Source organism: Dama dama, unplaced genomic scaffold (genome assembly GCF_033118175.1).
Source record: "Dama dama isolate Ldn47 unplaced genomic scaffold, ASM3311817v1 ptg000051l, whole genome shotgun sequence".
NCBI classification, from domain to species: Eukaryota; Metazoa; Chordata; class Mammalia; order Artiodactyla; family Cervidae; genus Dama; species Dama dama.
In genome coordinates, this window is record NW_026870882.1 from 57746 (window position 1) to 201924 (window position 144179).

The following is a 144179-nucleotide window of genomic DNA, read 5'->3' on the forward strand; positions in this document are numbered from 1 at the left end:
AGCATGAAACGGTGTTAAAAACAGGAGGAGCATGAAGCAGTGTTCAAAAACATGAGGAGCCTGAAAAGGTGTGAAAAATATGAAGAGCTTCAAAAGGTGTGAAATTCTGAGGAGCATGAAACGGTCTGAAAAATAGGAGAAGCATGAAGCGGTGTTGAAAAACATGAAGAGCCTGATAAGGTGCGAAAAATATGAAGAGCTTCAAAAGGTGTGAAATTCTGAGGAGCATGAAACGGTGTTAAAAACAGGAGGAGCATGAAGCGTTGTTCAAAACTATGAAAAGCCTGATAAGGTGCGAAAAATATGAAGAGCTTCAAAAGGTGTCAATAATATGAGGAGCATGAAACCGTCTGAAACATAGGAGGAGCATGAAGCAGTGTTCAAAAACATGAAGAGCCTGAAAAAGTCAGAAAAATATGAAGAGGTTCAAAAGTTGTCAAAAATGTGAGGAGCATGAAATGGTCTGAAAAATAGGAGTAGCATGAAACGGTGTTGAAAAACATGAAGAGGCTGAAAAGATGTGAATAATATGAAGAGCTTCAAAAGGTTCGAAAAATATGAAGAGCTTCAAAAGATTTCAAAAATATGAGGACCATGAAACGGTCTGAAAAATAGGAGGAGCATGAAGCGGTGTTGAAAAACATGAAGAGCCTGAAAAGGCGTGAAATTTATGAAGAGCTTCAAAAGGTGTCAAAAATATGAGGAGCTTGAAACGGTCTGAAAAATAGGAGGAGCATGAAGCCGTGTTGAAAAACATGAAGAGCCTGAAAAGAGTGAAATATATGAAGATCTTCAAAAGGTGTCAAAAATATGAGGAGCATGAAACGGTCTGAAAAATAGGAGGATCATGAAGCGGTGTTTAAAAACATGAATAGCGTGAAAAGATGTGAAAAATATGAAGAGCTTCAAAAGGTGGGAAAATATGAAGAGCTTCAAAAGGTGTCAAATATATGAGGAGCATGAAACGGTCTGAAAAATCGAAGGAGCATGAAAGGAGTTGAAAAACCTGAAGAGGGTGAAAAGTTGTGAAAAATATGAAGAGCTTCAAAAGGTGTTAAAAATATGAGGAGCATGAAACGGTGGTGAAAACATGAAGAGCTTCAAAAGGTGTCAAACTTATGAGGAGCCTGAAACGGTCTGAAAATTATGAGGAGCATGAAACTGTCTGAAAAATATGAGGAGCATGATACGGTGTTGAAAAATATGAAGAGCCTGAAAAGCTGTGAAAAATATGAAGAGCTTCAAAAGCTGTCAAAAATATGAGGAGCATGAAACGGTCTGAAATTTATGAGGAGCATGAAACGGTTTGACAAATATGAGGAGCATGAAACGGTTTTGAAAAATATGAAGAGCATGAAAAGGTGTGAAAAATATGAAGAGCTTGAAAAGTTGTCAAAAATATGAGGAGCGTGAAACGGTCTGAAATTTAGGAGGAGCAAGAAACGGTGTTCAAAAACATGATGAGCATGAGAAGTTGTGAAAAATAGGAACAGCTTCAAAAGGTGTCAAAAATATGAGAAGCATGAAAGAATTTGAAAAATATGAGTAACATGAAGCTGCGTCAAAAACAAGAAGAGCCTGAAAAGGTTTGAAATATATGAAGAGCTTCAAAAGGTGTCAAAAATATTAGGAGCAGGAAACGGTCTGAAAAATAGGAGCAGCATGAAGTGGTGTTGAAAAACATGAAGAGCCTGAAAAGGTGTGAAAAATATGAAGGACTTCAAAAGGTTTCAATAATATGAGGAGCATGAAACTTTCTGAAAAATATGCGGCACAGGAAACTGTCTGAAAAATAGGAGGAGCATGAAACGGTGTTGAAAAACATGAAGAGCAGGAATAAGTGTGAAAAATATGAAGAGCGTCAAAAGGTGTTAAAAATATGAGGAGCATGAAACGGTCTGAAAACTAGGAGGAGCAAGAAACGGTGTTGAAAAACATGAAGAGCCTGAAAAGGTGTGAAAAATATTAAGAGCTTCAAAATGTGACAAAAATACGAGGAGCATCAAGCGGTCTGAAAATTAGGAGGAGCATGAAGCAGTGTTGAAAAACATGAAGAGCCTGAAAACGTGTGAAAAATATGAAGAGCTTCAAAAGGTGTCAAAATTATGAGGAGCAAGAAATGGTGTGAAAAATAGGAGGAGCATGAAACGCTGTTCAAAAACATGAAGAGTCTGAAAGCTGTGAAAAATATGAAGGGCTTCAAAACGTGTCAAAAATATGACGAGTATGAAACGGTCTGAAAAATAGAAGGAGCATGAAGCGGTGTTCAAAAACCTGAAGAGCCTGAAAAGGTGTGAAAAATATGAAGAGCTTAAAAGGTGTCAAAAATATGAGGAGCATGAAATGGTCTAAAAAATAGGAGGAGAATGAAAAGGTGTTCAAAAACATGAAGAGCTGAAAGGTGTGAAAATCATGAAAGGCTTCAAAACGTGTCAAAAATATGAGGAGCATGAAACAGTCTGAAAAATAGGAGGAGCATGAAGCGGTGTTGAAAAACATGAAGAGCCTGAAAAGGTGTTAAAAATATGATGAGCTTCAAAAGGTGTCAAAAATATGAGGAGCATGAAACGGTCTGAAAAATAGGAGGAGAATGAACCGTTGTTGAAAAACATGAAGAGCCTGAAAAGGTGTGAAAAATATGAAGAGATTCAAAAGGTGTCAAAAATATGAGGAGCTTGAAACGGTCTGAAAAATAGGAGGAGCATGAAGCAGTGTTGAAAAACAAGAAGAGCCTTAAAAGGCGTTAAAAATATGAAGAGCTTCAAAAGGTGTCAAAAATATGAGGAGCATGAAACAGTCTGAAAAATAGGAGGAGCATGAAGAGGTGTTGAAAAACATGAAGAGCATGAAATGGTGTGAAAAATATGAAGAGCTTAAAAGGTGTCTGCAATATGAGAAGCATGAAATGGTCTGAAAAATATGACGGGCATGAAGCCGTGTTTAGAAACATGAAGAGCCTGAAAATGTGTGAAAAATATGAAGAGCTTCAAAAGGTGTGAAAAATATGAGGAGCATGAATCGGTCTGAAAAATAGGAGGAGCATGAGGCGGTGTTGAAAAACATGAAGAGCCTAAAATTGTGTGAAAAATATGAAGAGCTTCAAAAGGTGTAAAAAATATGAAGAGCTTCAAAAGGTGTGAAAAATATGAGGAGCATGAAACAGTCTGAAAATTTGGAAGAGCATGAAACAGTGTTGAAAAACATGAAGAGCATGAAATGTTTGAAAAATATGAAGAGCTTCAAAAGGTGTCAAAAAGAGGAGTAGCATGAAACGGTGTTCAAAAACTTGAAGAACCTGAAAAGGTGTAAAAAATATGAAGAGATTAAAAGGTGTCAAAAATATGAGAAGCATGAAACAGTCTGAAAAATAGGAGGAGCATGAAGCGGTGTTGAAAAACATGAAGAGCCTGAAAAGGTGTGAAAAATATGAAAAGCTTCAAAAGGTGTGAAAAATATGAAGAGCTTCAAAAGGTGTCAAAAATATGAGGAGCATGAAACGTTCTGAAAAATAGAAGGAGCATGAAGCGGTGTTCAAAAACATTTATAGCCTGGAAAGGTATGAAAAATATGAAGAGCTTCAAAGAGTGTGAAAAATATGAGGAGCATGAAACGGTTTGAAAAATAGGAGGAGCATGAGCGGTGTGCAAAAACATGAAGAGCCTGAAAGGTGTGAAAAATATGAAGAGCTTCAAAAGGTGTCAAAAATATGACGAGCATGAAAGGGTCTGAAAAATAGGAGGGGCATGATGTGGTGTTGAAAAATATGAAGAGCCTGAAAAGGTGTGAAATATATGAAGAGCTTCAAAAAGTGTGATAAATATGAGAAGCATGAAATGGTGTTCAAAAACATGAAGAGCCTGAAAATGTGTGAAAAATATGAGGAGCATGAAACGGTCTTAAAAATATGTGGAGCATGAAGCGGTGTTCAAAAACATGAAGAGCCTGACAAGGTGAGAAAAATATGAAGAGGTTCAAAAAGTGTCAAAAATATGAGGAGCATGAAACGATCTGAAACATAGTAGGAGCATGAAGCGTTGTTCAAAAACATGAAGAGCCTGAAAAGGTGTGAAATATATGAAGAGCTTCAAAAGGTGTCAAAAATATGAGGAGCATGACATGGTCTGAAAAATAGGAGGAGCATGAAGCAGTGTTGAAAAACATGAAGAGCCTGAAAAGGTGTGAAATATATGAAGAGCTTCAAAAGGTGTCAAAAATATAAGAAGCATGTAACGGTCTTAAAAATAGGAGGAGCATGTAACGGTGTTGAAAAACATGAAGAGCCTGAAAATGTGTGAAAAATATGAAGAGCTTCAAAAGGTGTCAAAAATAGAAGGAGCATGAAGCGGAGTTGAAAAACATGAAGAGCTTCAAAATGTGTCAAAAATATGAGGAGCATGATACGGTCTCAAAAATAGGAGGAGCATGAAGCGGTGTTGAAAAACATGAAGAGCTTGGAAATGTGTGAAATATATGAAGAGATTCAAAAGTGTCACAAATAGGAGGAACATGAAACGGTCTGAAAAACAGGAGGAGCATGAAGTGGAGTTGAAAAAAATTAATAGCCTGAAAAGGTGTGAAAAATATTAGGAGCATGAAACAGTCTGAAAATAGGAGGAGAATCAAATGGTGCTGAAAAACATGGAGAGCCTGAAAAGGTTTGAAAAATATGAAGAGCTTCAAAAGGTGTCAAAAATATGAGGAGCATGAAATGGTCTGAAAAATAGGAGGAGCATGTAATGGTGTTGAAAACCACGAAGAGCCTGAAGAGGAGTGAAATACATGAAGAGCTTCAAAAGGTGTCATAAATATGAGAAGCATGAAATGGTGTTCAAAAACATGAAGAGCCTGAAAATGTGTGAAAAATATGAGGAGCATGAAACGGTCTTAAAAATATGTGGAGCATGAAGCGGTGTTCAAAAACATGAAGAGCCTGACAAGGTGTGAAAAATATGAAGAGGTTCAAAAAGTGTCAAAAATATGAGGAGCATGAAACTGTTCTGAAAAATAGGTGCAGCATAAAGCGGTGTTGAAAAACATGAAGGGTCTGAAAATGTGTGAAACATATGAAGAGCTTCAAAAGGTGAAAAAATATGAGGAGCATGAAACGGTCTGAAACATAGGAGGAGCATGAAGGAGTGTTCAAAACATGCAGAGCCTGAAAAGGTGTGAAAAATATGAAGAGCTCCAAAAGTTGTCAAAAAAATGAGGAGCAGGAAACGGTCTGAAAAATAGGAGGAGTTGAAACGGTGTTCAAAAACTTGAAGATACTGAAAAGATGTGAAAAATATGAAGAGCTTCAAAAGGTGTCAAAATATGAGGAGCACGAAACATTCTGAAAAATAAGAGGAGTATGTAACGGTGTTGAACAACATGAAGAGCATGAAAAGGTGTGAAAAATATGAAGAGATTAAAAAGGTGTCAAAATATGAGGAGCATGAAACGGTCTGAAAAATAGGAGGAGCATGAAGTGGTGTTCAAAAACATGAAGAGCCCGAAAAGGTGTGAAAAATATGAAGAGCTACAAAAGGTGTCAAATATATGAGGAGCATGAAACTGTCTGAAAAATAAGAGGAGTATGAAACGGTGTTCAAAATCATTAAGAGCCTGAAAAGGTGTCAAAAATATGAGGAGCATGAAACAGTCTGAAAATAGGAGGAGCATGAAACGGTGTTGAAAAACATGAAGAGCATGAAAAGGTGTGAAAAATATGAAGAGCTTCAAAAGGTGTCAAATAGGAGTAGCATGAAACGGTGTTCAAAAACATGAAGAGCCTGAAAAGGTGTGCAAAATTTGAAGAGCTTCAAAACGTGTGAAAATATGAGGTGCATGAAACGGTCTGAAAACTAGGAGGAGCATGAAACGGTCTTGAAAAACCTGAAGAGCATGAAACGGTCTGAAAATTAGGAGGAGCATGAAATGGTGTTCAAAAACATGAAGATCCTGAAAACATGTGAAAAATATGAAGCGCTTCAAAAGGTGTCAAAAATATGAGGAGCATGAAACGGTCTGAAAAATAGGAGGAAAATTAAACGGTGTTCAAAATCATTAAGAGACTGAAAAGGTGTGAAAAATATGAGGAGCATGAAACGGTCTGAAAAAAAGGCGAGAATGAAGTTGTGTTCAAAGACATGAAGAGCCCTAAAAGGTGTGTAAAACATGAAGAGCTTCAAAAGGTGTCAAAAATATGAGGAGCATGAAAGAGTCTGAAAAATAGGAGGAGCATGAAGTGGTGTTGAAAAACATGAAGAGCCTGAAAATGTGTGAAAAATATGAAGAGCTTGAGAAGGTGTGAATAATATGTGGAGCATGAAGCGGTGTTCAAAAACTTGAAGATACTGAAAAGGTGTGAAAAATATGAAGAGCTTCAAAAGGTGTCAAAAATATGAGGAGCATGAAACGGTCTGAAAAATATTAGGAGCATGAAACGCTGTTGAAAACCTGAAGCGCCTGAAAAGGTGTGAAAAATATGAAGAGTTTCAAAACATGTAAAAATATGAGGAGCATGAAACGGTGTTCAGAAACATGAAGAGCCTGAAATGTGTGAAAAATATGAAGAGCTTCAAAAGGTGTCAAAAATATGAGGAGCATGAAGCGTTCTGAAAAATAGGAGGAGCATGAAACGGTGTTGCAAAACACGAAGAGCCTAAAAAGGAGTGAAAAATATGAAGAGCTTCAAAAGGTGTCAAATATATAAGGAGCATGAAACGGTCTGAAAAATAGGAGCAGCCTGAAACGGTGTGGAAAAACATGAAGAGCCTGAAAATGTGTGAAAAATATAAAGAGCTTCAAAATGTTTCAAAATTATGAGGCGCATGAAACTGTCTTAAAAATAGGAAGAGCATGAAGCGGTGTTGAAAAATATGAAGAGCCTGAAAAGGTGTGAAATATATGAAGAGCTACAAAACGTGTCAAAAATATGAGGAGCATGAAGCGTTCTGAAAAATATGAGGAGCATGAAACGGTGCTGAAAAACACGAAAAGCCTAAAAAGGAGTGAAATATATGAAGAGCTTCAGAAGAAGTCAAAAATATAAGGAGCATGAAACGGTCTGAAAAATAGGAGGAGCATGAAGCGGTGTTGAAAAACATGAGGAGCCTGAAAAGGTGTGAAACACATGAAGAGGCTGAAAATGTGTGAAATATATGAAGAGCTTCAAATGGTGTCAAAAATATGAGGATCATGAAACGGTCTGAAAAATATGAGGAGCATGAAACGGTGTTCAAAAACATGAAGAACCTGAAATGGTGTGAAAAATATGAACAACTTAAAAACGTGTCAAAAATAGGAGGAGTTTCAAAGGGTCCGAACAATAGGAAGAGCATGAAGGGGTGTTGCAAAACATGAAGAGCCTGAAAAGGTGTGAAAAACATGAAGAACCTTAAAAGGTGTGAAATATATGAAGACGTTCAAAAGGTGTCAAAAATTGGAGAAGCATGAATCTGTGTGAAAAATAGGAGGAGCATGAAGCGGTGTTCAAAAACCTGAGGAGCCTGAAAAGGTGTGAAATATATGAAGAGCTTCAAAAGGTGTTAAAAATATGAGGAGCATGAAACGGTCTGAAAAATAGGAGGAGCATGAAACGGTGTTCAAAAACATGAAGAGCCTGAAGAGGTGTGAATAATATGAAGAGCTTCAAAAGGTGTCAAAAATATGAGGAGCATGAAACGGTCTGAAAAATAGCAGGAGCGTGAAACGGTGTTCAAAAACATGAAGAGCCTGAAAAAGTGTGAAATATATGAAGAGGTTCAAAAGGTGTCAAAAATATGAGGAACATGAAACGGTAAGAAAAATAGGAGGAGCAAGAATCGGTGTTGAAAAAAAGAAGAGCTTGAAAAGTTGTGAAATATATGAAGAGCTTCAAAATGTGTCAAATATATGAGGAGCATGAAACGGTCTGAAAAATAGGAGCAGCATGAAGCAGTGTTGAAAAACATAAACAGCCTGAAAAGTTGTGAAATATATGAAGAGCTTCAAAATGTGTCAAAAATATGAGGAGCATGAAACGTTCTGAAGATTAGGAGGAGCATGAAAAAGTCTTCAAAAACATGAAGAGCCTGAAAAGGTGTGAAAAATATGAAGAGCTTCAAAAGGTGTCAAAAATATGAGGAGCATGAAACGGTCTGAAAAATAGGAGGAGCATGAAACGGTGTTCAAAAACATGAAGAGCCTGAAAAGGTGTGAAACATATGAAAAGCATGAAAAGGTGTGAAATATATGAGGAGCCTGAAACGGTCTGTAAAACAGGAGGAGCATGAATCGGTGTTGAAAAAAATGAAGAGCATGAAAAGGTGTGAAAAATATGAAGAGCTTCAAAAGGTGTCAAATATATGAGGAGGAAGAAACCTTGTGAAAAAATGAGGGGGAAGAAGTGGTGTCCAAAAACATGAAGAGCCTGAAAAAGTGTGAAAAACAAGAAGAGCTTCAAAAGGTGTCAAAAATATGAGGAGCATGAAACAGTCTGAAAAATAGGAGGAGCATGAAACGGTGTTCAAAAACATGAAGAGCCTGAAAAGGTGGGAAAAATATGAAGAGGTTCAAAACGTGTAAAAATTATGAGGAGCAAGAAACGGTCTGAAAAATAGGAGGAGCATGAAACGGTGTTCAGAAACATGAAGAGCCTGAAAAGGTGTGAAATATATGAAGAGCTTCAAAAGGTGACAAAAATATGAGGAGCATGAAACGGTCTAAAAAATAGGAGGAGCATGAAGTGGTGTTTAAAAACATGAAAAGCCTGAAAAGGTGTAAAAAATATGAAGAGCTTCAAAAAGTGTCAAAAATATGAGGAGCATGAAACGATCTGAAACATAGTAGGAGCATGAAGCGGTGTTGAAAAACATGAAGAGCCTGAAAAGGTGTGAAATATATGAAGAGCTTCAAAAGGTGTCAAAAATATGAGGAGCATGACATGGTCTGAAAAATAGGAGGAGCATGAAGCAGTGTTGAAAAACATGAACAGCCTGAAAAGGTGTGAAAAATATGAAGAGGTTCAAAAAGTTTGAAAAATATGAAGAGCTTCACAAGGTGTCAAAAATATGAGGAGCATGAAACGGTCTGCAAAATAGGAGGATCATGAAGCGGTGTTCAAAAACATGAAGAGCCTGAAAAAGTGTGAAAAATATGAAGAGCTTCAAAAGGTGTAAAAAATATGAAGAGCTTCAAAAGGTGTGAAAATATGAAGAGTTTCAAAAGGTGTCAAACATATGAGGAGCATGAAACGGTCTGAAAAATAGGAGGAGCATGAAACGGTGTTCAAAAACATGAAGAGACTAAAAAGGTGTGAAATATATGAAGACTTCAAAAGGTGTAAAAAATATGAGGAGCATGAAACGTTCTGAAATATAGGAGGAGCATGAAACGTTTTTCGAAAACATGAAGAGCCTGAAACGGTGTGAAAAATATGAAGAGCCTCAAAAGCTGTCAAAATATGAGGAGCTTGAAACGGTCTCAAATATAGGACGAGAATAAAACGGTGTTGAAAAATATGTAGATCCTGAAAAGGTGTGAAAAATTTGTACAGCCTCAAAAGGAGTGAAAAATATGAGGAGCATGAAATGGTCTGAAAAATAGGAGGACCATGAAACGGTGTTCAAAACCATGAAGAGACTGCAAAGGTGTGAAATATATGAAGAGCTTCAAAAGGTGTCAAAAATATGAGGAGCATGAAACGGTCTGACAAATAGGAGGAGCATGAAACGGTGTTCAAAAACATAAATAGACTGAAAAGGCATGAAATATATGAGGAGCTTCAAAAGGTGTCAAAAATATGAGGAGCATGAAACGGCCTGAAAAATAGGAGGAGCATGAAGCGGTGTTCAAAAACATGAACAGCCGGAAAAGGTGTGAGAATTATGAAGAGCTTCAAAAGTGTCAAAAATATGAGGAGCATTAAGCGGTCTGAAAAACAGGAGGAGCATGAAGTGGTGTTCAAAAACATGAAGAGCCTGAAAAAGTGTCAAAAATATGAAGAGCTTGAAAAGGTGTCAAAAATATGAGGAGCATGAAACTGTCTGAAAAATAGGAGGAGCATGAAGCTGTGTTCAGAAACATGAAGAGCCTGAAAAGATGTGAAATATATGAAGAGCTTCAAAAGGTGTGAAACATATGAGGAGCATGAAACGGTCTGAAAAATAGTAGGAGCATGAAGCGGTGTTGAAAACATGAAGAGCTTGAAAAGGTGTGAAAAATAAGAAGAACTTCAAAAGGTGTGAAAAATATAAGGAGCATGAAACGGTCTGACAAAGAGGAGGTGCATGAAGCGGTGTTGAAAAACATGAAGAGTCTGAAAAGGTGTGAAATATATGAAGAGCTTCAAAAGGTGTCAAAAATATGAGGAGCATGACATGGTCTGAAAAATAGGAGGAGCATGAAGCAGTGTTGAAAAACATGAACAGCCTGAAAAGGTGTGAAAAATATGAAGAGGTTCAAAAAGCTTGAAAAATATGTAGAGCTTCACAAGGTGTCAAAAATATGAGGAGCATGAAACGTTCTGAAAAATAGGAGGATCATGAAGCGGTGTTCAAAAACATGAAGAGCCTGAAAATGTGTGAAAAATATGAAGAGCTTCAAAAGGTGTAAAAAATATGAAGAGCTTCAAAAGGTGTGAAAATATGAAGAGTTTCAAAAGGTGTCAAACATATGAGGAGCATGAAACGGTCTGAAAAATAGGAGGAGCATGAAACGGTGTTCAAAAACATGAAGAGACTAAAAAGGTGTGAAATATATGAAGACTTCAAAAGGTGTAAAAAATATGAGGAGCATGAAACGTTCTGAAATATAGGAGGAGCATGAAACGTTTTTCGAAAACATGAAGAGCCTGAAACGGTGTGAAAAATATGAAGAGCCTCAAAAGCTGTCAAAATAATGAGGAGCTTGAAACGGTCTCAAATATAGGAGGAGAATAAAACGGTGTTGAAAAATATGTAGATCCTGAAAAGGTGTGAAAAATTTGTACAGCCTCAAAAGGAGTGAAAAATATGAGGAGCATGAAATGGTCTGAAAAATAGGAGGACCATGAAACGGTGTTCAAAACCATGAAGAGACTGCAAAGGTGTGAAATATATGAAGAGCTTCAAAAGGTGTCAAAAATATGAGGAGCATGAAACGGTCTGACAAATAGGAGGAGCATGAAACGGTGTTCAAAAACATAAATAGACTGAAAAGGCGTGAAATATATGAGGAGCTTCAAAAGGTGTCAAAAATATGAGGAGCATGAAACGGCCTGAAAAATAGGAGGAGCATGAAGCGGTGTTCAAAAACATGAACAGCCGGAAAAGGTGTGAGAAATATGAAGAGCTTCAAAAGTGTCAAAAATATGAGGAGCATTAAGCGGTCTGAAAAACAGGAGGAGCATGAAGTGGTGTTCAAAAACATGAAGAGCCTGAAGAGGTGTCAAAAATATGAAGAGCTTGAAAAGGTGTCAAAAATATGAGGAGCATGAAACTGTCTGAAAAATAGGAGGAGCATGAAGCTGTGTTCGGAAACATGAAGAGCCTGAAAAGATGTGAAATATATGAAGAGCTTCAAAAGGTGTGAAACACATGAGGAGCATGAAACGGTCTGAAAAATAGTAGGAGCATGAAGCTGTGTTGAAAACATGAAGAGCTTGAAAAGGTGTGAAAAATAAGAAGAACTTCAAAAGGTGTGAAAAATATAAGGAGCATGAAACGGTCTGACAAATAGGAGGTGCATGAAGCGGTGTTGAAAAACATGAACAGACTGAAAACGTGTGAAAAATATGAAGAGCTTCAAAGGTTTGAAAATTATGAAGAGCTTTAAAAGGTGTCAAAAATATGAGGAGCATGAAACGGTCTGAAAAATAGGAGGAGCTTTAAACATTGTTGAAAAACATGAAGAGCCTGAAAAGGTGTGAAAAATATAAAGAGCTTCAAAACGTGTAAAAAATAGGAGTAGCGTAAAACGGTGTTTAAAAACATGAAGAGCATGAAAAGGTGTGAAAAATATGAAGAGCTTCAAAACGTGTCAAAATTATGAGGAGCATGATACAGTCTGAAAAATAGGAGGAGCATGAAGCGGTACTGAAAAACATGAAGAGCCTGAAAAGGTTTGAAAAATATGAAGAGCTTCAAAAGGTGTGAAAAATATGAAGAGCTTCAAAACTTGTGAAATATGAAGAGCTTCAAAAGGTGTGAAAAATATGAGGAGCATGAAACCGTCTGAAAAACAGGAGGAGCATGTAACGGTGTTCAAAAACATGAAGAGACACAAAAGGTGTGAAAAATATGAAGAGCTTCAAAAGGTGTCAAAATTATGAGAAGCATGACACGGTCTGAAAAATAGGAGGAGCAAGATGCGGTGTTGAAAAACATGAAGAGCCTGAAAAGGTGTGAAAAATAAGAAGAGCTTCAAAAGGTGTGAAACATATGAGGAGCATGAAACGGTCTGAAAAATAGTAGGAGCATGAAGCGGTGTTGAAAACATGAAGAGCTTGAAAAGGTGTGAAAAATAAGAAGAACTTCAAAATGTGTGAAAAATATAAGGAGCATGAAACGGTCTGACAAATAGGAGGTGCATGAAGCGGTGTTGAAAAACATGAAGAGCCTGAAAAGGTGTGAAATATATGAAGAGCTTCAAAAGGTGTCAAAAATATGAGGAGCATGACATGGTCTGAAAAATAGGAGGAGCATGAAGCAGTGTTGAAAAACATGAACAGCCTGAAAATGTGTGAAAAATATGAAGAGCTTCAAAAGGTGTAAAAAATATGAAGAGCTTCAAAAGGTGTGAAAATATGAAGAGTTTCAAAAGGTGTCAAACATATGAGGAGCATTAAGTGGTCTGAAAAACAGGAGGAGCATGAAGTGGTGTTCAAAAACATGAAGAGCCTGAAAAGGTGTGAAAAATATAAAGAGCTTCAAAAGGTGTAAAAAATAGGAGTAGCATAAAACGGTGTTTAAAAACATGAAGTGCATGAAAAGGTGTGAAAAATATGAAGAGCTTCAAAACGTGTCAAAATTATGAGGAGCATGAAACAGTCTGAAAAATAGGAGGAGCATGAAGCGGTACTGAAAAACATGAAGAGCCTGAAAAGGTTTGTAAAATATGAAGAGCTTCAAAAGGTGTGAAAAATATGAAGAGCTTCAAAACTTGTGAAATATGAAGAGCTTCAAAAGGTATGAAAAATATGAGGAGCATGAAACGGTCTGAAAAACAGGAGGAGCTTGTAACGGTGTTCAAAAACATGAAGAGACACAAAAGGTGTGAAAAATATGAAGAGCTTCAAAAGGTGTCAAAATTATGAGAAGCATGACACGGTCTGAAAAATAGGAGGAGCAAGATGCGGTGTTGAAATACATGAAGAGCCTGAAAAGGAGTGAAATATATGAAGAGCTTCAAAAGGTGTCAAAATATGAGGAGCATGAAACGGTCTGAAAAATAGGAGGAGCATATAGTGGTGCTGAAAAACATGTAGAGACTGAAAAGGTTTGGAAAATATGAAGAGCTTCAAAAGGTGTCAAAAATATGAGGAGCATGAAAAGGTCTGAAAAATAGGAGGAGCATGAAGCTGTGTTGAAAAATTTGAAGAGCCTGAAAAGTTGTGAACAATATGAAGAGCTTCAAAAAGTGTCTAAAATATGAGGAGCATGAAACGGTCTGAAAAATAGGACGAGCATGAAACGGTCTTGAAAAACATGAAGAGCCTGAAAAGGAGTAAAATATATGAAGAGCTTCAAAAGGTGTCAAAAATATGAGGAGCATGAAACGGTCTGAAAATAGGAGGAGCATCAAGTGGTGCTGAAAAACATAGAGAGACTGAAAAGGTTTGAAAAATATAACGAGCTTCAAAAGGTGTCAAAAATATGAGGAGCATGAAACGGTCTGAAAAATAGGAGGAGCATGAAACGGTGTTGAAAAACATGCAGAGCCTGAAAAGGTGTGAAATATATGAAGAGCTTCAAAAGGTGTCAAAAATATGAGGAGCAAGAAACGGTCTGAAAAATAGGAGGACATTGAAGTGTTGTTCAAACACATGAAGAGCCTGAAAAAGTGTGAAATATATGAAGAGCTTCAAAAGGTGTAAAAATATGAGGAGCATGAAAAGGTCTGAAAAATAGGTGGAGCATGAAGCGTTGTTCAAATATATGAAGAGCCTGATAAGGTGTGAAAAATATGAAGAACTTCAAAAGGTGTCAAATATGAGTGCACGAAACGGTCTGAAAAATAAGAGGAGCATGAAGCGGTGTTGAACAACATGAAGAGCCTGAAAAGTTGTGAACTATATGAGGAGCTTGAAAAGGTGACAAAAATATGAGCAGCATGAAGCGGTCTGAAAAATAGGAGGAGCATGAACCGGTGTTGAAAAACAGGAAGAGCCTGAAAAGATGTAAAAAATATAAAGAGCTTCAAAAGGTGTCAAAAATATGAGGAGCATGAAACGGTCTGAAATAAGAGGAGCATGAAGCGGTGTTGAAAAACATGCAGAGCCTGAAAAGAGTGAAATATATGAAGATCTTCAAAAGGTGTCAAAAATATGAGGAGCATGAAACGGTCTGAAAAATAGGAGTAGCATGAAGCGGTGTTCAAAAACTTGAAGAGCCTGAAAATCTGTGAAAAATATGAAGAGCTTAAAAGGTGTCAAAAATATGAAGAGCATGAAATGGTCTGAAAAATAGGAGGAGCATGAAATTGTGTTCAAAAACATGAAGAGCCTGAAAGGTGTGAAAAACATGAAAGGCTTCAAAACGTGTCAAAATTATGAGGAGAATGAAACAGTCTGAAAAATAGGAGGAACATGAAGCGGTTTTTAAAAACATGAAGAGCCTGAAAAGGGTTGAAAAATATGAAGAGCTTCAAAAGGTGTCAAAAATATGAGGAGCATGAAACGGTCTGAAATATAGGAGGAGAATGAAGCGGTGTTGAAAAACATGAAGAGCCTGAAAAGGTGTGATAAATATGAAGAGCTTCAAAAGGTGTCAAAAATACGAGGACCATGAAACGGTCTGAAAAATAGGAGGAGCATGAAACTGTGTTGAAAAACATGAAGAGCATGAAACGGTTTGAAAAATATGAAGAGATTCAAAACGTGTGAAAAATAGCAGAAGCATGAAACGGTGTTCAAAAACTTGAAGATCCTGAAAACGTGTGAAAAATATGAAGAGATTAAAAGGTGTCAAAATTATGAGAAGCATGAAACGGTCTGAAAAATAGGAGGAGCATGAAGCAGTGTTGAAAAACATGAAGAGCCTGAAAACGTGTGAAAAATATGAAGAGCTTCAAAAGGTGGAAAAATATGAAGAGCTTCAAAAGGTGTCAAAATTATGAGGAGCATGAAACGTTCTGAAAAGTAGGAGGAGCATGAAGCGGTGTTCAAAAACATGAAGAGCCTGAAAAAATGTGAAAAATATGAACAGCTTCAAAAGGTGTCAAATATATGAGGAGCATGAAACAGTATGAAAAATAGCAGGAGCATGAAACGATGTTGAAAAACAAGAAGAGCCTGAAAACGTGTGAAAAATATGAAGAGCTTCAAAAGGTGGAAAAATAAGAAGAGCTTCAAAAGGTGTGAAACTTATGAGGAGCATGAAACGGTCTAAAAAATAGGAGGAGCATGAAGCGGTGTTGAAAACATGAAGAGCTTGAAAAGGTGTGAAAAATATGAAGAGTTTCAAAACATGTAAAAATATGAGGAGCATGAAACGGTGTTCAGAAACATGAAGAGCCTGAAATGGTGTGAAAAATATGAAGAGCTTCAAAAAGTGTCAAAAATATGAGGAGCATGAAACGGTCTGAAAAATATTAGGAGCATGAAACGGTGTTGAAAAACACGAAGAGCCTAAAAAGGAGTGAAAAATATGAAGAGCTTCAAAAGGTGTCAAATATATAAGGAGCATGAAACGGTCTGAAAAATAGGAGCAGCCTGAAACGGTGTGGAAAAACATGAAGAGACTGAAAATGTGTGAAAAATATGAAGAGCTTCAAAAGGTTTCAAAAATGTGATGCGCATGAAACTGTCTTAAAAATAGGAAGAGCATGAAGCGGTGTTGAAAAAAATGAAGAGCCTGAAAAGGTGTGAAATATATGAAGAGCTACAAAATGTGTCAAAAATATGAGGAGCATGAAGCGTTCTGAAAAATAGGAGGAGCATGAAACGGTGTTGAAAAACACGAAGAGCCTAAAAAGGAGTGAAATATATGAAGAGCTTTAAAAGAAGTCAAAAATATAAGAAGCATGAAACGGTCTGAAAAATAGGAGGAGCATGAAGCGGTGTTGAAAAACATGAAGAGCCTGAAAAGGTGTGAAATATATGAAGAGGTTCAAAAGGTGTCAAAAATAGGAGGGGCATGAAACAGTTTGAAAAATAGGAAGAGCATGAAGTGGTGTTGAAAAACCTGAAGAGCCTGAAAAGGTGTGAATAATATGAAGAGCTTCAAAAGGAGTCAAATATATGAGGAGCATGAAACTGTCTGAAAAATAGGAGGAGCATGAAACGGTCTGAAAAATAGGAGGAGCATGAAACGGTGTTGCAAAACATGAAGAGCCTGAAAAGGTGGGAAATATATGAAGAGCTTCAAAAGTTTTCAAAAGTATGAGGAGCATGAAACGGTCTGAAAAATAGGAGGAGCATGAAGCGGTGTTGAAAAGTGAAGAGCCTGAAAAGGTGTGAAAAACATGAAGCGCTTCAAAAGTTGTCAAAAATATGAGGAACATGAAACGGTCTGAAAAATAGGAAGAGCAAGAATCGGTGTTGAAAAAAAGAAGAGCCTGAAAAGTTGTGAAATATATGAAGAACTTCAAAACGTGTCAAATATATGAGGAGCATGAAACGGTCTGAAAAATAGGAGCAGCATGAAGCGGTGTTAAAAAACATAAACAGCCTGAAAAGGTGTGAAATATATGAAGAGCTTCAAAAGGTGTCAAAAATATGAGGAGCATAAAACGCTCTGAATATTAGAGGGAGCATGAAACGGTCTTCAAAAACATGAAGAGCCTGAAAAGGTGTTAAAAGTATGAAGAGCTTCAAAACTTGTCAATAATATAATGAGAATGAAACGGTCTGAAAAATAGGAGGAGCATGAAGCCGTGTTGAAAAACATGAAAAGCCTGAAAAGGTGTGAAAAATAAGAAGAGCTTCAAAAGGTGTCAAAAATATGAGGAGCATGAAACGGTCTGAAAAACAGGAGGAGCATGACGCGGTGTTGAAAAACATGAGGAGCCTGAAAAGGTGTGAAATATATGAAGAGCTTCAAAAGGTGTCAAAAATATGAGGAGCATGAAAAGGTCTGAAGAATAGGAGGAGTAAGAAGCGGTGTTGAAAAACATGAAGAGCCTGAAAAGGTGTGAAATACATGAAGAGCTTCAAAATTGTCAAAAATATGAGGAGCATGAAACGGTCTGAAAAATAGGAGGAGCATGAAGCGGTGTTGCAAAACATGAAGAGCCTGAAAAGGTGTTAAAAATATGATGAGCTTCAAAAGGTGTCAAAAATATGAGGAGCATGAAACGGTCTGAAAAATAGGAGGAGAATGAACCAGTGTTGAAAAGCATGAAGAGCCTGAAAAGGTGTGAAAAATATGAAGAGATTCAAAAGGTGTCAAAAATATGAGGAGCTTGAAACGGTCTGAAAAATAGGAGGAGCATGAAGCGGTGTTGAAAAACAAGAAGAGCCTTAAAAGGCGTTAAAAATATGAAGAGCTTCAAAAGGTGTCAAAAATATGAGGAGCATGAAACAGTCTGAAAAATAGGAGGAGCATGAAGAGGTGTTGAAAAACATGAAGAGCATGAAATGGTTTGAAAAACATGAAGAGCTTCAAAAAGTATCAAAAACACGAGTAGCATGAAACGTTCTGAAAAATAAGAGGAGCATGAAACGCTGTTCAATATCATGAAGAGCCTGAAAAGTTGTGAAAAATATGAAGAGCTTAAAAGGTGTCTGCAATATGAGAAGCATGAAATGGTCTGAAAAATATGATGGGCATGAAGCCGTGTTTAGAAACATGAAGAGCCTGAAAATGTCTGAAAAATATGAAGAGCTTCAAAAGGTGTCAAAAATATGAGGAGCATGAAAGGGTCTGAAAAATAGGAGGAGCATGATGTGGTGTTGAAAAATATGAAGAGCCTGAAAAGGTGTGAAATATATGAAGAGCTTCAAAAGGTGTGATAAATATGAGAAGCATGAAATGGTGTTCAAAAACATGAAGAGCCTGAAAATGTGTGAAAAATATGAGGAGCATGAAACGGTCTTAAAAATATGTGGAGCATGAAGCGGTGTTCAAAAACATGAAGAGCCTGACATGGTGTGAAAAATATGAAGAGGTTCAAAAAGTGTCAAAAATATGAGGAGCATGAAACTGTTCTGAAAAATAGGTGCAGCATAAAGCGTTGTTGAAAAACATGAAGGGTCTGAAAATGTGTGAAACATATGAAGAGCTTCAAAAGGTGAAAAAATATGAGGAGCATGAAACGGTCTGAAACATAGGAGGAGCATGAAGGAGTGTTCAAAACATGCAGAGCCTGAAAAGGTGTGAAAAATATGAAGAGCTTCAAAAGGTGTCAAAATATGAGGAGCACGAAACATTCTGAAAAATAAGAGGAGTATGAAACGGTGTTGAACAACATGAAGAGCATGAAAAGGTGTGAAAAATATGAAGAGATTAAAAAGGTGTCAAAATATGAGGAGCATGAAATGGTCTGAAAAATAGGAGGCGCATGAAGTGGTGTTCAAAAATATGAAGAGCCCGAAAATGTGTGAAAAATATGAAGAGCTTCAAAAGGTGTCAACTATATGAGGAGCATGAAACTGTCTAAAAAATAAGAGGAGTATGAAACGGTGTTCAAAATCATTAAGAGCCTGAAAAGGTGTAAAAAATATGAGGAGCATGAAACAGTCTGAAAATAGGAGGAGCATGAAACGGTGTTGGAAAACATGAAGAGCATGAAAAGGTGTGAAAAATATGAAGAGCTTCAAAAGGTGTCAAATAGGAGTAGCATGAAATGGTGTTCAAAAACATGAAGAGCCTGAAAAGGTGTGCAAAATTTGAAGAGCTTCAAAACGTGTGAAAAATATGAGGAGCATGAAACGGTCTGAAAAATAGGAGGAGCATGAGACGGTCTTGAAAAACATGAAGAGCATGAAACGGTCTGAAAAATAGGAGGAGCATGAAATGGTGTTCAAAAACATGAAGATCCTGAAAACATGTGAAAAATATGAAGCGCTTCAAAAGGTGTCAAAAATATGAGGAGCATGAAACGGTCTGAAAAATAGGAGGAAAATGAAACGGTGTTCAAAATCATTAAGAGCCTGAAAAGGTGTGAAAAATATGAAGAGCTTCAGAATGTGTGAAAAATATGAGAAGCATAAAGCGGTTATCAAAAACTTGAAGATACTGAACAGGGGTGAAAAATATGAAGAGCTTCAAAAAGTGGCAAAAATATGAGGTGCATGAAACGGTATGAAAAATAGGAGGAGCATGAAACGGTGTTCAAAAACTTGAAGAGCCTGAAAAGTTGTGAAAAATATGAAGAGCTTCACAAGGTGTGAAAAATATGAGGAGCATGAAGCGGTGTTCAAAAACTTGAAGATACTGAAAAGGTGTGAAAAATATGAAGAGCTTCAAAAGGTGTCAAAAATATGAGGAGCATGAAAAGGTCTGAAAAATATTAGGAGCATGATACGGTGTTGAAAAACACGAAGAGCCTAAAAAGGAGTGAAAAATATGAAGAGCTTCAAAAGGTGTCAAATATGTAAGGAGCATGAAACGGTCTGAAAAATAGGAGCAGCCTGAAACGGTGTGGAAAAACATGAAGAGACTGAAAATGTGTGAAAAATATGAAGAGCTTCAAAAGCTTTCAAAATTATGATGCACATGAAACTGTCTTAAAAATCGGAAGAGCATGAAGCGGTGTTGAAAAACATGAAGAGCCTGAAAAGGTGTGAAATATATGAAGAGCTACAAAATGTGTCAAAAATATGAGGAGCATGAAGCCTTCTGAAAAATAGGAGGAGCATGAAACGGTGTTGAAAAACACGAAGAGCCTAAAAAGGAGTGAAATATATGAAGAGCTTCAAAGAAGTCAAAATATAAGAAGCATGAAACGGTCTGAAAAATAGGAGGAGCATGAAGTGGTGTTGAAAAATATGAAGAGCCTGAAAAGGTATGAAAAATATGAAGAGTTTCAAAACATGTAAAAGTATGAGGAGCATGAAACGGTGTTCAGAAACATGAAGAGCCTGAAATGGTGTGAAAAATATGAAGAGCTTCAAAAGTTGTCAAAAATATGAGGAGCATGAAGCATTCTGAAAAATAGGAGGAGCATGAAACGGTGTTGAATAAGACGAAGAGCCTAAAAAGGAGTGAAAAATATGAAGAGCTTCAAAAGGTGTCAAATATATAAGGAGCATGAAACTGTCTGAAAAATAGGAGCAGCCTGAAACGGTGTGGAAAAACATGAAGAGACTGAAAATGTGTGAAAAATATGAAGAGCTTCATAAGGTTTCAAAATTATGATGCGCATGAAACTGTCTTAAAAATAGGAAGAGCATGAAGCGGTGTTGAAAAACACGAAGAGCCTAAAAAGGAGTGAAATATATGAAGAGCTTCAAAAGAAGTCAAAAATATAAGGAGCATGAAACGGTCTGAAAAATAGGAGGAGCTTGAAGTGGTGTTGAAAAACATGAAGAGCCTGAAAAGGTGTGAAATATATGAAGAGGTTCAAAAGGTGTCAAAAATAGGAGGAGCATGAAACAGTTTGAAAAATAGGAAGAGCATGAAGTGGTGTTGAAAAACATGAAGAGCCTGAAAAGGTGTGAATAATATGAAGAGCTTCAAAAGGAGTCAAATATATGAGGAGCATGAAACTGTCTGAAAAATAGGAGGAGCATGAAACGGTCTGAAAAATAGGAGGAGCATGAAACGGTGTTGCAAAACATGAAGAGCCTGAAAAGGTGTGAAATATATGAAGAGCTTCAAAAGTTTTCAAAAGTTTGAGGAGCATGATACGGTCTGAAAAATATGAGGAGCATGAAGCGGTGTTGAAAAGTGAAGAGCCTGAAAAGGTGTGAAAAACATGAAGCGCTTCAAAAGTTGTCAAAAATATGAGGAACATGAAACGGTCTGAAAAATAGGAGGAGCATGTAATGGTGTTGAAAACCACGAAGAGCCTGAAGAGGAGTGAAATACATGAAGAGCTTCAAAAGGTGTCATAAATATGAGAAGCATGAAATGGTGTTCAAAAACATGAAGAGCCTGAAAATGTGTGAAAAATATGAGGAGCAGGAAACGGTCTTAAAAATATGTGGAGCATGAAGCGTGTTCAAAAACATGAAGAGCCTGACAAGGTGTGAAAAATATGAAGAGGTTCAAAAAGTGTCAAAAATATGAGGAGCATGAAACTGTTCTGAAAAATAGGTGCAGCATAAAGCGGTGTTGAAAAACATGAAGGGTCTGAAAATGTGTGAAACATATGAAGAGCTTCAAAAGGTGAAAAAATATGAGGAGCATGAAACGGTCTGAAACATAGGAGGAGCATGAAGGAGTGTTCAAAACATGCAGAGCCTGAAAAGGTGTGAAAAATATGAAGAGCTCCAAAAGTTGTCAAAAATATGAGGAGCAGGAAACGGTCTGAAAAATAGGAGGAGCATGAAACGGTTTTCAAAAACTTGAAGATACTGAAAAGATGTGAAAAATACGAAGAGCTTCAAAAGGTGTCAAAATATGAGGAGCACGAAACATTCTGAAAAATAAGAGGAGTATGAAACGGTGTTGAACAACCTGAAGAGCATGAAAAGTTGTGAAAAATATGAACAGATTAAAAAGGTGTCAAATATATGAGGAGCATGAAACTGTCTGAAAAATAAGAGGAGTATGAAACGGTGTTCAAAATCATTAAGAGCCTGAAAAGGTGTCAAAAATATGAGGAGCATGAAACAGTCTGAAAATAGGAGGAGCATGAAACGGTGTTGAAAAACATGAAGAGCATGAAAAGGTGTGAAAAATATGAAGAGCTTCAAAAGGTGTCAAATAGGAGTAGCAAGAAACGGTGTTCAAAAACATGAAGAGAATGAAAAGGTGTGCAAAATTTGAAGAGCTTCAAAACGTGTGAAAATATGAGGTGCATGAAACGGTCTGAAAAATAGGAGGAGCATGAGACGGTCTTGAAAAACATGAAGAGCATGAAACGGTCTGAAAAATAGGAGGAGCATGAAATAGTGTTCAAAAACATGAAGATCCTGAAAACATGTGAAAAATATGAAGCGCTTCAAAAGGTGTCAAAAATATGAGGAGCATGAAACGGTCTGAAAAATAGGAGGAAAATGAAACGGTGTTCAAAATCATTAAGAGCCTGAAAAGGTGTGAAAAATATGAGGAGCATGAAATGGTCTGAAAAAAAGGCGAGAATGAAGTTGTGTTCAAAGACATGAAGAGCCCGAAAAGGTGTGTAAAATATGAAGAGCTTCAAAAGGTGTCAAAAATATGAGGAGCATGAAGCGTTCTGAAAAATAGGAGGAGCATGAAACGGTGTTGCAAAACATGAAGAGCCTAAAAAGGAGTGAAATATATGAAGAGCTTCAAAAGAAGTCAAAAATAAAAGGAGCATGAAACGGTCTGAAAAATAGGAGTAGCTTGAAGTGGTGTTGAAAAACATGAAGAGCCTGAAAAGGTGTGAAAAACATGAAGCGCTTCAAAAGTTGTCAAAAATATGAGGAACAATAAACGGTCTGAAAAATAGGAGGAGCATGAAGCGGTGTTGCAAAACATGAAGAGACTGAAAAGGTGTGAAACACATGAAGAGCCTGAAAATGTGTGAAATATATGAAGAGCTTCAAATGGTGTCAAAAATATGCGGATCATGAAACGGTCTGAAAAATATGAGGAGCATGAAACGGTGTTCAAAAACATGAAGAACCTAAAATGGTGTGAAAAATATGAAGAACTTAAAAACGTGTCAAAAATAGGAGGAGTTTCAAAGGGTCCGAAAAATAGGAAGAGCATGAAGGGGTGTTGCAAAACATGAAGAGCCTGAAAAGGTGTGAAAAACATGAAGAACCTTAAAAGGTGTGAAATATATGAAGAGGTTCAAAAGGTGTCAAAAATTGGAGAAGCATGAATCTGTGTGAAAAATAGGAGGAGCATGAAGCGGTGTTCAAAAACCTGAGGAGCCTGAAAAGGTGTGAAATATATGAAGAGTTTCAAAAGGTGTTAAAAATATGAGGAGCATGAAACGGTCTGAAAAATAGCAGGAGCGTGAAACGGTGTTCAAAAACATGAAGAGCCTGAAAAAGTGTGAAATATATGAAGAGGTTCAAAAGGTGTCAAAAATATGAGGAACATGAAACGGTCTGAAAAATAGGAGGAGCAAGAATCGGTGTTGAAAAAAAGAAGAGCTTGAAAAGTTGTGAAATATATGAAGAGCTTCAAAATGTGTCAAATATATGAGGAGCGTGAAACGGTCTGAAAAATAGGAGCAGCATGAAGCGGTGTTGAAAAACATAAACAGCCTGAAAAGTTGTGAAATATATGAAGAGCTTCAAAATGTGTCAAAAATATGAGGAGCATGAAACGGTCTGAAAAATAGGAGGAGCATGAAACGGTGTTCAAAAACATGAAGAGCCTGAAAAGGTGGGAAAAATATGAAGAGGTTCAAAACGTGTAAAAAATATGAGGAGCAAGAAACGGTCTGAAAAATATGAGGAGCATGAAACGGTGTTCAAAAACATGAAGAGCCTGAAAAGGTGTGAAAAATATGAAGAGCTTGAAAAGGTGTCAAAAATATGAGGAGGAAGAAACCTTGTGAAAAAATGAGGGGGAAGAAGTGGTGTCCAAAAACATGAAGAGCCTGAAAAAGTGTGAAAAACATGAAGAGCTTCAAAAGGGGTCAAAAATATGAGGAGCATGGAACAGTCTGAAAAATAGGAGAAGCATGAAACGGTGTTCAAAAACATGAAGAGCCTGAAAAGGTGTGAAATATATGAAGAGCTTCAAAAGGTGACAAAAATATGAGGAGCATGAAGCGTTCTGAAAAATAGGAGGAGCATGAAACGGTGCTGAAAAACACGAAGAGCCTAAAAAGGAGTGAAATATATGAAGAGCTTCAAAAGAAGTCAAAAATATAAGGAGCGTGAAACGGTCTGAAAAATAGGAGGAGCATGAAGCGGTGTTGAAAAACATGAAGAGCCTGAAAAGGTGTGAAATATATGAAGAGGTTAAAAAGGTGTCAAAAATCGGAGGAGCATGAAACTGTTTGAAAAATTGGAGGAGCATGAAGTGGTGTTGAAAAACATGAAGAGCCTGAAAAGGTGTGAATAATATGAAGAGCTTCAAAAGGAGTCAAATATATGAGGAGCATGAAACTGTCTGAAAAATAGGAGGAGCATGAAACGGTCTGAAAAATAGGAGGAGCATGAAACGGTGTTGCAAAACATGAAGAGCCTGAAAAGGTGGGAAATATATGAAGAGCTTCAAAAGTTTTCAAAAGTATGAGGAGCATGAAACGGTCTGAAAAATAGGAGGAGCATGAAGCGGTGTTGAAAAGTGAAGAGCCTGAAAAGGTGTGAAAAACATGAAGCGCTTCAAAAGTTGTCAAAAATATGAGGAACATGAAACGGTCTGAAAAATAGGAAGAGCAAGAATCGGTGTTGAAAAAAAGAAGAGCCTGAAAAGTTGTGAAATATATGAAGAACTTCAAAACGTGTCAAATATATGAGGAGCATGAAACGGTCTGAAAAATAGGAGCAGCATGAAGCGGTATTAAAAAACATAAACAGCCTGAAAAGGTGTGAAATATATGAAGAGCTTCAAAAGGTGTCAAAAATATGAGGAGCATAAAACGCTCTGAATATTAGAGGGAGCATGAAACGGTCTTCAAAAACATGAAGAGCCTGAAAAGGTGTTAAAAGTATGAAGAGCTTCAAAACTTGTCAATAATATAATGAGAATGAAACGGTCTGAAAAATAGGAGGAGCATGAAGCCGTGTTGAAAAACATGAAAAGCCTGAAAAGGTGTGAAAAATAAGAAGAGCTTCAAAAGGTGTCAAAAATATGAGGAGCATGAAACGGTCTGAAAAACAGGAGGAGCATGACGCGGTGTTGAAAAACATGAGGAGCCTGAAAAGGTGTGAAATATATGAAGAGCTTCAAAAGGTGTCAAAAATATGAGGAGCATGAAAAGGTCTGAAGAATAGGAGGAGTAAGAAGCGGTGTTGAAAAACATGAAGAGCCTGAAAAGGTGTGAAATACATGAAGAGCTTCAAAATTGTCAAAAATATGAGGAGCATGAAACGGTCTGAAAAATAGGAGGAGCATGAAGCGGTGTTGAAAAACAAGAAGAGCCTTAAAAGGCGTTAAAAATATGAAGAGCTTCAAAAGGTGTAAAAAATATGAGGAGCATGAAACAGTCTGAAAAATAGGAGGAGCATGAAGAGGTGTTGAAAAACATGAAGAGCATGAAATGGTTTGAAAAACATGAAGAGCTTCAAAAAGTATCAAAAACACGAGTAGCATGAAACGTTCTGAAAAATAAGAGGAGCATGAAACGCTGTTCAATATCATGAAGAGCCTGAAAAGTTGTGAAAAATATGAAGAGCTTAAAAGGTGTCTGCAATATGAGAAGCATGAAATGGTCTGAAAAATATGATGGGCATGAAGCCGTGTTTAGAAACATGAAGAGCCTGAAAATGTCTGAAAAATATGAAGAGCTTCAAAAGGTGTCAAAAATATGAGGAGCATGAAACGTTCTGAAAAATAGAAGGAGCATGAAGCGGTGTTCAAAAACATTTATAGCCTGGAAAGGTATGAAAAATATGAAGAGCTTCGAAGAGTGTGAAAAATATGAGGAGCATGAAACGGTCTGAAAAATAGGAGGAGCATGAGCGGTGTGCAAAAACATGAAGAGCCTGAAAAGGTGTGAAAAATATGAAGAGCTTCAAAAGGTGTCAAAAATATGAGGAGCATGAAAGGGTCTGAAAAATAGGAGGAGCATGATGTGGTGTTGAAAAATATGAAGAGCCTGAAAAGGTGTGAAATATATGAAGAGCTTCAAAAGGTGTGATAAATATGAGAAGCATGAAATGGTGTTCAAAAACATGAAGAGCCTGAAAATGTGTGAAAAATATGAGGAGCATGAAACGGTCTTAAAAATATGTGGAGCATGAAGCGGTGTTCAAAAACATGAAGAGCCTGACAAGGTGTGAAAAATATGAAGAGGTTCAAAAAGTGTCAAAAATATGAGGAGCATGAAACTGTTCTGAAAAATAGGTGCAGCATAAAGCGTTGTTGAAAAACATGAAGGGTCTGAAAATGTGTGAAACATATGAAGAGCTTCAAAAGGTGAAAAAATATGAGGAGCATGAAACGGTCTGAAACATAGGAGGAGCATGAAGGAGTGTTCAAAACATGCAGAGCCTGAAAAGGTGTGAAAAATATGAAGAGCTCCAAAGGTTGTCAAAAATATGAGGAGCAGGAAACGGTCTGAAAAATAGGAGGAGCATGAAACGGTGTTCAAAAACTTGAAGATACTGAAAAGATGTGAAAAATATGAAGAGCTTCAAAAGGTGTCAAAATATGAGGAGCACGAAACATTCTGAAAAATAAGAGGAGTATGAAACGGTGTTGAACAACATGAAGAGCATGAAAAGGTGTGAAAAATATGAAGAGATTAAAAAGGTGTCAAAATATGAGGAGCATGAAATGGTCTGAAAAATAGGAGGCGCATGAAGTGGTGTTCAAAAATATGAAGAGCCCGAAAATGTGTGAAAAATATGAAGAGCTTCAAAAGGTGTCAACTATATGAGGAGCATGAAACTGTCTAAAAAATAAGAGGAGTATGAAACGGTGTTCAAAATCATTAAGAGCCTGAAAAGGTGTAAAAAATATGAGGAGCATGAAACAGTCTGAAAATAGGAGGAGCATGAAACGGTGTTGGAAAACATGAAGAGCATGAAAAGGTGTGAAAAATATGAAGAGCTTCAAAAGGTGTCAAATAGGAGTAGCATGAAACGGTGTTCAAAAACATGAAGAGCCTGAAAAGGTGTGCAAAATTTGAAGAGCTTCAAAACGTGTGAAAAATATGAGGAGCATGAAACGGTCTGAAAAATAGGAGGAGCATGAGACGGTCTTGAAAAACATGAAGAGCATGAAACGGTCTGAAAAATAGGAGGAGCATGAAATGGTGTTCAAAAACATGAAGATCCTGAAAACATGTGAAAAATATGAAGCGCTTCAAAAGGTGTCAAAAATATGAGGAGCATGAAACGGTCTGAAAAATAGGAGGAAAATGAAACGGTGTTCAAAATCATTAAGAGCCTGAAAAGGTGTGAAAAATATGAAGAGCTTCAGAATGTGTGAAAAATATGAGAAGCATAAAGCGGTTATCAAAAACTTGAAGATACTGAACAGGGGTGAAAAATATGAAGAGCTTCAAAAAGTGGCAAAAATATGAGGTGCATGAAACGGTATGAAAAATAGGAGGAGCATGAAACGGTGTTCAAAAACTTGAAGAGCCTGAAAAGTTGTGAAAAATATGAAGAGCTTCACAAGGTGTGAAAAATATGAGGAGCATGAAGCGGTGTTCAAAAACTTGAAGATACTGAAAAGGTGTGAAAAATATGAAGAGCTTCAAAAGATGTCAAAAATATGAGGAGCATGAAACGGTCTGAAAAATATTAGGAGCATGATACGGTGTTGAAAAACACGAAGAGCCTAAAAAGGAGTGAAAAATATGAAGAGCTTCAAAAGGTGTCAAATATGTAAGGAGCATGAAACGGTCTGAAAAATAGGAGCAGCCTGAAACGGTGTGGAAAAACATGAAGAGACTGAAAATGTGTGAAAAATATGAAGAGCTTCAAAAGCTTTCAAAATTATGATGCACATGAAACTGTCTTAAAAATCGGAAGAGCATGAAGCGGTGTTGAAAAACATGAAGAGCCTGAAAAGGTGTGAAATATATGAAGAGCTACAAAATGTGTCAAAAATATGAGGAGCATGAAGCCTTCTGAAAAATAGGAGGAGCATGAAACGGTGTTGAAAAACATGAAGAACCTAAAAAGGAGTGAAATATATGAAGAGCTTCAAAAGAAGTCAAAAATATAAGAAGCATGAAACGGTCTGAAAAATAGGAGCAGCCTGAAACGGTCTGAAAAATAGGAGGAGCATGAAACGGTGTTGCAAAACATGAAGAGCCTGAAAAGGTGTGAAATATATGAAGAGGTTCAAAAGGTGTCAAAAATAGGAGGAGCATGAAACAGTTTGAAAAATAGGAAGAGCATGAAGTGGTGTTGAAAAACATGAAGTGCCTGAAAAGGTGTGAATAATATGAAGAGCTTCAAAAGGAGTCAAATATATGAGGAGCATGAAACTGTCTGAAAAATAGGAGGAGCATGAAACGGTCTGAAAAATAGGAGGAGCATGAAACGGTGTTGCAAAACATGAAGAGCCTGAAAAGGTGTGAAATATATGAAGAGCTTCAAAAGTTTTCAAAAGTTTGAGGAGCATGATACGGTCTGAAAAATATGAGGAGCATGAAGCGGTGTTGAAAAGTGAAGAGCCTGAAAAGGTGTGAAAAACATGAAGCGCTTCAAAAGTTGTCAAAAATATGAGGAACATGAAACGGTCTGAAAAATAGGAGGAGCATGTAATGGTGTTGAAAACCACGAAGAGCCTGAAGAGGAGTGAAATACATGAAGAGCTTCAAAAGGTGTCATAAATATGAGAAGCATGAAATGGTGTTCAAAAACATGAAGAGCCTGAAAATGTGTGAAAAATATGAGGAGCAGGAAACGGTCTTAAAAATATGTGGAGCATGAAGCGTGTTCAAAAACATGAAGAGCCTGACAAGGTGTGAAAAATATGAAGAGGTTCAAAAAGTGTCAAAAATATGAGGAGCATGAAACTGTTCTGAAAAATAGGTGCAGCATAAAGCGGTGTTGAAAAACATGAAGGGTCTGAAAATGTGTGAAACATATGAAGAGCTTCAAAAGGTGAAAAAATATGAGGAGCATGAAACGGTCTGAAACATAGGAGGAGCATGAAGGAGTGTTCAAAACATGCAGAGCCTGAAAAGGTGTGAAAAATATGAAGAGCTCCAAAAGTTGTCAAAAATATGAGGAGCAGGAAACGGTCTGAAAAATAGGAGGAGCATGAAACGGTTTTCAAAAACTTGAAGATACTGAAAAGATGTGAAAAATACGAAGAGCTTCAAAAGGTGTCAAAATATGAGGAGCACGAAACATTCTGAAAAATAAGAGGAGTATGAAACGGTGTTGAACAACCTGAAGAGCATGAAAAGTTGTGAAAAATATGAACAGATTAAAAAGGTGTCAAATATATGAGGAGCATGAAACTGTCTGAAAAATAAGAGGAGTATGAAACGGTGTTCAAAATCATTAAGAGCCTGAAAAGGTGTCAAAAATATGAGGAGCATGAAACAGTCTGAAAATAGGAGGAGCATGAAACGGTGTTGAAAAACATGAAGAGCATGAAAAGGTGTGAAAAATATGAAGAGCTTCAAAAGGTGTCAAATAGGAGTAGCAAGAAACGGTGTTCAAAAACATGAAGAGAATGAAAAGGTGTGCAAAATTTGAAGAGCTTCAAAACGTGTGAAAATATGAGGTGCATGAAACGGTCTGAAAAATAGGAGGAGCATGATACGGTCTTGAAAAACATGAAGAGCATGAAACGGTCTGAAAAATAGGAGGAGCATGAAATAGTGTTCAAAAACATGAAGATCCTGAAAACATGTGAAAAATATGAAGCGCTTCAAAAGGTGTCAAAAATATGAGGAGCATGAAACGGTCTGAAAAATAGGAGGAAAATGAAACGGTGTTCAAAATCATTAAGAGCCTGAAAAGGTGTGAAAAATATGAGGAGCATGAAATGGTCTGAAAAAAAGGCGAGAATGAAGTTGTGTTCAAAGACATGAAGAGCCCGAAAAGGTGTGTAAAATATGAAGAGCTTCAAAAGGTGTCAAAAATATGAGGAGCATGAAACGGTCTGAAAAATAGGAGGAGCAAGAAGTGGTGTTGAAAAACATGAAGAGCCAGAAAATGTGTGAAAAATATGAAGAGCTTAAGAAGGTGTGAATAATATGAGGAGCATGAAGCGGCGTTCAAAAACTTGAAAATAATGAAAAGGTGTGAAAAATATGAAGAGTTTCAAAACATGTAAAATATGAGGAGCATGAAACGGTGTTCAGAAACATGAAGAGCCTGAAATGTTGTGAAAAATATGAGGAGCATGAATCGGTCTGAAAAAAAGGCGAGAATGAAGTCGTGTTCAAAGACATGAAGAGCCCGAAAAGGTGTGTAAAATATGAAGAGCTTCAAAAGGTGTCAAAAATATGAGGAGCATGAAGCGTTCTGAAAAATAGGAGGAGCATGAAACGGTGTTGCAAAACACGAAGAGCCTAAAAAGGAGTGAAAAATATGAAGAGCTTCAAAAGGTGTCAAGTATATAAGGAGCATGAAACGGTCTGAATAATAGGAGCAGCCTGAAACGGTGTGGAAAAACATGAACAGCCTGAAAATGTGTGAAAAATATAAAGAGCTTCAAACGGTTGCAAAATTATGGGGCGCATGAAACTGTCTTAAAAATAGGAAGAGCATGAAGCGGTGTTGAAAATTATGAAGAGCCTGAAAAGGTGTGAAATATATGAAGAGCTACAAAATGTGTCAAAAATATGAGGAGCATGAAGCGTTCTGAAAAATAGGAGGAGCATGAAACGGTGCTGAAAAACACGAAGAGCCTAAAAAGGAGTGAAATATATGAAGAGCTTCAAAAGAAGTCAAAAATATAAGGAGCGTGAAACGGTCTGAAAAATAGGAGGAGCATGAAGCGGTGTTGAAAAACATGAAGAGCCTGAAAAGGTGTGAAATATATGAAGAGGTTAAAAAGGTGTCAAAAATCGGAGGAGCATGAAACTGTTTGAAAAATTGGAGGAGCATGAAGTGGTGTTGAAAAACATGAAGAGCCTGAAAAGGTGTGAATAATATGAAGAGCTTCAAAAGGAGTCAAATATATGAGGAGCATGAAACTGTCTGAAAAATAGGAGGAGCATGAAACGGTCTGAAAAATAGGAGGAGCATGAAACGGTGTTGCAAAACATGAAGAGCCTGAAAAGGTGGGAAATATATGAAGAGCTTCAAAAGTTTTCAAAAGTATGAGGAGCATGAAACGGTCTGAAAAATAGGAGGAGCATGAAGCGGTGTTGAAAAGTGAAGAGCCTGAAAAGGTGTGAAAAACATGAAGCGCTTCAAAAGTTGTCAAAAATATGAGGAACAATAAACGGTCTGAAAAATAGGAGGAGCATGAAGCGGTGTTGCAAAACATGAAGAGACTGAAAAGGTGTGAAACACATGAAGAGCCTGAAAATGTGTGAAATATATGAAGAGCTTCAAATGGTGTCAAAAATATGCGGATCATGAAACGGTCTGAAAAATATGAGGAGCATGAAACGGTGTTCAAAAACATGAAGAACCTAAAATGGTGTGAAAAATATGAAGAACTTAAAAACGTGTCAAAAATAGGAGGAGTTTCAAAGGGTCCGAAAAATAGGAAGAGCATGAAGGGGTGTTGCAAAACATGAAGAGCCTGAAAAGGTGTGAAAAACATGAAGAACCTTAAAAGGTGTGAAATATATGAAGAGGTTCAAAAGGTGTCAAAAATTGGAGAAGCATGAATCTGTGTGAAAAATAGGAGGAGCATGAAGCGGTGTTCAAAAACCTGAGGAGCCTGAAAAGGTGTGAAATATATGAAGAGTTTCAAAAGGTGTTAAAAATATGAGGAGCATGAAACGGTCTGAAAAATAGCAGGAGCGTGAAACGGTGTTCAAAAACATGAAGAGCCTGAAAAAGTGTGAAATATATGAAGAGGTTCAAAAGGTGTCAAAAATATGAGGAACATGAAACGGTCTGAAAAATAGGAGGAGCAAGAATCGGTGTTGAAAAAAAGAAGAGCTTGAAAAGTTGTGAAATATATGAAGAGCTTCAAAATGTGTCAAATATATGAGGAGCGTGAAACGGTCTGAAAAATAGGAGCAGCATGAAGCGGTGTTGAAAAACATAAACAGCCTGAAAAGTTGTGAAATATATGAAGAGCTTCAAAATGTGTCAAAAATATGAGGAGCATGAAACGGTCTGAAAAATAGGAGGAGCATGAAACGGTGTTCAAAAACATGAAGAGCCTGAAAAGGTGGGAAAAATATGAAGAGGTTCAAAACGTGTAAAAAATATGAGGAGCAAGAAACGGTCTGAAAAATATGAGGAGCATGAAACGGTGTTCAAAAACATGAAGAGCCTGAAAAGGTGTGAAAAATATGAAGAGCTTGAAAAGGTGTCAAAAATATGAGGAGGAAGAAACCTTGTGAAAAAATGAGGGGGAAGAAGTGGTGTCCAAAAACATGAAGAGCCTGAAAAAGTGTGAAAAACATGAAGAGCTTCAAAAGGGGTCAAAAATATGAGGAGCATGGAACAGTCTGAAAAATAGGAGAAGCATGAAACGGTGTTCAAAAACATGAAGAGCCTGAAAAGGTGTGAAATATATGAAGAGCTTCAAAAGGTGACAAAAATATGAGGAGCATGAAGCGTTCTGAAAAATAGGAGGAGCATGAAACGGTGCTGAAAAACACGAAGAGCCTAAAAAGGAGTGAAATATATGAAGAGCTTCAAAAGAAGTCAAAAATATAAGGAGCGTGAAACGGTCTGAAAAATAGGAGGAGCATGAAGCGGTGTTGAAAAACATGAAGAGCCTGAAAAGGTGTGAAATATATGAAGAGGTTAAAAAGGTGTCAAAAATCGGAGGAGCATGAAACTGTTTGAAAAATTGGAGGAGCATGAAGTGGTGTTGAAAAACATGAAGAGCCTGAAAAGGTGTGAATAATATGAAGAGCTTCAAAAGGAGTCAAATATATGAGGAGCATGAAACTGTCTGAAAAATAGGAGGAGCATGAAACGGTCTGAAAAATAGGAGGAGCATGAAACGGTGTTGCAAAACATGAAGAGCCTGAAAAGGTGGGAAATATATGAAGAGCTTCAAAAGTTTTCAAAAGTATGAGGAGCATGAAACGGTCTGAAAAATAGGAGGAGCATGAAGCGGTGTTGAAAAGTGAAGAGCCTGAAAAGGTGTGAAAAACATGAAGCGCTTCAAAAGTTGTCAAAAATATGAGGAACAATAAACGGTCTGAAAAATAGGAGGAGCATGCAGCGGTGTTGCAAAACATGAAGAGACTGAAAAGGTGTGAAACACATGAAGAGCCTGAAAATGTGTGAAATATATGAAGAGCTTCAAATGGTGTCAAAAATATGCGGATCATGAAACGGTCTGAAAAATATGAGGAGCATGAAACGGTGTTCAAAAACATGAAGAACCTAAAATGGTGTGAAAAATATGAAGAACTTAAAAACGTGTCAAAAATAGGAGGAGTTTCAAAGGGTCCGAAAAATAGGAAGAGCATGAAGGGGTGTTGCAAAACATGAAGAGCCTGAAAAGGTGTGAAAAACATGAAGAACCTTAAAAGGTGTGAAATATATGAAGAGGTTCAAAAGGTGTCAAAAATTGGAGAAGCATGAATCTGTGTGAAAAATAGGAGGAGCATGAAGCGGTGTTCAAAAACCTGAGGAGCCTGAAAAGGTGTGAAATATATGAAGAGTTTCAAAAGGTGTTAAAAATATGAGGAGCATGAAACGGTCTGAAAAATAGCAGGAGCGTGAAACGGTGTTCAAAAACATGAAGAGCCTGAAAAAGTGTGAAATATATGAAGAGGTTCAAAAGGTGTCAAAAATATGAGGAACATGAAACGGTCTGAAAAATAGGAGGAGCAAGAATCGGTGTTGAAAAAAAGAAGAGCTTGAAAAGTTGTGAAATATATGAAGAGCTTCAAAATGTGTCAAATATATGAGGAGCGTGAAACGGTCTGAAAAATAGGAGCAGCATGAAGCGGTGTTGAAAAACATAAACAGCCTGAAAAGTTGTGAAATATATGAAGAGCTTCAAAATGTGTCAAAAATATGAGGAGCATGAAACGGTCTGAAAAATAGGAGGAGCATGAAACGGTGTTCAAAAACATGAAGAGCCTGAAAAGGTGGGAAAAATATGAAGAGGTTCAAAACGTGTAAAAAATATGAGGAGCAAGAAACGGTCTGAAAAATATGAGGAGCATGAAACGGTGTTCAAAAACATGAAGAGCCTGAAAAGGTGTGAAAAATATGAAGAGCTTGAAAAGGTGTCAAAAATATGAGGAGGAAGAAACCTTGTGAAAAAATGAGGGGGAAGAAGTGGTGTCCAAAAACATGAAGAGCCTGAAAAAGTGTGAAAAACATGAAGAGCTTCAAAAGGGGTCAAAAATATGAGGAGCATGGAACAGTCTGAAAAATAGGAGAAGCATGAAACGGTGTTCAAAAACATGAAGAGCCTGAAAAGGTGTGAAATATATGAAGAGCTTCAAAAGGTGACAAAAATATGAGGAGCATGAAGCGTTCTGAAAAATAGGAGGAGCATGAAACGGTGCTGAAAAACACGAAGAGCCTAAAAAGGAGTGAAATATATGAAGAGCTTCAAAAGAAGTCAAAAATATAAGGAGCGTGAAACGGTCTGAAAAATAGGAGGAGCATGAAGCGGTGTTGAAAAACATGAAGAGCCTGAAAAGGTGTGAAATATATGAAGAGGTTAAAAAGGTGTCAAAAATCGGAGGAGCATGAAACTGTTTGAAAAATTGGAGGAGCATGAAGTGGTGTTGAAAAACATGAAGAGCCTGAAAAGGTGTGAATAATATGAAGAGCTTCAAAAGGAGTCAAATATATGAGGAGCATGAAACTGTCTGAAAAATAGGAGGAGCATGAAACGGTCTGAAAAATAGGAGGAGCATGAAACGGTGTTGCAAAACATGAAGAGCCTGAAAAGGTGGGAAATATATGAAGAGCTTCAAAAGTTTTCAAAAGTATGAGGAGCATGAAACGGTCTGAAAAATAGGAGGAGCATGAAGCGGTGTTGAAAAGTGAAGAGCCTGAAAAGGTGTGAAAAACATGAAGCGCTTCAAAAGTTGTCAAAAATATGAGGAGCATGAAACGGTCTGAAAAATAGGAGCAGCATGAAGCGGTGTTAAAAAACATAAACAGCCTGAAAAGGTGTGAAATATATGAAGAGCTTCAAAAGGTGTCAAAAATATGAGGAGCATAAAACGCTCTGAATATTAGAGGGAGCATGAAACGGTCTTCAAAAACATGAAGAGCCTGAAAAGGTGTTAAAAGTATGAAGAGCTTCAAAACTTGTCAATAATATAATGAGAATGAAACGGTCTGAAAAATATGAGGAGCATGAAGCCGTGTTGAAAAACATGAAAAGCTTGAAAAGGTGTGAAAAATAAGAAGAGCTTCAAAAGGTGTCAAAAATATGAGGAGCATGAAACGGTCTGAAAAAAAGGAGGAGCATGACGCGGTGTTGAAAAACATGAGGAGCCTGAAAAGGTGTGAAATATATGAAGAGCTTCAAAAGGTGTCAAAAATATGAGGAGCATGAAAAGTTCTGAAGAATAGGAGGAGTAAGAAGCGGTGTTGAAAAACATGAAGAGCCTGAAAAGGTGTGAAATACATGAAGAGCTTCAAAATTGTCAAAAATATGAGGAGCATGAAACGGTCTGAAAAATAGGAGGAGCATGAAGCGGTGTTGCAAAACATGAAGAGCCTGAAAAGGTGTTAAAAATATGATGAGCTTCAAAAGGTGTCAAAAATATGAGGAGCATGAAACGGTCTGAAAAATAGGAGGAGAATGAACCAGTGTTGAAAAGCATGAAGAGCCTGAAAAGGTGTGAAAAATATGAAGAGATTCAAAAGGTGTCAAAAATATGAGGAGCTTGAAACGGTCTGAAAAATAGGAGGAGCATGAAGCGGTGTTGAAAAACAAGAAGAGCCTTAAAAGGCGTTAAAAATATGAAGAGCTTCAAAAGGTGTCAAAAATATGAGGAGCATGAAACAGTCTGAAAAATAGGAGGAGCATGAAGAGGTGTTGAAAAACATGAAGAGCATGAAATGGTTTGAAAAACATGAAGAGCTTCAAAAAGTATCAAAAACACGAGTAGCATGAAACGTTCTGAAAAATAAGAGGAGCATGAAACGCTGTTCAATATCATGAAGAGCCTGAAAAGTTGTGAAAAATATGAAGAGCTTAAAAGGTGTCTGCAATATGAGAAGCATGAAATGGTCTGAAAAATATGATGGGCATGAAGCCGTGTTTAGAAACATGAAGAGCCTGAAAATGTCTGAAAAATATGAAGAGCTTCAAAAGGTGTCAAAAATATGAGGAGCATGAAAGGGTCTGAAAAATAGGAGGAGCATGATGTGGTGTTGAAAAATATGAAGAGCCTGAAAAGGTGTGAAATATATGAAGAGCTTCAAAAGGTGTGATAAATATGAGAAGCATGAAATGGTGTTCAAAAACATGAAGAGCCTGAAAATGTGTGAAAAATATGAGGAGCATGAAACGGTCTTAAAAATATGTGGAGCATGAAGCGGTGTTCAAAAACATGAAGAGCCTGACAAGGTGTGAAAAATATGAAGAGGTTCAAAAAGTGTCAAAAATATGAGGAGCATGAAACTGTTCTGAAAAATAGGTGCAGCATAAAGCGTTGTTGAAAAACATGAAGGGTCTGAAAATGTGTGAAACATATGAAGAGCTTCAAAAGGTGAAAAAATATGAGGAGCATGAAACGGTCTGAAACATAGGAGGAGCATGAAGGAGTGTTCAAAACATGCAGAGCCTGAAAAGGTGTGAAAAATATGAAGAGCTCCAAAGGTTGTCAAAAATATGAGGAGCAGGAAACGGTCTGAAAAATAGGAGGAGCATGAAACGGTGTTCAAAAACTTGAAGATACTGAAAAGATGTGAAAAATATGAAGAGCTTCAAAAGGTGTCAAAATATGAGGAGCACGAAACATTCTGAAAAATAAGAGGAGTATGAAACGGTGTTGAACAACATGAAGAGCATGAAAAGGTGTGAAAAATATGAAGAGATTAAAAAGGTGTCAAAATATGAGGAGCATGAAATGGTCTGAAATAGGAGGCGCATGAAGTGGTGTTCAAAAATATGAAGAGCCCGAAAATGTGTGAAAAATATGAAGAGCTTCAAAAGGTGTCAACTATATGAGGAGCATGAAACTGTCTAAAAAATAAGAGGAGTATGAAACGGTGTTCAAAATCATTAAGAGCCTGAAAAGGTGTAAAAAATATGAGGAGCATGAAACAGTCTGAAAATAGGAGGAGCATGAAACGGTGTTGGAAAACATGAAGAGCATGAAAAGGTGTGAAAAATATGAAGAGCTTCAAAAGGTGTCAAATAGGAGTAGCATGAAACGGTGTTCAAAAACATGAAGAGCCTGAAAAGGTGTGCAAAATTTGAAGAGCTTCAAAACGTGTGAAAAATATGAGGAGCATGAAACGGTCTGAAAAATAGGAGGAGCATGAGACGGTCTTGAAAAACATGAAGAGCATGAAACGGTCTGAAAAATAGGAGGAGCATGAAATGGTGTTCAAAAACATGAAGATCCTGAAAACATGTGAAAAATATGAAGCGCTTCAAAAGGTGTCAAAAATATGAGGAGCATGAAACGGTCTGAAAAATAGGAGGAAAATGAAACGGTGTTCAAAATCATTAAGAGCCTGAAAAGGTGTGAAAAATATGAAGAGCTTCAGAATGTGTGAAAAATATGAGAAGCATAAAGCGGTTATCAAAAACTTGAAGATACTGAACAGGGGTGAAAAATATGAAGAGCTTCAAAAAGTGGCAAAAATATGAGGTGCATGAAACGGTATGAAAAATAGGAGGAGCATGAAACGGTGTTCAAAAACTTGAAGAGCCTGAAAAGTTGTGAAAAATATGAAGAGCTTCACAAGGTGTGAAAAATATGAGGAGCATGAAGCGGTGTTCAAAAACTTGAAGATACTGAAAAGGTGTGAAAAATATGAAGAGCTTCAAAAGGTGTCAAAAATATGAGGAGCATGAAAAGGTCTGAAAAATATTAGGAGCATGATACGGTGTTGAAAAACACGAAGAGCCTAAAAAGGAGTGAAAAATATGAAGAGCTTCAAAAGGTGTCAAATATGTAAGGAGCATGAAACGGTCTGAAAAATAGGAGCAGCCTGAAACGGTGTGGAAAAACATGAAGAGACTGAAAATGTGTGAAAAATATGAAGAGCTTCAAAAGCTTTCAAAATTATGATGCACATGAAACTGTCTTAAAAATCGGAAGAGCATGAAGCGGTGTTGAAAAACATGAAGAGCCTGAAAAGGTGTGAAATATATGAAGAGCTACAAAATGTGTCAAAAATATGAGGAGCATGAAGCCTTCTGAAAAATAGGAGGAGCATGAAACGGTGTTGAAAAACACGAAGAGCCTAAAAAGGAGTGAAATATATGAAGAGCTTCAAAAGAAGTCAAAAATATAAGAAGCATGAAACGGTCTGAAAAATAGGAGGAGCATGAAGCGGTGTTGAAAAATATGAAGAGCTTGAAAAGGTATGAAAAATATGAAGAGTTTCAAAACATGTAAAAGTATGAGGAGCATGAAACGGTGTTCAGAAACATGAAGAGCCTGAAATGGTGTGAAAAATATGAAGAGCTTCAAAAGTTGTCAAAAATATGAGGAGCATGAAGCATTCTGAAAAATAGGAGGAGCATGAAACGGTGTTGAATAAGACGAAGAGCCTAAAAAGGAGTGAAAAATATGAAGAGCTTCAAAAGGTGTCAAATATATAAGGAGCATGAAACTGTCTGAAAAATAGGAGCAGCCTGAAACGGTGTGGAAAAACATGAAGAGACTGAAAATGTGTGAAAAATATGAAGAGCTTCATAAGGTTTCAAAATTATGATGCGCATGAAACTGTCTTAAAAATAGGAAGAGCATGAAGCGGTGTTGAAAAACACGAAGAGCCTAAAAAGGAGTGAAATATATGAAGAGCTTCAAAAGAAGTCAAAAATATAAGGAGCATGAAACGGTCTGAAAAATAGGAGGAGCTTGAAGTGGTGTTGAAAAACATGAAGAGCCTGAAAAGGTGTGAAATATATGAAGAGGTTCAAAAGGTGTCAAAAATAGGAGGAGCATGAAACAGTTTGAAAAATAGGAAGAGCATGAAGTGGTGTTGAAAAACATGAAGAGCCTGAAAAGGTGTGAATAATATGAAGAGCTTCAAAAGGAGTCAAATATATGAGGAGCATGAAACTGTCTGAAAAATAGGAGGAGCATGAAACGGTCTGAAAAATAGGAGGAGCATGAAACGGTGTTGCAAAACATGAAGAGCCTGAAAAGGTGTGAAATATATGAAGAGCTTCAAAAGTTTTCAAAAGTTTGAGGAGCATGATACGGTCTGAAAAATATGAGGAGCATGAAGCGGTGTTGAAAAGTGAAGAGCCTGAAAAGGTGTGAAAAACATGAAGCGCTTCAAAAGTTGTCAAAAATATGAGGAACATGAAACGGTCTGAAAAATAGGAGGAGCATGTAATGGTGTTGAAAACCACGAAGAGCCTGAAGAGGAGTGAAATACATGAAGAGCTTCAAAAGGTGTCATAAATATGAGAAGCATGAAATGGTGTTCAAAAACATGAAGAGCCTGAAAATGTGTGAAAAATATGAGGAGCAGGAAACGGTCTTAAAAATATGTGGAGCATGAAGCGTGTTCAAAAACATGAAGAGCCTGACAAGGTGTGAAAAATATGAAGAGGTTCAAAAAGTGTCAAAAATATGAGGAGCATGAAACTGTTCTGAAAAATAGGTGCAGCATAAAGCGGTGTTGAAAAACATGAAGGGTCTGAAAATGTGTGAAACATATGAAGAGCTTCAAAAGGTGAAAAAATATGAGGAGCATGAAACGGTCTGAAACATAGGAGGAGCATGAAGGAGTGTTCAAAACATGCAGAGCCTGAAAAGGTGTGAAAAATATGAAGAGCTCCAAAAGTTGTCAAAAATATGAGGAGCAGGAAACGGTCTGAAAAATAGGAGCATGAAACGGTTTTCAAAAACTTGAAGATACTGAAAAGATGTGAAAAATACGAAGAGCTTCAAAAGGTGTCAAAATATGAGGAGCACGAAACATTCTGAAAAATAAGAGGAGTATGAAACGGTGTTGAACAACCTGAAGAGCATGAAAAGTTGTGAAAAATATGAACAGATTAAAAAGGTGTCAAATATATGAGGAGCATGAAACTGTCTGAAAAATAAGAGGAGTATGAAACGGTGTTCAAAATCATTAAGAGCCTGAAAAGGTGTCAAAAATATGAGGAGCATGAAACAGTCTGAAAATAGGAGGAGCATGAAACGGTGTTGAAAAACATGAAGAGCATGAAAAGGTGTGAAAAATATGAAGAGCTTCAAAAGGTGTCAAATAGGAGTAGCAAGAAACGGTGTTCAAAAACATGAAGAGAATGAAAAGGTGTGCAAAATTTGAAGAGCTTCAAAACGTGTGAAAATATGAGGTGCATGAAACGGTCTGAAAAATAGGAGGAGCATGATACGGTCTTGAAAAACATGAAGAGCATGAAACGGTCTGAAAAATAGGAGGAGCATGAAATAGTGTTCAAAAACATGAAGATCCTGAAAACATGTGAAAAATATGAAGCGCTTCAAAAGGTGTCAAAAATATGAGGAGCATGAAACGGTCTGAAAAATAGGAGGAAAATGAAACGGTGTTCAAAATCATTAAGAGCCTGAAAAGGTGTGAAAAATATGAGGAGCATGAAATGGTCTGAAAAAAAGGCGAGAATGAAGTTGTGTTCAAAGACATGAAGAGCCCGAAAAGGTGTGTAAAATATGAAGAGCTTCAAAAGGTGTCAAAAATATGAGGAGCATGAAACGGTCTGAAAAATAGGAGGAGCAAGAAGTGGTGTTGAAAAACATGAAGAGCCAGAAAATGTGTGAAAAATATGAAGAGCTTAAGAAGGTGTGAATAATATGAGGAGCATGAAGCGGCGTTCAAAAACTTGAAAATAATGAAAAGGTGTGAAAAATATGAAGAGCTTCAAAAGGTGTCAAAAATATGAGGAGCATGAAACGGTCTGAAAAATATTAGGAGCATGAAACGGTGTTGAAAACCTGAAGCGCCTGAAAAGGTGTGAAAAATATGAAGAGTTTCAAAACATGTAAAATATGAGGAGCATGAAACGGTGTTCAGAAACATGAAGAGCCTGAAATGTTGTGAAAAATATGAGGAGCATGAATCGGTCTGAAAAAAAGGCGAGAATGAAGTCGTGTTCAAAGACATGAAGAGCCCGAAAAGGTGTGTAAAATATGAAGAGCTTCAAAAGGTGTCAAAAATATGAGGAGCATGAAGCGTTCTGAAAAATAGGAGGAGCATGAAACGGTGTTGCAAAACACGAAGAGCCTAAAAAGGAGTGAAAAATATGAAGAGCTTCAAAAGGTGTCAAGTATATAAGGAGCATGAAACGGTCTGAATAATAGGAGCAGCCTGAAACGGTGTGGAAAAACATGAACAGCCTGAAAATGTGTGAAAAATATAAAGAGCTTCAAACGGTTTCAAAATTATGGGGCGCATGAAACTGTCTTAAAAATAGGAAGAGCATGAAGCGGTGTTGAAAAACACGAAGAGCCTAAAAAGGAGTGAAATATATGAAGAGCTTCAAAAGAAGTCAAAAATATAAGGAGCATGAAACGGTCTGAAAAATAGGAGGAGCTTGAAGTGGTGTTGAAAAACATGAAGAGCCTGAAAAGGTGTGAAAAACATGAAGCGCTTCAAAAGTTGTCAAAAATATGAGGAACAATAAACGGTCTGAAAAATAGGAGGAGCATGAAGCGGTGTTGCAAAACATGAAGAGACTGAAAAGGTGTGAAACACATGAAGAGCCTGAAAATGTGTGAATTATATGAAGAGCTTCAAATGGTGTCAAAAATATGAGGATCATGAAACGGTCTGAAAAATAGGAGGAGCATGAAACGGTGTTCAAAAACATGAAGAGCCTGAAAAGGTGGGAAAAATATGAAGAGGTTCAAAACGTGTAAAAAATATGAGGAGCAAGAAACGGTCTGAAAAATATGAGGAGCATGAAACGGTGTTCAAAAACATGAAGAGCCTGAAAAGGTGTGAAAAATATGAAGAGCTTGAAAAGGTGTCAAAAATATGAGGAGGAAGAAACCTTGTGAAAAAATGAGGGGGAAGAAGTGGTGTCCAAAAACATGAAGAGCCTGAAAAGGTGTGAAATATATGAAGAGCTTCAAAAGGTGACAAAAATATGAGGAGCATGAAGCGTTCTGAAAAATAGGAGGAGCATGAAACGGTGCTGAAAAACACGAAGAGCCTAAAAAGGAGTGAAATATATGAAGAGCTTCAAAAGAAGTCAAAAATATAAGGAGCGTGAAACGGTCTGAAAAATAGGAGGAGCATGAAGCGGTGTTGAAAAACATGAAGAGCCTGAAAAGGTGTGAAATATATGAAGAGGTTAAAAAGGTGTCAGAAATCGGAGGAGCATGAAACTGTTTGAAAAATTGGAGGAGCATGAAGTGGTGTTGAAAAACATGAAGAGCCTGAAAAGGTGTGAATAATATGAAGAGCTTCAAAAGGAGTCAAATATATGAGGAGCATGAAACTGTCTGAAAAATAGGAGGAGCATGAAACGGTCTGAAAAATAGGAGGAGCATGAAACGGTGTTGCAAAACATGAAGAGCCTGAAAAGGTGGGAAATATATGAAGAGCTTCAAAAGTTTTCAAAAGTATGAGGAGCATGAAACGGTCTGAAAAATAGGAGGAGCATGAAGCGGTGTTGAAAAGTGAAGAGCCTGAAAAGGTGTGAAAAACATGAAGCACTTCAAAAGTTGTCAAAAATATGAGGAACAATAAACGGTCTGAAAAATAGGAGGAGCATGAAGCGGTGTTGCAAAACATGAAGAGACTGAAAAGGTGTGAAACACATGAAGAGCCTGAAAATGTGTGAAATATATGAAGAGCTTCAAATGGTGTCAAAAATATGAGGATCATGAAACGGTCTGAAAAATATGAGGAGCATGAAACGGTGTTCAAAAACATGAAGAACCTAAAATGGTGTGAAAAATATGAAGAACTTAAAAACGTGTCAAAAATAGGAGGAGTTTCAAAGGGTCCGAAAAATAGGAAGAGCATGAAGGGGTGTTGCAAAACATGAAGAGCCTGAAAAGGTGTGAAAAACATGAAGAACCTTAAAAGGTGTGAAATATATGAAGAGGTTCAAAAGGTGTCAAAAATTGGAGAAGCATGAATCTGTGTGAAAAATAGGAGGAGCATGAAGCGGTGTTCAAAAACCTGAGGAGCCTGAAAAGGTGTGAAATATATGAAGAGTTTCAAAAGGTGTTAAAAATATGAGGAGCATGAAACGGTCTGAAAAATAGCAGGAGCGTGAAACGGTGTTCAAAAACATGAAGAGCCTGAAAAAGTGTGAAATATATGAAGAGGTTCAAAAGGTGTCAAAAATATGAGGAACATGAAACGGTCTGAAAAATAGGAGGAGCAAGAATCGGTGTTGAAAAAAAGAATAGCTTGAAAAGTTGTGAAATATATGAAGAGCTTCAAAATGTGTCAAATATATGAGGAGCGTGAAACGGTCTGAAAAATAGGAGCAGCATGAAGCGGTGTTGAAAAACATAAACAGCCTGAAAAGTTGTGAAATATATGAAGAGCTTCAAAATGTGTCAAAAATATGAGGAGCATGAAACGGTCTGAAAAATAGGAGGAGCATGAAACGGTGTTCAAAAACATGAAGAGCCTGAAAAGGTGGGAAAAATATGAAGAGGTTCAAAACGTGTAAAAAATATGAGGAGCAAGAAACGGTCTGAAAAATATGAGGAGCATGAAACGGTGTTCAAAAACATGAAGAGCCTGAAAAGGTGTGAAAAATATGAAGAGCTTGAAAAGGTGTCAAAAATATGAGGAGGAAGAAACCTTGTGAAAAAATGAGGGGGAAGAAGTGGTGTCCAAAAACATGAAGAGCCTGAAAAAGTGTGAAAAACATGAAGAGCTTCAAAAGGGGTCAAAAATATGAGGAGCATGGAACAGTCTGAAAAATAGGAGAAGCATGAAACGGTGTTCAAAAACATGAAGAGCCTGAAAAGGTGTGAAATATATGAAGAGCTTCAAAAGGTGACAAAAATATGAGGAGCATGAAGCGTTCTGAAAAATAGGAGGAGCATGAAACGGTGCTGAAAAACACGAAGAGCCTAAAAAGGAGTGAAATATATGAAGAGCTTCAAAAGAAGTCAAAAATATAAGGAGCGTGAAACGGTCTGAAAAATAGGAGGAGCATGAAGCGGTGTTGAAAAACATGAAGAGCCTGAAAAGGTGTGAAATATATGAAGAGGTTAAAAAGGTGTCAAAAATCGGAGGAGCATGAAACTGTTTGAAAAATTGGAGGAGCATGAAGTGGTGTTGAAAAACATGAAGAGCCTGAAAAGGTGTGAATAATATGAAGAGCTTCAAAAGGAGTCAAATATATGAGGAGCATGAAACTGTCTGAAAAATAGGAGGAGCATGAAACGGTCTGAAAAATAGGAGGAGCATGAAACGGTGTTGCAAAACATGAAGAGCCTGAAAAGGTGGGAAATATATGAAGAGCTTCAAAAGTTTTCAAAAGTATGAGGAGCATGAAACGGTCTGAAAAATAGGAGGAGCATGAAGCGGTGTTGAAAAGTGAAGAGCCTGAAAAGGTGTGAAAAACATGAAGCGCTTCAAAAGTTGTCAAAAATATGAGGAACAATAAACGGTCTGAAAAATAGGAGGAGCATGAAGCGGTGTTGCAAAACATGAAGAGACTGAAAAGGTGTGAAACACATGAAGAGCCTGAAAATGTGTGAAATATATGAAGAGCTTCAAATGGTGTCAAAAATATGAGGATCATGAAACGGTCTGAAAAATATGAGGAGCATGAAACGGTGTTCAAAAACATGAAGAACCTAAAATGGTGTGAAAAATATGAAGAACTTAAAAACGTGTCAAAAATAGGAGGAGTTTCAAAGGGTCCGAAAAATAGGAAGAGCATGAAGGGGTGTTGCAAAACATGAAGAGCCTGAAAAGGTGTGAAAAACATGAAGAACCTTAAAAGGTGTGAAATATATGAAGAGGTTCAAAAGGTGTCAAAAATTGGAGAAGCATGAATCTGTGTGAAAAATAGGAGGAGCATGAAGCGGTGTTCAAAAACCTGAGGAGCCTGAAAAGGTGTGAAATATATGAAGAGTTTCAAAAGGTGTTAAAAATATGAGGAGCATGAAACGGTCTGAAAAATAGCAGGAGCGTGAAACGGTGTTCAAAAACATGAAGAGCCTGAAAAAGTGTGAAATATATGAAGAGGTTCAAAAGGTGTCAAAAATATGAGGAACATGAAACGGTCTGAAAAATAGGAGGAGCAAGAATCGGTGTTGAAAAAAAGAAGAGCTTGAAAAGTTGTGAAATATATGAAGAGCTTCAAAATGTGTCAAATATATGAGGAGCGTGAAACGGTCTGAAAAATAGGAGCAGCATGAAGCGGTGTTGAAAAACATAAACAGCCTGAAAATTTGTGAAATATATGAAGAGCTTCAAAATGTGTCAAAAATATGAGGAGCATGAAACGGTCTGAAAAATAGGAGGAGCATGAAACGGTGTTCAAAAACATGAAGAGCCTGAAAAGGTGGGAAAAATATGAAGAGGTTCAAAACGTGTAAAAAATATGAGGAGCAAGAAACGGTCTGAAAAATATGAGGAGCATGAAACGGTGTTCAAAAACATGAAGAGCCTGAAAAGATGTGAAAAATATGAAGAGCTTGAAAAGGTGTCAAAAATATGAGGAGGAAGAAACCTTGTGAAAAAATGAGGGGGAAGAAGTGGTGTCCAAAAACATGAAGAGCCTGAAAAAGTGTGAAAAACATGAAGAGCTTCAAAAGGGGTCAAAAATATGAGGAGCATGGAACAGTCTGAAAAATAGGAGAAGCATGAAACGGTGTTCAAAAACATGAAGAGCCTGAAAAGGTGTGAAATATATGAAGAGCTTCAAAAGGTGACAAAAATATGAGGAGCATGAAACGGTCTGAAAAATAGGAGGAGCATGAAACGGTGTTCAAAAACATGAAGAGCCTGAAAAGGTGGGAAAAATATGAAGAGGTTCAAAACGTGTAAAAAATATGAGGAGCAAGAAACGGTCTGAAAAATATGAGGAGCATGAAACGGTGTTCAGAAACATGAAGAGCCTGAAAAGGTGTGAAATATATGAAGAGCTTCAAAAGGTGTCAAAAATATGAGGAACATGAAACGGTCTAAAAAATAGGAGGAGCATGAAGTGGTGTTGAAAAACATGAAGAGCCTGAAAAGGTGTAAAAAATATGAAGAGCTTCAAAAAGTGTCAAAAATATGAGGAGCATGAAACGATCTGAAACATAGTAAGAGCATGAAGCGTTGTTCAAAAACATGAAGAGCCTGAAAAGGTGTGAAATATATGAAGAGCTTAAAAACGTGTCAAAAATATGAGGAGCATGACATGGTCTGAAAAATATGAGGAGCATGAAGCAGTGTTGAAAAACATGAAGAGCCTGAAAAGGTGTGAAAAATATGAAGAGCTTCAAAAAGTGTCAAAAATATGAGGAGCATGAAACGATCTGAAACATAGTAAGAGCATGAAGCGTTGTTCAAAAACATGAAGAGCCTGAAAAGGTGTGAAATATATGAAGAGCTTCAAAAGGTGTCAAAAATATGAGGAGCATGACATGGTCTGAAAAATATGAGGAGCATGAAGCAGTGTTGAAAAACATGAAGAGCCTGAAAAGGTGTAAAAAATATGAAGAGCTTCAAAAAGTGTCAAAAATATGAGGAGCATGAAACGATCTGAAACATAGTAAGAGCATGAAGCGTTGTTAAAAAACATGAAGAGCCTGAAAAGGTGTGAAATATATGAAGAGCTTCAAAAGGTGTCAAAAATATGAGGAGCATGACATGGTCTGAAAAATATGAGGAGCATGAAGCAGTGTTGAAAAACATGAAGAGCCTGAAAAGGTGTGAAAAATATGAAGAGATTCAAAAAGTGTCAAAAATATGAGGAGCATGACATGGTCTGAAAAATAGGAGGAGCATGAAGCAGTGTTGAAAAACATGAAGGGCATGAAAAGGTGTGAAAAATATGAAGAGGTTCAAAAAGTTTGAAAAATATGAAGAGCTCCAAAAGGTGTGAAAATATGCAGAGTTTCAAAAGGTGTCAAACATATGAGGAGCATGAAACGGTCTGAAATATAGGAGGAGCATGAAACGGTGTTCAAAACCATGAGGAGACTGAAAAGGTGTGAAATATATGAAGACTTGAAAATGTGTCAAAAGTATGAGGAGCATGAAACGTTCTGAAATATAGGAGGAGCATGAAACTTTTTTCGAAAACATGAAGAGGCTGAAATGGTGTGAAAAATATGAAGAGCCTCAAAAGGTGTCAAAATAATGAGGAGCTTGAAACGGTCTCAAATATAGGAGGAGAATAAAACGGTGTTGAAAAATATGTAGATCCTGAAAAGGTGTGAAAAATTTGTACAGTTTCAAAAGGAGTGAAAAATATGATGAGCATGAAATGGTCTGAAAAATAGGAGGACCATGAAACGGTGTTCAAAACCATGAAGAGACTGCAAAGGTGTGAAATATATGAAGAGCTTCAAAAGGTGTCAAAAATATGAGGAGCATGAAACGGTCTGACAAATAGGAGGAGCATGAAACGGTGTTCAAAAACATAAATAGACTGAAAAGGCGTGAAATATATGAGGAGCTTCAAAAGGTGTCAAATATGAGGAGCATGAAACGGCCTGAAAAATAGGAGGAGCATGAAACGGTGTTCAAAAACATGAAGAGCCTGAAAAGGTGTGAAAAATATGAAGAGCTTGAAAAGGTGTGAAAAATATGAACAGCTTCAAAAGGTGTCAAAAATGAGATGAGCATGAAGCGGTCTGAAAAATAGTAGGAGCATGAAGTGGTTTTGAAAAACATGAAAAGCCTGAAAAAGTGTGAAATATATGAAGAGCTTCAAAAGGTGTGAAAAATATGAGGAGCTTCAAAAGGTGTCAAAAATATGAGGAGCAGGAAAATGTCTGAAAAATAGGAGGAGCATGAAACGGTGTTCAATAACATGAAGAGCCTGAAAAGGTGGGAAAAATATGAGGAGGTTCAAAACGTGTAAGAAATATGAGGAGCAAGAAACGGTCTGAAAAATAGGAGGAGCATGAAACGGTGTTCAGAAACATGAAGAGCCTGAAAAGGTGTGAAATATATGAAGAGCTTCAAAAGGTGACAAAAATATGAGGAGCATGAAACGGTGTTGCAAAACATGAAGAGCCTGAAAAGGTGGGAAATATATGAAGAGCTTCAAAAGTTTTCAAAAGTATGAGGAGCATGAAACGTTCTGAAAAATAGGAGGAGCATGAAGCGGTGTTGAAAAGTGAAGAGCCTGAAAAGGTGTGAAAAACATGAAGCGCTTCAAAAGTTGTCAAAAATATGAGGAACATGAAACGGTCTGAAAAATAGGAGGAGCAAGAATCGGTGTTGAAAAAAAGAAGAGCCTGAAAAGTTGTGAAATATATGAAGAACTTCAAAACCTGTCAAATATATGAGGAGCATGAAACGGTCTGAAAAATAGGAGCAGCATGAAGCGGTGTTAAAAAACATAAACAGCCTGAAAAGGTGTGAAATATATGAAGAGCTTCAAAAGGTGTCAAAAATATGAGGAGCATGAAAAGCTCTGAAGATTAGGAGGAGCATGAAACGGTCTTCAAAAACATGAAGAGCCTGAAAAGGTGTTAAAAATATAAAGAGCTTCAAAACTTGTCAATAATATAATGAGAATGAAACGGTCTGAAAAATAGGAGGAGCATGAAGCCGTGTTGAAAAACATGAAAAGACGGAAAAGGTGTGAAAAATATGAAGAGCTTCAAAAGGTGTCAAAAATATGAGGAGCATGAAACGGTCTGAAAAACAGGAGGAGCATGACGCGGTGTTGAAAAACCTGAGGAGCCTGAAAAGGTGTGAAATATATGAAGAGCTTCAAAAGTGTCAAAAATATGAGGAGCATGAAACGGTCTGAAATATAGGAGGAGCATGAAGCGGTGTTGCAAAACATGAAGAGCCTGAAAAGGTGTGAAACACATGAAGAGCCTGAAAATGTGTGAAATATATGAAGAGCTTCAAATGGTGTCAAAAATACGAGGTTCATGAAACGGTCTGAAAAATATGAGGAGCATGAAACGGTGTTCAAAAACATGAAGAACCTAAAATGGTGTGAAAAATATGAAGAACTTAAAAACGTGTCAAAAATAGGAGGAGTTTCAAAGGGTCCGAAAAATAGGAAGAGCATGAAGGGGTGTTGCAAAACATGAAGAGCCTGAAAAGGTGTGAAAAACATGAAGAACCTTAAAAGGTGTGAAATATATGAAGAGGTTCAAAAGGTGTCAAAAATTGGAGAAGCATGAATCTGTGTGAAAAATAGGAGGAGCATGAAGCGGTGTTCAAAAACCTGAGGAGCCTGAAAAGGTGTGAAATATATGAAGAGTTTCAAAAGGTGTTAAAAATATGAGGAGCATGAAACGGTCTGAAAAATAGGAAATGCAAGAAGCGGTGTTGAAAAACATAAACAGCCTGAAAAGTTGTGAAATATATGAAGAGCTTCAAAATGTATCAAATATATGAGGAGCGTGAAACGGTCTGAAAAATAGGAGCAGCATGAAGCGGTGTTGAAAAACATAAACAGCCTGAAAAGTTGTGAAATATATGAAGAGCTTCAAAATGTGTCAAAAATATGAGGAGCATGAAACGGTCTGAAAAATAGGAGGAGCATGAAACCATGTTCAAAAACATGAAGAGCCTGAAAAGGTGGGAAAAATATGAAGAGGTTCAAAACGTGTAAAAAATATGAGGAGCAAGAAACGGTCTGAAAAATATGAGGAGCATGAAACGGTGTTCAAAAACATGAAGAGCCTGAAAAAGTGTGAAAAATATGAAGAGCTTGAAAAGGTGTCAAAAATATGAGGAGGAAGAAACCTTGTGAAAAAATGAGGGGGAAGAAGTGGTGTCCAAAAACATGAAGAGCCTGAAAAAGTGTGAAAAACATGAAGAGCTTCAAAAGGGGTCAAAAATATGAGGAGCATGAAACAGTCTGAAAAATAGGAGAAGCATGAAACGGTGTTCAAAAACATGAAGAGCCTGAAAAGGTGTGAAATATATGAAGAGCTTCAAAAGGTGACAAAAATATGAGGAGCATGAAACGGTCTGAAAAATAGGAGGAGCATGAAACGGTGTTCAAAAACATGAAGAGCCTGAAAAGGTGTGAAACATATGAAAAGCATGAAAAGGTGTGAAATATATGAGGAGCCTGAAACGGTCTGCAAAACAGGAGGAGCATGAATCGGTGTTGAAAAACATGAAGAGCATGAAAAGGTGTGAAAAATATGAAGAGCTTGAAAAGGTGTCAAAAATATAAGGAGGAAGAAACCTTGTGAAAAAATGAGGGGGAAGAAGTGGTGTCCAAAAACATGAAGAGCCTGAAAAAGTGTGAAAAACATGAAGAGCTTCAAAAGGGGTCAAAAATATGAGGAGCATGAAACAGTCTGAAAAATAGGAGGAGCATGAAACGGTGTTCAAAAACATGAAGAGCGTGAAAAGGTGGGAAAAATATGAGGAGGTTCAAAACGTGTAAGAAATATGAGGAGCAAGAAACGGTCTGAAAAATAGGAGGAGCATGAAACGGTGTTCAGAAACATGAAGAGCCTGAAAAGGTGTGAAATATATGAAGAGCTTCAAAAGGTGACAAAAATATGAGGAGCATGAAACGGTGTTGCAAAACATGAAGAGCCTGAAAAGGTGGGAAATATATGAAGAGCTTCAAAAGTTTTCAAAAGTATGAGGAGCATGAAACGGTCTGAAAAATAGGAGGAGCATGAAGCGGTGTTGAAAAGTGAAGAGCCTGAAAAGGTGTGAAAAACATGAAGCGCTTCAAAAGTTGTCAAAAATATGAGGAACATGAAACGGTCTGAAAAATAGGAGGAGCAAGAATCGGTGTTGAAAAAAAGAAGAGCCTGAAAAGTTGTGAAATATATGAAGAACTTCAAAACCTGTCAAATATATGACGAGCATGAAACGGTCTGAAAAATAGGAGCAGCATGAAGCGGTGTTAAAAAACATAAACAGCCTGAAAAGGTGTGAAATATATGAAGAGCTTCAAAAGGTGTCAAAAATATGAGGAGCATGAAAAGCTCTGAAGATTAGGAGGAGCATGAAACGGTCTTCAAAAACATGAAGAGCCTGAAAAGGTGTTAAAAATATGAAGAGCTTCAAAACTTGTCAATAATATAATGAGAATGAAACGGTCTGAAAAATAGGAGGAGCATGAAGCCGTGTTGAAAAACATGAAAAGACGGAAAAGGTGTGAAAAATATGAAGAGCTTCAAAAAGTGTCAAAAATATGAGGAGTATGAAACGGTCTGAAAAACAGGAGGAGCATGACGCGGTGTTGAAAAACCTGAGGAGCCTGAAAAGGTGTGAAATATATGAAGAGCTTCAAAAGTGTCAAAAATATGAGGAGCATGAAACGGTCTGAAAAATAGGAGGAGCATGAAGCGGTGTTGCAAAACATGAAGAGCCTGAAAAGGTGTGAAACACATGAAGAGCCTGAAAATGTGTGAAATATATGAATAGCTTCAAATGGTGTCAAAAATACGAGGATCATGAAACGGTCTGAAAAATATGAGGAGCATGAAACGGTGTTCAAAAACATGAAGAACATAAAATGGTGTGAAAAATATGAAGAACTTAAAAAAGTGTCAAAAATAGGAGGAGTTTCAAAGGGTCCGAAAAATAGGAAGAGCATGAAGGGGTGTTGCAAAACATGAAGAGCCTGAAAAGGTGTGAAAAACATGAAGAACCTTAAAAGGTGTGAAATATATGAAGAGGTTCAAAAGGTGTCAAAAATTGGAGAAGCATGAATCTGTGTGAAAAATAGGAGGAGCATGAAGCGGTGTTCAAAAACCTGAGGAGCCTGAAAAGGTGTGAAATATATGAAGAGTTTCAAAAGCTGTTAAAAATATGAGGAGCATGAAACGGTCTGAAAAATAGGAAGAGCATGAAGCGGTGTTGAAAAACATAAACAGCCTGAAAAGTTGTGAAATATATGAAGAGCTTCAAAATGTGTCAAATATATGAGGAGCGTGAAACGGTCTGAAAAATAGGAGCAGCATGAAGCAGTGTTGAAAAACATAAACAGCCTGAAAATTTGTGAAATATATGAAGAGCTTCAAAATGTGTCAAAAATATGAGGAGCATGAAACGGTCTGAAAAATAGGAGGAGCATGAAACCGTGTTCAAAAACATGAAGAGCCTGAAAAGGCGGGAAAAATATGAAGAGGTTCAAAACGTGTAAAAAATATGAGGAGCAAGAAACGGTCTGAAAAATATGAGGAGCATGAAACGGTGTTCAAAAACATGAAGAGCCTGAAAAAGTGTGAAAAATATGAAGAGTTTGAAAAGGTGTCAAAAATATGAGGAGGAAGAAACCTTGTGAAAAAATGAGGGGGAAGAAGTGGTGTCCAAAAACATGAAGAGCCTGAAAAAGTGTGAAAAACATGAAGAGCTTCAAAAGGGGTCAAAAATATGAGGAGCATGAAACAGTCTGAAAAATAGGAGAAGCATGAAACGGTGTTCAAAAACATGAAGAGCCTGAAAAGGTGTGAAATATATGAAGAGCTTCAAAAGGTGACAAAAATATGAGGAGCATGAAACGGTCTGAAAAATAGGAGGAGCATGAAACGGTGTTCAAAAACATGAAGAGCCTGAAAAGGTGTGAAACATATGAAAAGCATGAAAAGGTGTGAAATATATGAGGAGCCTGAAACGGTCTGCAAAACAGGAGGAGCATGAATCGGTGTTGAAAAACATGAAGAGCATGAAAAGGTGTGAAAAATATGAAGAGCTTGAAAAGGTGTCAAAAATATGAGGAGGAAGAAACCTTGTGAAAAAATGAGGGGGAAGAAGTGGTGTCCAAAAACATGAAGAGCCTGAAAAAGTGTGAAAAACATGAAGAGCTTCAAAAGGGGTCAAAAATATGAGGAGCATGAAACAGTCTGAAAAATAGGAGAAGCATGAAACGTTGTTCAAAAACATGAAGAGCCTGAAAAGGTGGGAAAAATATGAAGAGGTTCAAAACGTGTAAAAAATATGAGGAGCAAGAAACGGTCTGAAAAATATGAGGAGCATGAAACGGTGTTCAGAAACATGAAGAGCCTGAAAAGGTGTGAAATATATGAAGAGCTTCAAAAGGTGACAAAAATATGAGGAGCATGAAACGGTCTAAAAAATAGGAGGAGCATGAAGTGGTGTTGAAAAACATGAAGAGCCTGAAAAGGTGTAAAAAATATGAAGAGCTTCAAAAAATGTCAAAAATATGAGGAGCATGAAACGATCTGAAACATAGTAAGAGCATGAAGCGTTGTTCAAAAACATGTAGAGCCTGAAAAGGTGTGAAATATATGAAGAGCTTCAAAAGGTGTCAAAAATATGAGGAGCATGACATGGTCTGAAAAATATGAGGAGCATGAAGCAGTGTTGAAAAACATGAAGAGCCTGAAAAGGTGTGAAAAATATGAAGAGATTCAAAAAGTGTCAAAAATATGAGGAGCATGACATGGTCTGAAAAATAGGAGGAGCATGAAGCAGTGTTGAAAAACATGAAGGACATGAAAAGGTGTGAAAAATATGAAGAGGTTCAAAAAGTTTGAAAAATATGAAGAGCTCCAAAAGGTGTGAAAATATGCAGAGTTTCAAAAGGTGTCAAACATATGAGGAGCATGAAACGGTCTGAAAAATAGGAGGAGCATGAAACGGTGTTCAAAACCATGAAGAGACTGAAAAGGTGTGAAATATATGAAGACTTGAAAATGTGTCAAAAGTATGAGGAGCATGAAACGTTCTGAAATATACGAGGAGCATGAAACATTTTTCGAAAACATGAAGAGGCTGAAAAGGTGTGAAAAATATGAAGAGCCTCAAAAGGTGTCAAAATAATGAGGAGCTTGAAACGGTCTCAAATATAGGAGGAGAATAAAACGGTGATGAAAAATATGTAGATCCTGAAAAGGTGTGAAAAATTTGTACAGTTTCAAAAGGAGTGAAAAATATGAGGAGCATGAAATGGTCTGAAAAATAGGAGGACCATGAAACGGTGTTCAAAACCATGAAGAGACTGCAAAGGTGTGAAATATATGAAGAGCTTCAAAAGGTGTCAAAAATATGAGGAGCATGAAACGGTCTGACAAATAGGAGGAGCATGAAACGGTGTTCAAAAACATAAATAGACTGAAAAGGGGTGATATATATGAGGAGCTTCAAAAGGTGTCAAAAATATGAGGAGCATGAAACCGCCTGAAAAATAGGAGGAGTATGAAGCGGTGTTCAAAAACATGAAGAGCCTGAAAAGGTGTGAAAAATATGAAGAGCTTCAAAATGTGTCCAAAATATGAGGAGCATGAAACGGTCTGAAAAAAAGGAGGAGCATGAAACGGTGTTCAAAAACATGAAAAGCCTGAAAAGGTGTGAAAAATATGAAGAGCTTCAAAAGGTGTGAAAATTATGAAAAGCTTCAAAAGCTGTCAAAATTGAGATGAGCATGAAACGGTCTGAAAAATAGGAGGAGAATGAAGTGGTGTTCAAAAACATGAAGAGCATGAAAAGGTGTGAAAATATAAAGAGCTTCAAAAGGTGTGAATAATATGAGGAGCATGAAACGCTCTGAAAAATAGGAGGAGCATGAAGCGGTGTTCAAAATATGAAGAGTCTGAAAAGGTGTGAAAAATATGAAGAGCTTCAAAATGTGTCAAATATGAGGAGCAAGAAACGGTCTGAAAAATAAGAGGAGCATGAAACGGTGTTCTAAAACATGAAAGCTTGAAAAGGTGTGGAAAATATGAGGAGCTTCAAAACGTGTCAAAAATATTAGAAGCATGAAACGGTCTCAAAAATAGGAGGAGCATGAAGCGGTTTTTGAAAAACATGAAGAGCCTGAAAACTTGTGAAAAATATGAAAGCTTCAAAAAGTGTGAACAATATGAAAAGCTTCAAAATGTGTCAAAAATGTCATGAGCCTGAAACGGTCTGAAAAATAGCAGGAGAATGAAGTGGTGTTGAAAAACATGAACAGCCTAAAAATGTGTGAAATATATAAGGAGCTTCAAAAGGTGTCAAAAATATGAGGAGCATGAAACTGCCTGAAAACTAGGAGGAGTATGAAGCGGTGTTCAAAAACATGAAGAGCCTGAAAAGGTGTGAAAAATATGAAGAGCTTCAAAATGTGTCAAAAATATGAGGAGCATGAAACCGTTTGAAAAATAGGAGTTGCATGAAGTTGTGTTCAAAAACATGAAGAGCTTGAAAAGGTGTGGAAAATATGAAGAGCTTCAAAAGGTGCGAAATACATCAAGAGCAAGAAACGGACTGAAAAATAGGAGGAGGATGAAGTGGTGTTCAAAAACATGAAGAGCCTAAAAAGGTGTGAAAAATATGAAGAGCTTCAAAAGGTGTCAAAAATATGAGGAGCATGAAATGATCTGAAAAATAGGAGGAACATGAAACGGTCTGAAAAATAGGAGGAGCATGAAGCGGTGTTCAAAAACATGAATAGCCTGAAAAGGTGTGAAAAATATGAAGAGCTTCAAAATGTGTCAAAAATATGAGGAGCATGAAACGGTCTGAAAAAAAGGAGGAGCATGAAATGGTGTTCAAAAACATGAAAAGCCTGAAAAGGTGTGAAAAATATGAAGAGCTTCAAAAGGTGTGAAAATTATGAACAGCTTCAAAAGCGGTCAAAATTGAGATGAGTATGAAACGGTCTGAAAAATAGGAGGAGAATGAAGTGGTGTTCAAGAACATGAAGAGCATGAAAAGGTGTGAAAATATAAAGAGTTTCAAAAGGTGTGAAAAATATGAGGAGCATGAAACGCTCTGAAAAATAGGAGGAGCATGAAGCGGTGTTCAAAACATGAAGAGTCTGAAAAGGTTTGAAAAATATGAAGAGCTTCAAAATGTGTCAAATATGAGGAGCAAGAAACGGTCTGAAAAATAAGAGGAGCATGAAACGGTGTTCCAAAACATGAAAGCTTGAAAAGGTGTGGAAAATATGAGGAGCTTCAAAACGTGTCAAAAATATTAGAAGCATGAAACGGTCTCAAAAATAGGAGGAGAATGAAGCGGTTTTTGAAAAACATGAAGAGCCTGAAAACTTGTGAAAAATATGAAAGCTTCAAAAAGTGTGAACAATATGAAAAGCTTCAAAATGTGTCAAAAATGTCATGAGCCTGAAACGGTCTGAAAAATAGCAGGAGAATGAAGTGGTGTTGAAAAACATGAACAGCCTAAAAATGTGTGAAATATATGAGGAGCTTCAAAAGGTGTCAAAAATATGAGGAGCATGAAACCGCCTGAAAACTAGGAGGAGTATGAAGCGGTGTTCAAAAACATGAAGAGCCTGAAAAGGTGTGAAAATATAAAGAGCTTCAAAATGTGTCAAAAATATGAGGAGCATGAAACCGTCTGAAAAATAGGAGTTGCATGAAGTTGTGTTCAAAAACATGAAGAGCTTGAAAAGGTGTGAAAAATATGAAGAGCTTCAAAAGGTGCGAAATACATGAGGAGCAAGAAACGGACTGAAAAATAGGAGGAGGATGAAGCGGTGTTCAAAAACATGAAGAGCCTGAAAAGGTGTGAAAAATATGAAGAGCTTCAAAAGGTGTTAAAAAATATGAGGAGCATGAAATGATCTGAAAAATAGGAGGAACATGAAACGGTTTGAAAAATAGGAGGAGCATGAAGCGGTGTTCAAAAACATGAATAGCCTGAAAAGGTGTGAAAAATTTGAAGAGCTTCAAAAGGTGTGAAATCCATGAGGAGCATGAAACGGTCAGAAAAATAGGAGGAGCAGGAAGCTGTTTTCAAAAACATGAGAGCCTGAAAAGATGTGAAAAATATGAAGAGGTTCAAAAGGTGTGAAATACATGAGGAGCATGAAACGGTCTGAAAAATAGGAGGAGCATGAAACGGTGTTCAAAAACATGAAGAGCCGGAAAAGGTGTGAAACATATGAAGAGCTTCATAAGGTGTGAAATACATGAGGAGCATGAAACGGCCTGAAAAATAGGAGGAGCAGGAAGCTGTGTTCAAAAATATGAAGAGCCTGAAAAGGTGTGAAAGATATGAAGAGCTTCAAAATGTGTGAAAAATATGAGGAGCATGAAACGGTCTGAAAAATAGGAGGAGTATGAAGCAGTGTTCAAAAACATGAAGAACCTTAAAAGGTGTGAAAAATATGATGAGCTTCAAAAGGTGTCAAAAATATGAGGAGGATGAAACGGTCTGAAAAATAGGAGGAGCATGAAGCGGTGTTCAAAAACATGAGGAGCCTGAAAAGTTGTGAAAAATATGAAGAGCTACAAAAGGTGTCAAAAATGTGAGGAGCATGAAACGGTGTTCAAAAACATGAAGAGACTGAAAATTTCTGAAAAATATGAAGAGCCTCAAAACGTATCAAAAATATGAAGAGCTTCAGAAGGTGTGAAAAATATGAGGAGCATGAAACGGTGTGAAAAATTAGAGAGGCATGAAACGGTGTTCAAAACATGAAGAGCCTGAAAACGTGTGAAAAATATGAAAAGCTTGAAAAGGTGTCAAAAATATGAACAGCTCAAAAGGTGTCAAAATGAGATGACCATGAAGCGATCAGAAAAATAGTAGGAGCATGAAGCGGAGTTCAAAAACATGAAGAGCCTGAAAACGTGTGAAAAATATGAAGAGCTTCAAAAGGCGTGAAATACATGAGGAGCATGAAACGGTCTGAAAAATACGAGGAGCATGAAGCGGTTTTCAAAAATATGAAGAGCCTGAAAAATTGTGAAAAATATGAAGATCTTCAAAAGGTGTGAAAAATATGAACAGCTTCAAAAGGTGTAAAAAATGAGATGAGCATGAAGCGATCTGAAAAATAGGAGGAGCATGAAGTGGTGTTGAAAAATATGAAGAGCCTGAAAAGGTGTGAAAAATATGAAGAGCTTCAAAAGGTGTAAAAATTATGAGGAGCATGAAACGGTCTGAAAATTAGGAGGATCATGAAACAGTGTTCAAAAACATGAAGAGCCTAAAAAGGTGTGAAAAATATGCAGAGCTTCAGAAGGTGTGAAATATATGAGGAGCCTGAAACGGTCTGAAAAATAGGAGGAGCATGAAGCTGTGTTCAAACACATGAGAGCCTGAAAAGGTGTGAGAAATATGAAGAGCTTCAAAAGGTGTGAAATACATGAAGAGCATGAAACGGTCTGAAAATTAAGAGGAGCATGAAACGGTATTGAAATACATGAAGAGCCTGAAATGGTGTGAAAAATATGAAGTGCTTCAAAAGATGAAAAAAATATGAACAGCTTCAATAGGTGTCAAAAATGAGATTAACATGAAACGGTCTGAGAAATAGGAGGAGCATGAAACGGTGTTCCAAAACATGAAAGCTTGAAAAGGTGTGGAAAATTTGAAGAGCTTCAAAACATGTCAAAAATATTAGAAGCATGAAATGGTCTCAAAAATAGGAGGAGCATGAAGCGGTGGTGAAAAACATGAAGAGCCTGAAAACTTGTGAAAAATATGAAGAGCTTCAAAAGGTGTAAACAATATGAAAAGCTTCAAAATGTGTCAAAAATGACATGAGCCTGAAACGGTCTGAAAAATAGTAGGAGAATGTAGTGGTGTTGTATAACATGAACAGCCTAAAAATGTGTGAAATATATGAGCAGCTTCAAAAGGTGTCAAAAATATGAGGAGCATGAAACCGCCTGAAAAATAGGAGGAGTATGAAGCGGTGTTCAAAAACATGAAGAGCCTGAAAAGGTGTGAAAAATATGAAGAGCTTCAAAATGTGTCCAAAATATGAGGAGCATGAAACGGTCTGAAAAAAAGGAGGAGCATGAAACGGTGTTCAAAAACATGAAAAGCCTGAAAAGGTGTGAAAAATATGAAGAGCTTCAAAAGGTGTGAAAATTATGAAAAGCTTCAAAAGCTGTCAAAATTGAGATGAGCATGAAACGGTCTGAAAAATAGGAGGAGAATGAAGTGGTGTTCAAAAACATGAAGAGCATGAAAAGGTGTGAAAATATAAAGAGCTTCAAAAGGTGTGAAAAATATGAGGAGCAGGAAACGCTCTGAAAAATAGGAGGAGCATGAAGCGGTGTTCAAAACATGAAGAGTCTGAAAAGGTGTGAAAAATATGAAGAGCTTCAAAATGTGTCAAATATGAGGAGCAAGAAACGGTCTGAAAAATAAGAGGAGCATGAAACGGTGTTCTAAAACATGAAAGCTTGAAAAGGTGTGGAAAATATGAGGAGCTTCAAAACGTGTCAAAAATATTAGAAGCATGAAACGGTCTCAAAAATAGGAGGAGCATGAAGCGGTTTTTGAAAAACATGAAGAGCCTGAAAACTTGTGAAAAATATGAAAGCTACAAAAAGTGTGAACAATATGAAAAGCTTCAAAATGTGTCAAAAATATCATGAGCCTGAAACGGTCTGAAAAATAGCAGGAGAATGAAGTGGTGTTGAAAAACATGAACAGCCTAAAAATGTGTGAAATATATGAGGAGCTTCAAAAGGTGTCAAAAATATGAGGAGCATGAAACCGCCTGAAAACTAGGAGGAGTATGAAGCGGTGTTCAAAAACATGAAGAGCCTGAAAAGGTGTGAAAAATATGAAGAGCTTCAAAATGTGTCAAAAATATGAGGAGCATGAAACCGTCTGAAAAATAGTAGTTGCATGAAGTTGTGTTCAAAAACATGAAGAGCTTGAAAAGGTGTGAAAAATATGAAGAGCTTCAAAAGGTGCGAAATACATGAGGAGCAAGAAACGGACTGAAAAATAGGAGGAGGATGAAGCGGTGTTCAAAAACATGAAGAGCCTGAAAAGGCGTGAAAAATATGAAGAGCTTCAAAAGGTGTCAAAAATATGAGGAGCATGAAATGATCTGAAAAATAGGAGGAACATGAAACGGTGTTCAAAAACATGAATAGCCTGAAAAGGTGTGAAAAATATGAAGAGCTTCAAAATGTGTCAAAAATATGAGGAGCATGAAATGGTCTGAAAAAAAGGAGGAGCATGAAACGGTGTTCAAAAACATGAAAAGCCTGAAAATGTGTGAAAAATATGAAGAGCTTCAAAAGGTGTGAAAATTATGAACAGCTTAAAAAGCTGTCAAAATTGAGATGAGCATGAAACGGTCTGAAAAATAGGAGGAGAATGAAGTGGTGTTCAAGAACATGAAGAGCATGAAAAGGTGTGAAAATATAAACAGTTTCAAAAGGTGTGAAAAATATGAGGAGCATGAAACGCTCTGAAAAATAGGAGGAGCATGAAGCGGTGTTCAAAACATGAAGAGTCTGAAAAGGTTTGAAAAATATGAAGAGCTTCAAAATGTGTCAAATATGAGGAGCAAGAAACGGTCTGAAAAATAAGAGGAGCATGAAACGGTGTTCCAAAACATGAAAGCTTGAAAAGGTGTGGAAAATATGAGGAGCTTCAAAACGTGTCAAAAATATTAGAAGCATGAAACGGTCTCAAAAATAGGAGGAGCATGAAATGGTTTTTGAAAAACATGAAGAGCCTGAAAACTTGTGAAAAATATGAAAGCTTAAAAAAGTGTGAACAATATGAAAAGCTTCAAAATGTGTCAAAAATGTCATGAGCCTGAAACGGTCTGAAAAATAGCAGGAGAATGAAGTGGTGTTGAAAAACATGAACAGCCTAAAAATGTGTGAAATATATGAGGAGCTTCAAAAGGTGTCAAAAATATGAGGAGCATGAAACCGCCTGAAAACTAGGAGGAGTATGAAGCGGTGTTCAAAAACATGAAGAGCCTGAAAAGGTGTGAAAAATATGAAGAGCTTCAAAATGTGTCAAAAATATGAGGAGCATGAAACCGTCTGAAAAATAGGAGTTGCATGAAGTTGTGTTCAAAAACATGAAGAGCTTGAAAAGGTGTGAAAAATATGAAGAGCTTCAAAAGGTGCGAAATACATGAGGAGCAAGAAACGGACTGAAAAATAGGAGGAGCATGAAGCGCTGTTCAAAAACATGAAGAGCCTGAAAAGGCGTGAAAAATATGAAGAGCTTCAAAAGGTGTCAAAAATATGAGGAGCATGAAATGATCTGAAAAATAGGAGGAACATGAAACGGTCTGAAAAATAGGAGGAGCATGAAGCGGTGTTCAAAAACATGAATAGCCTGAAAAGGTGTGAAAAATTTGAAGAGCTTCAAAAGGTGTGAAATCCATGAGGAGCATGAAACGGTCAGAAAAATAGGAGGAGCAGGAAGCTGTTTTAAAAAACATGAGAGCCTGAAAAGGTGTGAAAAATATGAAGAGGTTCAAAAGGTGTGAAATACATGAGGAGCATGAAACGGTCTGAAAAATAGGAGGAGCATGAAACGGTGTTCAAAAACATGAAGAGCCGGAAAAGGTGTGAAACATATGAAGAGCTTCAAAAGGTGTGAAATACATGAGGAGCATGAAACGGCCTGAAAAATAGGAGGAGCAGGAAGCTGTGTTCAAAAATATGAAGAGCCTGAAAAGGTGTGAAAAATATGAAGAGCTTCAAAATGTGTGAAAAATATGAGGAGCATGAAACGGTCTGAAAAATAGGAGGAGTATGAAGCGGTGTTCAAAAACATGAAGAACCTTAAAAGGTGTGAAAAATATGATGAGCTTCAAAAGGTGTCAAAAAGATGAGGAGGATGAAACGGTCTGAAAAATAGGAGGAGCATGAAGCGGTGTTCAAAAACATGAGGAGCCTGAAAAGGTGTGAAAAATATGAAGAGCTACAAAAGGTGTCAAAAATGTGAGGAGCATGAAACGGTGTTCAAAAACATGAAGAGACTGAAAATGTCTGAAAAATATGAAGAGCCTCAAAACGTATCAAAAATATGAAGAGCTTCAGAAGGTGTGAAAAATATGAGGAGCATGAAACGGTGTGAAAAATTAGAGAGGCATGAAACGGTGTTCAAAACATGAAGAGCCTGAAAACGTGTGAAAAATATGAAAAGCTTGAAAAGGTGTCAAAAATATGAACAGCTTCAAAAGGTGTCAAAAATGAGATGAGCATGAAGCGATCAGAAAAATAGTAGGAGCATGAAGGGGTGTTCAAAAACATGAATAGCCTGAAAACGTGTGAAAAATATGAAGAGCTTCAAAAGGCGTGAAATACATGAGGAGCATGAAACGGTCTGAAAAATACGAGGAGCATGAAGCGGTTTTCAAAAATATGAAGAGCCTGAGAAATTGTGAAAAATATGAAGATCTTCAAAAGGTGTGAAAAATATGAACAGCTTCAAAAGGTGTCAAAAATGAGATGAGCATGAAGCGATCTGAAAAATAGGAGGAGCATGAAGTGGTGTTGAAAAATATGAAGAGCCTGAAAAGGTGTGAAAAATATGAAGAGCTTCAAAAGGTGTCAAAAATATGAGGAGCATGAAACGGTCTGAAAATTAGGAGGATCATGAAACAGTGTTCAAAAACATGAAGAGCCTGAAAAGGTGTGAAAAATATGCAGAGCTTCAGAAGGTGTGAAATATATGAGGAGCCTGAAACGGTCTGAAAAATAGGAGGAGCATGAAGCTGTGTTCAAACACATGAGAGCCTGAAAAGGTGTGAGAAATATGAAGAGCTTCAAAAGGTGTGAAATACATGAAGAGCATGAAACGGTCTGAAAATTAAGAGGAGCATTAAACGGTATTGAAATACATGAAGAGCCTGAAATGGTGTGAAAAATATGAAGTGCTTCAAAAGGTGGGAAAAATATGAAGAGCTTCAATAGGTGTCAAAAATGAGATTAGCATGAAACGGTCTGAGAAATAGGAGGAGCATGAAGCGGTGTTCAAAAAAATGAAGAGCTTGAAAAGGTGTGAAAAATATGACAAGCTTCAAAAGGTGTCAAATATGAGGAGCATGAAACGGTCTGAAAAGAGGAGGATCATGATGCGGTGCTGAAAACATGAAGAGCCTGAAAAGCTGTGACAAATATGAAGAGCTTCAAAAGGTGTCAAAAAAATGAAGAGCATGAAACGGTCTGAAAAATAGGAGGAGCATGAAGCGGTGTTCAAAAACATGAAAAAAAATATTAAAAAAAAAACATGAAGAACCTGAAAACGTGTGAAAAATATGAAGAGCTTCAAAAGGTGTGAAAAATATGAACAGCTTCAAAAGGTGTCAAAAATGAGATGAGCATGAAGCGATGAGAAAAATAGGACGAGCATGAAGCGGTGTTCAAAAACATGAAGAGCCTGAAAACGTGTGAAAAATATGAAGAGCTTCAAAAGTTGTGAAATACATGAGGAGCATGAAACGATCTGAAAAATACGAGGAGCATGAAGCGGTTTTAAAAATATGAAGAGCCTGAAAAATTGTGAAAAATATGAAAAGCATCAAAAGGTGTCAAAAATATGAGGAGCATGAAACAGACTGAAAAATAGAAGGAGCATGAAGCGGTGTTCAAAAACATGAAGAGTCTGAAAAGCTGTGACAAATATGAAGAGCTTCAAAAGGTGTCAAAAAAATGAAGAGCATGAAACGGTCTGAAAAATAGGAGGAGCATGAAGCGGTGTTCAAAAACATGAAAAAAAAATAAAAAAAATATAAAAAAAACCATGAAGAGCCTGAAAACGTGTGAAAAATATGAAGAGCTTCAAAAGGTGTGAAAAATATGAACAGCTTCAAAAGGTGTCAAAAATGAGATGAGCATGAAGCGATGAGAAAAATAGGAGGAGCATGAAGCGGTGTTCAAAAACATGAAGAGCCTGAAAACATGTGAAAAATATGAAGAGCTTCAAAAGGTGTGAAATACATGAGGAGCATGAAACGATCTGAAAAATACGAGGAGCATGAAGCGGTTTTAAAAATATGAAGAGCCTGAAAAATTGTGAAAAATATGAAAAGCATCAAAAGGTGTCAAAAATATGAGGAGCATGAAACAGTCTGAAAAATAGAAGGAACATGAAGCGGTGTTCAAAAACATGAAGAGTCTGAAAAGGTGTAAAAATATGAAGAGCTTCAAAAGGTGTGAAAAATATGAGGAGCTTCAAATGGTGTCAAAAGTATGAGGGGCATGAAACTGTCTGAAAAATAGGAGGAGCATGAAACGGTGTTGAAATACATGAAGTGCCTGAAATGGTGTGAAAAATATGAAGAGCTTTAAAACGTGTCAAAAATGTGAGGAGCATGAAACGGTCTGAAAAATAGGAGGAGCATCATGCGGTGTTGAAAAACATGAAGAGCCTGAAAACGTGTGAAAAATATGAAGATCTTCAAAAGGTGTGAAAAATATGAACAGCTTCAAAAGGTGTAAAAAATGAGATGAGCATGAAGCGATCTGAAAAATAGGAGGAGCATGAAGTGGTGTTAAACAATATGAAGAGCCTGAAAAGGTGTGAAAAATATGAAGAGCTTCAAAAGGTGTCAAAAATATGAGGAGCATGAAACGGTCTGAAAATTAGGAGGATCATGAAACAGTGTTCAAAAACATGAAGAGCCTGAAAAGGTGTGAAAAATATGCAGAGCTTCAAAAGGTGTGAAATATATGAGGAGCCTGAAACGGTCTGAAAAATAGGAGGAGCATGAAGCTGTGTTCAAACACATGAGAGCCTGAAAAGGTGTGAGAAATATGAAGAGTTTCAAAAGGTGTGAAATACATGAAGAGCATGAAACGGTCTGAAAATAAAGAGGAGCATGAAACGGTGTTGAAATACATGAAGAGCCTGAAATGGTGTGAAAAATATGAAGTGCTTCAAAAGGTGGGAAAAATATGAAGAGCTTCAATAGGTGTCAAAAATGAGATTAGCATGAAACGGTCAGAGAAATAGGAGGAGCAGGAAGCGGTGTTCAAAAAAATGAAGAACTTGAAAAGGTGTGAAAAATATGACAAGCTTCAAAAGGTGTCAAATATGAGGAGCATGAAACGGTCTGAAAAGAGGAGGATCATGATGCGGTGCTGAAAAACATGAAGAGCCTGAAAAGCTGTGACAAATATGAAGAGCTTCAAAAGGTGTCAAAAATATGAAGAGCATGAAACGATCTGAAAATAGGAGGAGAATGAAGCGGTTTTCAAAAACATGAGGAGCCAGAAAAGGTGTGGAAAATATGAAGAGCTTCAAAAGGTGTCAAAATATGAGGAGCATGAAACGGTATGAAAAATAGGAGGAGCATGAAACGGTGTTCAAAAACAGGAAGAGCTTGAAAAGGTGTGAAAAATATGAAGAGCTTCAAAAGGTGTGAAATACATGAGGAGCATGAAACGGTCTGAAAAATAGGAGGAGCAAGAAGCTGTGTTCAAAAACATGAGAGCCTGAAAAGGTGTGAAAAATAGGAAGAGCTTCAAAAGGTGTGAAATACATGAAGAGCATGAAACGGTCTGAAAAATAGGAGGAGCATGAAACAGTGTTCAAAAACAAGAAGAGTCTGAAAAGGTGTGAAAAATATCAAGAGGTTCAAAAGGTGTGAAATACATGAGGAGCATGAAACGGTCTGAAAAATAGGAGGTGCATGAAGCTGTGTTCAAACTTGAAGAGCCTGAAAACGTGTGAAAAATATGAAGAGCTTCAAAAGGTGTGAAATACATGAGGAGCATGAAACGGTCTGAAAAATAGGAGGAGCATGAAGCGGTGTTCAAAAACATGAAAAAATAAAAATAAAAATAAATAAAAAAAATATAAAAAAAAACATGAAGAGTCTGAAAACGTGTGAAACATATGAAGAGCTTCAAAAGGTGTGAAAAATATGAACAGCTTCAAAAGGTGTCAAAAATGAGATGAGCATGAAGCGATCACAAAAATAGGAGGAGCATGAAGCGGTGTTCAAAAATATGAACAGCCTGAAAACCTGTGAAAAATATGAAGAGCTTCAAAAGGTGTGAAATTCATGAGGAGCATGAAACGGTCTGAAAAATATGAGCAGCATGAAGCGGTCTTCAAAAACATGAAGAGCCTGAAAACGTGTGAAAAATATGAAGAGCTTCAAAAAGTCAGAAATACATGAAGAGCATGAAACGGTCTCAAAAATAGGAGGAGCATTAAGAGGTGTTGAAAAAGATGAAGAGCCTGAAAACGTGTGAAAAATATGAAGAGCTTCAAACGGTGCCAAAAATATGAGGAGCATGAAACGGTCTGAAAATAGGAGGAGCATGAAGCGGTGTTGAAAAACATGAAGAGCCTGTAAAAGTGTGAAAAATATGAAGAGCTTCAAAAGGTGTGAAACACATGAAGAGCATGAATCGGTCTGAAAAATAGGAGGAGCATGAAACGGTGTCCAAAAACATGAAGAGCCTGAAAAGGTGTGAAAAATATGAAGAGCTTCAAAAGGTGTCAAAAAGATGAGGAGCATGAAACGGTCTGAAAAATACGAGTAGCCTGAAACTGTGTTCAAAAACATGAAGAGACTGAAAAGGTGTGAAAAATAGCAAGAGCTTCAAAAGTGTGAAATATAAGAGGAGCATGAAACGGTCTGAAAAATAGGAGGAGCAACAAGCTGTGTTCAAAAACATGAGAGCCTGAAAAGTTGTGAAAAATATGAAGAGCTTCAAAAAGTGTGAAATACATGAGGAGCATGAAACGGTCTGAAAAATAGGAGGAGCATGAAGCGGTGTTCAAATCATGAAGAGCCTGAAAAGGTGTGAAAAATATGAAGAGCTTCAAATGGTGTCAAAAATATGAGGAGCCTGAAACGGTCTGAAAAATAAGAGGAGCATGAAGCGGTGTTCAAAAACATGAAGAGCCTGAAAACTTGTGAAAGATATGAAGAACTTCAAAAGGTGTGAAAAATATGAACAGCTTCAAAAGGTGTCAAAAAGGAGATGAGTTGAAGCGATCTGAAAAATAGGAGGAGCATGAAGTGGTGTTGAAAAACATGAAGTGCCTGAAAAGGTGTGAAATATATGAAGAGCTTCAAAATGTGTCAAAAATATGAGGAGTATGAAACGGTCTGAAAAGTAGGAGCAGCATGAAACGGTGTTTAAAAATATCAAGAGCCTGAAAAGGTGTGAAAAATATGAAGAGCTTCAAAAGGTGTGAAATACATGAGGATCTTGAAACGGTCTGAAAATAGTAGGAGCATGAAGCGGTGTTCAAAATCATGAAGAGTCTGAAAAGGTGTGAAAAATATGAGGAGTTTCAAAAGGTGTTAAAAATATGAGGAGCATGAAACGATCTGAAAAATAGGAGGAGCGTGAAGCGGTGTTCAAAAACTTGAAGAGCCTGAAAAGGTGTGAAATATATGAGGACTTTCAAAAGGTGTCTACAATAAGAAGAGCATGAAACGGTCTGAAAAATAGGAGGAGCGTGAAGCGGTGTTCAAAAACTTGAAGAGCCTGAAAAGGTGTGAAATATATGAGGACTTTCAAAAGGTGTCTACAATAAGAAGAGCATGAAACGGTCTGAAAAATAGAGGAGCATGAAGCGGTGTTCAAAACATGAAGAGCCTGAAAATGTGTGAAACATATGAAGTGCTTCAAAAGGTGTGAAATATATGAGGAGCAAAAACGGTCTGAAAAATAGTAGGAGCATGAAGCGGTGTTGAAAAACATGAAGAGCCTGAAAAGGTGTGAAAAACATGAAGAGCTTCAAAAGGTGTGAAAAGTATGAGGAGCTTCAAAATGTGTGAAAAATATGAACAGGTTCAAAAGTTGTAAAAACTGAGATGAGCATGAAACGGTCTGAAAAATAGGAGGAGCGTGAAGTGGTGTTGAAAAACATGAATAGACTGAAAAGGTGTGAAAAATATGAAGAGATTCAAAAGGTGTCAAAAATATGAGGAGCATGAAACGGTCTGAAAAATAGGAGGAGCATGAAGCGGTGTTGAAAAACATGAAGAGCGTGAAAAGGTGTGAAAAATATGAAGGGCTTCAAAAGGTGTCAAAAATATGAGGAGTATGAAAGGTCTGAAAAACAATAGGAGCATGAAGCGGCGTTGAAAAACATGAAGAGCCTGAAAAGGTGTGAAAAATATGAAGAGCTTCAAAATATTTCAAATATATGAGGGGCATGAACGGTATGAAAAATAGGAGGAGCATGAAGCTGTGTTTAAAAACATGAAGAGCCTGAAAAGGTGTGAAAAATATGAAGAGCTTCAAAAGGTGTGAAAAATATCAAGATGTTCAAAAGGTGTCAAAAATGAGATGAGCATGAAACGGTCTGAATAATAGGAGGAACATGAAGTGGTGTTGAAAAACATGAAGAGCCTGAAAAGGTGTGAAAAATATGAAGACCTTCAAAAGGTGTGAAAAATATGAACAGGTTCAAACGGTGTAAAAAAATGAGATGAACAGGAAACGGTCTGAAAAATAGGAGGAGCATGAAGTGGTGTTGAAAAACATGAAGAGCCTGAAAACGTGTGAAAAATATGAAGAGCTTCAAAAGGTGTCAAAAATATGAGGAGCATAAAACGGTCTGAAAAATAGGAGGAGCATGAAACGGTCTGAAAAGTAGGAGGAGCATGAAATGTTGTTGAAAAACTTGAAGAGCCTGAAAACGTGTGAAAAAAATATGAAGAGTTTCCAAAGGTGTCAAAAATGAGATGAGCATGAAACAGTCTGAAAAATAGGATGAGCATGAAGCGGTGTTGAAAATCATGAAGAGCCTGAAAAGGTGTGAATAATATGTAGATCTTCAAAAGGTGTGAAAATATGAAGAGCTTCAAAAGCTGTCAAAATAAGATGATCATGAAACGGTCTGAAAATTAGGAGGAGCATGAAGTGTTGTTGAAAAAAATGAAGAGCCTGAAAAGGTGTGAAAAATAAGAAAAGCTTCAAAAGGTGTGAAATACATGAGGAGCATGAAACTGTGTGTAAAATAGGAGGAGCATGAAGTGGTGTTCAAAATCATGAAGAGCCTCAAAGGTGTGAAAAATATGAAGAGCTTCAAAATGTGTGAAATACATGAGAGGAATGAAACTGTCTGAAAAATAGGAGGAGCATGAAGCGGTTGTGAGAAACATGAAGAGCCTGAAAAGTTGTGAAAAATATAAAGAGCTTCTAAAGGTGTCAAAAATATGAGGACAATGAAACGCTCTGGAAAACAGGAGGAGCATGAAGTGGTGTTGAAAAAGATGAAGAGCCTGAAAAGGTGTGAAAAATTTGAAGAGCTTCAAAACGTGTCAAAATTATGAGGAGCATGAAACGGTCTGAAAAATAGGAGGAGCATGAAGTGGTCTTGAAAAACATGAAGAGCCTGAAATGATGTGAAATATATGAAGAGGTTCAAAAGGTGCGAAAAATATGAGGAGTTTCAAAAAGGGTCCAAAATATGAGGAGCATGAAACGGACAGAAAATACGAGGAGCATGAAAAGGTGTTCAAAAACATGAAGAGCCTGAAAAGGTGTGAAAAATATGAAGAGCTTCAAAAGGTGTTAAATACATGAATAGCATAAAACGGTCTCAAAAATAGGAGGAGCATGAAGCGGTTTTCGAAAACATGAAGAGCCTGAAAAGGTGTGAAAACTATGAAGAGCTTCAAAATGTGTCAAAAATGAGATGAGCATGAAACGGTCTGAAAAATAGTAGGATCATGCAGTGATGTTGAAAAACATGAAGAGCCTGAAAAGGTGTGAAAAATATGAAGATCCTCAAAACGTGTTAAAATATGAGGAGCATGAAACATTCTGAAAAATAGGAGCAGTATGAAACGGTGTTCAAAAACATGAAGAGCCTGAAAAGGTGTGTAAAATATGAAGAGGTTCAAAAGGTGTGAAATTCATGAGGTGTATGGAACGGTCTGAAAAATAGGAGAAGCAAGAAAGTTGTGTTCAAAAACATGAAGAGACTGAAAACGTGTGAAAAATATGAAGAGCTTCAAAAGGTGTCAAGTATATGAGGAGCATGAAACGGTAGGAAAAATAGGAGGAACGTGAAGCGGTGTTCAAAAACATGAAGAGCCTGAACAGGTTTGAAATATAAGAAGAGCTTCAAAGTGTGTCAAAATTATGAGGAGCATGAAACGGTCTGAAAAATTAGAGGAGCATGAAACAGTGTTGAAAAACATGAAGAGCCTGAAGAGGTGTGACAAATATGAAGAGCTTCAAAACGTGTCAAATATGAGGAGCATGAAACGGTCAGAAAAATAGGAGGAGCATGATGCGGTGTTGAAAAATATGAGGATCCTGAAAACGTGTGAAAAATATAAAGATCTTCAAAAGGTATGAAAAATATGAAGAGCTTCAAAAGGTGTTAAAAAAGAGATGAGCATGAAACGGTCTGAAAAATAGGAGGAGCATGAAGTTTTGTTCAAAAAAATGAAGAGCCTGAAAAGGTGTGAAATATATGAAGAGCTTCAAAGGAGTGAAAATATGAAGAGCTTCAAAAGCTTTCAAAATGAGATGAGAATGAAACGGTCTGAAAATTAGGAGGAGCATGAAGCGGTGTTGAAAAACATGAAGAGCCTGAAAACGTGTGAAAAATATGAGGAGCTTCAAAAGCTGTGAAAAACATGAAGAGCTTCAAAAGGTGTCAAAAATGAGATGAGCATGAAACGGTCTGAAAAATAGGCGGAGCATGAAGTGGTGTTGAAAAACATGAAGAGTCTGAAAATGTGTGAAATATACGAAGAGCCTCAAAAAGTGTCAAAAATATGAGGAGGATGAAACGGTCGGAAAAATAGGAGGAGCATGAAACGGTCTGAAAAATAGGAGGATCATGAAGCGGTGTTGAAAAACATGAAGAGACTGAAAAGGTGTAAAAAATATGAAGAGCTTCAAAAGGTGTCAAAAATGAGATGAGCATGAAACGGTCTGAAAAATAGGAGGAGCATGAAGTGGTGTAGAAAAACATGAAGAGCCTGAAAAGGTGTGAAATATATGAAGAGTTTCAAAAGGTGTCAAAAATGAGATGAGCATGAAACGGTCTGAAAAACAGGAGGAGTATGAAGCGATGTTGAAAAATATAAAGAGCCTGAAAATGTGTGAAAAATATGAAGAGCTTCAAAAGGTGTTAAATGTATGAGGAGCATGAAACGGTCTGAAAACTAGGAGGAGCATGAAACGGTGTTCAAAAACATGAAGATCCTGAAAACGTGTGAAAATCATGAAGAGCCTGAAAAGGTGTGAAATTTATGAAGAGCTTCAAAAGGTGTTAAAAACATGAGGAGCATGAAACGGTCTGAACAATAGGAGGAACATGAAGTGGTGTTGAAAAACATGAAGAGCCTGTAAAGGTGTGAAAAATATGAAGAGCTTCAAAAGGTGTGAAATACATGAGGAGCATGAAACGGTCTGAAAAATAGGAGGAGCATGAAGCGGTATTCAAAACCTGAAGAGCCTGAAAAGGTGTGAAAAATATGAAGAGCATCAACAGGTGTCAAAATTATGAGGAGCATGAAACGGTCTGAAAAATAGGAGGAGCATGAAGCGGTATTCAAAACCTGAAGAGATGAAAAGGTGTGAAAAATATGAACAGCTTCAAAGGGTTTGAAATACATGTGGAGCATGAAACGGTCTGAAAAATAGGAGGACCATGAAGCGGTATTCAAAACCTGAAGAGATGAAAAGGTGTGAAAAATATGAACAGCTTCAAAGGGTTTGAAATACATGAGGAGAAGGAAACGGTCTGAAAAATAGATGGAGCATGAAGCTGGGATTAAAAACATGAAGAGCCTGAAAAGGTGTGAAAAATATGAAGAGCTCCAACACTTGTGAAAAAATGAGGAGCAGGAAACGGTCTGAAAAATAGGAGGAGCATGAAACGGTGTTCAAAAACTTGAAGATACTGAAAAGATGTGAAAAATATGAAGAGCTTTAAAAGGTGTCAAAATATGAGGAGCACGAAACATTCTGAAAAATAAGAGGAGTATGAAACGGTGTTGAACAACATGAAGAGCATGAAAAGGTGTGAAAAATATGAAGAGATTAAAAAGGTGTCAAAATATGAGGAGCATGAAACGGTCTGAAAAATAGGAGGAGCATGAAGTGGTGTTCAAAAACATGAAGAGCCCAAAAAGGTGTGAAAAATATGAAGAGCTTCAAAAGGTGTCAAATATATGAGGAGCATGTAACTGTCTGAAAAATAAGAGGAGTATGAAACGGTGTTCAAAATCATTAAGAGCCTGAAAAGGTGTCGAAAATATGAGGAGCATGAAACAGTCTGAAAATAGGAGGAGCATGAAACGGTGTTGAAAAACATGAAGAGCATGAAAAGGTGTGAAAAATATGAAGAGCTTCAAAAGGTGTCAAATAGGAGTAGCATGAAACGGTGTTCAAAAACATGAAGAGCCTGAAAAGGTGTGCAAAATTTGAAGAGCTTCAAAACGTGTGAAAATTTGAGGTGCATGAAACGGTCTGAAAACTAGGAGGAGCATGAAACGGTCTTGAAAAACATGAAGAGCATGAAACGGTCTGAAAATTAGGAGGAGCATGAAATGGTGTTCAAAAACATGAAGATCCTGAAAACATGTGAAAAATATGAAGCGCTTCAAAAGGTGTCAAAAATATGAGGAGCATGAAACGGTCTGAAAAATAGGAGGAAAATGAAACGGTGTTCAAAATCATTAAGAGCCTGAAAAGGTGTGAAAAATATGAAGAGCTTCAGAAGGTGTGAAAAATATGAGAAGCATGAAGCGGTTATCAAAATCTTGAAGATACTGAACAGGTGTGAAAAATATGAAGAGCTTCAAAAAGTGGCAAAAATATGAGGAGCATGAAACGGTATGAAAAATAGGAGGAAAATGAAACGGTGTTCAAAATCATTAAGAGCCTGAAAAGCTGTGAAAAATATGAGGAGCATGAAACGGTCTGAAAAATAGGAGGAGCATGAAGTGGTGTTGAAAAACATGAAGAGCCTGAAAAGTTGTGAAAAATATGAAGAGCTTCAGAAGGTGTGAATAATATGAGGAGCATGAAGCGGTGTTCAAAAACTTGAAGATACTGAAAAGGTGTGAAAAATATGAAGAGCTTCAAAAGGTGTCAAAAATATGAGGAGCATGAAACGGTCTGAAAAATAAGAGGAAAATGAAACGGTGTTCAAAATCATTAAGAGCCTGAAAAGGTGTGAAAAATATGAAGAGCTTCAAAAGGTGTCAAAAATATGAGGAGCATGAAACGGTCTGAAAAATATTAGGAGCATGAAACGGTGTTGAAAAATACGAAGAGCCTAAAAAGGAGTGAAAAATATGAGGAGCTTCAAAAGGTGTCAAATATATAAGGAGCATGAAACGGTCTGAAAAATAGGAGCAGCCTAAAACGGTGTGGAAAAACATGAAGAGAATGAAAATGTGTGAAAAATATGAAGAGCTTCAAAAGGTTTCAAAATTATGATGCGCATGAAACTGTCTTAAAAATAGGAAGAGCATGAAGCGGTGTTGAAAAACATGAAGAGCCTGAGAAGGTGTGAAATATATGAAGAGCTACAAAATGTGTCAAAAATATGAGGAGCATGAAGCGTTCTGAAATATAGGAGGAGCATGAAACGGTGTTGAAAAACACGAAGAGCCTAAAAAGGAGTGAAATATTTGAAGAGCTTTAAAAGAAGTCAAAAATATAAGAAGCATGAAACGGTCTGAAAAATAGGAGGAGCATGAAGCGGTGTTGAAAAATATGAAGAGCCTGAAAAGGAGTGAAATATATGAAGAGTTTCAAAACATGTAAAAATATGAGGAGCATGAAACGGTGTTCAGAAACATGAAGAGCCTGAAATGGTGTGAAAAATATGAAGAGCTTCAAAAGGTGTCAAAAATATGAGGAGCATGAAGCGTTCTGAAAAATAGGAGGAGCATGAAACGGTGTTGAATAAGACGAAGAGCCTAAAAAGGAGTGAAAAATATGAAGAGCTTCAAAAGGTGTCAAATATATAAGGAGCATGAAACGGTCTGAAAAATGGGAGCAGCCTGAAACGGTGTGGAATAACATGAAGAGACTGAAAATGTATGAAAAATATGAAGAGCTTCATAAGGTTTCAAAATTATGATGCGCATGAAACTGTCTTAAAAATAGGAAGAGCATGAAGCGGTGTTGAAAAACATGAAGAGCCTGAAAAGGTGTGAAATATATGAAGAGCTACAAAATGTGTCAAAAATATGAGGAGCATGAAACGGTCTGAAAAATAGGAGGAGCATGAAGCGGTGTTGAAAAATATGAAGAGCCTGAAAAGGTGTGAAATATATGAAGAGTTTCAAAACATGTAAAAATATGAGGAGCATGAAACGGTGTTCAGAAACATGAAGAGCCTGAAAAGGTGTGAAATATATGAAGAGCTTCAAAAGTTTTCAAAAGTATGCTGAGCATGATACGGTCTGAAAAACCGGAGGAGCATGAAGCGGTGTTGAAAAGTGAAGAGCCTGAAAAGGTGTGAAAAACATGAAGCGCTTCAAAAGTTGTCAAAAATATGAGGAACATGAAACGGTCTCAAAAATAGGAGGAGCAAGAATCGCTGTTGAAAAAAAGAAGAGCCTGAAAAGTTGTGAAATATATGAAGAACTTCAAAACGTGTCAAATATATGAGGAGCATGAAACGGTCTGAAAAATACGAGCAGCATGAATCGGTGTTAAAAAACATAAACAGCCTGAAAAGGTGTGAAATATATGAAGAGCTTCAAAAGGTGTCAAAAATATGAGGAGCATAAAACGCTCTGAATATTAGGGGGAGCATGAAACGGTCTTCAAAAACATGAAGAGCCTGAAAAAGTGTTAAAATATGAAGAGCTTCAAAACTTGTCAATAATATAATGAGAATGAAACGGTCTGAAAAATAGGAGGAGCATGAAACGGTCTAAAAAATAGGAGGCGCATGAAGTGGTGTTCAAAAACATGAAGAGCCCGAAAAGGTGTGAAAAATATGACGAGCTTCAAAGGGTGTCAAATATATGAGGAGCATGTAACTGACTGAAAAATAAGAGGAGTATGAAACGGTGATCAAAATCATTAAGAACCTGAAAAGGTGTCGAAAATATAAGGAGCATGAAACAGTCTGAAAATAGGAGGGGCATGAACGGTGTTGAAAAACATGAAGAGCATGAAAAGGTGTGAAAAATATGAAGAGCTTCAAAATGTGTCAAAAGTATGAGGAGAAAGAAACGGACTGAAAATAGGAGGAGCATGAAGCGGTGTAGAAAAATATGAAGAGCCTGAAAAGGTGTGAAAAATATGAACAGCTTCAAAATTTGTCAAAAATATGAGGAACATGAAACGGTGTGAAAAATAGGAGGAGCATGAAATGATGTTGAAAAACATGAAGAGCCTGAAAACGTGTGAAAAATATGAAGAGCCTCAAAAACTGTCAAAAATATGAGGAGCAAGAAATGGTTTGAAAAATAGGAGGAGCATGAAGCGGTGTTGAAAAACATGAAGAGCCTGAAAAGGTGTGAAAAATACGAAGAACTTCAAAAGGTGTGAAAAATATGAAGAGCTTCAAAAGGTGTGAAATACATGAGAAGCATGAAACGGTCTGAAAAATAGGAGGAGCGTGAAGCGGTGTTCAAAAACATGAAGAGCCTGAAAATGTGTGAAAAATATGAGGAGCATGAAATGGTCTTAAAAATATGTGGAGCATGAAGCGGTGTTCAAAAACATGAAGAGCCTGACAAGGTGTGAAAAATATGAAGAGGTTCAAAAAGTGTCAAAAATATGAGGAGCATGAAACTGTTCTGAAAAATAGGTGCAGCATAAAGCGGTGTTGAAAAACATGAAGGGTCTGAAAATGTGTGAAACATATGAAGAGCTTCAAAAGGTGAAAAAATATGAGGAGCATGAAACGGTTTGAAACATAGGAAGAGCATGAAGGAGTGTTCAAAACATGAAGAGCCTGAAAAGGTGTGAAAAATATGAAGAGCTCCAAAAGGTGTCAAAAATATGAGGAGCATGAAACGGTCTGAAAAATAGGAAGAAAATGAAACGGTGTTCAAAATCATTAAGAGCCTGAAAAGCTGGGAAAAATATGAGGAGCATGAAACGGTCTGAAAAATAGGAGGAGCATGAAGTGGTGCTGAAAAACATGAAGAGCCTGAAAAGTTGTGAAAAATATGAAGAGCTTCAGAAGGTGTGAATAATATGAGGAGCATGAAGCGGTGTTCAAAAACTTGAAGATACTGAAAAGGTGTGAAAAATATGAAGAGCTTCAAAAGGTGTCAAAAATATGAGGAGCATGAAACGGTCTGAAAAATAAGAGGAAAATGTAACGGTGTTCAAAATCATTAAGAGCCTGAAAAGGTGTGAAAAATATGAAGAGCTTCAAAAGGTGTCAAAAATATGAGGAACATGAAACGGTCTGAAAAATATTAGGAGCATGAAACGGTGTTGAAAAACACGAAGAGCCTTAAAAGGAGTGAAAAATATGAGGAGCTTCAAAAGGTGTCAAATATATAAGGAGCATGAAACGGTCTGAAAAATAGGAGGAGCCTGAAACGGTGTGGAAAAACATGAAGAGACTGAAAATGTGTGAAAAATATGAAGAGCTTCAAAAGGTTTCAAAAATATGACGCGCATGAAACTGTCTTAAAAATAGGAAGAGCATGAAGCAGTGTTGAAAAACATGAAGAGCCTGAAAAGGTGTGAAATATATGAAGAGCTACAAAATGTGTCAAAAATATGAGGAGCATGAAGCGTTCTGAAAAATAGGAGGAGCATGAAACGGTGTTGAAAAACACGAAGAGTCTAAAAAGGAGTGAAATATATGAAGAGCTTTAAAAGAAGTCAAAAATATAAGAAGCATGAAACGGTCTGAAAAATAGGAGGAGCATGAAGCGGTGTTGAAAAATATGAAGAGCCTGAAAAGGTGTGAAAAATATGAAGAGTTTCAAAACATTTAAAAATATGAGGAGCATGAAAAGGTGTTCAGAAACAGGAAGAGCCTGAAATGGTGTGAAAAATATGAAGAGCTTCAAAAGGTGTCAAAAATATGAGGAGCATGAAACGTTCTGAAAAATAGGAGGAGCATGAAACGGTGTTGAAAAACACGAAGAGCCTAAAAAGGAGTGAAAAATATGAAGAGCTTCAAAAGGTGTCAAATATATAAGGAGCATGAAACGGTCTGAAAAATAGGAGCAGCATGAAACGGTGTGGAAAAACATGAAGAGACTGAAAATGTGTGAAAAATATGAAGAGCTTCAAAAGGTTTCAAAAATATGATGCGCATGAAACTGTCTTAAAAATAGGAAGAGCATGAAGCGGTGTTGAAAAACATGAAGAGCCTGAAAAGGTGTGAAATATATGAAGAGCTACAAAATGTATCAAAAATATGAGGAGCATGAAGCGTTCTGAAAAATAGGAGGAGCATGAAACGGTGTTGAAAAACACGAAGAGCTTAAAAAGGAGTGAAATATATGAAGAGCTTCAAAAGAAGTCAAAAATATAAGAAGCATGAAACGGTCTGAAAAATAGGAGGAGCATGAAGCGGTGTTGAAAAATATGAAGAGCCTGAAAAGGAGTGAAAAATATGAAGAGTTTCAAAACATGTAAAAATATGAGGAGCATGAAACGGTGTTCAGAAACATGAAGAGCCTGAAATGGTGTGAAAAATATGAAGAGCCTCAAAAGGTGTCAAAATAATGAGGAGCTTGAAACGGTCTCAAATATAGGAGGAGAATAAAACGGTGTTGAAAAATATGTAGATCCTGAAAAGGTGTGAAAAATTTGTACAGTTTCAAAAGGAGTGAAAAATATGATGAGCATGAAATGGTCTGAAAAATAGGAGGACCATGAAACGGTGTTCAAAACCATGAAGAGACTGCAAAGGTGTGAAATATATGAAGAGCTTCAAAAGGTGTCAAAAATATGAGGAGCATGAAACGGTCTGACAAATAGGAGGAGCATGAAACGGTGTTCAAAAACATAAATAGACTGAAAAGGCGTGAAATATATGAGGAGCTTCAAAAGGTGTCAAATATGAGGAGCATGAAACGGCCTGAAAAATAGGAGGAGCATGAAACGGTGTTCAAAAACATGAAGAGCCTGAAAAGGTGTGAAAAATATGAAGAGCTTGAAAAGGTGTGAAAAATATGAACAGCTTCAAAAGGTGTCAAAAATGAGATGAGCATGAAGCGGTCTGAAAAATAGTAGGAGCATGAAGTGGTTTTGAAAAACATGAAAAGCCTGAAAAAGTGTGAAATATATGAAGAGCTTCAAAAGGTGTGAAAAATATGAGGAGCTTCAAAAGGTGTCAAAAATATGAGGAGCAGGAAAATGTCTGAAAAATAGGAGGAGCATGAAACGGTGTTCAATAACATGAAGAGCCTGAAAAGGTGGGAAAAATATGAGGAGGTTCAAAACGTGTAAGAAATATGAGGAGCAAGAAACGGTCTGAAAAATAGGAGGAGCATGAAACGGTGTTCAGAAACATGAAGAGCCTGAAAAGGTGTGAAATATATGAAGAGCTTCAAAAGGTGACAAAAATATGAGGAGCATGAAACGGTGTTGCAAAACATGAAGAGCCTGAAAAGGTGGGAAATATATGAAGAGCTTCAAAAGTTTTCAAAAGTATGAGGAGCATGAAACGTTCTGAAAAATAGGAGGAGCATGAAGCGGTGTTGAAAAGTGAAGAGCCTGAAAAGGTGTGAAAAACATGAAGCGCTTCAAAAGTTGTCAAAAATATGAGGAACATGAAACGGTCTGAAAAATAGGAGGAGCAAGAATCGGTGTTGAAAAAAAGAAGAGCCTGAAAAGTTGTGAAATATATGAAGAACTTCAAAACCTGTCAAATATATGAGGAGCATGAAACGGTCTGAAAAATAGGAGCAGCATGAAGCGGTGTTAAAAAACATAAACAGCCTGAAAAGGTGTGAAATATATGAAGAGCTTCAAAAGGTGTCAAAAATATGAGGAGCATGAAAAGCTCTGAAGATTAGGAGGAGCATGAAACGGTCTTCAAAAACATGAAGAGCCTGAAAAGGTGTTAAAAATATAAAGAGCTTCAAAACTTGTCAATAATATAATGAGAATGAAACGGTCTGAAAAATAGGAGGAGCATGAAGCCGTGTTGAAAAACATGAAAAGACGGAAAAGGTGTGAAAAATATGAAGAGCTTCAAAAGGTGTCAAAAATATGAGGAGCATGAAACGGTCTGAAAAACAGGAGGAGCATGACGCGGTGTTGAAAAACCTGAGGAGCCTGAAAAGGTGTGAAATATATGAAGAGCTTCAAAAGTGTCAAAAATATGAGGAGCATGAAACGGTCTGAAAAATAGGAGGAGCATGAAGCGGTGTTGCAAAACATGAAGAGCCTGAAAAGGTGTGAAACACATGAAGAGCCTGAAAATGTGTGAAATATATGAAGAGCTTCAAATGGTGTCAAAAATACGAGGTTCATGAAACGGTCTGAAAAATATGAGGAGCATGAAACGGTGTTCAAAAACATGAAGAACCTAAAATGGTGTGAAAAATATGAAGAACTTAAAAACGTGTCAAAAATAGGAGGAGTTTCAAAGGGTCCGAAAAATAGGAAGAGCATGAAGGGGTGTTGCAAAACATGAAGAGCCTGAAAAGGTGTGAAAAACATGAAGAACCTTAAAAGGTGTGAAATATATGAAGAGGTTCAAAAGGTGTCAAAAATTGGAGAAGCATGAATCTGTGTGAAAAATAGGAGGAGCATGAAGCGGTGTTCAAAAACCTGAGGAGCCTGAAAAGGTGTGAAATATATGAAGAGTTTCAAAAGGTGTTAAAAATATGAGGAGCATGAAACGGTCTGAAAAATAGGAAATGCATGAAGCGGTGTTGAAAAACATAAACAGCCTGAAAAGTTGTGAAATATATGAAGAGCTTCAAAATGTATCAAATATATGAGGAGCGTGAAACGGTCTGAAAAATAGGAGCAGCATGAAGCGGTGTTGAAAAACATAAACAGCCTGAAAAGTTGTGAAATATATGAAGAGCTTCAAAATGTGTCAAAAATATGAGGAGCATGAAACGGTCTGAAAAATAGGAGGAGCATGAAACCATGTTCAAAAACATGAAGAGCCTGAAAAGGTGGGAAAAATATGAAGAGGTTCAAAACGTGTAAAAAATATGAGGAGCAAGAAACGGTCTGAAAAATATGAGGAGCATGAAACGGTGTTCAAAAACATGAAGAGCCTGAAAAAGTGTGAAAAATATGAAGAGCTTGAAAAGGTGTCAAAAATATGAGGAGGAAGAAACCTTGTGAAAAAATGAGGGGGAAGAAGTGGTGTCCAAAAACATGAAGAGCCTGAAAAAGTGTGAAAAACATGAAGAGCTTCAAAAGGGGTCAAAAATATGAGGAGCATGAAACAGTCTGAAAAATAGGAGAAGCATGAAACGGTGTTCAAAAACATGAAGAGCCTGAAAAGGTGTGAAATATATGAAGAGCTTCAAAAGGTGACAAAAATATGAGGAGCATGAAACGGTCTGAAAAATAGGAGGAGCATGAAACGGTGTTCAAAAACATGAAGAGCCTGAAAAGGTGTGAAACATATGAAAAGCATGAAAAGGTGTGAAATATATGAGGAGCCTGAAACGGTCTGCAAAACAGGAGGAGCATGAATCGGTGTTGAAAAACATGAAGAGCATGAAAAGGTGTGAAAAATATGAAGAGCTTGAAAAGGTGTCAAAAATATAAGGAGGAAGAAACCTTGTGAAAAAATGAGGGGGAAGAAGTGGTGTCCAAAAACATGAAGAGCCTGAAAAAGTGTGAAAAACATGAAGAGCTTCAAAAGGGGTCAAAAATATGAGGAGCATGAAACAGTCTGAAAAATAGGAGAAGCATGAAACGGTGTTCAAAAACATGAAGAGCCTGAAAAGGTGGGAAAAATATGAGGAGGTTCAAAACGTGTAAGAAATATGAGGAGCAAGAAACGGTCTGAAAAATAGGAGGAGCATGAAACGGTGTTCAGAAACATGAAGAGCCTGAAAAGGTGTGAAATATATGAAGAGCTTCAAAAGGTGACAAAAATATGAGGAGCATGAAACGGTGTTGCAAAACATGAAGAGCCTGAAAAGGTGGGAAATATATGAAGAGCTTCAAAAGTTTTCAAAAGTATGAGGAGCATGAAACGGTCTGAAAAATAGGAGGAGCATGAAGCGGTGTTGAAAAGTGAAGAGCCTGAAAAGGTGTGAAAAACATGAAGCGCTTCAAAAGTTGTCAAAAATATGAGGAACATGAAACGGTCTGAAAAATAGGAGGAGCAAGAATCGGTGTTGAAAAAAAGAAGAGCCTGAAAAGTTGTGAAATATATGAAGAACTTCAAAACCTGTCAAATATATGACGAGCATGAAACGGTCTGAAAAATAGGAGCAGCATGAAGCGGTGTTAAAAAACATAAACAGCCTGAAAAGGTGTGAAATATATGAAGAGCTTCAAAAGGTGTCAAAAATATGAGGAGCATGAAAAGCTCTGAAGATTAGGAGGAGCATGAAACGGTCTTCAAAAACATGAAGAGCCTGAAAAGGTGTTAAAAATATGAAGAGCTTCAAAACTTGTCAATAATATAATGAGAATGAAACGGTCTGAAAAATAGGAGGAGCATGAAGCCGTGTTGAAAAACATGAAAAGACGGAAAAGGTGTGAAAAATATGAAGAGCTTCAAAAAGTGTCAAAAATATGAGGAGTATGAAACGGTCTGAAAAACAGGAGGAGCATGACGCGGTGTTGAAAAACCTGAGGAGCCTGAAAAGGTGTGAAATATATGAAGAGCTTCAAAAGTGTCAAAAATATGAGGAGCATGAAACGGTCTGAAAAATAGGAGGAGCATGAAGCGGTGTTGAAAAACATGAAGAGCCTGAAAAGGTGTGAAACACATGAAGAGCCTGAAAATGTGTGAAATATATGAAGAGCTTCAAATGGTGTCAAAAATACGAGGATCATGAAACGGTCTGAAAAATATGAGGAGCATGAAACGGTGTTCAAAAACATGAAGAACATAAAATGGTGTGAAAAATATGAAGAACTTAAAAAAGTGTCAAAAATAGGAGGAGTTTCAAAGGGTCCGAAAAATAGGAAGAGCATGAAGGGGTGTTGCAAAACATGAAGAGCCTGAAAAGGTGTGAAAAACATGAAGAACCTTAAAAGGTGTGAAATATATGAAGAGGTTCAAAAGGTGTCAAAAATTGGAGAAGCATGAATCTGTGTGAAAAATAGGAGGAGCATGAAGCGGTGTTCAAAAACCTGAGGAGCCTGAAAAGGTGTGAAATATATGAAGAGTTTCAAAAGCTGTTAAAAATATGAGGAGCATGAAACGGTCTGAAAAATAGGAAGAGCATGAAGCGGTGTTGAAAAACATAAACAGCCTGAAAAGTTGTGAAATATATGAAGAGCTTCAAAATGTGTCAAATATATGAGGAGCGTGAAACGGTCTGAAAAATAGGAGCAGCATGAAGCAGTGTTGAAAAACATAAACAGCCTGAAAATTTGTGAAATATATGAAGAGCTTCAAAATGTGTCAAAAATATGAGGAGCATGAAACGGTCTGAAAAATAGGAGGAGCATGAAACCGTGTTCAAAAACATGAAGAGCCTGAAAAGGCGGGAAAAATATGAAGAGGTTCAAAACGTGTAAAAAATATGAGGAGCAAGAAACGGTCTGAAAAATATGAGGAGCATGAAACGGTGTTCAAAAACATGAAGAGCCTGAAAAAGTGTGAAAAATATGAAGAGTTTGAAAAGGTGTCAAAAATATGAGGAGGAAGAAACCTTGTGAAAAAATGAGGGGGAAGAAGTGGTGTCCAAAAACATGAAGAGCCTGAAAAAGTGTGAAAAACATGAAGAGCTTCAAAAGGGGTCAAAAATATGAGGAGCATGAAACAGTCTGAAAAATAGGAGAAGCATGAAACGGTGTTCAAAAACATGAAGAGCCTGAAAAGGTGTGAAATATATGAAGAGCTTCAAAAGGTGACAAAAATATGAGGAGCATGAAACGGTCTGAAAAATAGGAGGAGCATGAAACGGTGTTCAAAAACATGAAGAGCCTGAAAAGGTGTGAAACATATGAAAAGCATGAAAAGGTGTGAAATATATGAGGAGCCTGAAACGGTCTGCAAAACAGGAGGAGCATGAATCGGTGTTGAAAAACATGAAGAGCATGAAAAGGTGTGAAAAATATGAAGAGCTTGAAAAGGTGTCAAAAATATGAGGAGGAAGAAACCTTGTGAAAAAATGAGGGGGAAGAAGTGGTGTCCAAAAACATGAAGAGCCTGAAAAAGTGTGAAAAACATGAAGAGCTTCAAAAGGGGTCAAAAATATGAGGAGCATGAAACAGTCTGAAAAATAGGAGAAGCATGAAACGTTGTTCAAAAACATGAAGAGCCTGAAAAGGTGGGAAAAATATGAAGAGGTTCAAAACGTGTAAAAAATATGAGGAGCAAGAAACGGTCTGAAAAATATGAGGAGCATGAAACGGTGTTCAGAAACATGAAGAGCCTGAAAAGGTGTGAAATATATGAAGAGCTTCAAAAGGTGACAAAAATATGAGGAGCATGAAACGGTCTAAAAAATAGGAGGAGCATGAAGTGGTGTTGAAAAACATGAAGAGCCTGAAAAGGTGTAAAAAATATGAAGAGCTTCAAAAAATGTCAAAAATATGAGGAGCATGAAACGATCTGAAACATAGTAAGAGCATGAAGCGTTGTTCAAAAACATGTAGAGCCTGAAAAGGTGTGAAATATATGAAGAGCTTCAAAAGGTGTCAAAAATATGAGGAGCATGACATGGTCTGAAAAATATGAGGAGCATGAAGCAGTGTTGAAAAACATGAAGAGCCTGAAAAGGTGTGAAAAATATGAAGAGATTCAAAAAGTGTCAAAAATATGAGGAGCATGACATGGTCTGAAAAATAGGAGGAGCATGAAGCAGTGTTGAAAAACATGAAGGACATGAAAAGGTGTGAAAAATATGAAGAGGTTCAAAAAGTTTGAAAAATATGAAGAGCTCCAAAAGGTGTGAAAATATGCAGAGTTTCAAAAGGTGTCAAACATATGAGGAGCATGAAACGGTCTGAAAAATAGGAGGAGCATGAAACGGTGTTCAAAACCATGAAGAGACTGAAAAGGTGTGAAATATATGAAGACTTGAAAATGTGTCAAAAGTATGAGGAGCATGAAACGTTCTGAAATATACGAGGAGCATGAAACATTTTTCGAAAACATGAAGAGGCTGAAAAGGTGTGAAAAATATGAAGAGCCTCAAAAGGTGTCAAAATAATGAGGAGCTTGAAACGGTCTCAAATATAGGAGGAGAATAAAACGGTGTTGAAAAATATGTAGATCCTGAAAAGGTGTGAAAAATTTGTACAGTTTCAAAAGGAGTGAAAAATATGAGGAGCATGAAATGGTCTGAAAAATAGGAGGACCATGAAACGGTGTTCAAAACCATGAAGAGACTGCAAAGGTGTGAAATATATGAAGAGCTTCAAAAGGTGTCAAAAATATGAGGAGCATGAAACGGTCTGACAAATAGGAGGAGCATGAAACGGTGTTCAAAAACATAAATAGACTGAAAAGGGGTGATATATATGAGGAGCTTCAAAAGGTGTCAAAAATATGAGGAGCATGAAACCGCCTGAAAAATAGGAGGAGTATGAAGCGGTGTTCAAAAACATGAAGAGCCTGAAAAGGTGTGAAAAATATGAAGAGCTTCAAAATGTGTCCAAAATATGAGGAGCATGAAACGGTCTGAAAAAAAGGAGGAGCATGAAACGGTGTTCAAAAACATGAAAAGCCTGAAAAGGTGTGAAAAATATGAAGAGCTTCAAAAGGTGTGAAAATTATGAAAAGCTTCAAAAGCTGTCAAAATTGAGATGAGCATGAAACGGTCTGAAAAATAGGAGGAGAATGAAGTGGTGTTCAAAAACATGAAGAGCATGAAAAGGTGTGAAAATATAAAGAGCTTCAAAAGGTGTGAATAATATGAGGAGCATGAAACGCTCTGAAAAATAGGAGGAGCATGAAGCGGTGTTCAAAATATGAAGAGTCTGAAAAGGTGTGAAAAATATGAAGAGCTTCAAAATGTGTCAAATATGAGGAGCAAGAAACGGTCTGAAAAATAAGAGGAGCATGAAACGGTGTTCTAAAACATGAAAGCTTGAAAAGGTGTGGAAAATATGAGGAGCTTCAAAACGTGTCATAAATATTAGAAGCATGAAACGGTCTCAAAAATAGGAGGAGCATGAAGCGGTTTTTGAAAAACATGAAGAGCCTGAAAACTTGTGAAAAATATGAAAGCTTCAAAAAGTGTGAACAATATGAAAAGCTTCAAAATGTGTCAAAAATGTCATGAGCCTGAAACGGTCTGAAAAATAGCAGGAGAATGAAGTGGTGTTGAAAAACATGAACAGCCTAAAAATGTGTGAAATATATAAGGAGCTTCAAAAGGTGTCAAAAATATGAGGAGCATGAAACTGCCTGAAAACTAGGAGGAGTATGAAGCGGTGTTCAAAAACATGAAGAGCCTGAAAAGGTGTGAAAAATATGAAGAGCTTCAAAATGTGTCAAAAATATGAGGAGCATGAAACCGTTTGAAAAATAGGAGTTGCATGAAGTTGTGTTCAAAAACATGAAGAGCTTGAAAAGGTGTGGAAAATATGAAGAGCTTCAAAAGGTGCGAAATACATCAAGAGCAAGAAACGGACTGAAAAATAGGAGGAGGATGAAGTGGTGTTCAAAAACATGAAGAGCCTAAAAAGGTGTGAAAAATATGAAGAGCTTCAAAAGGTGTCAAAAATATGAGGAGCATGAAATGATCTGAAAAATAGGAGGAACATGAAACGGTCTGAAAAATAGGAGGAGCATGAAGCGGTGTTCAAAAACATGAATAGCCTGAAAAGGTGTGAAAAATATGAAGAGCTTCAAAATGTGTCAAAAATATGAGGAGCATGAAACGGTCTGAAAAAAAGGAGGAGCATGAAATGGTGTTCAAAAACATGAAAAGCCTGAAAAGGTGTGAAAAATATGAAGAGCTTCAAAAGGTGTGAAAATTATGAACAGCTTCAAAAGCGGTCAAAATTGAGATGAGTATGAAACGGTCTGAAAAATAGGAGGAGAATGAAGTGGTGTTCAAGAACATGAAGAGCATGAAAAGGTGTGAAAATATAAAGAGTTTCAAAAGGTGTGAAAAATATGAGGAGCATGAAACGCTCTGAAAAATAGGAGGAGCATGAAGCGGTGTTCAAAACATGAAGAGTCTGAAAAGGTTTGAAAAATATGAAGAGCTTCAAAATGTGTCAAATATGAGGAGCAAGAAACGGTCTGAAAAATAAGAGGAGCATGAAACGGTGTTCCAAAACATGAAAGCTTGAAAAGGTGTGGAAAATATGAGGAGCTTCAAAACGTGTCAAAAATATTAGAAGCATGAAACGGTCTCAAAAATAGGAGGAGAATGAAGCGGTTTTTGAAAAACATGAAGAGCCTGAAAACTTGTGAAAAATATGAAAGCTTCAAAAAGTGTGAACAATATGAAAAGCTTCAAAATGTGTCAAAAATGTCATGAGCCTGAAACGGTCTGAAAAATAGCAGGAGAATGAAGTGGTGTTGAAAAACATGAACAGCCTAAAAATGTGTGAAATATATGAGGAGCTTCAAAAGGTGTCAAAAATATGAGGAGCATGAAACCGCCTGAAAACTAGGAGGAGTATGAAGCGGTGTTCAAAAACATGAAGAGCCTGAAAAGGTGTGAAAATATAAAGAGCTTCAAAATGTGTCAAAAATATGAGGAGCATGAAACCGTCTGAAAAATAGGAGTTGCATGAAGTTGTGTTCAAAAACATGAAGAGCTTGAAAAGGTGTGAAAAATATGAAGAGCTTCAAAAGGTGCGAAATACATGAGGAGCAAGAAACGGACTGAAAAATAGGAGGAGGATGAAGCGGTGTTCAAAAACATGAAGAGCCTGAAAAGGTGTGAAAAATATGAAGAGCTTCAAAAGGTGTTAAAAAATATGAGGAGCATGAAATGATCTGAAAAATAGGAGGAACATGAAACGGTTTGAAAAATAGGAGGAGCATGAAGCGGTGTTCAAAAACATGAATAGCCTGAAAAGGTGTGAAAAATTTGAAGAGCTTCAAAAGGTGTGAAATCCATGAGGAGCATGAAACGGTCAGAAAAATAGGAGGAGCAGGAAGCTGTTTTCAAAAACATGAGAGCCTGAAAAGATGTGAAAAATATGAAGAGGTTCAAAAGGTGTGAAATACATGAGGAGCATGAAACGGTCTGAAAAATAGGAGGAGCATGAAACGGTGTTCAAAAACATGAAGAGCCGGAAAAGGTGTGAAACATATGAAGAGCTTCATAAGGTGTGAAATACATGAGGAGCATGAAACGGCCTGAAAAATAGGAGGAGCAGGAAGCTGTGTTCAAAAATATGAAGAGCCTGAAAAGGTGTGAAAGATATGAAGAGCTTCAAAATGTGTGAAAAATATGAGGAGCATGAAACGGTCTGAAAAATAGGAGGAGTATGAAGCAGTGTTCAAAAACATGAAGAACCTTAAAAGGTGTGAAAAATATGATGAGCTTCAAAAGGTGTCAAAAATATGAGGAGGATAAAACGGTCTGAAAAATAGGAGGAGCATGAAGCGGTGTTCAAAAACATGAGGAGCCTGAAAAGTTGTGAAAAATATGAAGAGCTACAAAAGGTGTCAAAAATGTGAGGAGCATGAAACGGTGTTCAAAAACATGAAGAGACTGAAAATTTCTGAAAAATATGAAGAGCCTCAAAACGTATCAAAAATATGAAGAGCTTCAGAAGGTGTGAAAAATATGAGGAGCATGAAACGGTGTGAAAAATTAGAGAGGCATGAAACGGTGTTCAAAACATGAAGAGCCTGAAAACGTGTGAAAAATATGAAAAGCTTGAAAAGGTGTCAAAAATATGAACAGCTCAAAAGGTGTCAAAATGAGATGACCATGAAGCGATCAGAAAAATAGTAGGAGCATGAAGCGGAGTTCAAAAACATGAAGAGCCTGAAAACGTGTGAAAAATATGAAGAGCTTCAAAAGGCGTGAAATACATGAGGAGCATGAAACGGACTGAAAAATACGAGGAGCATGAAGCGGTTTTCAAAAATATGAAGAGCCTGAAAAATTGTGAAAAATATGAAGATCTTCAAAAGGTGTGAAAAATATGAACAGCTTCAAAAGGTGTAAAAAATGAGATGAGCATGAAGCGATCTGAAAAATAGGAGGAGCATGAAGTGGTGTTGAAAAATATGAAGAGCCTGAAAAGGTGTGAAAAATATGAAGAGCTTCAAAAGGTGTAAAAATTATGAGGAGCATGAAACGGTCTGAAAATTAGGAGGATCATGAAACAGTGTTCAAAAACATGAAGAGCCTAAAAAGGTGTGAAAAATATGCAGAGCTTCAGAAGGTGTGAAATATATGAGGAGCCTGAAACGGTCTGAAAAATAGGAGGAGCATGAAGCTGTGTTCAAACACATGAGAGCCTGAAAAGGTGTGAGAAATATGAAGAGCTTCAAAAGGTGTGAAATACATGAAGAGCATGAAACGGTCTGAAAATTAAGAGGAGCATGAAACGGTATTGAAATACATGAAGAGCCTGAAATGGTGTGAAAAATATGAAGTGCTTCAAAAGATGAAAAAAAATATGAACAGCTTCAATAGGTGTCAAAAATGAGATTAACATGAAACGGTCTGAGAAATAGGAGGAGCATGAAACGGTGTTCCAAAACATGAAAGCTTGAAAAGGTGTGGAAAATTTGAAGAGCTTCAAAACATGTCAAAAATATTAGAAGCATGAAATGGTCTCAAAAATAGGAGGAGCATGAAGCGGTGGTGAAAAACATGAAGAGCCTGAAAACTTGTGAAAAATATGAAGAGCTTCAAAAGGTGTAAACAATATGAAAAGCTTCAAAATGTGTCAAAAATGACATGAGCCTGAAACGGTCTGAAAAATAGTAGGAGAATGTAGTGGTGTTGTATAACATGAACAGCCTAAAAATGTGTGAAATATATGAGCAGCTTCAAAAGGTGTCAAAAATATGAGGAGCATGAAACCGCCTGAAAAATAGGAGGAGTATGAAGCGGTGTTCAAAAACATGAAGAGCCTGAAAAGGTGTGAAAAATATGAAGAGCTTCAAAATGTGTCCAAAATATGAGGAGCATGAAACGGTCTGAAAAAAAGGAGGAGCATGAAACGGTGTTCAAAAACATGAAAAGCCTGAAAAGGTGTGAAAAATATGAAGAGCTTCAAAAGGTGTGAAAATTATGAAAAGCTTCAAAAGCTGTCAAAATTGAGATGAGCATGAAACGGTCTGAAAAATAGGAGGAGAATGAAGTGGTGTTCAAAAACATGAAGAGCATGAAAAGGTGTGAAAATATAAAGAGCTTCAAAAGGTGTGAAAAATATGAGGAGCAGGAAACGCTCTGAAAAATAGGAGGAGCATGAAGCGGTGTTCAAAACATGAAGAGTCTGAAAAGGTGTGAAAAATATGAAGAGCTTCAAAATGTGTCAAATATGAGGAGCAAGAAACGGTCTGAAAAATAAGAGGAGCATGAAACGGTGTTCTAAAACATGAAAGCTTGAAAAGGTGTGGAAAATATGAGGAGCTTCAAAACGTGTCAAAAATATTAGAAGCATGAAACGGTCTCAAAAATAGGAGGAGCATGAAGCGGTTTTTGAAAAACATGAAGAGCCTGAAAACTTGTGAAAAATATGAAAGCTACAAAAAGTGTGAACAATATGAAAAGCTTCAAAATGTGTCAAAAATATCATGAGCCTGAAACGGTCTGAAAAATAGCAGGAGAATGAAGTGGTGTTGAAAAACATGAACAGCCTAAAAATGTGTGAAATATATGAGGAGCTTCAAAAGGTGTCAAAAATATGAGGAGCATGAAACCGCCTGAAAACTAGGAGGAGTATGAAGCGGTGTTCAAAAACATGAAGAGCCTGAAAAGGTGTGAAAAATATGAAGAGCTTCAAAATGTGTCAAAAATATGAGGAGCATGAAACCGTCTGAAAAATAGTAGTTGCATGAAGTTGTGTTCAAAAACATGAAGAGCTTGAAAAGGTGTGAAAAATATGAAGAGCTTCAAAAGGTGCGAAATACATGAGGAGCAAGAAACGGACTGAAAAATAGGAGGAGGATGAAGCGGTGTTCAAAAACATGAAGAGCCTGAAAAGGCGTGAAAAATATGAAGAGCTTCAAAAGGTGTCAAAAATATGAGGAGCATGAAATGATCTGAAAAATAGGAGGAACATGAAACGGTGTTCAAAAACATGAATAGCGTGAAAAGGTGTGAAAAATATGAAGAGCTTCAAAATGTGTCAAAAATATGAGGAGCATGAAATGGTCTGAAAAAAAGGAGGAGCATGAAACGGTGTTCAAAAACATGAAAAGCCTGAAAATGTGTGAAAAATATGAAGAGCTTCAAAAGGTGTGAAAATTATGAACAGCTTAAAAAGCTGTCAAAATTGAGATGAGCATGAAACGGTCTGAAAAATAGGAGGAGAATGAAGTGGTGTTCAAGAACATGAAGAGCATGAAAAGGTGTGAAAATATAAACAGTTTCAAAAGGTGTGAAAAATATGAGGAGCATGAAACGCTCTGAAAAATAGGAGGAGCATGAAGCGGTGTTCAAAACATGAAGAGTCTGAAAAGGTTTGAAAAATATGAAGAGCTTCAAAATGTGTCAAATATGAGGAGCAAGAAACGGTCTGAAAAATAAGAGGAGCATGAAACGGTGTTCCAAAACATGAAAGCTTGAAAAGGTGTGGAAAATATGAGGAGCTTCAAAACGTGTCAAAAATATTAGAAGCATGAAACGGTCTCAAAAATAGGAGGAGCATGAAATGGTTTTTGAAAAACATGAAGAGCCTGAAAACTTGTGAAAAATATGAAAGCTTAAAAAAGTGTGAACAATATGAAAAGCTTCAAAATGTGTCAAAAATGTCATGAGCCTGAAACGGTCTGAAAAATAGCAGGAGAATGAAGTGGTGTTGAAAAACATGAACAGCCTAAAAATGTGTGAAATATATGAGGAGCTTCAAAAGGTGTCAAAAATATGAGGAGCATGAAACCGCCTGAAAACTAGGAGGAGTATGAAGCGGTGTTCAAAAACATGAAGAGCCTGAAAAGGTGTGAAAAATATGAAGAGCTTCAAAATGTGTCAAAAATATGAGGAGCATGAAACCGTCTGAAAAATAGGAGTTGCATGAAGTTGTGTTCAAAAACATGAAGAGCTTGAAAAGGTGTGAAAAATATGAAGAGCTTCAAAAGGTGCGAAATACATGAGGAGCAAGAAACGGACTGAAAAATAGGAGGAGCATGAAGCGCTGTTCAAAAACATGAAGAGCCTGAAAAGGCATGAAAAATATGAAGAGCTTCAAAAGGTGTCAAAAATATGAGGAGCATGAAATGATCTGAAAAATAGGAGGAACATGAAACGGTCTGAAAAATAGGAGGAGCATGAAGCGGTGTTCAAAAACATGAATAGCCTGAAAAGGTGTGAAAAATTTGAAGAGCTTCAAAAGGTGTGAAATCCATGAGGAGCATGAAACGGTCAGAAAAATAGGAGGAGCAGGAAGCTGTTTTAAAAAACATGAGAGCCTGAAAAGGTGTGAAAAATATGAAGAGGTTCAAAAGGTGTGAAATACATGAGGAGCATGAAACGGTCTGAAAAATAGGAGGAGCATGAAACGGTGTTCAAAAACATGAAGAGCCGGAAAAGGTGTGAAACATATGAAGAGCTTCAAAAGGTGTGAAATACATGAGGAGCATGAAACGGCCTGAAAAATAGGAGGAGCAGGAAGCTGTGTTCAAAAATATGAAGAGCCTGAAAAGGTGTGAAAAATATGAAGAGCTTCAAAATGTGTGAAAAATATGAGGAGCATGAAACGGTCTGAAAAATAGGAGGAGTATGAAGCGGTGTTCAAAAACATGAAGAACCTTAAAAGGTGTGAAAAATATGATGAGCTTCAAAAGGTGTCAAAAAGATGAGGAGGATGAAACGGTCTGAAAAATAGGAGGAGCATGAAGCGGTGTTCAAAAACATGAGGAGCCTGAAAAGGTGTGAAAAATATGAAGAGCTACAAAAGGTGTCAAAAATGTGAGGAGCATGAAACGGTGTTCAAAAACATGAAGAGACTGAAAATGTCTGAAAAATATGAAGAGCCTCAAAACGTATCAAAAATATGAAGAGCTTCAGAAGGTGTGAAAAATATGAGGAGCATGAAACGGTGTGAAAAATTAGAGAGGCATGAAACGGTGTTCAAAACATGAAGAGCCTGAAAACGTGTGAAAAATATGAAAAGCTTGAAAAGGTGTCAAAAATATGAACAGCTTCAAAAGGTGTCAAAAATGAGATGAGCATGAAGCGATCAGAAAAATAGTAGGAGCATGAAGGGGTGTTCAAAAACATGAATAGCCTGAAAACGTGTGAAAAATATGAAGAGCTTCAAAAGGCGTGAAATACATGAGGAGCATGAAACGGTCTGAAAAATACGAGGAGCATGAAGCGGTTTTCAAAAATATGAAGAGCCTGAGAAATTGTGAAAAATATGAAGATCTTCAAAAGGTGTGAAAAATATGAACAGCTTCAAAAGGTGTCAAAAATGAGATGAGCATGAAGCGATCTGAAAAATAGGAGGAGCATGAAGTGGTGTTGAAAAATATGAAGAGCCTGAAAAGGTGTGAAAAATATGAAGAGCTTCAAAAGGTGTCAAAAATATGAGGAGCATGAAACGGTCTGAAAATTAGGAGGATCATGAAACAGTGTTCAAAAACATGAAGAGCCTGAAAAGGTGTGAAAAATATGCAGAGCTTCAGAAGGTGTGAAATATATGAGGAGCCTGAAACGGTCTGAAAAATAGGAGGAGCATGAAGCTGTGTTCAAACACATGAGAGCCTGAAAAGGTGTGAGAAATATGAAGAGCTTCAAAAGGTGTGAAATACATGAAGAGCATGAAACGGTCTGAAAATTAAGAGGAGCATTAAACGGTATTGAAATACATGAAGAGCCTGAAATGGTGTGAAAAATATGAAGTGCTTCAAAAGGTGGGAAAAATATGAAGAGCTTCAATAGGTGTCAAAAATGAGATTAGCATGAAACGGTCTGAGAAATAGGAGGAGCATGAAGCGGTGTTCAAAAAAATGAAGAGCTTGAAAAGGTGTGAAAAATATGACAAGCTTCAAAAGGTGTCAAATATGAGGAGCATGAAACGGTCTGAAAAGAGGAGGATCATGATGCGGTGCTGAAAACATGAAGAGCCTGAAAAGCTGTGACAAATATGAAGAGCTTCAAAAGGTGTCAAAAAAATGAAGAGCATGAAACGGTCTGAAAAATAGGAGGAGCATGAAGCGGTGTTCAAAAACATGAAAAAAAATATTAAAAAAAAAACATGAAGAACCTGAAAACGTGTGAAAAATATGAAGAGCTTCAAAAGGTGTGAAAAATATGAACAGCTTCAAAAGGTGTCAAAAATGAGATGAGCATGAAGCGATGAGAAAAATAGGACGAGCATGAAGCGGTGTTCAAAAACATGAAGAGCCTGAAAACGTGTGAAAAATATGAAGAGCTTCAAAAGTTGTGAAATACATGAGGAGCATGAAACGATCTGAAAAATACGAGGAGCATGAAGCGGTTTTAAAAATATGAAGAGCCTGAAAAATTGTGAAAAATATGAAAAGCATCAAAAGGTGTCAAAAATATGAGGAGCATGAAACAGACTGAAAAATAGAAGGAGCATGAAGCGGTGTTCAAAAACATGAAGAGTCTGAAAAGCTGTGACAAATATGAAGAGCTTCAAAAGGTGTCAAAAAAATGAAGAGCATGAAACGGTCTGAAAAATAGGAGGAGCATGAAGCGGTGTTCAAAAACATGAAAAAAAAATAAAAAAAATATAAAAAAAACCATGAAGAGCCTGAAAACGTGTGAAAAATATGAAGAGCTTCAAAAGGTGTGAAAAATATGAACAGCTTCAAAAGGTGTCAAAAATGAGATGAGCATGAAGCGATGAGAAAAATAGGAGGAGCATGAAGCGGTGTTCAAAAACATGAAGAGCCTGAAAACATGTGAAAAATATGAAGAGCTTCAAAAGGTGTGAAATACATGAGGAGCATGAAACGATCTGAAAAATACGAGGAGCATGAAGCGGTTTTAAAAATATGAAGAGCCTGAAAAATTGTGAAAAATATGAAAAGCATCAAAAGGTGTCAAAAATATGAGGAGCATGAAACAGTCTGAAAAATAGAAGGAACATGAAGCGGTGTTCAAAAACATGAAGAGTCTGAAAAGGTGTAAAAATATGAAGAGCTTCAAAAGGTGTGAAAAATATGAGGAGCTTCAAATGGTGTCAAAAGTATGAGGGGCATGAAACTGTCTGAAAAATAGGAGGAGCATGAAACGGTGTTGAAATACATGAAGTGCCTGAAATGGTGTGAAAAATATGAAGAGCTTTAAAACGTGTCAAAAATGTGAGGAGCATGAAACGGTCTGAAAAATAGGAGGAGCATCATGCGGTGTTGAAAAACATGAAGAGCCTGAAAACGTGTGAAAAATATGAAGATCTTCAAAAGGTGTGAAAAATATGAACAGCTTCAAAAGGTGTAAAAAATGAGATGAGCATGAAGCGATCTGAAAAATAGGAGGAGCATGAAGTGGTGTTAAACAATATGAAGAGCCTGAAAAGGTGTGAAAAATATGAAGAGCTTCAAAAGGTGTCAAAAATATGAGGAGCATGAAACGGTCTGAAAATTAGGAGGATCATGAAACAGTGTTCAAAAACATGAAGAGCCTGAAAAGGTGTGAAAAATATGCAGAGCTTCAAAAGGTGTGAAATATATGAGGAGCCTGAAACGGTCTGAAAAATAGGAGGAGCATGAAGCTGTGTTCAAACACATGAGAGCCTGAAAAGGTGTGAGAAATATGAAGAGTTTCAAAAGGTGTGAAATACATGAAGAGCATGAAACGGTCTGAAAATAAAGAGGAGCATGAAACGGTGTTGAAATACATGAAGAGCCTGAAATGGTGTGAAAAATATGAAGTGCTTCAAAAGGTGGGAAAAATATGAAGAGCTTCAATAGGTGTCAAAAATGAGATTAGCATGAAACGGTCAGAGAAATAGGAGGAGCAGGAAGCGGTGTTCAAAAAAATGAAGAACTTGAAAAGGTGTGAAAAATATGACAAGCTTCAAAAGGTGTCAAATATGAGGAGCATGAAACGGTCTGAAAAGAGGAGGATCATGATGCGGTGCTGAAAAACATGAAGAGCCTGAAAAGCTGTGACAAATATGAAGAGCTTCAAAAGGTGTCAAAAATATGAAGAGCATGAAACGATCTGAAAATAGGAGGAGAATGAAGCGGTTTTCAAAAACATGAGGAGCCAGAAAAGGTGTGGAAAATATGAAGAGCTTCAAAAGGTGTCAAAATATGAGGAGCATGAAACGGTATGAAAAATAGGAGGAGCATGAAACGGTGTTCAAAAACAGGAAGAGCTTGAAAAGGTGTGAAAAATATGAAGAGCTTCAAAAGGTGTGAAATACATGAGGAGCATGAAACGGTCTGAAAAATAGGAGGAGCAAGAAGCTGTGTTCAAAAACATGAGAGCCTGAAAAGGTGTGAAAAATAGGAAGAGCTTCAAAAGGTGTGAAATACATGAAGAGCATGAAACGGTCTGAAAAATAGGAGGAGCATGAAACAGTGTTCAAAAACAAGAAGAGTCTGAAAAGGTGTGAAAAATATCAAGAGGTTCAAAAGGTGTGAAATACATGAGGAGCATGAAACGGTCTGAAAAATAGGAGGTGCATGAAGCTGTGTTCAAACTTGAAGAGCCTGAAAACGTGTGAAAAATATGAAGAGCTTCAAAAGGTGTGAAATACATGAGGAGCATGAAACGGTCTGAAAAATAGGAGGAGCATGAAGCGGTGTTCAAAAACATGAAAAAATAAAAATAAAAATAAATAAAAAAAATATAAAAAAAAACATGAAGAGTCTGAAAACGTGTGAAACATATGAAGAGCTTCAAAAGGTGTGAAAAATATGAACAGCTTCAAAAGGTGTCAAAAATGAGATGAGCATGAAGCGATCACAAAAATAGGAGGAGCATGAAGCGGTGTTCAAAAACATGAACAGCCTGAAAACCTGTGAAAAATATGAAGAGCTTCAAAAGGTGTGAAATTCATGAGGAGCATGAAACGGTCTGAAAAATATGAGCAGCATGAAGCGGTCTTCAAAAACATGAAGAGCCTGAAAACGTGTGAAAAATATGAAGAGCTTCAAAAAGTCAGAAATACATGAAGAGCATGAAACGGTCTCAAAAATAGGAGGAGCATTAAGAGGTGTTGAAAAAGATGAAGAGCCTGAAAACGTGTGAAAAATATGAAGAGCTTCAAACGGTGCCAAAAATATGAGGAGCATGAAACGGTCTGAAAATAGGAGGAGCATGAAGCGGTGTTGAAAAACATGAAGAGCCTGTAAAAGTGTGAAAAATATGAAGAGCTTCAAAAGGTGTGAAACACATGAAGAGCATGAATCGGTCTGAAAAATAGGAGGAGCATGAAACGGTGTCCAAAAACATGAAGAGCCTGAAAAGGTGTGAAAAATATGAAGAGCTTCAAAAGGTGTCAAAAAGATGAGGAGCATGAAACGGTCTGAAAAATACGAGTAGCCTGAAACTGTGTTCAAAAACATGAAGAGACTGAAAAGGTGTGAAAAATAGCAAGAGCTTCAAAAGTGTGAAATATAAGAGGAGCATGAAACGGTCTGAAAAATAGGAGGAGCAACAAGCTGTGTTCAAAAACATGAGAGCCTGAAAAGTTGTGAAAAATATGAAGAGCTTCAAAAAGTGTGAAATACATGAGGAGCATGAAACGGTCTGAAAAATAGGAGGAGCATGAAGCGGTGTTCAAATCATGAAGAGCCTGAAAAGGTGTGAAAAATATGAAGAGCTTCAAATGGTGTCAAAAATATGAGGAGCCTGAAACGGTCTGAAAAATAAGAGGAGCATGAAGCGGTGTTCAAAAACATGAAGAGCCTGAAAACTTGTGAAAGATATGAAGAACTTCAAAAGGTGTGAAAAATATGAACAGCTTCAAAAGGTGTCAAAAAGGAGATGAGTTGAAGCGATCTGAAAAATAGGAGGAGCATGAAGTGGTGTTGAAAAACATGAAGTGCCTGAAAAGGTGTGAAATATATGAAGAGCTTCAAAATGTGTCAAAAATATGAGGAGTATGAAACGGTCTGAAAAGTAGGAGCAGCATGAAACGGTGTTTAAAAATATCAAGAGCCTGAAAAGGTGTGAAAAATATGAAGAGCTTCAAAAGGTGTGAAATACATGAGGATCTTGAAACGGTCTGAAAATAGTAGGAGCATGAAGCGGTGTTCAAAATCATGAAGAGTCTGAAAAGGTGTGAAAAATATGAGGAGTTTCAAAAGGTGTTAAAAATATGAGGAGCATGAAACGATCTGAAAAATAGGAGGAGCGTGAAGCGGTGTTCAAAAACTTGAAGAGCCTGAAAAGGTGTGAAATATATGAGGACTTTCAAAAGGTGTCTACAATAAGAAGAGCATGAAACGGTCTGAAAAATAGGAGGAGCGTGAAGCGGTGTTCAAAAACTTGAAGAGCCTGAAAAGGTGTGAAATATATGAGGACTTTCAAAAGGTGTCTACAATAAGAAGAGCATGAAACGGTCTGAAAAATAGAGGAGCATGAAGCGGTGTTCAAAACATGAAGAGCCTGAAAATGTGTGAAACATATGAAGTGCTTCAAAAGGTGTGAAATATATGAGGAGCAAAAACGGTCTGAAAAATAGTAGGAGCATGAAGCGGTGTTGAAAAACATGAAGAGCCTGAAAAGGTGTGAAAAACATGAAGAGCTTCAAAAGGTGTGAAAAGTATGAGGAGCTTCAAAATGTGTGAAAAATATGAACAGGTTCAAAAGTTGTAAAAACTGAGATGAGCATGAAACGATCTGAAAAATAGGAGGAGCGTGAAGTGGTGTTGAAAAACATGAATAGACTGAAAAGGTGTGAAAAATATGAAGAGATTCAAAAGGTGTCAAAAATATGAGGAGCATGAAACGGTCTGAAAAATAGGAGGAGCATGAAGCGGTGTTGAAAAACATGAAGAGCGTGAAAAGGTGTGAAAAATATGAAGGGCTTCAAAAGGTGTCAAAAATATGAGGAGTATGAAAGGTCTGAAAAACAATAGGAGCATGAAGCGGCGTTGAAAAACATGAAGAGCCTGAAAAGGTGTGAAAAATATGAAGAGCTTCAAAATATTTCAAATATATGAGGGGCATGAACGGTATGAAAAATAGGAGGAGCATGAAGCTGTGTTTAAAAACATGAAGAGCCTGAAAAGGTGTGAAAAATATGAAGAGCTTCAAAAGGTGTGAAAAATATCAAGATGTTCAAAAGGTGTCAAAAATGAGATGAGCATGAAACGGTCTGAATAATAGGAGGAACATGAAGTGGTGTTGAAAAACATGAAGAGCCTGAAAAGGTGTGAAAAATATGAAGACCTTCAAAAGGTGTGAAAAATATGAACAGGTTCAAACGGTGTAAAAAAATGAGATGAACAGGAAACGGTCTGAAAAATAGGAGGAGCATGAAGTGGTGTTGAAAAACATGAAGAGCCTGAAAACGTGTGAAAAATATGAAGAGCTTCAAAAGGTGTCAAAAATATGAGGAGCATAAAACGGTCTGAAAAATAGGAGGAGCATGAAACGGTCTGAAAAGTAGGAGGAGCATGAAATGTTGTTGAAAAACTTGAAGAGCCTGAAAACGTGTGAAAAAAATATGAAGAGTTTCCAAAGGTGTCAAAAATGAGATGAGCATGAAACAGTCTGAAAAATAGGATGAGCATGAAGCGGTGTTGAAAATCATGAAGAGCCTGAAAAGGTGTGAATAATATGTAGATCTTCAAAAGGTGTGAAAATATGAAGAGCTTCAAAAGCTGTCAAAATAAGATGATCATGAAACGGTCTGAAAATTAGGAGGAGCATGAAGTGTTGTTGAAAAAAATGAAGAGCCTGAAAAGGTGTGAAAAATAAGAAAAGCTTCAAAAGGTGTGAAATACATGAGGAGCATGAAACTGTGTGTAAAATAGGAGGAGCATGAAGTGGTGTTCAAAATCATGAAGAGCCTCAAAGGTGTGAAAAATATGAAGAGCTTCAAAATGTGTGAAATACATGAGAGGAATGAAACTGTCTGAAAAATAGGAGGAGCATGAAGCGGTTGTGAGAAACATGAAGAGCCTGAAAAGTTGTGAAAAATATAAAGAGCTTCTAAAGGTGTCAAAAATATGAGGACAATGAAACGCTCTGGAAAACAGGAGGAGCATGAAGTGGTGTTGAAAAAGATGAAGAGCCTGAAAAGGTGTGAAAAATTTGAAGAGCTTCAAAACGTGTCAAAATTATGAGGAGCATGAAACGGTCTGAAAAATAGGAGGAGCATGAAGTGGTCTTGAAAAACATGAAGAGCCTGAAATGATGTGAAATATATGAAGAGGTTCAAAAGGTGCGAAAAATATGAGGAGTTTCAAAAAGGGTCCAAAATATGAGGAGCATGAAACGGACAGAAAATACGAGGAGCATGAAAAGGTGTTCAAAAACATGAAGAGCCTGAAAAGGTGTGAAAAATATGAAGAGCTTCAAAAGGTGTTAAATACATGAATAGCATAAAACGGTCTCAAAAATAGGAGGAGCATGAAGCGGTTTTCGAAAACATGAAGAGCCTGAAAAGGTGTGAAAACTATGAAGAGCTTCAAAATGTGTCAAAAATGAGATGAGCATGAAACGGTCTGAAAAATAGTAGGATCATGCAGTGATGTTGAAAAACATGAAGAGCCTGAAAAGGTGTGAAAAATATGAAGATCCTCAAAACGTGTTAAAATATGAGGAGCATGAAACATTCTGAAAAATAGGAGCAGTATGAAACGGTGTTCAAAAACATGAAGAGCCTGAAAAGGTGTGTAAAATATGAAGAGGTTCAAAAGGTGTGAAATTCATGAGGTGTATGGAACGGTCTGAAAAATAGGAGAAGCAAGAAAGTTGTGTTCAAAAACATGAAGAGACTGAAAACGTGTGAAAAATATGAAGAGCTTCAAAAGGTGTCAAGTATATGAGGAGCATGAAACGGTAGGAAAAATAGGAGGAACGTGAAGCGGTGTTCAAAAACATGAAGAGCCTGAACAGGTTTGAAATATAAGAAGAGCTTCAAAGTGTGTCAAAATTATGAGGAGCATGAAACGGTCTGAAAAATTAGAGGAGCATGAAACAGTGTTGAAAAACATGAAGAGCCTGAAGAGGTGTGACAAATATGAAGAGCTTCAAAACGTGTCAAATATGAGGAGCATGAAACGGTCAGAAAAATAGGAGGAGCATGATGCGGTGTTGAAAAATATGAGGATCCTGAAAACGTGTGAAAAATATAAAGATCTTCAAAAGGTATGAAAAATATGAAGAGCTTCAAAAGGTGTTAAAAAAGAGATGAGCATGAAACGGTCTGAAAAATAGGAGGAGCATGAAGTTTTGTTCAAAAAAATGAAGAGCCTGAAAAGGTGTGAAATATATGAAGAGCTTCAAAGGAGTGAAAATATGAAGAGCTTCAAAAGCTTTCAAAATGAGATGAGAATGAAACGGTCTGAAAATTAGGAGGAGCATGAAGCGGTGTTGAAAAACATGAAGAGCCTGAAAACGTGTGAAAAATATGAGGAGCTTCAAAAGCTGTGAAAAACATGAAGAGCTTCAAAAGGTGTCAAAAATGAGATGAGCATGAAACGGTCTGAAAAATAGGCGGAGCATGAAGTGGTGTTGAAAAACATGAAGAGTCTGAAAATGTGTGAAATATACGAAGAGCCTCAAAAAGTGTCAAAAATATGAGGAGGATGAAACGGTCGGAAAAATAGGAGGAGCATGAAACGGTCTGAAAAATAGGAGGATCATGAAGCGGTGTTGAAAAACATGAAGAGACTGAAAAGGTGTAAAAAATATGAAGAGCTTCAAAAGGTGTCAAAAATGAGATGAGCATGAAACGGTCTGAAAAATAGGAGGAGCATGAAGTGGTGTAGAAAAACATGAAGAGCCTGAAAAGGTGTGAAATATATGAAGAGTTTCAAAAGGTGTCAAAAATGAGATGAGCATGAAACGGTCTGAAAAACAGGAGGAGTATGAAGCGATGTTGAAAAATATAAAGAGCCTGAAAATGTGTGAAAAATATGAAGAGCTTCAAAAGGTGTTAAATGTATGAGGAGCATGAAACGGTCTGAAAACTAGGAGGAGCATGAAACGGTGTTCAAAAACATGAAGATCCTGAAAACGTGTGAAAATCATGAAGGGCCTGAAAAGGTGTGAAATTTATGAAGAGCTTCAAAAGGTGTTAAAAACATGAGGAGCATGAAACGGTCTGAACAATAGGAGGAACATGAAGTGGTGTTGAAAAACATGAAGAGCCTGTAAAGGTGTGAAAAATATGAAGAGCTTCAAAAGGTGTGAAATACATGAGGAGCATGAAACGGTCTGAAAAATAGGAGGAGCATGAAGCGGTATTCAAAACCTGAAGAGCCTGAAAAGGTGTGAAAAATATGAAGAGCATCAACAGGTGTCAAAATTATGAGGAGCATGAAACGGTCTGAAAAATAGGAGGAGCATGAAGCGGTATTCAAAACCTGAAGAGATGAAAAGGTGTGAAAAATATGAACAGCTTCAAAGGGTTTGAAATACATGTGGAGCATGAAACGGTCTGAAAAATAGGAGGACCATGAAGCGGTATTCAAAACCTGAAGAGATGAAAAGGTGTGAAAAATATGAACAGCTTCAAAGGGTTTGAAATACATGAGGAGAAGGAAACGGTCTGAAAAATAGATGGAGCATGAAGCTGGGATTAAAAACATGAAGAGCCTGAAAAGGTGTGAAAAATATGAAGAGCTCCAACACTTGTGAAAAAATGAGGAGCAGGAAACGGTCTGAAAAATAGGAGGAGCATGAAACGGTGTTCAAAAACTTGAAGATACTGAAAAGATGTGAAAAATATGAAGAGCTTTAAAAGGTGTCAAAATATGAGGAGCACGAAACATTCTGAAAAATAAGAGGAGTATGAAACGGTGTTGAACAACATGAAGAGCATGAAAAGGTGTGAAAAATATGAAGAGATTAAAAAGGTGTCAAAATATGAGGAGCATGAAACGGTCTGAAAAATAGGAGGAGCATGAAGTGGTGTTCAAAAACATGAAGAGCCCAAAAAGGTGTGAAAAATATGAAGAGCTTCAAAAGGTGTCAAATATATGAGGAGCATGTAACTGTCTGAAAAATAAGAGGAGTATGAAACGGTGTTCAAAATCATTAAGAGCCTGAAAAGGTGTCGAAAATATGAGGAGCATGAAACAGTCTGAAAATAGGAGGAGCATGAAACGGTGTTGAAAAACATGAAGAGCATGAAAAGGTGTGAAAAATATGAAGAGCTTCAAAAGGTGTCAAATAGGAGTAGCATGAAACGGTGTTCAAAAACATGAAGAGCCTGAAAAGGTGTGCAAAATTTGAAGAGCTTCAAAACGTGTGAAAATTTGAGGTGCATGAAACGGTCTGAAAACTAGGAGGAGCATGAAACGGTCTTGAAAAACATGAAGAGCATGAAACGGTCTGAAAATTAGGAGGAGCATGAAATGGTGTTCAAAAACATGAAGATCCTGAAAACATGTGAAAAATATGAAGCGCTTCAAAAGGTGTCAAAAATATGAGGAGCATGAAACGGTCTGAAAAATAGGAGGAAAATGAAACGGTGTTCAAAATCATTAAGAGCCTGAAAAGGTGTGAAAAATATGAAGAGCTTCAGAAGGTGTGAAAAATATGAGAAGCATGAAGCGGTTATCAAAATCTTGAAGATACTGAACAGGTGTGAAAAATATGAAGAGCTTCAAAAAGTGGCAAAAATATGAGGAGCATGAAACGGTATGAAAAATAGGAGGAAAATGAAACGGTGTTCAAAATCATTAAGAGCCTGAAAAGCTGTGAAAAATATGAGGAGCATGAAACGGTCTGAAAAATAGGAGGAGCATGAAGTGGTGTTGAAAAACATGAAGAGCCTGAAAAGTTGTGAAAAATATGAAGAGCTTCAGAAGGTGTGAATAATATGAGGAGCATGAAGCGGTGTTCAAAAACTTGAAGATACTGAAAAGGTGTGAAAAATATGAAGAGCTTCAAAAGGTGTCAAAAATATGAGGAGCATGAAACGGTCTGAAAAATAAGAGGAAAATGAAACGGTGTTCAAAATCATTAAGAGCCTGAAAAGGTGTGAAAAATATGAAGAGCTTCAAAAGGTGTCAAAAATATGAGGAGCATGAAACGGTCTGAAAAATATTAGGAGCATGAAACGGTGTTGAAAAATACGAAGAGCCTAAAAAGGAGTGAAAAATATGAGGAGCTTCAAAAGGTGTCAAATATATAAGGAGCATGAAACGGTCTGAAAAATAGGAGCAGCCTAAAACGGTGTGGAAAAACATGAAGAGAATGAAAATGTGTGAAAAATATGAAGAGCTTCAAAAGGTTTCAAAATTATGATGCGCATGAAACTGTCTTAAAAATAGGAAGAGCATGAAGCGGTGTTGAAAAACATGAAGAGCCTGAGAAGGTGTGAAATATATGAAGAGCTACAAAATGTGTCAAAAATATGAGGAGCATGAAGCGTTCTGAAACATAGGAGGAGCATGAAACGGTGTTGAAAAACACGAAGAGCCTAAAAAGGAGTGAAATATTTGAAGAGCTTTAAAAGAAGTCAAAAATATAAGAAGCATGAAACGGTCTGAAAAATAGGAGGAGCATGAAGCGGTGTTGAAAAATATGAAGAGCCTGAAAAGGAGTGAAATATATGAAGAGTTTCAAAACATGTAAAAATATGAGGAGCATGAAACGGTGTTCAGAAACATGAAGAGCCTGAAATGGTGTGAAAAATATGAAGAGCTTCAAAAGGTGTCAAAAATATGAGGAGCATGAAGCGTTCTGAAAAATAGGAGGAGCATGAAACGGTGTTGAATAAGACGAAGAGCCTAAAAAGGAGTGAAAAATATGAAGAGCTTCAAAAGGTGTCAAATATATAAGGAGCATGAAACGGTCTGAAAAATGGGAGCAGCCTGAAACGGTGTGGAAAAACATGAAGAGACTGAAAATGTATGAAAAATATGAAGAGCTTCATAAGGTTTCAAAATTATGATGCGCATGAAACTGTCTTAAAAATAGGAAGAGCATGAAGCGGTGTTGAAAAACATGAAGAGCCTGAAAAGGTGTGAAATATATGAAGAGCTACAAAATGTGTCAAAAATATGAGGAGCATGAAACGGTCTGAAAAATAGGAGGAGCATGAAGCGGTGTTGAAAAATATGAAGAGCCTGAAAAGGTGTGAAATATATGAAGAGTTTCAAAACATGTAAAAATATGAGGAGCATGAAACGGTGTTCAGAAACATGAAGAGCCTGAAAAGGTGTGAAATATATGAAGAGCTTCAAAAGTTTTCAAAAGTATGCTGAGCATGATACGGTCTGAAAAACCGGAGGAGCATGAAGCGGTGTTGAAAAGTGAAGAGCCTGAAAAGGTGTGAAAAACATGAAGCGCTTCAAAAGTTGTCAAAAATATGAGGAACATGAAACGGTCTCAAAAATAGGAGGAGCAAGAATCGCTGTTGAAAAAAAGAAGAGCCTGAAAAGTTGTGAAATATATGAAGAACTTCAAAACGTGTCAAATATATGAGGAGCATGAAACGGTCTGAAAAATACGAGCAGCATGAATCGGTGTTAAAAAACATAAACAGCCTGAAAAGGTGTGAAATATATGAAGAGCTTCAAAAGGTGTCAAAAATATGAGGAGCATAAAACGCTCTGAATATTAGGGGGAGCATGAAACGGTCTTCAAAAACATGAAGAGCCTGAAAAAGTGTTAAAATATGAAGAGCTTCAAAACTTGTCAATAATATAATGAGAATGAAACGGTCTGAAAAATAGGAGGAGCATGAAACGGTCTAAAAAATAGGAGGCGCATGAAGTGGTGTTCAAAAACATGAAGAGCCCGAAAAGGTGTGAAAAATATGACGAGCTTCAAAGGGTGTCAAATATATGAGGAGCATGTAACTGACTGAAAAATAAGAGGAGTATGAAACGGTGATCAAAATCATTAAGAACCTGAAAAGGTGTCGAAAATATAAGGAGCATGAAACAGTCTGAAAATAGGAGGGGCATGAACGGTGTTGAAAAACATGAAGAGCATGAAAAGGTGTGAAAAATATGAAGAGCTTCAAAATGTGTCAAAAGTATGAGGAGAAAGAAACGGACTGAAAATAGGAGGAGCATGAAGCGGTGTAGAAAAATATGAAGAGCCTGAAAAGGTGTGAAAAATATGAACAGCTTCAAAATTTGTCAAAAATATGAGGAACATGAAACGGTGTGAAAAATAGGAGGAGCATGAAATGATGTTGAAAAACATGAAGAGCCTGAAAACGTGTGAAAAATATGAAGAGCCTCAAAAACTGTCAAAAATATGAGGAGCAAGAAATGGTTTGAAAAATAGGAGGAGCATGAAGCGGTGTTGAAAAACATGAAGAGCCTGAAAAGGTGTGAAAAATACGAAGAACTTCAAAAGGTGTGAAAAATATGAAGAGCTTCAAAAGGTGTGAAATACATGAGAAGCATGAAACGGTCTGAAAAATAGGAGGAGCGTGAAGCGGTGTTCAAAAACATGAAGAGCCTGAAAATGTGTGAAAAATATGAGGAGCATGAAATGGTCTTAAAAATATGTGGAGCATGAAGCGGTGTTCAAAAACATGAAGAGCCTGACAAGGTGTGAAAAATATGAAGAGGTTCAAAAAGTGTCAAAAATATGAGGAGCATGAAACTGTTCCGAAAAATAGGTGCAGCATAAAGCGGTGTTGAAAAACATGAAGGGTCTGAAAATGTGTGAAACATATGAAGAGCTTCAAAAGGTGAAAAAATATGAGGAGCATGAAACGGTTTGAAACATAGGAAGAGCATGAAGGAGTGTTCAAAACATGAAGAGCCTGAAAAGGTGTGAAAAATATGAAGAGCTCCAAAAGGTGTCAAAAATATGAGGAGCATGAAACGGTCTGAAAAATAGGAGGAAAATGAAACGGTGTTCAAAATCATTAAGAGCCTGAAAAGCTGGGAAAAATATGAGGAGCATGAAACGGTCTGAAAAATAGGAGGAGCATGAAGTGGTGCTGAAAAACATGAAGAGCCTGAAAAGTTGTGAAAAATATGAAGAGCTTCAGAAGGTGTGAATAATATGAGGAGCATGAAGCGGTGTTCAAAAACTTGAAGATACTGAAAAGGTGTGAAAAATATGAAGAGCTTCAAAAGGTGTCAAAAATATGAGGAGCATGAAACGGTCTGAAAAATAAGAGGAAAATGTAACGGTGTTCAAAATCATTAAGAGCCTGAAAAGGTGTGAAAAATATGAAGAGCTTCAAAAGGTGTCAAAAATATGAGGAACATGAAACGGTCTGAAAAATATTAGGAGCATGAAACGGTGTTGAAAAACACGAAGAGCCTTAAAAGGAGTGAAAAATATGAGGAGCTTCAAAAGGTGTCAAATATATAAGGAGCATGAAACGGTCTGAAAAATAGGAGGAGCCTGAAACGGTGTGGAAAAACATGAAGAGACTGAAAATGTGTGAAAAATATGAAGAGCTTCAAAAGGTTTCAAAAATATGACGCGCATGAAACTGTCTTAAAAATAGGAAGAGCATGAAGCGGTGTTGAAAAACATGAAGAGCCTGAAAAGGTGTGAAATATATGAAGAGCTACAAAATGTGTCAAAAATATGAGGAGCATGAAGCGTTCTGAAAAATAGGAGGAGCATGAAACGGTGTTGAAAAACACGAAGAGTCTAAAAAGGAGTGAAATATATGAAGAGCTTTAAAAGAAGTCAAAAATATAAGAAGCATGAAACGGTCTGAAAAATAGGAGGAGCATGAAGCGGTGTTGAAAAATATGAAGAGCCTGAAAAGGTGTGAAAAATATGAAGAGTTTCAAAACATTTAAAAATATGAGGAGCATGAAAAGGTGTTCAGAAACAGGAAGAGCCTGAAATGGTGTGAAAAATATGAAGAGCTTCAAAAGGTGTCAAAAATATGAGGAGCATGAAACGTTCTGAAAAATAGGAGGAGCATGAAACGGTGTTGAAAAACACGAAGAGCCTAAAAAGGAGTGAAAAATATGAAGAGCTTCAAAAGGTGTCAAATATATAAGGAGCATGAAACGGTCTGAAAAATAGGAGCAGCATGAAACGGTGTGGAAAAACATGAAGAGACTGAAAATGTGTGAAAAATATGAAGAGCTTCAAAAGGTTTCAAAAATATGATGCGCATGAAACTGTCTTAAAAATAGGAAGAGCATGAAGCGGTGTTGAAAAACATGAAGAGCCTGAAAAGGTGTGAAATATATGAAGAGCTACAAAATGTATCAAAAATATGAGGAGCATGAAGCGTTCTGAAAAATAGGAGGAGCATGAAACGGTGTTGAAAAACACGAAGAGCTTAAAAAGGAGTGAAATATATGAAGAGCTTCAAAAGAAGTCAAAAATATAAGAAGCATGAAACGGTCTGAAAAATAGGAGGAGCATGAAGCGGTGTTGAAAAATATGAAGAGCCTGAAAAGGAGTGAAAAATATGAAGAGTTTCAAAACATGTAAAAATATGAGGAGCATGAAACGGTGTTCAGAAACATGAAGAGCCTGAAATGGTGTGAAAAATATGAAGAGCTTCAAAAGGTGTCAAAAATATGAGGAGCATGAAGCGTTCTGAAAAATAGGAGGAGCATGAAACGGTGTTGAATAAGACGAAGAGCCTAAAAAGGAGTGAAAAATATGAAGAGCTTCAAAAGGTGTCAAATATATAAGGAGCATGAAACGGTCTGAAAAATAGGAGCAGCCTGAAACGGTGTGGAAAAACATGAAGAGACTGAAAATGTGTGAAAAATATGAAGAGCTTCATAAGGTTTCAAAATTATGATGCGCATGAAATTGTCTTAAAAATAGGAAGAGCATGAAGAGGTGTTGAAAAACCTGAAGAGCCTGAAAAGGTGTGAAATATATGAAGAGCTACACAATGCGTCAAAAATATGAGGAGCATGAAGCGTTCTGAAAAATAGGAGGAGCATGAAACGATGTTGAAAAACACGAAGAGCCTAAAAAGGAGTGAAATAAATGAAGAGCTTTAAAAGAAGTCAAAAATATAAGGAGCATGAAACGGTCTGAAAAACAGGAGGAGCATGTAGCGGTGTTGAAAAACATGAAGAGCCTGAAAAGGTGTGAAATATATGAAGAGGTTCAAAAGATGTCAAAAATAGGAGGAGCATGAAACAGTTTGAAAAATAGGAAGAGCATGAAGTGGTGTTGAAAAACATGAAGAGCCTGAAAAGGTGTGAAATATATGAAGAGCTTCAAAAGGAGTCAAATATATGAGGAGCATGAAACTGTCTGAAAAATAGGAGGAGCATGAAACCGTCTGAAAAATAGGAGGAGCATGAAACGGTGTTGCAAAACATGAAAAGCCTGAAAAGGTGGGAAATATATGAAGAGCTTCAAAAGTTTTCAAAAGTATGAGGAGCTTGATATGGTCTGAAAAATAGGAGGAGCATGAAGCGGTGTTGAAAAGTGAAGAGCCTGAAAAGGTGTGAAAAACATGAAGGGCTTCAAAAGTTTTCAAGAATATGAGGAACATGAAACGGTCTGAAAAATAGGAGGAGCAAGAATCGGTGTTGAAAAAAAGAAGAGCCTGAAAAGTTGTGAAATATATGAAGAACTTCAAAACGTGTCAAATATATGAGGTGCATGAAACGGTCTGAAAAATAGGAGCAGCATGAAGCGGTGTTAAAAAACATAAACAGTCTGAAAAGGTGTGAAATATATGAAGAGCTTCAAAAGGTGTCAAAAATATGAGGAGCATAAAACGCTCTGAATATTAGGGGGAGCATGAAACGGTCTTCAAAAACATGAAGAGCCTGAAAAGGTGTGAAAAATAAGAAGAGCTTCAAAAGGTGTCAAAAATATGAGGAGCATGAAACGGTCTGAAAAACAGGAGGAGCATGACGCGGTGTTGAAAAACATGAGGAGCCTGAAAAGGTGTGAAATATATGAAGAGCTTCAAAAGGTGTCAAAAATATGAGGAGCATGATCTGAAGAATAGGAGGAGTAAGAAGCGGTGTTGAAAAACATGAAGAGCCTGAAAAGGTGTGAAATACATGAAGAGCTTGAAAATTTTCAAAAATATGAGGAGCATGAAACGGTCTGAAAAATAGGAGGAGCATGAAGCGGTGTTGCAAAACATGAAGAGCCTGAAAAGGTGTGATAAACATGAAGAGCCTGAAAATGTGTGAAATATATGAAGAGCTTCAAATGGTGTCAAAAATATGAGGATCATGAAACAGTCTGAAAAATATGAGGAGCATGAAACGGCGTTCAAAAACATGAAGAACCTGAAATGGTGTGAAAAATATGAAGACCTTAAAAACGTGTCAAAAATAAGAGGAGTTTCAAAGGGTCCGAAAAATAGGAAGAGCATGAAGGGGTGTTGCAAAACATGAAGAGCCTGAAAAGGTGTGAAAAACATGAAGAGCCTGAAAAGGTGTAAAAAATATGAAGAGCTTCAAAAAGTGTCAAAAATATGAGGAGCATGAAACGATCTGAAATATGGTAGGAGCATGAAGCGTTGTTCAAAAACATGAAGAGCCTGAAAAGGTGTGAAATATATGAAGAGCTTCAAAAGTTGTCAAAAATATGAGGAGCATGACATGGTCTGAAAAATAGGAGGAGCATGAAGCGGTGTTGAAAAACATGAAGAGCCTGAAAAGGTGTGAAATATATGAAGAGCTTCAAAAGGTGTCAAAAATATAAGAAGCATGTAACGGTCTTAAAAATAGGAGGAGCATGTAACGGTGTTGAAAAACATGAAGAGCCTGAAAATGTGTGAAAAATATGAAGAGCTTCAAAAGGTGTCAAAAATAGAAGGAGCATGAAGCGGAATTGAAAAACATGAAGAGCTTCAAAATGTGTCAAAAATATGAGGAGCATGATACGGTCTCAAAAATAGGAGGAGCATGAAGCGGTGTTGAAAAACATGAAGAGCTTGGAAAGGTGTGAAATATATGAAGAGATTCAAAACTGTCACAAATAGGAGGAACATGAAACGGTCTGAAAAATAGGAGGAGCATGAAGTGGAGTTGAAAAAAATGAATAGCCTGAAAAGGTGTGAAAAATATTAGGAGCATGAAACAGTCTGAAACTAGGAGGAGCATCAAATGGTGCTGAAAAACATGGAGAGCCTGAAAAGGTTTGAAAAATATGAAGAGCTTCAAAAGGTGTCAAAAATATGAGGAGCATGAAATGGTCTGAAAAAAAGGAGGAGCATGTATTGGTGTTGAAAACCACGAAGAGCCTGAAGAGGAGTGAAATACATGAAGAGCTTCAAAAGGTGTCATAAATATGAGAAGCATGAAATGGTGTTCAAAAACATGAAGAGCCTGAAAATGTGTGAAAAATATGAGGAGCATGAAACGGTCTTAAAAATATGTGGAGCATGAAGCGGTGTTCAAAAACATGAAGAGCCTGACAAGGTGTGAAAAATATGAAGAGGTTCAAAAAGTGTCAAAAATATGAGGAGCATGAAACTGTTCTGAAAAATAGGTGCAGCATAAAGCGGTGTTGAAAAACATGAAGGGTCTGAAAATGTGTGAAACATATGAAGAGCTTCAAAAGGTGAAAAAATATGAGGAGCATGAAACGGTCTGAAACATAGGAGGAGCATGAAGGAGTGTTCAAAACATGCAGAGCCTTAAAAGGTGTGAAAAATATGAAGAGCTCCAAAAGTTGTCAAAAATATGAGGAGCAGGAAACGGTCTGAAAAATAGGAGGAGCATGAAACGGTGTTCAAAAACTTGAAGATACTGAAAAGATGTGAAAAATATGAAGAGCTTCAAAAGGTGTCAAAATATGAGGAGCACGAAACATTCTGAAAAATAAGAGGAGTATGAAACGGTGTTGAACAACATGAAGAGCATGAAAAGGTGTGAAAAATATGAAGAGATTAAAAAGGTGTCAAAATATAAGGAGCATGAAATGGTCTGAAAAATAGGAAGAGCATGAAGTGGTGTTCAAAAACATGAAGAGCCCGAAAAGGTGTGAAAAATATGAAGAGCTTCAAAAGGTGTCAAATATATGAGGAGCATGAAACTGTCCGAAAAATAAGAGGAGTATGAAACGGTGTTCAAAATCATTAAGAGCCTGAAAAGGTGTCAAAAATATGAGGAGCAGGAAACAGTCTGAAAATAGGAGAAGCATGAAACGGTGTTGAAAAACATGAAGAGCATGAAAAGGTGTGAAAAATATGAAGAGCTTCAAAAGGTGTCAAATAGGAGTAGCATGAAACGGTGTTCAAAACATGAAGAGCCTGAAAAGGTGTGCAAAATTTGAAGAGCTTCAAAACGTGTGAAAATATGAGGTGCATGAAATGGTCTGAAAACTAGGAGGAGCATGAAACGGTCTTGAAAAACATGAAGAGCATGAAACGGTCTGAAAAATAGGAGGAGCATGAAATGGTGTTCAAAAACATGAAGATCCTGAAAACATGTCAAAAATATGAAGCGCTTCAAAAGGTGTCAAAAATATGAGGAGCATGAAACGGTCTGAAAAATAGGAGGAAAATGAAACGGTGTTCAAAATCATTAAGAGCCTGAAAAGGTGTGAAAAATATGAGGAGCATGAAACGGTCTGAAAAAAAGGCGAGAATGAAGTTGTGTTCAAAGACATGAAGAGCCCGAAAAGGTGTGTAAAATATGAAGAGCTTCAAAAGGTGTCAAAAATATGAGGAGCATGAAACGGTTTGAAAAATAGGAGGAGCATGAAGTGGTGTTGAAAAACATGAAGAGCCTGAAAATGTGTGAAAAATATGAAGAGCTTCAGAAGTTGTGAATAATATGTGGAGCATGAAGCGGTGTTCAAAAACTTGAAGATACTGAAAAGGTGTGAAAAATATGAAGAGCTTCAAAAGGTGTCAAAAATATGAGGAGCATGAAACGGTCTGAAAAATATTAGGAGCATGAAACGGTGTTGAAAACCTGAAGCGCCTGAAAAGTTTTGAAAAATATGAAGAGTTTCAAAACATGTAAAAATATGAGGAGCATGAAACGGTGTTCAGAAACATGAAGAGCCTGAAATGGTGTGAAAAATATGAAGAGCTTCAAAAGGTGTCAAAAATATGAGGAGCATGAAGCGTTCTGAAAAATAGGAGGAGCATGAAACGGTGTTGCAAAACACGAAGAGCCTAAAAAGGAGTGAAAAATATGAAGAGCTTCAAAAGGTGTCAAATATATAAGGAGCATGAAACGGTCTGAATAATAAGAGCAGCCTGAAACGGTGTGGAAAACATGAAGAGCCTGAAAATGTGTGAAAAATATAAAGAGCTTCAAAAGGTGTCAAAAATATGAGGAGCATGAAACTGTCTTAAAAATAGGAAGAGCATGAAGCGGTGTTGAAAAATATGAAGAGCCTGAAAAGGTGTGAAATATATGAAGAGCTACAAAACGTGTCAAAAATATGAGGAGCATGAAGCGTTCTGAAAAATAGGAGGAGCATGAAGCGGTGTTGAAAAACATGAGGAGCCTGAAAAGGTGTGAAATATATGAAGAGCTTCAAAACTTGTCAATAATATAATGAGAATGAAAAGGTCTGAAAAATAGGAGGAGCATGAAGCGGTGTTGAAAAACATGAAGAGCCTGAAAAGGTGTGAAACACATGAAGAGCCTGAAAATGTGTGAAATATATGAAGAGCTTCAAATGGTGTCAAAAATATGAGGATCATGAAACGGTCTGAAAAATATGAGGAGCATGAAACGGTGTTCAAAAACATGAAGAACCTGAAATGGTGTGAAAAATATGAAGAACTTAAAAACGTGTCAAAAATAGGAGGAGTTTCAAAGGGTCCGAACAATAGGAAGAGCATGAAGGGGTGTTGCAAAACATGAAGAGCCTGAAAAGGTGTGAAAAACATGAAGAACCTTAAAAGGTGTGAAATATATGAAGACGTTCAAAAGGTGTCAAAAATTGGAGAAGCATGAATCTGTGTGAAAAATAGGAGGAGCATGAAGCGGTGTTCAAAAACCTGAGGAGCCTGAAAAGGTGTGAAATATATGAAGAGCTTCAAAAGGTGTCAAAAATATGAGGAGCATGAAACGGTCTAAAAAATAGGAGGAGCATGAAGTGGTGTTGAAAAACATGAAGAGCCTGAAAAGGTGTGAAATATATGAAGAGCTTCAAAACTTGTCAATAATATAATGAGAATGAAACGGTCTGAAAAATAGCAGGAGCGTGAAACGGTGTTCAAAAACATGAAGAGCCTGAAAAAGTGTGAAAAACAAGAAGAGCTTCAAAAGGTGTCAAAAATATGAGGAGCATGAAACAGTCTGAAAAATAGGAGGAGCATGAAACCGTGTTCAGAAACATGAAGAGCCTGAAAAGGTGTGAAATATATGAAGAGCTTCAAAATGTGACAAAAATATGAGGAGCATGAAACGGTCTAAAAAATAGGAGGAGCATGAAGTGGTGTTGAAAAACATGAAGAGCCTGAAAAGGTGTAAAAAAAATGAAGAGCTTCAAAAAGTGTCAAAAATATGAGGAGCATGAAACGATCTGAAACATAGTAGGAGCATGAAGCGGTGTTGAAAAACATGAAGAGCCTGAAAAGGTGTGAAATATATGAAGAGCTTCAAAAGGTGTCAAAAATATGAGGAGCATGACATGGTCTGAAAAATAGGAGGAGCATGAAGCAGTGTTGAAAAACATGAACAGCCTGAAAAGGTGTGAAAAATATGAAGAGGTTCAAAAAGTTTGAAAAATATGAAGAGCTTCACAAGGTGTCAAAAATATGAGGAGCATGAAACGGTCTGAAAAATAGGAGGATCATGAAGCGGTGTTCAAAAACATGAAGAGCCTGAAAAAGTGTGAAAAATATGAAGAGCTTCAAAAGGTGTAAAAAATATGAAGAGCTTCAAAAGGTGTGAAAATATGAAGAGTTTCAAAAGGTGTCAAACATATGAGGAGCATGAAACGGTCTGAAAAATAGGAGGAGCATGAAACGGTGTTCAAAAACATGAAGAGACTAAAAAGGTGTGAAATATATGAAGACTTCAAAAGGTGTAAAAAATATGAGGAGCATGAAACGTTCTGAAATATAGGAGGAGCATGAAACGTTTTCCGAAAACATGAAGAGCCTGAAACGGTGTGAAAAATATCAAGAGCCTCAAAAGCTGTCAAAATTATGAGGAGCTTGAAACGGTCTCAAATATAGGAGGAGAATAAAACGGTGTTGAAAAATATGTAGATCCTGAAAAGGTGTGAAAAATTTGTACAGCCTCAAAAGGAGTGAAAAATATGAGGAGCATGAAATGGTCTGAAAAATAGGAGGACCATGAAACGGTGTTCAAAACCATGAAGAGACTGCAAAGGTGTGAAATATATGAAGAGCTTCAAAAGGTGTCAAAAATATGAGGAGCATGAAACGGTCTGACAAATAGGAGGAGCATGAAACGGTGTTCAAAAACATAAATAGACTGAAAAGGCGTGAAATATATGAGGAGCTTCAAAAGGTGTCAAAAATATGAGGAGCATGAAACGGCCTGAGAAATAGGAGGAGCATGAAGCGGTGTTCAAAAACATGAACAGCCGGAAAAGGTGTGAGAAATATGAAGAGCTTCAAAAGTGTCAAAAATATGAGGAGCATTAAGCGGTCTGAAAAACAGGAGGAGCATGAAGTGGTGTTCAAAAACATGAAGAGCCTGAAAAGGTGTCAAAAATATGAAGAGCTTGAAAAGGTGTCAAAAATATGAGGAGCATGAAACTGTCTGAAAAATAGGAGGAGCATGAAGCTGTGTTCAGAAACATGAAGAGCCTGAAAAGATGTGAAATATATGAAGAGCTTCAAAAGGTGTGAAACATACGAGGAGCATGAAACGGTCTGAAAAATAGTAGGAGCATGAAGCGATGTTGAAAACATGAAGAGCTTGAAAAGGTGTGAAAAATAAGAAGAACTTCAAAAGGTGTGAAAAATATAAGGAGCATGAAACGGTCTGACAAATAGGAGGTGCATGAAGCGGTGTTGAATAACTTGAAGAGTCTGAAAAGGTGTGAAATATATGAAGAGCTTCAAAAGGTGTCAAAAATATGAGGAGCATGACATGGTTTGAAAAATAGGAGGAGCATGAAGCAGTGTTGAAAAACATGAACAGCCTGAAAAGGTGTGAAAAATATGAAGAGGTTCAAAAAGTTTGAAAAATATGTAGAGCTTCACAAGGTGTCAAAAATATGAGGAGCATGAAAAGGTCTGAAAAATAGGAGGATCATGAAGCGGTGTTCAAAAACATGAAGAGCCTGAAAAAGTGTGAAAAAAATGAAGAGCTTCAAAAGGTGTAAAAAATATGAAGAGTTTCAAAAGGTGTGAAAATATGAAGAGTTTCAAAAGGTGTCAAACATATGAGGAGCATGAAACGGTCTGAAAATAGGAGGAGCATGAAACGGTGTTCAAAAACATGAAGAGACTAAAAATGTGTGAAATATATGAAGACTTCAAAAGGTGTAAAAAATATGAGGAGCATGAAACGTTCTGAAATATAGGAGGAGCATAAAACGTTTTTCGAAAACATGAAGAGCCTGAAACGGTGTGAAAAATATGAAGAGCCTCAAAAACTGTCAAAATTATGAGGAGCTTGAAACGGTCTCAAATATAGGAGGAGAATAGAACGGTGTTGAAAAATATGTAGATCCTGAAAAGGTGTGAAAAATTTGTACAGCTTGAAAACATGAACAGCCTGAAAACGTGTGAAAAATATGAAGAGCTTCAAAGGTTTGAAAATTATGAAGAGCTTTAAAAGGTGTCAAAAATATGAGGAGCATGAAACGGTCTGAAAAATAGGAGGAGCATTAAACATTGTTGAAAAACATGAAGAGCCTGAAAAGGTGTGAAAAATATGAAGAGCTTCAAAAGGTGTAAAAAATAGGAGTAGCGTAAAACGGTGTTCAAAAACATGAAGAGCATGAAAAGGTGTGAAAAATATGAAGAGCTTCAAAACGTGTCAAAATTATGAGGAGCATGAAACAGTCTGAAAAATAGGAGGAGCATGAAGCGGTACTGAAAAACATGAAGAGGCTGAAAAGGTTTGAAAAATATGAAGAGCTTCAAAAGGTGTGAAAAATATGAAGAGCTTCAAAACTTGTGAAATATGAAGAGCTTCAAAAGGTGTGAAAAATATGAGGAGCATGAAACGGTCTGAAAAACAGGAGGAGCATGTAACGGTGTTCAAAAACATGAAGAGACACAAAAGGTGTGAAAAATATGAAGAGCTTCAAAAGGTGTCAAAATTATGAGAAGCATGACACGGTCTGAAAAATAGGAGGAGCAAGATGCGGTGTTGAGAAACATGAAGAGCCTGAAAAGGTGTGAAATATATGAAGAGCTTCAAAAGGTGTCAAAAATATGAGGAGCATGAAACGGTCTGAAAAATAGGAGGAGCATATAGTGGTGCTGAAAAACATGTAGAGACTGAAAAGGTTTGGAAAATATGAAGAGCTTCAAAAGGTGTCAAAAATATGAGGAGCATGAAAAGGTCTGAAAAATAGGAGGAGCATGAAGCTGTGTTGAAAAATTTGAAGAGCCTGAAAAGTTGTGAACAATATGAAGAGCTTCAAAAAGTGTCTAAAATATGAGGAGCATGAAACGGTCTGAAAAATAGGACGAGCATGAAACGGTGTTGAAAAACATGAAGAGCATGAAAAGGAGTAAAATATATGAAGAGCTTCAAAAGGTGTCAAAAATATGAGGAGCATGAAACGGTCTGAAAATAGGAGGAGCATCAAGTGGTGCTGAAAAACATAGAGAGACTGATAAGGCTTGAAAAATATAACGAGCTTCAAAAGGTGTCAAAAATATGAGGAGCATGAAACGGTCTGAAAAATAGGAGGAGCATGAAACGGTGTTGAAAAACATGCAGAGCCTGAAAAGGTGTGAAATATATGAAGAGCTTCAAAAGGTGTCAAAAATATGAGGAGCAAGAAACGGTCTGAAAAATAGGAGGAGCATGAAGTGTTGTTCAAATACATGAAGAGCCTGAAAAAGTGTGAAATATATGAAGAGCTTAAAAAGGTGTAAAAATATAAGGAGCATGAAAAGGTCTGAAAAATAGGTGGAGCATGAAGCGTTGTTGAAATACATGAAGAGCCTGATAAGGTGTGAAAAATATGAAGAACTTCAAAAGGTGTCAAATATGAGTGCACGAAACGGTCTGAAAAATAAGAGGAGCATGAAGCGGTGTTGAACAACATGAAGAGCCTGAAAAGTTGTGAACTATATGAAGAGCTTCAAAAGGTGACAAAAATATGAGGAGCATGAAACGTTCTGAAACATAGGAGGAGCATGAAGGAGTGTTCAAAACATGCAGAGCCTGAAAAGGTGTGAAAAATATGAAGAGCTCCAAAAGTTGTCAAAAATATGAGGAGCAGGAAACGGTCTGAAAAATAGGAGGAGCAAGAAACGGTGTTCAAAACTTGAAGATACTGAAAAGATGTGAAAAATATGAAGAGCTTCAAATGGTGTCAAAATATGAGGAGCACGAAACATTCTGAAAAATAAGAGGAGTATGAAACGGTGTTGAACAACATGAAGAGCATGAAAAGGTGTGAAAAATATGAAGAGATTAAAAAGGTGTCAAAATATAAGGAGCATGAAACGGTCTGAAAAATAGGAGGAGCATGAAGTGGTGTGCAAAAACATGAAGAGCCCGAAAAGGTGTGAAAAATATGAAGAGCTTCAAAAGGTGTCAAATATATGAGGAGCATGAAACAGTCTGAAAAATAAGAGGAGTATGAAACGGTGTTCAAAATCATTAAGAGCCTGAAAAGGTGTCAAAAATATGAGGAGCATGAAACAGTCTGAAAATAGGAGGAGCATGAAACGGTGTTGAAAAACATGAAGAGCATGAAAAGGTGTGAAAAATATGAAGAGCTTCAAAAGGTGTCAAATAGGAGTAGCATGAAACGGTGTTCAAAAACATGAAGAGCCTGAAAAGGTGTGCAAAATTTGAAGAGCTTCAAAACGTGTGAAAATATGAGGTGCATGAAATGGTCTGAAAAATAGGAGGAGCATGAAACGGTCTTGAAAAACATGAAGATCCTGAAAACATGTGAAAAATATGAAGCGCTTCAAAAGGTGTCAAAAATATGAGGAGCATGAAACGGTCTGAAAAATAGGGGGAAAATGAAACGGTGTTCAAAATCATTAAGAGCCTGAAAAGTTGTGAAAAATATGAGGAGCATGACATGGTCTGAAAAATAGGAGGAGCATGAAGCGGTGTTGAAAAACATGAAGAGCCTGAAAAGGTGTGAAATATATGAAGAGCTTCAAAAGGTGTCAAAAATATAAGAAGCATGTAACGGTCTTAAAAATAGGAGGAGCATGTAACGGTGTTGAAAAACATGAAGAGCCTGAAAATGTGTGAAAAATATGAAGAGCTTCAAAAGGTGTCAAAAATAGAAGGAGCATGAAGCGGAGTTGAAAAACATGAAGAGCTTCAAAATGTGTCAAAATATGAGGAGCATGATACGGTCTCAAAAATAGGAGGAGCATGAAGCGGTGTTGAAAAACATGAAGAGCTTGGAAAGGTGTGAAATATATGAAGAGATTCAAAAGTGTCACAAATAGGAGGAACATGAAACGGTCTGAAAAATAGGAGGAGCATGAAGTGGAGTTGAAAAAAATGAATAGCCTGAAAAGGTGTGAAAAATATTAGGAGCATGAAACACTCTGAAAATAGGAGGAGCATCAAATGGTGCTGAAAAACATGGAGAGCCTGAAAAGGTTTGAAAAATATGAAGAGCTTCAAAAGGTGTCAAAAATATGAGGAGCATGAAATGGTCTGAAAAATAGGAGGAGCATGTAATGGTGTTGAAAACCACGAAGAGCCTGAAGAGGAGTGAAATACATGAAGAGCTTCAAAAGGTGTCATAAATATGAGAAGCATGAAATGGTGTTCAAAAACATGAAGAGCCTGAAAATGTGTGAAAAATATGAGGAGCATGAAACGGTCTTAAAAATATGTGGAGCATGAAGCGGTGTTCAAAAACATGAAAAGCCTGACAAGGTGTGAAAAACATGAAGAGGTTCAAAAAGTGTCAAAAATATGAGGAGCATGAAACTGTTCTGAAAAATAGGTGCAGCATAAAGCGGTGTTGAAAAACATGAAGGGTCTGAAAATGTGTGAAACATATGAAGAGCTTCAAAAGGTGAAAAAATATGAGGAGCATGAAACGGTCTGAAACATAGGAGGAGCATGAAGGAGTGTTCAAAACATGCAGAGCCTGAAAAGGTGTGAAAAATATGAAGAGCTCCAAAAGTTGTCAAAAATATGAGGAGCAGGAAACGGTCTGAAAAATAGGAGGAGCATGAAACGGTGTTCAAAAACTTGAAGATACTGAAAAGATGTGAAAAATATGAAGAGCTTCAAAAGGTGTCAAAATATGAGGAGCACGAAACATTCTGAAAAATAAGAGGAGTATGAAACGGTGTTGAACAACATGAAGAGCATGAAAAGGTGTGAAAAATATGAAAAGATTAAAAAGGTGTCAAAATATAAGGAGCATGAAACGGTCTGAAAAATAGGAGGAGCATGAAGTGGTGTGCAAAAACATGAAGAGCCCGAAAAGGTGTGAAAAATATGAAGAGCTTCAAAAGGTGTCAAATAGGAGTAGCATGAAACGGTGTTCAAAAACATGAAGAGCCTGAAAAGGTGTGCAAAATTTGAAGAGCTTCAAAACGTGTGAAAATATGAGGTGCATGAAATGGTCTGAAAAATAGGAGGAGCATGAAACGGTCTTGAAAAACATGAAGAGCATGAAACGGTCTGAAAAAGAGGAGGAGCATGAAATGGCGTCCAAAAACATGAAGATCCTGAAAACATGTGAAAAATATGAAGCGCTTCAAAAGGTGTCAAAAATATGAGGAGCATGAAACGGTCTGAAAAATAGGAGGAAAATGAAACGGTGTTCAAAATCATTAAGAGCCTGAAAAGGTGTGAAAAATATGAGGAGCATGAAACGGTCTGAAAAAAAGGCGAGAATGAAGTTGTGTTCAAAGACATGAAGAGCCCGAAAAGGTGTGTAAAATATGAAGAGCTTCAAAAGGTGTCAAAAATATGAGGAGCATGAAACGGTCTGAAAAATAGGAGGAGCATGAAGTGGTGTTGAAAAACATGAAGAGCCTGAAAATGTGTGAAAAATATGAAGAGCTTCAGAAGGTGTGAATAATATGTGGAGCATGAAGCGGTGTTCAAAAACTTGAAGATACTGAAAAGGTGTGAAAAACATGAAGAGCTTCAAAAGGTGTCAAAAATATGAGGAGCATGAAACGGTCTGAAAAATATTAGGAGCATGAAACGGTGTTGAAAACCTGAAGCGCCTGAAAAGGTGTGAAAAATATGAAGAGTTTCAAAACATGTAAAAATATGAGGAGCATGAAACGGTGTTCAGAAACATGAAGAGCCTGAAATGGTGTGAAAAATATGAAGAGCTTCAAAAGGTGTCAAAAATATGAGGAGCATGAAGCGTTCTGAAAAATAGGAGGAGCATGAAACGGTGTTGCAAAACACGAAGAGCCTAAAAAGGAGTGAAAAATATGAAGAGCTTCAAAAGGTGTCAAATATATAAGGAGCATGAAACGGTCTGAAAAATAAGAGCAGCCTGAAACGGTGTGGAAAACATGAAGAGCCTGCAAATGTGTGAAAAATATAAAGAGCTTCAAAAGGTTTCAAAATTATGAGGCACATGAAACTGTCTTAAAAATAGGAAGAGCATGAAGCGGTGTTGAAAAATATGAAGAGCCTGAAAAGGTGTGAAATATATGAAGAGCTACAAAACGTGTCAAAAATATGAGGAGCATGAAGCGTTCTGAAAAATAGGAGGAGCATGAAGCGGTGTTGAAAAAACATGAGGAGCCTGAAAAGGTGTGAAATATATGAAGAGCTTCAAAACTTGTCAATAATATAATGAGAATGAAACGGTCTGAAAAATAGGAGGAGCATGAAGCGGTGTTGAAAAACATGAAGAGCCTGAAAAGGTGTGAAACACATGAAGAGCCTGAAAATGTGTGAAATATATGAAGAGCTTCAAATGGTGTCAAAAATATGAGGATCATGAAACGGTCTGAAAAATATGAGGAGCATGAAACGGTGTTCAAAAACATGAAGAACCTGAAATGGTGTGAAAAATATGAAGAACTTAAAAACGTGTCAAAAATAGGAGGAGTTTCAAAGGGTCCGAACAATAGGAAGAGCATGAAGGGGCGTTGCAAAACATGAAGAGCCTGAAAAGGTGTGAAAAACATGAAGAACCTTAAAAGGTGTGAAATATATGAAGACTTCAAAAGGTGTCAAAATTTGGAGAAGCATGAATCTGTGTGAAAAATAGGAGGAGCATGAAGCGGTGTTCAAAAACCTGAGGAGCCTGAAAAGGTGTGAAATATATGAAGAGCTTCAAAAGGTGTTAAAAATATGAGGAGCATGAAACGGTCTGAAAAATAGGAGGAGCATGAAACGGTGTTCAAAAACATGAAGAGCCTGAAAAGTTGTGAAAAATATGAAGGGCTTCAAAAGGTGTCAAAAATATGAGGAGCATGAAACGGTCTGAAAAATAGCAGGAGCGTGAAAAAGTGTTCAAAAACATGAAGAGCCTGAAAAAGTGTGAAATATATGAAGAGGTTCAAAAGGTGTCAAATATATGAGGAACATGAAACGGTAAGAAAAATAGGAGGAGCAAGAATCGGTGTTGAAAAAAAGAAGAGCTTGAAAAGTTGTGAAATATATGAAGAGCTTCAAAAAGTGTCAAATATATGAGGAGCATGAAACGGTCTGAAAAATAGGAGCAGCATGAAGCGGTGTTGAAAAATATAAACAGCCTGAAAAGTTGTGAAATATATGAAGAGCTTCAAAATGTGTCAAAAATATGAGGAGCATGAAACGTTCTGAAGATTAGGAGGAGCATGAAAAAGTCTTCAAAAACATGAAGAGCCTGAAAAGGTGTGAAAAATATGAAGAGCTTCAAACGGTGTCAAAAATATGAGGAGCATGAAACGGTCTGAAAAATAGGAGGAGCATGAAGTGGTGTTGAAAAGTGAAGAGCCTGAAAAGGTGTGAAAAACATGACGCACTTCAAAAGTTGTCAAAAATATGAGGAACATGAAACGGTCTGAAAAATAGGAGGAGCAAGAATCGGTGTTGAAAAAAAGAAGAGCCTGAAAAGTTGTGAAATACATGAAGAGCTTCAAAATTGTCAAAAATATGAGGAGCATGAAACGGTCTGAAAAATAGGAGGAGCATGAAGCGGTGTTGAAAAAAAGAAGAGCCTGAAAAGGTGTGAAATACATGAAGAGCTTCAAAATTGTCAAAAATATGAGGAGCATGAAACGGTCTGAAAAATAGGAGGAGAATGAAGCGGTGTTGCAAAACATGAAGAGCCTGAAAAGGTGTGATAAACATGAAGAGCCTGAAAATGTGTGAAATATATGAAGAGCTTCAAATGGTGTTAAAAATATGAGGATCATGAAACAGTCTGAAAAATATGAGGAGCATGAAACAGCGTTCAAAAACATGAAGAACCTGAAATATTGTGAAAAATATGAAGAACTTAAAAACGTGTCAAAAATAGGAGGAGTTTCAAAGGGTCCGAAAAATAGGAAGAGCATGAAGGGGTGTTGCAAAACATGAAGAGCCTGAAAAGGTGTGAAAAACATGAAGAGCCTGAAAAGGTGTAAAAAATATGAAGAGCTTCAAAAAGTGTCAAAAATATGAGGAGCATGAAACGATCTGAAACATAGTAGGAGCATGAAGCGTTGTTCAAAAACATGAAGAGCCTGAAAAAGTGTGAAATATATGAAGAGCTTCAAAAGGTGTCAAAAATATGAGGAGCATGACATGGTCTGAAAAATAGGAGGAGCATGAAGCGGTGTTGAAAAACATGAAGAGCCTGAAAAGGTGTGAAATATATGAAGAGCTTCAAAAGGTGTCAAAAATATAAGAAGCATGTAACGGTCTTAAAAATAGGAGGAGCATGTAACGGTGTTGAAAAACATGAAGAGCCTGAAAAAGTGTGAAAAATATGAAGAGCTTCAAAAGGTGTAAAAAATATGAAGAGCTTCAAAAGGTGTGAAAATATGAAGAGTTTCAAAAGGTGTCAAACATATGAGGAGCATGAAACGGTCTGAAAAATAGGAGGAGCATGAAACGGTGTTCAAAAACATGAAGAGACTAAAAAGGTGTGAAATATATGAAGACTTCAAAAGGTGTAAAATATATGAGGAGCATGAAACGTTCTGAAATATAGGAGGAGCATGAAACGTTTTTCGAAAACATGAAGAGCCTGAAACAGTGTGAAAAATATGAAGAGCCTCAAAAGCTGTCAAAATTATGAGGAGCTTGAAACGGTCTCAAATATAGGAGGGGAATAAAACGGTGTTGAAAAATATGTAGATCCTGAAAAGGTGTGAAAAATTTCTACAGCCTCAAAAGGAGTGAAAAATATGAGGAGCATGAAATGGTCTGAAAAATAGGAGGACCATGAAACGGTGTTCAAACCATGAAGAGACTGCAAAGGTGTGAAATATATGAAGAGCTTCAAAAGGTGTCAAAAATATGAGGAGCATGAAACGGTCTGACAAATAGGAGGAGCATGAAACGGTGTTCAAAAACATAAATAGACTGAAAAGGCGTGAAATATATGAGGAGCTTCAAAAGGTGTCAAAAATATGAGGAGCATGAAACGGCCTGAGAAATAGGAGGAGCATGAAGCGGTGTTCAAAAACATGAACAGCCGGAAAAGGTGTGAGAAATATGAAGAGCTTCAAAAGTGTCAAAAATATGAGGAGCATTAGGCGGTCTGAAAAACAGGAGGAGCATGAAGTGGTGTTCAAAAACATGAAGAGCCTGAAAAGGTGTCAAAAATATGAAGAGCTTGAAAAGGTGTCAAAAATATGAGGAGCATGAAACTGTCTGAAAAATAGGAGGAGCATGAAGCTGTGTTCAGAAACATGAAGAGCCTGAAAAGATGTGAAATATATGAAGAGCTTCAAAAGGTGTGAAACATATGAGGAGCATGAAACGGTCTGAAAAATAGTAGGAGCATGAAGCGGTGTTGAAAACATGAAGAGCTTGAAAAGGTGTGAAAAATAAGAAGAACTTCAAAAGGTGTGAAAAATATAAGGAGCATGAAACGGTCTGACAAATAGGAGGTGCATGAAGCGGTGTTGAAAAACATGAACAGCCTGAAAACGTGTGAAAAATATGAAGAGCTTCAAAGGTTTGAAAATTATGAAGAGCTTTAAAAGGTGTCAAAAATATGAGGAGCATGAAACGGTCTGAAAAATAGGAGGAGCATTAAACATTGTTGAAAAACATGAAGAGCCTGAAAAGGTGTGAAAAATATGAAGAGCTTCAAAAGGTGTAAAAAATAGGAGTAGCGTAAAACGGTGTTCAAAAACATGAAGAGCATGAAAAGGTGTGAAAAATATGAAGAGCTTCAAAACGTGTCAAAATTATGAGGAGCATGAAACAGTCTGAAAAATAGGAGGAGCATGAAGCGGTACTGAAAAACATGAAGAGCCTGAAAAGGTTTGAAAAATATGAAGAGCTTCAAAAGGTGTGAAAAATATGAAGAGCTTCAAAACTTATGAAATATGAAGAGCTTCAAAAGGTGTGAAAAATATGAGGAGCATGAAACGGTCTGAAAAACAGGAGGAGCATGTAACGGTGTTCAAAAACATGAAGAGCCTGAAAAGGTGTGAAATATATGAAGAGTTTCAAAAGGTGTCAAAAATATGAGGAGCAAGAAACGGTCTGAAAAATAGGAGGAGCATGAAGTGTTGTTCAAATACATGAAGAGCCTGAAAAAGTGTGAAATATATGAAGAGCTTCAAAAGGTGTAAAAATATGAGGAGCATGAAAAGGTCTGAAAAATAGGTGGAGCATGAAGCATTGTTGAAATACATGAAGAGCCTGATAAGGTGTGAAAAATATGAAGAACTTCAAAAGTTGTCAAATATGAGTGCACGAAACGGTCTGAAAAATAAGAGGAGCATGAAGCGGTGTTGAACAACATGAAGAGCCTGAAAAGTTGTGAACTATATGAAGAGCTTCAAAAGATGACAAAAATATGAGGAGCATGAAACGGTCTGAAAAATAGGAGGAGCATGAAGCGGTGTTGAAAAACTTGAAGAGCCTGAAAAGGTGTGAAATATATAAAGAGCTTCAAAACGTGTCAAATATATGAGGAGCATGAAACGATCTGAAAAATATGAGCAGCATGAAGCGGTGTTGTAAAACCTAAAGAGCCTGAAAAGGTGTAAAAAATATGAAGAGCTTCAAACGGTGTCAAAAATATGAAGAGCATGAAACGGTCTGAAAAATAGGAGGAGCATGAACCGGTGTTGAAAAACAGGAAGAGCCTGAAAAGATGTAAAAAATATAAAGAGCTTCAAAAGTTGTCAAAAATATGAGGAGCATGAAACGGTCTGAAATAAGAGGAGCATGAAGCGGTGTTGAAAAACATGCAGAGCCTGAAAAGAGTGAAATATATGAAGATCTTCAAAAGGTGTCAAAAATATGAGGAGCATGAAACGGTCTGAAATATAGGAGTAGCATGAAGCGGTGTTCAAAAACTTGAAGAGCCTGAAAATCTGTGAAAAATATGAAGAGCTTAAAAGGTGTCAAAAATATGAAGAGCATGAAATGGTCTGAAAAATAGGAGGAGCATGAAATTGTGTTCAAAAACATGAAGAGCCTGAAAGGTGTGAAAAACATGAAAGGCGTCAAAACGTGTCAAAATAATGAGGAGAATGAAACAGTCTGAAAAATAGGAGGAACATGAAGCGGTTTTTAAAAACATGAAGAGCCTGAAAAGTTGTGAAAAATATGAAGAGCTTCAAAAAGTGACAAATATATGAGGAGAATGAAACGGTCATACAATAGGAGGAGCATGAAACGGTGTTGAAAAACATGAGGAGCCTGAAAAGTAGTCAAATATATGAACAGCTTCAAAAGATGTCAAAAATATGAGGAGCATGAAACGGTCTGAATAATAGAAGGAGCATGAAGCGGTGTTGAAAAGCATGCGGAGCCTGAAAAGGTGTGAAATATATGAAGAACTTCAAAAGGTGTCAAAAATAGAGGAGCATGAAATGGTCTGAAAAAAAAAAAGGAGCATGAAACGGTGTTAAAAACAGGAGGAGCATGAAGCAGTGTTCAAAAACATGAGGAGCCTGAATAGGTGTGAAAAATATGAAGAGCTTCAAAAGGTGTGAAATTCTGAGGAGCATGAAACGGTCTGAAAAATAGGAGAAGCATGAAGCGGTGTTGAAAAACATGAAGAGCCTGATAAGGTGCGAAAAATATGAAGAGCTTCAAAAGGTATGAAATTCTGAGGAGCATGAAACGGTGTTAAAAACAGGAGGAGCATTAAGCGTTGTTCAAAAATATGACAAGCCTGATAAGGTGCAAAAAATATGAAGGCTTCAAAAGGTGTCAATAATATGAGGAGCATGAAACCGTCTGAAACATAGGAGGAGCATGAAGCAGTGTTCAAAAACATGAAGAGCCTGAAAAAGTCAGAAAAATATGAAGAGGTTCAAAAGTTGTCAAAAATGTGAGGAGCATGAAATTGTCTGAAAAATAGGAGTAGCATGAAACGGTGTTGAAAAACATGAAGAGCCTGAAAAGATGTGAATAATATGAAGAGCTTCAAAAGGTTCGAAAAATATGAAGAGCTTCAAAAGATTTCAAAAATATGAGGACCATGAAACGGTCTGAAAAATAGGAGGAGCATGAAGCGGTGTTGAAAAACATGAAGAGCCTGAAAAGGCGTGAAATTTATGAAGAGCTTCAAAAGGTGTGAAAAATATGAGGAGCATGAAAAGGTCTGAAAAATAGGAGGAGCATGAAGCCGTGTTGAAAAACATGAAGAGCCTGAAAAGAGTGAAATATATGAAGATCTTCAAAAGGTGTCAAAAATATGAGGAGCATGAAACGGTCTGAAAAATAGGAGGATCATGAAGCGGTGTTTAAAAACATGAATAGCGTGAAAAGATGTGAAAAATATGAAGAGCTTCAAAAGGTGGGAAAAATATGAAGAGCTTCAAAAGGTGTCAAATATATGAGGAGCATAAAACGGTCTGAAAAATCGAAGGAGCATGAAAGGAGTTGAAAAACCTGAAGAGGGTGAAAAGTTGTGAAAAATATGAAGAGCTTCAAAAGGTGTTAAAAATATGAGGAGCATGAAACTGTCTGAAAAATAGGAGCAGCAAGAAAAGGTGTTGAAAAACATGAAGAGCGTGAAAAGGTGTAAAAATATAAAGAGCTTCAAAAAGTGTCAACAATAAGAGGAGCATGAAACGATCTGAAAAATAGGAGGAGCATGAAACGGTGGTGAAAACATGAAGAGCTTCAAAAGGTGTCAAAATTATGCGGAGCCCGAAACCGTCTGAAAATTATGAGGAGCACGAAACTGTCTGAAATATAAGAGGAGCATGATACGGTGTTGAAAAATATGAAGAGCCTGAAAAGCTGTGAAAAATATGAAGAGCTTCAAAAGCTGTCAAAAATATGAGGAGCATGAAACGGTCTGAAATTTATGAGGAGCACGAAACGGTTTGACAAATATGAGGAGCATGAAACGGTTTTGAAAAATATGAAGAGCATGAAAAGTTGTCAAAAATATGAGGAGCATGAAACGGTCTGAAATTTAGGAGGAGCAAGAAACGGTGTTCAAAAACATGATGAGCATGAGAAGTTGTGAAAAATAGGAACAGCTTCAAAAGGTGTCAAAAATATGAGAAGCATGAAAGAATTTGAAAATATGAGTAACATGAAGCTGCGTTCAAAAACAAGAAGAGCCTGAAAAGGTTTGAAATATATGAAGAGCTTCAAAAGGTGTCAAAAATAGAAGGAGCATGAAGCGGAGTTGAAAAACATGAAGAGCTTCAAAATGTGTCAAAAATATGAGGAGCATGATACGGTCTCAAAAATAGGAGGAGCATGAAGCGGTGTTGAAAAACATGAAGAGCCTGGAAAGGTGTGAAATATATGAAGAGATTCAAAAGTGTCACAAGGAGGAGGAACATGAAACGGTCTGAAAAATAGGAGGAGCATGAAGTGGAGTTGAAAAAAATGAATAGCCTGAAAAGGTGTGAAAAATATTAGGAGCATGAAACAGTCTGAAAATAGGAGGAGCATCAAATGGTGCTGAAAAACATGGAGAGCCTGAAAAGGTTTGAAAAATATGAAGAGCTTCAAAAGGTGTCAAAAATATGAGGAGCATGAAATGGTCTGAAAAATAGGAGGAGCATGTAATGGTGTTGAAAACCACGAAGAGCCTGAAGAGGAGTGAAATACATGAAGAGCTTCAAAAGGTGTCATAAATATGAGAAGCATGAAATGGTGTTTAAAAACATGAAGAGCCTGAAAAGGTGTGAAAAATATGAAGAGCTCCAAAAGCTGTCAAAAATATGAGGAGCAGGAAACGGTCTGAAAAATAGGAGGAGCATGAAACGGTTTTCAAAAACTTGAAGATACTGAAAAGATGTGAAAAATACGAAGAGCTTCAAAAGGTGTCAAAATATGAGGAGCACGAAACATTCTGAAAAATAAGAGGAGTATGAAACGGTGTTGAACAACCTGAAGAGCATGAAAAGGTGTGAAAAATATGAAGAGATTAAAAAGGTGTCAAAATATAAGGAGCATGAAACGGTCTGAAAAATAGGAGGAGCATGAAGTGGTGTTCAAAAACATGAAGAGCCCGAAAAGGTGTGAAAAATATGAAGAGCTTCAAAAGGTGTCAAATATATGAGGAGCATGAAACAGTCTGAAAAATAAGAGGAGTATGAAACGGTGTTCAAAATCATTAAGAGCCTGAAAAGGTGTCAAAAATATGAGGAGCATGAAACAGTCTGAAAATAGGAGGAGCATGAAACGGTGTTGAAAAACATGAAGAGCATAAAAAGGTGTGAAAAATATGAAGAGCTTCAAAAGGTGTCAAATAGGAGTAGCATGAAACGGTGTTCAAAAACATGAAGAGCCTGAAAAGGTGTGCAAAATTTGAAGAGCTTCAAAACGTGTGAAAATATGAGGTGCATGAAACGGTCTGAAAAATAGGAGGAGCATGAAACGGTCTTGAAAAACATGAAGAGCATGAAACGGTCTGAAAAATAGGAGGAGCATGAAATGGTGTTCAAAAACATGAAGATCCTGAAAACATGTGAAAAATATGAAGCGCTTCAAAAGGTGTCAAAAATATGAGGAGCATGAAACGGTCTGAAAAATAGGAGGAAAATGAAACGGTGTTCAAAATCATTAAGAGCCTGAAAAGGTGTGAAAAATATGAGGAGCATGAAACGGTCTGAAAAAAAGGCGAGAATGAAGTCGTGTTCAAAGACATGAAGAGCCCGAAAAGGTGTGTAAAATATGAAGAGCTTCAAAAGGTGTCAAAAATATGAGGAGCATGAAACGGTCTGAAAAATAGGAGGAGCAAGAAGTGGTGTTGAAAAACATGAAGAGCCTGAAAATGTGTGAAAAATATGAAGAGCTTCAGAAGGTGTGAATAATATGAGGAGCATGAAGCGGCGTTCAAAAACTTGAAAATAATGAAAAGGTGTGAAAAATATGAAGAGCTTCAAAAGGTGTGAAAAATATGAGGAGCTTCAAAAGGTGTCAAAAATATGAGGAGCAGGAAAATGTCTGAAAAATAGGAGGAGCATGAAACGGTGTTCAAAAACATGAAGAGCCTGAAAAGGTGTGAAAAATAGAAGAGCTTCAAAAGGTGTGAAAAATATGAAGAGCTTCAAAAGCTGTCAAAATTGAGATGAGCATGAAACGGTCTGAAAAATAGGAGGAGAATGAAGTGGTGTTCAAAAACATGAAGAGCATGAAAAGGTGTGAAAATATAAAGAGCCTCAAAAGGTGTGAAAAATATGAGGAGCATGAAACGCTCTGAAAAATAGAAGGAGCATGAAGCGGTGTTCAAAACATGAAGAGTCTGAAAAGGTGTGAAAAATATGAAGAGCTTCAAAATGTGTCAAATATGAGGAGCATGAAACGGTCTGAAAAATAGGAGGAGCATGAATCGGTGTTCCAAAACATGAAAGCTTGAAAAGGTGTGGAAAATATGAAGAGCTTCAAAACATGTCAAAAATATTAGAAGCATGAAACGGTCTCAAAAATAGGAGGAGCATGAAGCGGTGGTGAAAAACATGAAGAGCCTGAAAACTTGTGAAGAATATGAAGAGCTTCAAAAGGTGTGAACAATATGAAAAGCTTCAAAATGTGTCAAAAATGACATGAGCCTGAAACGGTCTGAAAAATAGTAGGAGAATGTAGTGGTGTTGTATAACATGAACAGCCTAAAAATGTGTGAAATATATGAGCAGCTTCAAAAGGTGTCAAAAAAAAAGGAGCATGAAACCGCCTGAAAAATAGGAGGAGTATGAAGCGGTGTTCAAAAACATGAAGAGCCTGAAAAGGTGTGAAAAATATGAAGAGCTTCAAAATGTGTCAAAAATATGAGGAGCATGAAACGGTCTGAAAAAAAGGAGGAGCATGAAACGGTGTTCAAAAACATGAAAAGCCTGAAAAGGTGTGAAAAATATGAAGAGCTTCAAAAGGTGTGAAAATTATGAAAAGCTTCAAAAGCTGTCAAAATTGAGATGAGCATGAAACGGTCTGAAAAATAGGAGGAGAATGAAGTGGTGTTCAAAAACATGAAGAGCATGAAAAGGTGTGAAAATATAAAGAGCTTCAAAAGGTGTGAAAAATATGAGGAGCATGAAACGCTCTGAAAAATAGGAGGAGCATGAAGCGGTGTTCAAAACATGAAGAGTCTGAAAAGGTGTGAAAAATATGAAGAGCTTCAAAATGTGTCAAATATGAGGAGCAAGAAACGGTCTGAAAAATAAGAGGAGCATGAAACGGTGTTCTAAAACATGAAAGCTTGAAAAGGTGTGGAAAATATGAGGAGCTTCAAAACGTGTCAAAAATATTAGAAGCATGAAACGGTCTCAAAAATAGGAGGAACATGAAGCGGTTTTTGAAAAACATGAAGAGCCTGAAAACTTGTGAAAAATATGAAAGCTTCAAAAAGTGTGAACAATATGAAAAGCTTCAAAATGTGTCAAAAATGTCATGAGCCTGAAACGGTCTGAAAAATAGCAGGAGAATGAAGTGGTGTTGAAAAACATGAACAGCCTAAAAATGTGTGAAATATATAAGGAGCTTCAAAAGGTGTCAAAAATATGAGGAGCATGAAACCGCCTGAAAACTAGGAGGAGTATGAAGTGGTGTTCAAAAACATGAAGAGCCTGAAAAGGTGTGAAAAATATGAAGAGCTTCAAAATGTGTCAAAAATATGAGGAGCATGAAACCGTCTGAAAAATAGGAGTTGCATGAAGTTGTGTTCAAAAACATGAAGAGCTTGAAAAGGTGTGAAAAATATGAAGAGCTTCAAAAGGTGCGAAATACATGAGGAGCAAGAAACGGACTGAAAAATAGGAGGAGCATGAAGCGGTGTTCAAAAACATGAAGAGCCTGAAAAGGTGTGAAAAATATGAAGAGCTTCAAAAGGTGTCAAAAATATGAGGAGCATGAAATGATCTGAAAAATAGGAGGAACATGAAACGGTCTGAAAAATAGGAGGAGCATGAAGCGGTGTTCAAAAACATGAATAGCCTGAAAAGGTGTGAAAAATTTGAAGAGCTTCAAAAGGTGTGAAATCCATGAGGAGCATGAAACGGTCAGAAAAATAGGAGGAGCAGGAAGCTGTTTTCAAAAACATGAGAGCCTGAAAAGATGTGAAAAATATGAAGAGGTTCAAAAGGTGTGAAATACATGAGGAGCAGGAAATGGTCTGAAAAATAGGAGGAGCATGAAACGGTGTTCAAAAACATGAAGAGCCGGAAAAGGTGTGAAACATATGAAGAGCTTCAAAAGGTGTGAAATACATGAGGAGCATGAAACGGCCTGAAAAATAGGAGGAGCAGGAAGCTGTGTTCAAAAATATGAAGAGCCTGAAAAGGTGTGAAAAATATGAAGAGCTTCAAAATGTGTGAAAAATATGAGGAGCATGAAACGGTCTGAAAAATAGGAGGAGTATGAAGCGGTGTTCAAAAACATGAAGAACCTTAAAAGGTGTGAAAAATATGATGAGCTTCAAAAGGTGTCAAAAATATGAGGAGGATGAAACGGTCTGAAAAATAGGAGGAGCATGAAGCGGTGTTCAAAAACATGAGGAGCCTGAAAAGGTGTGAAAAATATGAAGAGCTACAAAATGTGTCAAAAATGTGAGGAGCATGAAACGGTGTTCAAAAACATGAAGAGACTGAAAATGTCTGAAAAATATGAAGAGCATCAAAACGTATCAAAAATATGAAGAGCTTCAGAAGGTGTAAAAAATATGAGGAGCATGAAACGGTGTGAAAAATTAGAGAGGCATGAAACGGTGTTCAAAACATGAAGAGCCTGAAAACGTGTGAGAAATATGAAAAGCTTGAAAAGGTGTCAAAAATATGAACAGCTTCAAAAGGTGTCAAAAATGAGATGAGCATGAAGCGATCAGAAAAATAGTAGGAGCATGAAGCGGTGTTCAAAAACATGAAGAGCCTGAAAACGTGTGAAAAATATGAAGAGCTTCAAAAGGCGTGAAATAGATGAGGAGCATGAAACGGTCTGAAAAATACGAGGAGCATGAAGCGGTTTTCAAAAATATGAAGAGCCTGAGAAATTGTGAAAAATATGAAGATCTTCAAAAGGTGTGAAAAATATGAACAGCTTCAAAAGGTGTAAAAAATGAGATGAGCATGAAGCGATCTGAAAAATAGGAGGAGCATGAAGTGGTGTTAAACAATATGAAGAGCCTGAAAAGGTGTGAAAAATATGAAGAGCTTCAAAAGGTGTCAAAAATATGAGGAGCATGAAACGGTCTGAAAATTAGGAGGATCATGAAACAGTGTTCAAAAACATGAAGAGCCTGAAAAGGTGTGAAAAATATGCAGAGCTTCAGAAGGTGTGAAATATATGAGGAGCCTGAAACGGTCTGAAAAATAGGAGGAGCATGAAGCTGTGTTCAAACACATGAGAGCCTGAAAAGGTGTGAGAAATATGAAGAGCTTCAAAAGGTGTGAAATACATGAAGAGCATGAAACGGTCTGAAAATTAAGAGGAGCATGAAACGGTACTGAAATACATGAAGAGCCTGAAATGGTGTGAAAAATATGAACTGCTTCAAAAGGTGGGAAAAATATGAAGAGCTTCAAAATGTGTCAAAATTGAGATTAGCATGAAACGGTCTGAGAAACAGGAGGAGCATGAAACGGTGTTCCAAAACATGAAAGCTTGAAAATGTGTGGAAAATATGAAGAGCTTCAAAACATGTCAAAAATATTAGAAGCATAAAACGGTCTCAAAAATAGGAGGAGCATGAAGTGGTGGTGAAAAACATGAAGAACCTGAAAACTTGTGAAAAATATGAAGAGCTTCAAAAGGTGTGAACAATATGAAAAGCTTCAAAATGTGTCAAAAATGACATGAGCCTGAAACGGTCTGAAAAATAGTAGGAGAATGTAGTGGTGTTGTATAACATGAACAGCCTAAAAATGTGTGAAATATATGAGCAGCTTCAAAAGGTGTCAAAAATATGAGGAGCATGAAACCGCCTGAAAAATAGGAGGAGTATGAAGCGGTGTTCAAAAACATGAAAAGCCTGAAAAGGTGTGAAAAATATGAAGAGCTTCAAAAGGTGTGAAAATTATGAAAAGCTTCAAAAGCTGTCAAAATTGAGATGAGCATGAAACGGTCTGAAAAATAGGAGGAGAATGAAGTGGTGTTCAAGAACATGAAGAGCATGAAAAGGTGTGAAAATATAAAGAGTTTCAAAAGGTGTGAAAAATATGAGGAGCATGAAACGCTCTGAAAAATAGGAGGAGCATGAAGCGGTGTTCAAAACATGAAGAGTCTGAAAAGGTTTGAAAAATATGAAGAGCTTCAAAATGTGTCAAATATGAGGAGCAAGAAACGGTCTGAAAAATAGGAGGAGCATGAAACGGTGTTCCAAAACATGAAAGCCTGAAAAGGTGTGAGAAATATGAAGAGCTTCAAAAGGTGTGAAATACATGAAGAGCATGAAACGGTCTGAAAATTAAGAGGAGCATGAAACGGTGTTGAAATACATGAAGAGCCTGAAATGGTGTGAAAAATATGAAGTGCTTCAAAAGGTGGGAAAAATATGAAGAGCTTCAATAGGTGTCAAAAATGAGATTAGCATGAAACGGTCAGAGAAATAGGAGGAGCATGAAGCGGTGTTCAAAAAAATGAAGAACTTGAAAAGGTGTGAAAAATATGACAAGCTTCAAAAGGTGTCAAATATGAGGAGCATGAAACGTTCTGAAAAGAGGAGGATCATGATGCGGTGCTGAAAAACATGAAGAGCCTGAAAAGCTGTGACAAATATGAAGAGCTTCAAAAGGTGTCAAAAATATGAAGAGCATGAAACGATCTGAAAATAGGAGGAGAATGAAGCGGTTTTCAAAAACATGAGGAGCCAGAAAAGGTGTGGAAAATATGAAGAGCTTCAAAAGGTGTCAAAATATGAGGAGCATGAAACGGTATGAAAAATAGGAGGAGCATGAAACGGTGTTCAAAAACAGGAAGAGCTTGAAAAGGTGTGAAAAATATGAAGAGCTTCAAAAGGTGTGAAATACATGAGGAGCATGAAACGGTCTGAAAAATAGGAGGAGCAAGAAGCTGTGTTCAAAAACATGAGAGCCTGAAAAGGTGTGAAAAATATCAAGAGCTTCAAAAGGTGTGAAATACATGAGGAGCATGAAACGGTCTGAAAAATAGGAGGTGCATGAAGCTGTGTTCAAAACTTGAAGAGCCTGAAAACGTGTGAAAAATATGAAGAGCTTCAAAAGGTGTGAAATACATGAGGAGCATGAAACGGTCTGAAAAATAGGAGGAGCATGAAGCGGTGTTCAAAAACATGAAAAAAAATAAAAATAAATAAAAAAAAAAAAAAAATGAAGAGCCTGAAAACGTGTGAAAAATATGAAGAGCTTCAAAAGGTGTGAAAAATATGAACAGCTTCAAAAGGTGTCAAAAATGAGATGAGCATGAAGCGATCAGAAAAATAGGAGGAGCATGAAGCGGTGTTCAAAAACATGAACAGCCTGAAAACCTGTGAAAAATATGAAGAGCTTCAAAAGGTGTGAAATTCATGAGGAGCATGAAACGGTCTGAAAAATATGAGGAGCATGAAGCGGTCTTCAAAAACATGAAGAGCCTGAAAACGTGTGAAAAATATGAAGAGCTTCAAAAAGTCAGAAATACATGAAGAGCATGAAACGGTTTCAAAAATAGGAGGAGCATTAAGTGGTGTTGAAAAAGATGAAGAGCCTGAAAACGTGTGAAAAATATGAAGAGCTTCAAACGGTGCCAAAAATATGAGGAGCATGAAACGGTCTGAAAATAGGAGGAGCATGAAGCGGTGTTGAAAAACATGAAGAGCCTGTAAAAGTGTGAAAAATATGAAGAGCTTCAAAAGGTGTGAAACACATGAAGAGCATGAATCGGTCTGAAAAATAGGAGGAGCATGAAACGGTGTCCAAAAACATGAAGAGCCTGAAAAGGTGTGAAAAATTTGAAGAGCTTCAAAAGGTGTCAAAAAGATGAGGAGCATGAAACGATCTGAAAAATAGGAGGAGCGTGAAGCGGTGTTCAAAAACTTGAAGAGCCTGAAAAGGTGTGAAATATATGAGGACTTTCAAAAGGTGTCTACAATAAGAAGAGCATGAAACGGTTTGAAAAATAGAGGAGCATGAAGCGGTGTTCAAAACATGAAGAGCCTGAAAATGTGTGAAACATATGAAGTGCTTCAAAAGGTGTGAAATATATGAGGAGCAAAAACGGTCTGAAAAATAGTAGGAGCATGAAGCGGTGTTGAAAAACATGAACAGCCTGAAAATTTGTGAAAAATATGAAGACCTTCAAAAGGTGGGAAATACAAGAGGAGCATGAAATGGTATGAAAAATAGGAGGATCATAAAACGGTGTTGAAAAACATGAAGAGCCTGAAAAGCTGTGAAGTGTATGAAGAGCTTCAAAGGGTGTGAAATACATGAGGAGCATCAAACGGTCTGAAAAATAGGAGGAGCATGAAGCGGTCTTCAAAAACATGAAGAGCCTGAAAAAGTGTGAAAAATATGAAGAGCTTCAAAAGGTGTCAAATATATGAGGAGCATGAACGTTCTGAAAAATAGGAGGAGCATGAATTGGTGTCGAAAAACATGAAGAGCCTGAAAACATGTGAAAAATATGAGGAGCTTCAAAAGGTGTGAAAAATATGAAGAGCTTCAAAAGATGTTAAAAATGAGATGAGCATGAAACGGTCTGAAAAATAGGAGGAGCAAGAAGTGGAGTTGAAAACCATGAAGAGCATGAACAGGTGTGAAGTATATGAGGAGCTTCAAAATGTGTCAAAAATATGAGGAGCATGAACGTTCTGAAAAATAGGAGGTGCAGGAATTGGTGTCGAAAAACATGAAGAGCATGAAAAGGTGTGAAAAATATGAACAGCTTCAAAAGGTGTGAAAAATATGAAGAGCTTCAAAAGGTGTGAAATACATGAGAAGCATGAAACGGTCTGAAAAATAGGAGGAGCATGAAGCGGTGTTCAAAACATGAAGAGCCTGAAAATGTGTGAAAAATATGAAGAGCCTCAAAAACAGTCAAAAATATGAGGAGCAAGAAATGGTTTGAAAAATAGGAGGAGCATGAAGCGGTGTTGAAAAACATGAAGAGCCTGAAAAGGTGTGAAAAATACGAAGAACTTCAAAAGGTGTGAAAAATATGAAGAGCTTCAAAAGGTGTGAAATACATGAGAAGCATGAAACGGTCTGAAAAATAGGAGGAGCATGAAGCGGTGTTCAAAAACATGAAGAGCCTGAAAATGTGTGAAAAATATGAGGAGCATGAAACGGTCTTAAAAATATGTGGAGCATGAAGCGGTGTTCAAAAACATGAAGAGCCTGACAAGGTGTGAAAAATATGAAGAGGTTCAAAAAGTGTCAAAAATATGAGGAGCATGAAACTGTTCTGAAAAATAGGTGCAGCATAAAGCGGTGTTGAAAAACATGAAGGGTCTGAAAATGTGTGAAACATATGAAGAGCTTCAAAAGGTGAAAAAATATGAGGAGCATGAAACGGTTTGAAACATAGGAGGAGCATGAAGGAGTGTTCAAAACATGCAGAGCCTGAAAAGGTGTGAAAAATATGAAGATCTCCAAAAGTTGTCAAAAATATGAGGAGCAGGAAACGGTCTGAAAAATAGGAGGAGCATGAAACGGTGTTCAAAAACTTGAAGATACTGAAAAGATGTGAAAAATATGAAGAGCTTCAAAAGGTGTCAAAATATGAGGAGCACGAAACATTCTGAAAAATAAGAGGAGTATGAAACGGTGTTGAACAACATGAAGAGCATGAAAAGGTGTGAAAAATATGAAGAGATTAAAAAGGTGTCAAAATATGAGGAGCATGAAACGGTCTGAAAAATAGGAGGAGCATGAATTGGTGTTCAAAAACATGAAGAGCCCGAAAAGGTGTGAAAAATATGAAGAGCTTCAAAAGGTGTCAAATATATGAGGAGCATGAAACTGTCTGAAAAATAAGAGGAGTATGAAACGGTGTTCAAAATCATTAAGAGCCTGAAAAGGTGTCAAAAATATGAGGAGCATGAAACAGTCTGAAAATAGGAGGAGCATGAAACGGTGTTGAAAAACATGAAGAGCATGAAAAGGTGTGAAAAATATGAAGAGCTTCAAAAGGTGTCAAATAGGAGTAGCATGAAACGGTGTTCAAAAACATGAAGAGCCTGAAAAGGTGTGCAAAATTTGAAGAGCTTCAAAACGTGTGAAAATATGAGGTGCATGAAACGGTCTGAAAACTAGGAGGAGCATGAAACGGTCTTGAAAAACATGAAGAGCATGAAACGGTCTGCAAATTAGGAGGAGCATGAAATGGTGTTCAAAAACATGAAGATCCTGAAAACATGTGAAAAATATGAAGTGCTTCAAAAGGTGTCAAAAATATGAGGAGCATGAAACGGTCTGAAAAATAGGAGGAAAATGAAACGGTGTTCAAAATCATTAAGAGCCTGAAAAGGTGTGAAAAATATGGAGAGCTTCAGAAGGTGTGAAAAATATGAGAAGCATGAAGCGGTTATCAAAAACTTGAAGATACTGAACAGGTGTGAAAAATATGAAGAGCTTCAAAAAGTGGCAAAAAAATGAGGAGCATGAAACGGTATGAAAAATAGGAGGAGCATGAAATGGTGTTCAAAAACATGAAGAGCCTGAAAAGCTGTGAAAAATATGAGGAGCATGAAACGGTCTGAAAAATAGGAGGAAAATGAAACGGTGTTCAAAATCATTAAGAGCCTGAAAAGCTGTGAAAAATATGAGGAGCATGAAACGGTCTGAAAAATAGGAGGAGCATGAAGTGGTGTTGAAAAACATGAAGAGCCAGAAAAGTTGTGAAAATTTTGAAGAGCTTCAGAAGGTGTGAATAATATGAGGAGCATGAAGCGGTGTTCAAAAACTTGAAGATACTGAAAAGGTGTGAAAAATATGAAGAGCTTCAAAAGGTGTCAAAAATATGAGGAGCATGAAACGGTCTGAAAAATAAGAGGAAAATGAAACGGTGTTCAAAATCATTAAGAGCCTGAAAAGGTGTGAAAAATATGAAGAGCTTCAAAAGGTGTCAAAAATATGAGGAGCATGAAACGGTCTGAAAAATAAGAGGAAAATGAAACGGTGTTCAAAATCATTAAGAGCCTGAAAAGGTGTGAAAAATATGAGGAGCTTCAAAAGGTGTCAAATATATAAGGAGCATGAAACGGTCTGAAAAATAGGAGCAGCCTGAAACGGTGTGGAAAAACATGAAGAGACTGAAAATGTGTGAAAAATATGAAGAGCTTCAAAAGGTTTCAAAAATATGACGCGCATGAAACTGTCTTAAAAATAGGAAGAGCATGAAGCGGTGTTGAAAAACTTGAAGAGCCTGAAAAGGTGTGAAATATATGAAGAGCTACAAAATGTGTCAAAAATATGAGGAGCATGAAGCGTTCTGAAAAATAGGAGGAGCATGAAACGGTGTTGAAAAACACGAAGAGCCTAAAAAGGAGTGAAATATATGAAGAGCTTTAAAAGAAGTCAAAAATATAAGAAGCATGAAACGGTCTGAAAAATAGGAGGAGCATGAAGCGGTGTTGAAAAATATGAAGAGCCTGAAAAGGTGTGAAAAATATGAAGAGTTTCAAAACATGTAAAAATATGAAGAGCATGAAACGGTGTTCAGAAACATGAAGAGCCTGAAATGGTGTGAAAAATATGAAGAGCTTCAAAAGGTGTCAAAAATATGAGGAGCATGAAACGTTCTGAAAAAATAGGAGGAGCATGAAACGGTGTTGAAAAACACGAAGAGCCTAAAAAGGAGTGAAAAATATGAAGAGCTTCAAAAGGTGTCAAATATATAAGGAGCATGAAACGGTCTGAAAAATAGGAGCAGCCTGAAACGGTGTGGAAAAACATGAAGAGACTGAAAATGTGTGAAAAATATGAAGAGCTTCAAAAGGTTTCAAAAATATGATGCGCATGAAACTGTCTTAAAAATAGGAAGAGCATGAAGCGGTGTTGAAAACATGAAGAGCCTGAAAAGGTGTGAAATATATGAAGAGCTACAAAATGTGTCAAAAATATGAGGAGCATGAAGCGTTCTGAAAAATAGGAGGAGCATGAAACGGTGTTGAAAAACACGAAGAGCCTAAAAAGGAGTGAAATATATGAAGAGCTTTAAAAGAAGTCAAAAATATAAGAAGCATGAAACGGTCTGAAAAATCGGAGGAGCATGAAGCGGTGTTGAAAAATATGAAGAGCCTGAAAAGGTGTGAAAAATATGAAGAGTTTCAAAACATGTAAAAATATGAGGAGCATGAAACTGTGTTGAAAAACACGAAGAGCCTAAAAAGGAGTGAAATATATGAAGAGCTTTAAAAGAAGTCAAAAATATAAGAAGCATGAAACGGTCTGAAAAATAGGAGGAGCATGAAGCGGTGTTGAAAAACATGAAGAGCCTGAAAAGGTGTGAAATATATGAAGAGGTTCAAAAGGTGTCAAAAATAGGAGGGGCATGAAACAGTTTGAAAAATAGGAAGAGCATGAAGTGGTGTTGAGAAACCTGAAGAGCCTGAAAAGGTGTGAATAATATGAAGAGCTTCAAAAGGAGTCAAATATATGAGGAGCATGAAACTGTCTGAAAAATAGGAGGAGCATGAAACGGTGTTCAAAATCATTAAGAGCCTGAAAAGGTGTCAAAAATATGAGGAGCATGAAACAGTCTGAAAATAGGAGGAGCATGAAACGGTGTTGAAAAACATGAAGAGCATGAAAAGGTGTGAAAAATATGAAGAGCTTCAAAAGGTGTCAAATAGGAGTAGCATGAAACGGTGTTCAAAAACATGAAGAGCCTGAAAAGGTGTGCAAAATTTGAAGAGCTTCAAAACGTGTGAAAATATGAGGTGCATGAAACGGTCTGAAAACTAGGAGGAGCATGAAACGGTCTTGAAAAACATGAAGAGCATGAAACGGTCTGCAAATTAGGAGGAGCATGAAATGGTGTTCAAAAACATGAAGATCCTGAAAACATGTGAAAAATATGAAGTGCTTCAAAAGGTGTCAAAAATATGAGGAGCATGAAACGGTCTGAAAAATAGGAGGAAAATGAAACGGTGTTCAAAATCATTAAGAGCCTGAAAAGGTGTGAAAAATATGAAGAGCTTCAGAAGGTGTGAAAAATATGAGAAGCATGAAGCGGTTATCAAAAACTTGAAGATACTGAACAGGTGTGAAAAATATGAAGAGCTTCAAAAAGTGGCAAAAAAATGAGGAGCATGAAACGGTATGAAAAATAGGAGGAGCATGAAATGGTGTTCAAAAACATGAAGAGCCTGAAAAGCTGTGAAAAATATGAGGAGCATGAAACGGTCTGAAAAATAGGAGGAAATTGAAACGGTGTTCAAAATCATTAAGAGCCTGAAAAGCTGTGAAAAATATGAGGAGCATGAAACGGTCTGAAAAATAGGAGGAGCATGAAGTGTTGTTGAAAAACATGAAGAGCCAGAAAAGTTGTGAAAAATATGAAGAGCTTCAGAAGGTGTGAATAATATGAGGAGCATGAAGCGGTGTTCAAAAACTTGAAGATACTGAAAAGGTGTGAAAAATATGAAGAGCTTCAAAAGGTGTCAAAAATATGAGGAGCATGAAACGGTCTGAAAAATAAGAGGAAAATGAAACGGTGTTCAAAATCATTAAGAGCCTGAAAAGGTGTGAAAAATATGAAGAGCTTCAAAAGGTGTCAAAAATATGAGGAGCATGAAACGGTCTGAAAAATAAGAGGAAAATGAAACGGTGTTCAAAATCATTAAGAGCCTGAAAAGGTGTGAAAAATATGAGGAGCTTCAAAAGGTGTCAAATATATAAGGAGCATGAAACGGTCTGAAAAATAGGAGCAGCCTGAAACGGTGTGGAAAAACATGAAGAGACTGAAAATGTGTGAAAAATATGAAGAGCTTCAAAAGGTTTCAAAAATATGACGCGCATGAAACTGTCTTAAAAATAGGAAGAGCATGAAGCGGTGTTGAAAAACTTGAAGAGCCTGAAAAGGTGTGAAATATATGAAGAGCTACAAAATGTGTCAAAAATATGAGGAGCATGAAGCGTTCTGAAAAATAGGCGGAGCATGAAACGGTGTTGAAAAACACGAAGAGCCTAAAAAGGAGTGAAATATATGAAGAGCTTTAAAAGAAGTCAAAAATATAAGAAGCATGAAACGGTCTGAAAAATAGGAGGAGCATGAAGCGGTGTTGAAAAATATGAAGAGCCTGAAAAGGTGTGAAAAATATGAAGAGTTTCAAAACATGTAAAAATATGAAGAGCATGAAACGGTGTTCAGAAACATGAAGAGCCTGAAATGGTGTGAAAAATATGAAGAGCTTCAAAAGGTGTCAAAAATATGAGGAGCATGAAACGTTCTGAAAAAATAGGAGGAGCATGAAACGGTGTTGAAAAACACGAAGAGCCTAAAAAGGAGTGAAAAATATGAAGAGCTTCAAAAGGTGTCAAATATATAAGGAGCATGAAACGGTCTGAAAAATAGGAGCAGCCTGAAACGGTGTGGAAAAACATGAAGAGACTGAAAATGTGTGAAAAATATGAAGAGCTTCAAAAGGTTTCAAAAATATGATGCGCATGAAACTGTCTTAAAAATAGGAAGAGCATGAAGTGGTGTTGAAAAACATGAAGAGCCTGAAAAGCTGTGAAATATATGAAGAGCTACAAAATGCGTCAAAAATATGAGGAGCATGAAGCGTTCTGAAAAATAGGAGGAGCATGAAACGGTGTTGAAAAACACGAAGAGCCTAAAAAGGAGTGAAATATATGAAGAGCTTTAAAAGAAGTCAAAAATATAAGGAGCATGAAACGGTCAGAAAAACAGGAGGAGCATGAAGCGGTGTTGAAAAACATGAAGAGCCTGAAAAGGTGTGAAATATATGAAGAGGTTCAAAAGGTGTCAAAAATAGGAGGAGCATGAAACAGTTTGAAAAATAGGAAGAGCATGAAGTGGTGTTGAAAAACATGAAGAGCCTGAAAAGGTGTGAATAATATGAAGAGCTTCAAAAGGAGTCAAATATATGAGGAGCATGAAACTGTCTGAAAAATAGGAGGAGCATGAAACGGTCTGAAAAATAGGAGGAGCATGAAACGGTGTTGCAAAACATGAAGAGCCTGAAAAGGTGGGAAATATATGAAGAGCTTCAAAAGTTTTCAAAAGTATGAGGAGCTTGATACGGTCTGAAAAATAGGAGGAGCATGAGGCGGTGTTGAAAAGTGAAGAGCCTGAAAAGGTGTGAAAAACATGAAGCGCTTCAAAAGTTGTCAAAAATATGAGGAACATGAAACGGTCTGAAAAATAGGAGGAGCAAGAATCGGTGTTGAAAAAAAGAAGAGCCTGAAAAGTTGTGAAATATATGAAGATCTTCAAAACGTGTCAAATATATGAGGAGCATGAAACGGTCTGAAAAATAGGAGCAACATGAAGCGGTGTTAAAAAACATAAACAGCCTGAAAAGGTGTGAAATATATGAAGAGCTTGAAAAGGTGTCAAAAATATGAGGAGCATAAAACGCTCTGAATATTAGGGGGAGCATGAAACGGTCTTCAAAAACATGAAGAGCCTGAAAAGCTGTTAAAAATATGAAGAGCTTCAAAACTTGTCAATAATATAATGAGAATGAAACGGTCTGAAAAATAGGAGGAGATTGTAGCCGTGTTGAAAAACATGAAAAGCCTGAAAAGGTGTGAAAAGTAAGAAGAGCTTCAAAAGGTGTCAAAAATATGAGGAGCATGAAACGGTCTGAAAAACAGGAGGAGCATGACGCGGTGTTGAAAAACATGAGGAGCCTGAAAAGGTGTGAAATATATGAAGAGCTTCAAAAGGTGTCAAAAATATGAGGAGCATGAAAAGGTCTGAAGAATAGGAGGAGTAAGAAGCGGTGTTGAAAAACATGAAGAGCCTGAAAAGGTGTGAAATACATGAAGAGCTTGAAAATTTTCAAAAATATGAGGAGCATGAAACGGTCTGAAAAATAGGAGGAGCATGAAGCGGTGTTGCAAAACATGAAGAGCCTGAAAAGGTGTGATAAACATGAAGAGCCTGAAAATGTGTGAAATATATGAAGAGCTTCAAATGGTGTCAAAAATATGAGGATCATGAAACAGTCTGAAAAATATGAGGAGCATGAAACGGCGTTCGAAAACATGAAGAACCTGAAATGGTGTGAAAAATATGAAGAACTTAAAAACGTGTCAAAAATAGGAGGAGTTTCAAAGGGTCCGAAAAATAGGAAGAGCATGAAGGGGTGTTGCAAAACATGAAGAGCCTGAAAAGGTGTGAAAAACATGAAGAGCCTGAAAAGGTGTAAAAAATATGAAGAGCTTCAAAAAGTGTCAAAAATATGAGGAGCATGACATGGTCTGAAAAATAGGAGGAGCATGAAGCGGTGTTGAAAAACATGAAGAGCCTGAAAAGGTGTGAAATATATGAAGAGCTTCAAAAGGTGTCAAAAATATGAGGAGCATGACATGGTCTGAAAAATAGGAGGAGCATGAAGCGGTGTGGAAAAACATGAAGAGCCTGAAAATGTGTGAAAAAT